The sequence below is a fragment of the Phyllostomus discolor genome, chromosome 5 (assembly GCF_004126475.2).
Source record: "Phyllostomus discolor isolate MPI-MPIP mPhyDis1 chromosome 5, mPhyDis1.pri.v3, whole genome shotgun sequence".
Lineage (NCBI taxonomy): Eukaryota > Metazoa > Chordata > Mammalia > Chiroptera > Phyllostomidae > Phyllostomus > Phyllostomus discolor.
The window spans coordinates 170126613-170268276 of NC_040907.2; the positions used below are offsets into that span (position 1 = coordinate 170126613).

General features: G+C 57.2%; 1 protein-coding gene across 1 annotated transcript; it reads right to left on the bottom strand.

Annotated features, from left to right (window-relative positions):
• Positions 1 to 26116: 26116 nt before the first annotated feature.
• CPXM2 (carboxypeptidase X, M14 family member 2) lies at positions 26117 to 108141 on the bottom strand. The gene is made up of 14 exons (XM_028512868.2): positions 107687 to 108141; positions 97328 to 97426; positions 84826 to 84935; positions 73897 to 74036; positions 55272 to 55356; positions 54232 to 54382; positions 48959 to 49047; positions 41819 to 41942; positions 40436 to 40632; positions 39123 to 39302; positions 36569 to 36866; positions 32380 to 32519; positions 30690 to 30789; positions 26117 to 27527 (listed from the first exon to the last, which is right to left on the bottom strand). Exons 1-14 carry the CDS (start codon positions 107994 to 107996, stop codon positions 27274 to 27276), a joined length of 2277 nt encoding a protein of 758 aa, XP_028368669.1. The 5' UTR covers positions 107997 to 108141; the 3' UTR covers positions 26117 to 27273.
• Positions 108142 to 141664: the final 33523 nt, after the last annotated feature.

Genomic DNA, 141664 nt, shown 5'->3' on the forward strand with positions numbered 1-141664 from the left:
TATGGTGATTCTGTCCAATAAACCCGATGTCATAAAATTGTATCCACACTTTAATGATTTGGTATAAACTTTTTTTATGCACATGTTGCTGGTCTGAAATGCTGGGTTTCTGTAGCCCCAGGGCACGACATAGTTTATATCTCTTTCCTCTCCCATCATCCTGTGTCTGCCCCGTTCCTTCTCCCCCGTGCCCGGGCCCTCAGCTCTCCCAGGCCCGCAGCAGCCGCCCCTGCCACACCCACCTGCCCGGAGCTGGACCGCCTGTCCCCGGGAGGCTCATCCCCCGCTCCTCCCAAACACCGTGCAACTTTGTGCCACTGTTGACCCAGTTTCCCAGGCCCTGCTGGGGGACTGATTACTGCTCCGGTCCCAGGAAGCGAGTGGGAGGCAGCTGAGAAAGGAAGGAGGCCCGTGGTGGCTGATGGTCTGCTCTGTGCTGGACACGGCGCCGGGGCCAGCCGGAGACTGGAAGTGTGCTCCCAGGAGTCCCGCTGACACCTGATCCCCAGGGTGATCCTATTAGGAGGCGGGGCCTTTGGGAGGTGACATGGTCATGAGGGTGGAGCCCTCATGAATGGGATTAGTGCCCATTTGAAAGAGGCCCCAGGGAGCCCGCTCACCCCTGCCACCGTGTGAAGACGGCCACATGCCCTGCCCAGGTGGCTCAGTTGGATGGAGCACTGTCCCGTACACCAAAAGTTGTGGGTTCAATCCCCGGTCAGGGCACACATAGGCTGCCGTTTCAATCCCTGGTAGGGGTGCGTTTTGGGAGGCAACTGATCAATGTTTCTCTCTCACATCAATGTTCCCCCCACTTCCTCTCTCTCTGAAATCAGTAAGTGTATCCTCAGGGGAGGATAAACAGGGATAATAATAATAATAATAAAGAAGACAGCCATCTGTGACCCAGGAAGGGGGCTCTCACCAGACACCGAGCCTGCCAGCACTCTGGCCCTCACTTTCCAGTATCCAGAACATGAGATGTAAACCCCGGCCACCCACGGTGTTGGGTTATGGCAGCCTGAGCAGACGGAGGCAGAGCCCCGGCTGCCGCTCCTCGTCAAAGAGTTCTGGGTGGGCTCCCTCCTTGAGCCGTGGCCGAGCTCAGAGGGGTTAAATGACTCCCCCAGCATCGCACGGCCAGTAAGGGGCATCAAGATTTAAGCCAAACGTGTCTGGCATTCAACTCCCGCTTTCCCCAAACCCAGGAAGACGCCTCCTAAACTTAGAGAAGATTCAGCAAGGCCTCGGACACAGACGGTTGGGGAAACCGAGGCACGGAGGAGGAAATGACTTCCCAATATCAGACGTCAGGACCCAAGTGTCTCATGATTAAGCGTTTCTTCAAAAATCACTTTTTATTCCCCTGGCTCTAATGTCAGAGTTGTCACTTTCTAGGTGTAACTTGACAAGGACATCCCAGTCCTGAAGGGTTCATAAGAAACACATCAGTGTCACACGGGAAGCCCGTGGTGGCTCCTGTGCAGCAACACCCAACCGACGTTACCGTTACCAGGGTCATTCTGGGCTCCAGGGTGTCGCAGCTGCTGCTGCTCCCATAGCCTGCGACCTCCTGCTGGCTGAGGGGTGAACTTCTAAGGCTGACGTCTCCCTGCCAGCCCACGTGGCTAAACGCCACTACGTGGCACTAACTGGCAGTGCGAGCCGGTAACCTCTCCGTGCCTCCGCTTCTCCACGTGAAAACTGGAGATGGCCGTGAGACCTGCCTCGCGGTGCTGTGGGGTCTGTGTGTTCTGAGTGCTTGGAACAGCGCCGCCGAGAACAGCCCCATGCACGAGGCATCACTGCCCTGGGGGTGCTGGATGGACCCCAAGGACATCCTCTCAGGTGGGGTCCAGGCCATCACTCCGATAGGCCTCTCTCTGCCCGCCCCTTGGAGCGATGCTGACACCCAGCTGCCTGGAGGGGGTGCTGCAGTGTCCTGGGGGTGGGCAGTCCATGCGGGTCACAGCCCAGCCCCCAGGAGAACAAGGAAGAAAGTGGAGGGCTGTGCCTGGGAATGCGAGGGCCTGGCTCCCCAGGGTCAGCTTCAGAAGGAAGGGCCCTTGTGCTGACGAGGGGTACGAACAGTTAGCCTTTCCTGAGCACCTGCTGGGCTCCAGACACTGCGTTAAATACACCCAGAGCACAGCCCAGCACACCCCCACACTCCTGCTGTGCTCCAGACACCGCACTACACACACCCAGGGCACAGCCCAGCGCACCCCCACACTCCTGCTGTGCTCCAGACACTGCACTACACACACCCAGGGCACAGCCCAGCACACCCCCACACTCCTGCTGTGCTCCAGACACCGCACTACACACACCCAGGGCACAGCCCAGCGCACCCCCACACTCCTGCTGTGCTCCAGACACCGCACTACACACACCCAGGGCACAGCCCAGCACACCCCCACACTCCTGCTGTGCTCCAGACACCGCACTACACACACCCAGGGCACAGCCCAGCGCACCCCCACACTCCTGCTGTGCTCCAGACACCGCACTACACACACCCAGGGCACAGCCCAGCGCACCCCCACACTCCTGCTGTGCTCCAGACACCGCACTACACACACCCAGGGCACAGCCCAGCGCACCCCCACACTCCTGCTGGGTTCCAGACACTGCACTACACACACCCAGGGCACAGCCCAGCGCACCCCCACACTCCTGCTGTGCTCCAGACACCGCACTACACACACCCAGGGCACAGCCCAGCGCACCCCCACACTCCTGCTGTGCTCCAGACACCGCACTACACACACCCAGGGCACAGCCCAGCGCACCCCCACACTCCTGCTGGGTTCCAGACACTGCACTACGTACACGCACTAAGTACACCCAGGGCACAGCCCAGCGCACCCCCACACTCCTGAGTGGCTGGCATCGTTCCTGCCCCACCTCACAGGCGGGGAACTAACTGTGAGGCTTACTTTTGAGCATCAGTTCCATGCGTCCCGGGTGCCCAGATATTCCGCTAAACTATTTCTGGGTGTGTCTGTGGGTGTGTTTCCAGATGAGATTAGCATTTGCATCCGTGAACTAAAAAAGCGGGTTTACCCTCCCCCACGTGGGTGGGTGTCTTCCAATCAGTTGAGAGCCTGAATAGAACAAGAGGAAGAGGAGGAAGACTCCACCCCTCCTGCCTCTTGTGGGGGCTGGGACTTGGGAGTTCTCCTGCCCGCAGCTTCCCTGGCTCCAAGGATTTGGACCTGAACTGAACGACACCAGCAGCTCTCCTGGGTTTCCACCGTGCAGGTGGCAGAGTGTGGGACTTCTCAGACTCCCTAGTCACGAGTCAGTTTCTTTATATACATATCCGAGGTCTGGAAAAAGTCCGGCCATTGTTAATTTAACGAGGACAGTTAGTGTCACATGGATGTAACCTGGCAGCCAGGGAGAGTGGGTGTGAACAATGATGACTTCACCGTACTAGTCAGTGGGGGCGGTAGACACCACTGAGTGAGCATGTGTACTGTGTGGCTGTCGCATTCAAAAATGACTGAGTGAGCAGAGCAACAAATCTGCATCAAATTTTATGTTAAGCTTGAACATTTCTTTGTGGAAACTATTCAGATGATTCAGAAGGCTGCTGCTATGGGCACCTGGTGATTGGCAGCTTCATCACGACAATGTGTCTGCTCATGCATCATGTCTTGTGCAGAGTTTTTTGATGAAACATCAAATCACCCAAGTGACTCAGCCCCCCTACACCCCAGATTTGGTGCCCCATGACTTCTGGCTTTCCCCAAAACTGAAATCACCTTTGAAAGCAGATTTTCAAACTGTCAGTGAGATTCAGGAAAATATGATGGGGCAGCTGATGGTGACTGGGAGAACTGTGTGAGGTCCCGAGGTGCCTGCTTTAAAGGAGACTGAGGTGTCATTGTGCTAGGTACAATGTTTCTTGTATCTCGTATCTTCTTCCATAAATGACTATTTTTCATAGCACATGGCTGGATATTTTATGGACGTGTGTGTGTGTGTGTGTGTGTGTGTGTGTGTTTCTGTTTCTCTAGAGAACCCCAGCTAACACGGGACCGTCCAGGGAGAAAGCAGCCCGAGTAAGGCCACACGGCTCCCACCCGAACAGCCGGCACCCTCTCTCACTCGCACCGAACTCTCTCACTTCTGCACAGACCCCACTGTCAGGCGGGGGGCTCCCAGGAAGCATGCCCCCGCTGAGTCAGTATCTACACTAGCTACCATTTCCCTCTTTGCTGACTTCCAGCAAGAGTTAAAGGTGGGTATTTACAGGCCTCCCAGCCTGTTCTGGCCTCTAATTTATTTGTTTTGACCCCCCAGGAGACTCTTCAATCTCTCAGCGCCTGATTCCTCACCTTCAAAAGCAAAGCTATGGTGCAAGGTTAGACGTACAGATTAATGGAAAAGAACTGAGGGTCTGGAACTAGACCCCTGCGTATGTGGTCAACTGATTCCAAATAAAGGTGCCAAGTCAATTCAGTGGGAAAGGATGGGAATAACTAGACAGTCACGTGAGGAGAAGCAAGGAACCCTGACCCACGCCTCACCCCGTGCACTAAGCTTAGCTTGAATGTATCACAGACCCAAATATAAAGACTAAAAATATAAAACTTCCAGAAGAAAACGTAGGAGCAAATCTTTGCAGCCTAGGGAGGAGGCTGAGCTGTCTTTGATAGGAGGCACAAAGCATGACCATAAAATTAATACATGGAAGAATCAGATCTCATAAAAATGTAAAACATCTGCTCTTGAAAACACTATTAAGAAAATGAAAAGACCATCTACAGGATGGAGAACACATTGGCAGTTCACATGTTCGGCAAAATAGCTATATCCGGAATATATAAGGAGACAAATAACTCGGTAGAAAGGGGCAGAATGTATGCAAATGGCCAACAAGCACACAAAACGGTGTAAAGCACTCAGCATTGCTAACCATCAGAAAGTGCAAATTAAAACCACAAGATGCCACTACACAGGCAATGGCTGAAGTTACAGATTGACAATACCAAGTGTTGGCAGGGATGTGGAACAACTGAGATTCCTGTGCCTTGTTGGTGGAATGTGAAATGGGCGTAGACCCGCCCTCCAGTCCCTCGTGCAGCTCCAGGGCCCCCAGGCCGTCTGGGTGGTGACAGCAGGGCAGGACCCGCCCCCCCCAGCCCTCCCCAAAGCTGCCCCTCCAGTCTTACTGCCACGTAGGGGTATCTTCCCCGAGGCTTTGCCTTCAGGGTACTTTGCTATGTGCCCTGCAAATAAACCCCCAAGGAAAAGAGGAATAAAGGGGTGCTTACCTGCTGAAAATCCTGAAGCTTCACCCTGAACTGAGGCCCCGAGAGCGGAGGAGACCTGGTTTAGGTCACGCAGGGAGCAGCGGAGGGGCTGGAGTCTGCACTGCGTGTAGGCTCGCCAGCTCACCTCTGCCCTCAGACAGGTCACTGGGAGGCTTTGCGACATCGTGGCTGGTTGCCCAGGTGGCCCACCTGTGGACACCCAGGGGGTGAGAGGCGGCAGACCTCAGACATCACCCAGTGTACTTCTACAGACGAGCAAAATGCCCCGGAGAAGGAGAGAGGCGCTTGCCGGCACTCCCAGCTGCAGGTACCGAGACTTCCTCTGGCTCCGGGTTAGCAGTTCCCGAGCCCAACCACGCACCTGAATCCCCTTAACCAATCAGCTTCAACACGCCTCCCGGGACCAATCCCAAACCCGCACGGTCAGAACCTGTGCTGAGGGGCCCACACTGTCGCTGTCAGATGAGCACCCCAGGGAGCCCCAGGGTGAGGCCAGCTGGGGCCCATGGCACTGAGCCTGGGAAGGGGTCGCTGGGACCTCCGAGCCTGCGCTGGGCTCCAGCTGTGGGCGGAAGCGTGGGGAGAGGGCGGAAGGAGAGGGCTCACGCCTTGGGGAGGAAGAGTGGACCTGAAGCAGGTGTTGGTTCAAGAGAAATCTCGAGCCTGGGTCCCCTCCTTTCTCTCTGTTGGCTAAACCTAAACCCAGGGAGGGCGAGTGGCTGTGGGAGGGACTTCACAACTGCATCAGTATTTCTTTCTTTTCTTTCAAATTTTATTTCTCAATTACAGTTTACATTTGATATTATTTGTATTAGTTTCAGGTGTACAGCATGGTGAGTAGACAATCATGTACTTTACAAAGCGATTCCCTGGCATTCCCAGTACCCGCCCGACACCACACAGCCATTACAATACTGTCGACTACATTCCCTCTGATGTACTTTACATCCCCGTGACTATTTTGAAATTGCCAATTAGTACTTCTTCATCCCTTCAGCTTTTTCACCCTGCCCCCCAAACTGCACCCCCACAACCATGAGTCTGTTCTCTGCATCTATGCGTCTGTTTCTGTCCTGTTTGTTCCTTTATTTTATTTAGATACCACATGTAAGTGAAAACATATGGTATCTGTCTTTCTCTGACTTATTTCACTTAACATAATCCCCTCTAGGTCCATCCATGCTGGCACAAATAGTAAAGGTTCATTTTCCCTGGCTGAGTAATATTCCATTGTGTATACGTACCACAGCTTTTTCATCCACTTGTCTCCGGGTGGGCACTTGGGCTGCTTCCAGAGCTGGGCTATTGTGAATAACACTGCACTCAACACAGGGTCCAGATCTACTTTCGAATTAATGTTTTGGGTGTCTTTGAATTAAATACCCAGAACTGGGATCACTGGGTGATAATCAAGTTTCATATTTAAATTTTTGAGGTATCTCCATACTGTTTTCCACAGGGGCCGCACCAGTCTGCATTCCCACCAGCAGTGCACGAGGGGTTCCCTTTTCTCCACATCCTCACCAGCACTTGTTGTTTGTTGATTTATTGATGACAGCCATTCTGATGGGTTTGAGGTGATATCTCGCTGTGGTTTTAATGTGCATCTCTCTGAGGGTTAGTGATGCTGAGCATCCTTTCATATGTCTATTGGCCCTCTACATGTGATCTTTAGAGAAGTGTTTATTCGGGTCCTCTGCCCATTTTTTAATTGGGTTGTTTGGGGGTTTTTTAGTGTGGAGTTGTATGAGTTTTTTATAAATTTTGGATAATAACCCCATATTGGATGCAACATTGCAAAATCCCCTCCCATTCCATAGATTGTCTTTTTGTTTTTTGATGGTTTCCTTTTTTGTGCCAAAACTTTTTAGTTTGATAGAGTCCAATTTGCTTATTTTTTTCTTCTGTTTCCCCTCCCCGAGGAGAGGTATCAGAAAAATACATTGCTAAGAGACATGTCCGAGATGCCACTGCCTGTGTTTTCTCCCAGGAGTTTCCTGTTTCCAGGTCTTACATCCGAGTCTTCCATCCATTTGTTCTTGTGCACAGTATAAAAAGGTGGTCTAGTTTCATTTTTTGCATGCATCTGTCTAATTTTTTTCAATACCTTTTGTTGAATAGACTGCCTTTGCCCCATTGTATGTTCTTGCCTCTTTTGTCAAGTGTTCATTGACCGAAATAGGCGTGGGCTTTAATACTCCGATTTGGCCCATTGGGATCCAAGGAAGAACAGAGGCGCCACCATCTTACTTGTGTCTGCACCCCGAGTGCTCTGCACAGGACAGGTACACAGCAGGTGTTAAATAAATGCTTCTGTATTTGAAGTCCCGTGATTAGCCACACTGTGTGTGTGGCACTTCCAGGATAGGTTTTTCTGTCACCCCTTGAGTTTCCGCGGCCATCGGGAGTTGCTGAGGATGCTGTACCCCAAGTCGGCATATTCATCACGACTCAGGCTGTCTGCAGTTTCCACAGCCCCGGTCATCACGACCCTCTAATGAGCTCAGGGAGGAAAACAAAGCTCTCCCGGAGGTCAGGGCTCTGCCTCCACGTGCGGCAGCCTTTCCAGGGGCACGTCTCTGTGGGCCAGGACTGGGAGGAGCTCCAGGCCTGGGAGCACTGGCCAGTGGGTCCTCGGCAGGACGAGACCCAGAGGCACAGGCCAAGGAGCGCCCGGGCCCAGGGAACGCAGCCCCTCCAACAGGCGCTGCTTGCACCGTGTGTGCCTGCAGCACCGTGTACCCTTTCAGTCACCAAGGAACCAGAGAGATCTTTGCGTTTGACGTGTTCCCATTTACCTCGTAAATCAAACACAGCTGAGCGGCACAGCCGTTTGCGCCTGGCCTCATTAGCTGCCTCCTGGTAACTGCAGGTTTTTCAACAAGCATGAGGCAGAGCCTCCCCTGGAAATTAGACCCAGAGAGAAGGAGAACAGGCGAGATGTGTGGGAGCCAGGTAATCCTGTGCCCGTGTCTCTAGGGGTTCAATTGGACCGGGGCATGCAGGGCCGCAGGTGGGGTCTCAGCTGAGGACACAATGGAGACGAAGCTGGACTCCGGCACCGACTGCCCGAGCACATTTCTGCACAAGCCACCAGCTCTGTAGCTGGTTAGTGATTTGTCTGGTGACTTCATAACTGGCTCTGATGCTTCTCCCCCAGGCCTGGTGGCCCTGGGCGGGGCCTCCTCCCTCACATGAGTCAGGAGAGGATTCTGGCTGCTCCCAGGGCTGCGGGCCGCTGGACACCAGGGGTGGGGGCTCAGCCCGCCCTTTCCTTCCTCCTTCGCTCACTTGAATGCTGTGCCCTCACAAGGGAGGTGCTAGATTTTATTTTAACCTGCACCCTGCTTTGCCCCTCCTGCAGCATGGGCAAGCGGAGAAGCCATAAGTTTTGGAATCCAAGGGACCTGGCACAGAACCCGTTCATGGCCATCCTTGTGACCTTAACCTCTCAGAGCCACCATCAGCGAGAGGGTGGCAACGGTTCCTAGACTGTGAGAGGGACGAAGCGAGCCGTACCTCCGGAAAGTGCTGGCACACAGTAGGTACTCCATGGACCTGAGTTCCCAACGTACTTCCCATTTCCAGGAAATGTATCCCTTTCTCGGGGCTGAGGAGGAGGCTCTGGGGGGTTTTCAGAGTTTCTGGCTTCCCAGGCAGCATCTCTGCGAGAGACAGGGAGGGGTGCTGAGTCTTCTGTGACTTGGCCGTGGCCCTGTTCCCTCGGGGCCTGAGCCTGCTGGGCCGACACGGATCCCAGCTGTCCCAGGCTTGACCTGCCCGCGATGAGGCTGTCGTGAGTTCCGGGACAGGAAGGCCTGAGAACAAGCTCACAAACCAGTAAAGGGGACCCCTTATTCCAACCCACGTGGGTGGCTTCTGGGGAGAGGCAGCCACAGAAGCCACAGAAGAAAAGGGTCCTCACCAACATGCACTGGGGACTCCGTGTGGGCTGGTAGCATGACAGTTATGCAGCTGGACACGGTGCGGGGGAAAGAGTAACAACCTGGGGGCCGGAGGAATCTCGCCGACAGGTACCTGCCATGTGACTCCAGGCTGTTCCTCACTGGCCAGGAGGAACTACATTGTGAGAATGGATGTACACGTCTCTATAAGCTGCCAAACACAGGTCTCCAGTGCGGGACTGAGTCCTGCAGTTCTTCTCCCTCACCCAAGGGTGCCCAGCTCGACATCAGGCACTGGCTGGTACTTCATTTCAAATCCCCGTGGCCTTGGCCGGGGGGCTCAGTTGGTTGGAGCATCACCCCATACACCAAAAGGCTGCAGGTTCAATGCCCAATCGGAGCGTGCATAGGAGGCAACCGATCAATGTTTCTCTTCCTTTCTCTCTCCCTTCCCCTCTCTCTAAAATCTAGGAACACATCTTCAAGTGAGGACTAAGAAATAAAAACAAAGAATCCCCGTAGAGCAGAAGCTCACCAGAGAGGCACTGAAAGCCCATTAGGGTCAGGCAGCCCTTGGAGCCATTAGCCTCGCTCAGATGCGGTTTCTGCAGAATTGCCGCTCCCGGAGCACGTCCACCTCCCGCTCCCCGGAACCTGTGACCGCGCCACCTTCTGTGGCCAAGGGGACTCGGCAGATATGTTGAGTTAAGCATCTGAAGATGGAGAGACTGTCCTGGGGTATCTAGGCGTGCCCTGTGTAGTCATGGGGTCCTCAGAAGGTGGGAGTCGGAAGCAGGAGAGTCAGAGAAGTTGGGGCGGCAGAAGTGGGGTCAGAGCTGGGGAAAGACGGGGCGACAGGAAGACACCGTGTCGCTGGCTCAGAGCCGGGGGAAAGGGCCATGCTCCAAGGGGTGCAGGAAGCCTCTAGAAGCCAGGAAAGGCAGGGGCACGGATTCTCACCCAGAGGAGGGCACGCAGTCCCGCTGACTCTGTAAGATAATAAATCAGTGTTCCTTTAAGCCACCACATTTGTGGAATTTGTTGCAGCAGCAAAAGGAAGCTAACTCCACAGATAAATAGAAGCACGGCAATCTGTGTACAAAACTCCAACAGCCCGGGTACAGGATGGGGAGCCTGCTTGAGCAGCCACGCTTCGGAGCAGAAGCGAATGACTCAAGGTCGGCGGGGCGCCCGTGGCCACAGGGCAGGCTCCGTGGGGAGTGTGTTTATGCGCAGCCTGGCAGCCGGGACAAGGGAGGGGATGGCCCACATTCACCGTGGCCACTGGGTCACACAGAGAGTGGGTTCCATTTGGGGCTAAACCACTCCGGGAGAGTGGGACAGACTGGCCCGTCCCCTAAGCCTGGTGTTAGAGCTGTGACTCTCCCCAGTGGGGACCTGGTGCCGTGTCATTGGATGACAGTTTGGCGACGGATGTTCCGAATTGAAGTGCACGCTCTCATTTGATCACGCAGATAACCTAGACAGAGAGGTGGACACAAGGCAAGGGTGTTAACGATCGTGTGGCTTAGAGTCGCAAAAGACTGAAAACTACCTGATGCCCATCACTAGGGGCTTGGCCACGTAAGACAGTACTTTCACAGGTTTATCCACCTGCCCGTGCAGCTTCTAAAGGAGTCAGGGGGAGCTTCATGTATTCAGATGGACTCGTCTCCCTGGTTTATCATTAGGTTTTGAAAAACCAGGACACAGAAGGGCATATAGCGCATTTTTGTCTAACAGGTTGCGGAGGCTTTGTGAAGGCACAGCATTCGTCTGAGAAGGAAAAAAGCGGCAACAGGTCAGATCCAGAGGATGCGGGGCCCGGAGGACCGACGTTTGAAGTCTGGTCTGCCCTCCGCCTCGCCTTTCGCACATTCCCGCCCCCGGTGCCTGCGTTATGCCTGCAAGGAAGGGAGAGAAAAAGGGGAGAAGGAAGGAGACAGAGATCCTTGAGGCCAGCTCCCGTGTGGGGCTGTCGGGAGAACTGGGCTGTTTACTCCATGCAGAGGGCGAGGCTGAACCGACAGAGAAGCTTTGGACTTGAAATAAGGAAGAACTGTCCCCGCCACCCCCCCCCCCCGTCAGAGGCGCCCGGCACAGAGCTGGGCTGTGCCCTGGGGGAGCGTGCCCCATAGCTGCTGCGCTGTTGAAGCCAAGCCCGCGTGAACCTTTCTCGTGGGGTCCGCCACGTGGGGTCTCCAGCTTGGACGACTCGGTATCGTGCAGAAGGTCTCGCCTTGGCTCCACAGTGCAATCACACAGGGGACTTTTAAACCCCACTGAGGCCTGGGGGCCCCACGGCATGGAGGGGGAATCAGAAGCAGGAGAAGAAGGTCTCTCTCTGGACCCCATTCCTGTCTCATCCTGCCCTCCCCCATGGAGCTCAGAAGGATGGCAGAACATCTCACGTCTCCCCCCAGAACCTTCCGACGGCTTCCCAGCGCACTCAGGGCAAAGGTTACATCCTTATCAAGGCCTGAGGTCCCCCCGAGTTCTGTTCTCTGCTGGGGTCCCCACACGCGCTTTGTCCCCCTCACTCCCCAGGGTGCCTTCAAACTGCTCACGGCCGGCCATGAGCTCAGCAGAAGCACTGCGAGCACATTTCCTGTGCCTCTCAGCTGTCTCTCGTTATTATTTTTCACTCGGATTAAAAACGCAGGTGCACGTATCGCTTATTTAAGGTGACACGGGAGCAGAGGCGGCCCATTATCCCATTACAGAAACCATGTACCTGGAATAGTAATTATGCTCCAGAGCAATCCGGTTTCGTTCCCTCGGATGCAGTAAAAGCATCTCCATTGCTCTTAAGGAAGTCAGGCATGTACGAGGAGGGCGGGCTTGGCCTTGGGGGAGATGCCGGCTCAGGTGGCGGGCGGGCGGGTGGAGATTCTGCCGACTGAGATCAGGACCCTGGGATGGGCTGACGGGTCCTACTGCAGACAGCTTGTGCCCGAGGTGTGGGGTTCAGGGGGAGACTCCAGTGAGGGTGTCTGGCGCACAGTTGGTTAAAGGATTTGAAAGAAGGAGGGAGAGTTCTTGTTGGGAGGGAGACAAGGATCGGGGAATCGTGAAGATTTAGGAGGTGGTTGGAACCACATGAGCGACGAGATCGCTCAGCGAGCGTGTGCCCCGTGAGAGAGCCCCGGGGAACCCAGGCATCCATGGGAAGGTCGAGGCACAGAAAAAGTGATGGAGGCGGAGAATATGCACAGCGGTACAGTGACAAGTCAAGGAGTGAGGAAGTTTCAGGAAAGAGAGAAAATGCGGCAGAAAAGACCAGGACATTGAAGCCGTCCAATTAATCTCGGCCAGAGGAATGCGTAGCCCCGGGCACTGGGTCTCGCACGTCCGGCTGGGGTCCGGGATGGAGCGGGGGTCTCACAGCACAGAGGATGGCACCGTGAGTGAGAAATAAGGAAGGACCTCTCGGATTGCGGGGGCCGTGTGCACACGCCCATGCTGTGCTCCAGCCACCTGGCTTTCACACTCCTGCCTTCAAAACTATTTTTAAAAATTTGAATGCATCCTATATCAGGCAGCGTTCTCCAGGGAAATAGGATATATTAAGAGAGTCATTTTAAGCCGTGAGCCCATGTGGTGATGGGGGCCACCGAGTCTGAAGTTCGTAGGCCTGGCGGGCTAGAGCCTCGGGCAGTCTTGGGACAGAATAGTTTCTTCTCAGGAAAGCTCGATGCTTGCTCTTTAAGGCCTTCAGCTGGTGGGATGGGCACCCCCTCCCGTCACGGGGGGCAATACTGTGGTCTTCAGTGAACGTCAAAGGGGGGTAGACATTTACCACACCCCCAAAACACCTCCCGGCAACACTTAGCAGCTGGTTACACTGCGGGCTGTTCTCGCGTAGCCAAGCCGACGCATCAAACTAACCAGCACACCCCCCAGACCTGGCAAACTGCTGGTCTCCTGCTCCAGCTGGCCCACCGACACGGTGTCACGTCTGCTTCATAAAATATTAGGACATGGAAGGACTTGGGGGGGTTCCATAAGGGCCCCTCAATACGTCAAAAAAAGTAGAAGAAGCGGCAACTCCACTCTCAGGTGCTTTTCGGCTCCTTCAGGATTCCCCCTGCTTGGCCTGGACGATAAGAAGAAACGTCTTATTATTTGCCCAACATGGACAGTCCTAGGGTGACTTTGTCCGTGATGCGGCGGGAAGCGGCGCCGTGCCCGAGACAAGCAGTCGGGGAGCTGATGAAAGCTCCCTCCCACGCCCCGTTCTCAGGGTGCATTTAAAAGGATGAAATCGATCCAGCAGCTTTCTTGTTGTGTTTTTTTCCTCCCCTCTTTGAATGTCTACCTATTAGCAGCTCGAGCGGCTCTTCCTTGAGGCCGCACCTTTGTAATCAGGATGGGAGCCAGGCGGCCCCAGACGCGCACTCCGCCGCCTCTGAAGGATGCTCTTCGCCCTGGCGGCGTAGGGCTGATCGGAAATGAGTCCGAGCGCGGGCCCATGTGCACTGCGCTGAGCCGGGGCACTTGCTGCCAGTCACTTTCTGCAGCTGCAACTCCTTCCCAACTTTTATGTCAGGAGATCCACAGTGGACAGCACCCTCAGACAGGAGTCAAGTACAAGTTCAGAGCCGTCAGTGTTGTGAGGTCAAGCGCAGTGAGAGCAGAGAGGGGGTCTCAGATCGGGTCCCGCCCCTCGGCGCCCCCACTCACACCAACTAGGGTGTGCGTCATGGTCACAGCTGGACGTCTGTGGGATCTTTAAAAATAACTCAAACATCTTTCACATCTACTGTCCGGGCAGATGCCCTCCGCACAGTCCAGCTCCGACTCACATCCCAGCCCCTGGGGACCACCCTGGCCCAGGCCCCTCCTGGTTACTCCTGGTTGTGCCATCCCCACTCGCTGCCCCGCCCCGTCTGCTCTGTTCTCTCTCTCAAGGGCTCTCCCCCACTTCACCCACTGACAAGCGTCCTGTAGGGACCAGTCACCTCCTGGATTCGTCCAATTTTAGGTGGCTGCAAGAAGCAGAGGGCAGAGCCGGTCTAGTTTAGGAACAGGAGTGAGCGCGTTTGAGGGCAGTGATATTGGCTTAAGTCACAAACACAGGTGGGAGAGAGGTGCCTGGCCAGGGTGGCAGACCACGTGGTCATCCTCTCTGACAGGTGGGGCCGTGGGAGGATGCACACCCCATTCCCTGGGTGTTTAGAAGGGAGAAAGGGAGCTGAGCGGGTCTCCCCAGAGGGCACGGGGCTCTCCTGACCCATCCCCCGGGCTGTACTGCCTGTGCTGTTCCTGGCCGGCCTCTCCGCCTCCCCAGGCACACTGAGAGCTTCTTAAGGAGAAGGTCTGCACCTTACTCGGCAGCATGGGGAACAGTGCCCGGCAGGCCCCGGGCGCTCCGTCCGAGTTCCGCGGTGAAGCAACGGATGAGGAGTCCCAGACAGCGCACGGTGCCGGGGGTGTGGCGGAGACACGCAGACACACCCCCTCGTTCTCATCTCCCCTCCCACAGCGCACGAGCCCTGGCCCCCGGGTACCACGGTCACTGCACCCACCCTCACCTGAGTAGCAGACCGGGCGCTTTGCACCCAAGCCACTCACACTCCAACAGCTGAAACTCTGATGCAGTCTAGCCTTTGACCGTGAAGGTTAACAGACCGCCCAGCTGTGAGCCCAGCTGGCCTTCGGCCATGAAGGCCCATTGGTAGGGTTTGCGGTCAACGGTCCTGGGATTTCTCCTGTGTCATCCGGGCACAGGTGGTGGCTTTTCATCGTGATTTCAGGAGCACATGGTCTCTCACAAGAGAGGACCGACCCCCTGTGCACCCGTGGGCATATAATATCAAATCTCTAGCCTACAAGCATTTACACACACACACCCCTCACCACCCAGCCCTGATCTCACAGAACAGCGCCCAGGACTGCCAGTCTGCAACGGTGTCAAAGCTTCCAGAGCCGCCTCTGCCTCCATCCCAGTCTCCATGGCAACCTAGACACCAGAGGGGATGAGGCCAGGCGGAGCGTTCTCTCTCTAAATGAGGGGCTCCAGCCGAGTCCGGTCCCCACGGCTGGGAGCTAATAGGACAACACCTTTCAGCAGACACAAGCACCGCACTGAGTCCTGGGCCACACACACTGGGGACGGTCCTTTACATAGAACCAGATGCACTTCTGTGTCTACGGAGCCTGTGCAGGGGCCAAATGTGGGCTCCTGTCTGCAGAGAAAGGAAGAGCCACGGTTAATATTCTAGAACTTCTGTTTACTACTAATAAAAACAAAATAACGGTAGCTATCAAGAGTTGAGCACTCACTAGGGTTTCCTGAAAATCACCTCTGGTAGTCGGCACAAACCTGAATCTCGCTGTACTTGCGGGAGCACCCTCAGATCCGCCACCCCCCTGGCTTTCTCCCTGTGCCGGGGGGGCCCCCTGCGGTCCAGGGGGCAGGCTGCTGCTGGGGTCGGCCCCGCCCCGCACCCACCACCACTCATCTGGTCACCGCCCTTGGATCTCCTATGGGTGAGGACTTGTCGAATTCTCTGTCAGTGTGGCCCTGTTTGAGAGCTGCCCCCACTCCAGCTCCAGGGCTGGCCCAGGGCCGCCTGACTTGTGCCTTCCTTGGCTGTGGTCCTGGATGGGGCACCGCCAGGGCATTTGCAGGAAACACTATTGACGGGCCTTGTTTTTACACCGGAGTCACTGAGCTGATAGGATGCAGGTTCGGAACAGCCAGGAACTCACTTATTGCTGTAGAAGAAGTCACCCCAGTGCTTAGGGGCTTACAGCAACAACTATATGATCATCACTCATGATTGGGTGGTTCGATGGGGATCAGCTGGGAGGTTCTCCTGTGCCGTGTGAGGACGGCTGCACTGCAGCCCCCCGGGAGCTCTCCTGGGCCGCAGCCCCCGAGGTGGCGGTCCCCCGATGCTGGCCGAGGGCTGGGAGTTCCGCTGGCGCTGCGGACTGAAGGTCTTTGTTCTGGACGCAGTATCTGCCCGTGGCTCCGGCTTCACAGGACGGCGGATGGGCTCCAATGGCGAGACTCTCTAAAGGACAGGCCCCGCGAGCAAACACTCATCCAGTCCTGTCACTCTGTGACTGGCGTATAAACGACATCCGACAGTGCGCAACTTTTTGAGCTGGGGCTGTCTTTACTCACGTGACAACCTCAAGGTTCAGCCAGCTCGCTGCGTGCAGTCAATAGCTCTTTGCTTTTTAACTGCTGAGTAGCCATCCATGGTATGGATGGGCCACAGTTTTTTTCTTAATACATTTACTTGCTGAGAGATATATAGGTGATTTCCAGCGTCTGGCTATCACAAGCAAAGCTGCTAGGGGCATTCATCCCCACGTCTTTGTATGCATGCAGGCTTCCATTTCTCTTGGGTAGATACCCATGAGGGGAATTGCTGGATTCTTTAGGCCTGTGTTTAACTTCTTAAGAAACCACAGGACTATTTTCCAAAGTATTGCACCACCCTACACTCCCACTTGCAGCGTTTGAGAATTCTAGGTCCCCCATATCCCCCCAGCACTGTGTGGCTGCTTTTAAAACTCTGAGTCATTCTCTTAGCACCTCCAGGAGGTTTGTGTCATCAAGTGAGACAAAAGTCCTTGGCATATCCCAAAGGCTCGCAGGGGGTCCTGCAGACACAACCCTAATAAACACTGAGAAGCGGGGAGTTTCCATGTCGGAGACCACAGGAGGCAGAAAGGCAGAGGGAATGTGGGTGGGGGGGGGGCTGAAAGTGGATGGAGGGGCTTCTGCAGAAGAGGGAGGCAGGAACTTGGGGGAGGGGCAGAGGGGTCCTAGGACTCTGTCACGCTGCCGGCCCCAGCCCCGCTGGGGTGCAAGGGGCAGGTGAGGGTGGAGCTTCAGCATCGGGCTGGCCCTCCCCTGCAATCACCTCGAGCCTGCCAAGGGCATGGTGGGGTTGAGAGCTGCCTCTGGGTTCTCTGCAACAGTCACACCCTCTTCTTGCTTGGGGACCGCCAAGCTTGGCCCCTTTGCTCCCCAGAACTCCGCCCCACATGCTGCCGCCGTCGGCAGGCGTCCTCTGCCAGTCTTCCTGGACCGTGCGTGGTTTTCCGTTGAAGACAAGCATGGTGCCCCAGACCCTCCTCAGTCACCGGAAACCCGTGTGAGCCCCAGGCTCACCTGGGGATCGGCTGGCTCAACGCAGAGGTAGACCAGGTCTCCTGCCCCAGCACGTCTGGCTCCAGGCATTTCTCAGCCAAGACATTGCCCGGGGGACTGTGTGATGTCACGTCCCCAGTTCCCCAACCTGAGTCTACCCTTGCTCAGGTCCAGGGTCAGGAGATGAGAAGCAAAGCCAGCAGGTGGCCAGAATGACCTGCCCTCCCGCTCACGACTGCTTGTACCCCTCACTGCGCCCTCAGATAAAGTCTCGCTCAGGCCCCCCTGCACCCCAACCCAGAGCGGCACCATCCTGACACGGCAAAGCACACTGGGACACACGTCCTTAATCGCAGAAAGAATTTGATGGCAGGAACGTACTACTCCGTGTTCCGGGGCTACCTCTCGCCGTCTCAGCCACAGACTCAGGGAGGACACTCGGCCCGCGAGGCCGAGGCTCACAGATGGAGGGACGGGATTCGGAAGGTGCTCCCAAACAAGGCGCACCTGCCAACCGACGTTCCAGGTGTGACCCAAGACAGACACGTGTCATCGGAGCTCCTTCCCTCGCATCCAGTGGTCCCCAAGTCCCTGCTGCCCTTACTCCCAACGCCACATGTCCTTCAGGGCCATTGAATGCCCGAGGGGAAAGAGGCTCCCCCAGACCACAGGCGGGGCCGGCAGAGCAAGAAGTGGGGGGCCGCCCGCCCACAGGTGCTGTTCCTGTGCACCGATATGGAGCTGTTCCAGGTCCCAGAGTGCAGTTAACTCGGGACTTCATCTGCTGCCCCAACACACAGGGCATGATTTTTTTAAATTTGTCACCAACATATTAATCCCATAAAACTCCCAATTTCTGGCTTTTCTTCAAAAGTCTGCAGAATCGGGTAACTCGGGGCTGCCTTTCAGCGTGGTGCTCTGTGATTCTGGGCCGGGCATCCCTCTGCCCCTAGCACACTGCTACCTCCACCCTGGGTGTCAGCTCCAAGGACAGCCAGGTGGCACCTCCTCCCGCCAGCCACAGCCCGTCCTGGGCACCTGCTGGGGCACTGGCAGGAGTGACCGACCTGGCCTCTCACCAGTCACACCTAGCTCCCCAGAGGCCCTGGGGGTCAGGAGACTGGGACTCGGCCTGTGGCGCCAGCTGCAGGGCGCCCCCCACGAGAACCTCACACTGCTCTCACCTGCAGCTACCCCTCTGCCACCTGACAGGTGTGCACTCCAGAGCCCAGGTCAGGAGCGCGCGTGTAACTCAGCCCCCAGCATTCACGCCGAGTGGGAAGACTGACGATCGCCCGGGAGGACACGCGGTTTCTTCGTCGGACAGAGCTTCTGGCAGCCACGTTTCCCTTCCCACAGGAGGATATCGTGTGGGCCACGGGGTGTGACACATGGGGTGTAAAGAGACCGGGACAGACAGGGACTATCCATCCTCACTAATGACATCCTCCGGGCAGCTTCAGCGCACGGGACAAATCCACGCTGCGTCTCCCGGGCGTCCGCTGGGGACATCGACGTGCCTTTGGATCCATCTCCAGTGTCGGAGAAAGGCCGTGCCGATCTCCAGGAAGTATGACCCCTTAATAGAGTGGGAGCATCTGCTCCTCCTCCGAGCGAATGCTGCCTTACGTTGTTTTCTACCCATAACACAAAGGGGAGGTTTTTCTCATGAACGTTTGAAGAAGAGACTCCTGCTTGAAGACAGCGTTTTTTCAAAATGTGGGCACAGTGCCCCCCAGTTTTGTTGTTGTTTTGGGGTCGGGGGGAATTGGCCAGAGCCAGTGGATTTAACCTGCTCAGCTCAAAGACGCAGGGCCTGAAGATGGGGGGAAGGGCGGGGGAGCCCGGCGGCAGCCTGGCTGGTCCCGCGGCCGTGGCTTCCGTCGAATCTGCTGAGGGCAGAGGAGGGACGGCTTGGCAGCGCCGGGGCCATGGCTAGCGGCAGCCTGTTTCAAGTGCTAACTGGAGCAGTCGGAGCTGTTGGACGTGAGACTTGACGTTTCCCCTGAAACCCGAAGCACGAAATCCTTGGAGCCAGCCCCGGAGTGCGTGCTATGTGACGTCACTCCCCCTGCGGCCACTGCCCTGCTCCGGCTGCTTCCCTCTCTCTCCTGGGCTGGCGTGGCAGCACCCCACGGCCTCCTCCTGTGCCCCATCTTGCCCCGACACCTCTGTCCTTTTGCTGCTGTGGAAACTGCTTCTCTAAAACACAGAACAGATGCACTGGAGGAAGACCACTCATCCTTGGCGCGACTGCATTCCTCAGGGTTGCTCCACCGCCCACGTGTGAGGACACGCACAACCGGCCCTTCCATCTTCGCTGGGCCTCCTAGGGATGGGGTGTATTTTCTCCCCGAACATCTCATTCCCCTGCAGTCGGAGGACCCGTGTCTCCTAACCCCACCACCCCGAGGACCCAGGAGGAAGGCAGGAGATTTACTCTCCACAAACCCACCCTCTTGGATGGAGATGTTGACACCCTGCAGTCCTCTCCCCATGTGTCCCCCTGCGTGGCTTTGGCCTGCACAGCAGCTGGGCCCCCCAACCAGCCCCTCTGACAAGCAATCGCCTCCCTCGGTTCCCTGCACCTACTCACTCCTGGTCCCACCTTCCGCACAGCCACGGCAAGCCCACCGGGCTGGAGCCCCAGGCGCCGCAGAGAACTCTGGGCAGTGCCTCCCCGCTCCCGGCCACGCCCCTGAGGCCTGGCGAGCAGTAGGCTTCAGTGGGTCTTTGCTAAGGGAAGGACTCGTGACCAGAAGTGTCCGTCCCAACTTGCAGGTCACTTGCTGCCCTCCACTTACAGGCGGTTTAGCATTCCTTGTGACCAGCAGTGCATCTAGGGGAGGAGGGGACAGAGGTCATTGAGGTGTCCCTGGAGTGGGAGTCAGTTCCTGGAGCCACCTCTCAAACATGCCTTTCTTGGGGTCACAGGTACATTTTGGTGATCAGCGCCAGTGCCCCTGACCTACCTGCCACCTGGAAGTCACATTGGTTTCCTGCTGATGGTGTCCCCTCCAGGCTCTGTGGCTTCTCCCACTCAGGTCGTGTGCTGACCCCCAGGAGGGAGCCCACCGGGCCGCCCAGCAGCTCCGGCCTCCTGTCCCTCCTGGGGACAACAGCAATAGCGATCCAGGCTCTTCTCAGACCTGGGGCGGGGACTGCCACCGCCCACAGCAGCGACTGTACCTCGCCTTCTGCTCACCCAGCTCCCTTGCTCCTGCTCCCTCAGGTCCCCCCAGATAAGCTTCCTGCCCCCACCTTCTTCCCTTAGGTTGACTTTCGGGGAACACCAAACCAGGGCATACAGTTAGATAAACTATCCCGCTGTGGACATTTTTCTGCTCCAAATTCTCATCTTGCAAATCTTTCAAGGATCTATCCTTTTACTAAATGCTATTCCCTCAAAATTTCTGCTTCTTCATAAACTGGAAAGAACTCAGGTGAGTCAGTGGCCACCCCCAGGCCTCATTTCCCCATCGGGAACGTGGAGATAATTGCACCTCTCCCCCCGAGATCCACCGCGGTCCTGGGGGATGGCACCTGGCAAGTTAATGCATCCGAAGCGCTTGCAAAGGCACCAGATTGGCCGAATGTAGGTTTGCAGTGAGCTCCTCAAGCCCATCCTGCAGTTTCTTGGCTTTTTTTAAAAAAAGCCTATTTATCCTCCTTTTTATAGAACTAAACATTTTTTCCACTCCGTTTATTAAAAGAAAGGTTTTTAGCATACATATTTTTAGACTCACTGAAGTGGCCTCATTACTTCCCAGCAAGGAGTGATGTTCCTGCTCTCTTGTATTTCTTGGGGTTTTGTGTGTCACCTCTGCTGTGTTCCAAGGGCCCGCAGCACTCAGAATGTACTGCTCAAACCCTACTCCAGCCCTGGCTGGGTAGCTCAGTTGGTTAGAGCATCGTCCTGATATCACCAAGGTTGTGGGTTCGATCCCCAGTCAGGGCACATACAAGAATCAGCCAGTGAATGCACCAGCAAGTAGAAGAACAAGTTGATGTTTCTCTCTCTCTCTCTCTCTCTCATCAATAAAAAACAAACAAACAATACAACCGTGCTTTCCTCTTTGCCATCACCTGCCTTTGCCCACCTGATTTTTCCCCTGTGTGATATGGGGTCCTCTCATAACCCCCCAAAGACAGCACATCTTTGTGTCTCTGTGCCACGATGTGGACTGTCCCCTGTCCCCAGAGCGTTCTGCCCTTGCTCGTCCTCTCCTGGTCTGCCTGGGGCACACGGCTTCGCCTTCCCAACCCACTGATGGACGGACGGACGCCTGTCCGGTCTCTGAAGTGGCCGGCAGCGCACGCTGGCGTGTCTCTGTTCTCACCTGTGTTCTGACTGGAGGCTGGGGTCCCTTCCATCCTAAGTCCCGGTGCCTGTCAGGAGGGGACCACAGCGGACACCCGATAAAGGCCTTTGACAACAGAGCTCATCATATTTCAAGGGAATTCACAATGCATCCCTTAGGGTAGGGCACAAAATTTCCGTTATGGAAGAAGGCAAGAATTAACTCCTCGCGGTCATTGGGATGGTTGGGGGTCTTTCCATCTTAACTACAAAGGGTCCCAGGACACACACTGGATACTTCAGTCACGTCCGGCTCAAGGCCTCTCCCAAACTTCCCCTTTTCCCAGGCTCCCAACACGCCTGAGGGTTGAGCTGGCATCTGATTGGCCAGCATCCATGACAATCACTGTTCTGTGTTTCCCATTGGGTAGGATTAGGAACTTAGGTCAGGAACCCTTTTCTCCCTCCCCCTTGAGGGCCCACCCCAATGTAAATAGGCTCAGCACTTCAGCTGGCCAGAGCCTCACTCCAGCTCCCTCTTCCTGGCACAGGGCAGGGAGCTCAAGTGAAATGACTGGGCCCAACCCAGCCATCGGTGGTGGGAAAGGCTTTCTCATCTCTGCGACCGGAGGAGACTTCGTTGCCTTGACTCTTTATAAAGTAGCCCTGACTCCCGATCCACTGTCATTCTCCCTCGTGTGGAGCCCCCTGGAGCCTCCGGTGGGGGGTGGGGGTGGGGACAGGTAGCGCACAGGGAGGACCTGGCCATCCCTGCACCTCTGGCCTTGCAGCCCTCGGAAGCACCCACGTCCCATCTTGGTCCCGAATTACTCCTGCATTAATAACGCTGCATTAATAACGCTGCATTAATAATGCTGAGTGTGTCAGCACCACAGGCCCGGGGCATGAACCAGAACGTGACCCTAGGAACCAAGCCCGTAGCTGGCAGCACGGGGGAGGGAAGCAGACCTGAATCCGAGCCCACAGGCCACTCTCTGCAGGCTGTTCACCCCAAACACGCACCCCCGTGGCCTAAACAAACACGTCTGGGGCGCCTCTTCAGACCAGAAGGGGTCAGGGTGGGTAGGAGCCTTGTGCGGCCCTTATGAGTGGGGCGGCCGCCCCAGGCAACCGCTCGCTGCTCCCTCACGCCCTCATTTGCATAACAGGACTGGCGAGAACTTCCGGGCTACCCCAGGGTGTTTCTGGGAGGTACAGATGACGTAACGGATGTGGGAATCTATCTGCTGTGAATTGCCGAGTGCCACGTAAATGAAACAAAAAATGATCTAGCGTTCCTAAGTAAAAGGAGGAAAACTAAAGGTAATAGAATTGACTTCTCAGAGGTGGCTTTTAGTAAAGCAGAGAGTCCCTCGTTTCCTGTGTATTTGTCAGCCCCAGGCAAGATACCTTGGTTTACCTCCTCCGTTAGGGCCACCAGCAGGTCCACTTTGCAGGTGAGGACACTGAGTCCAAGCAGGATCGAGGGACTTGTTAGGAGTCACCCAGGCCGTGAGTGACAGAGTCCAGAGTCAAGTCCACTGCTCTCCCAGGTAGCTGTGCTCTCTGCTGGGGGACCGATGGAGACTGCCAGATGGGAAGGGCGGGGCTGTCTGCTCAGAACTTGCTCTCGCAGGAAGTCAGTGCCGTCTCTTGCGATTTGGCAGAGACTTGAAGGCGAGGAGCAGGCCGGCTTTACAGGAGGGCGTCCGGCGTGCCCCGCGAGCGGCTGTTGGCCGGGGAAGCTGGCGGCAGGCGGGGATCTAGGAGCAGGTGGCCCCTGTGATCGGGCAGGGGAGTATTCTGAACTTTCTCTGGATTGCCCCAGGTTGGAAGCAGGGGCAGAAAGTGGGGAAGGTGCCAGTTACCGACCCAGTCCTGGCCATTTGGAGTGGATTGTTACAGCAGTGACTGCTCGGCTTCCAGGACCGGTACGACAAGACAGAGCAGCCTGGCCACCTTCCAGCCTGACTTACAGATACATTAACACGGGTCCAATCCCCACAGCAAACCCAAGAGGCAGGGATTACTTGCACCCATTTGAAAGATGGGGAGACGAATCTTAGAAAGATGTGGCAGCTTGTCCCACCCACACCACTTAGATGGTAAGAGGGGTCCTAGGGTCAGATAGATGCAAGCCACCTGTATCCACAGAGCTCCAGGTCTTCCCTCCCAGTCCCACTGCGCCCTCTGGGGGCGCAGTGACTGGTGGGCGTGTCCCTTCCTCCGCATGCTTGGGGTGTCATGGGAGCTTTCTTGGGGGGTTTGAACATCTTCTGCTTCTTCTTGCCCCCAGGGTCCCCCAGGCTCCCCCAGGCTGTGCCGTGCGCTGTGCATGAATCAGCAGAGGTCACAGAACCGGACCCTGATGTCCAAGAGTCTCTGGCCTTCCCAGAGCTGGACGGGGACTGTGACCGAAGGACCCTGGCCTTCCCTGCGCCCCTTGAGCCAGCAAGAGCACATGCCAGAGGGAAACGAGGAGTGAGGCAGAGTCAGACAGGGAGCTGGGACTTCCGGTGAAGATTCGTTGCCAAATAGAAGTGGACGCTGTGCGTTCCGTCTCCTCGGTGGCCAGGAATCTGCGCCTGTAGCTCTGGAGCTGTCTGTTTCCTCCGCTCGGGCCCCGCCTCCCCCAGAGCTCAGCCAATGCAGGTTCAGAGAGCAAAGTGAGGAGTCGAGAGACCCCAGCGATGAACTTCTAGAAAGTCAGGATAGATGACCTGGCTGCATATCCGTATGCGTGTCCTAAGCCTCAGTTTTCTCATCTGGAAAATGGGGGTAACAGCATTTCCCAAGCACAGCTGGGAAGCGAAAAAAGGTGGTGCGGGGTGGGCACTGGAAACCTCAGGGGGAGCACATTGTAGTGGTCTAACCACTATGCCGTACATGTGAAACCAATACAATATTGAAAGTAAACTGTAATTGAAAAAAAAAAGTGTTTAAAGATACTGGACAGCGCTGGAAATAGTATCTGAAGAAAACCAATCAGCTACTTCTCTGCTTCTTAGTGTGTGCAACATGCCAGGCATCAGCTTCAAAGCTCAGGACCTGGATCCTTGTGACTGACACTCGGGGCGGGGGGGCCCTGTCACTGTTCCCATTCCACAGAGGAGGAGCCTGAGGCCCCCAGAGACGACACCATCAGCCCAAGGCTGAGCCGGGGGGTGAGAGGCAGCACTGGGACTGCAGCCCAGACCTCCCGGCTCCACGGAGGAGGCTCCTAAACTCCTTGCTGTAACAGGCCCAGAGGTGAGGGACTGGAGCAAACGGCTCGCTCCCAGGGACAGACGGGCATTTCAGCTCCTCCTGGCTGCTCAGCCTTGCTCCGAGGAGAGGCCTGGAGGAGCCCCCAGAAAGCCGACGAATGACTGCGGCATGGACGGAGTCTGTTAACCAAGCCGGTACGAGTGTGGGTGCAGCCCCGCCCCCTTCCTCCCACGGCAGCTCAGATCAGAAGAAACGCCAGCCCGGGGCTGACCTCTCAACCCTCGGACGGCTGACCGGGCCTCGGGGGGCGCGGAAGCTGCCCTTCTGATGAGCCTCGCCAACCGGAGATCAAACCAGGGCCGAGGGCCAGCCGGGGCAGCACCCAGCTGTTCGGTCGCCTCAAGTGCACAGAGAGCTGCGATGGCGGAAGAGGCACCAGGATGAGGCTCTGCGAGCTTCATCAGCATTTCCCACACTTTCACCAGCCTGCCGCCCGCCGTGTCCCCAGACGAGCTGGTCGGAGGAGGGCTCCCACCCTCTGCCCTCTGATTTCTGAAGTGTGCCCCTGGCTCCTCAGGCTTCCTCCAGCGCCTGGGGGCGCGGTCTCTGCTCTGAAGGAAGTCAGGCCCAGAGGCCCGGACCCCAGGGCCGCTCCAGGACCTAATCAGGGTTTCCAGGAAGGCTGTTAGAGGAGCGTTACCCTGAGCGTCCCCGCCCCGGCCGCTGCACGCAGCTCGACTTTGGCTACTTTGTCCCCACGCACCGTGGGCCTCTGTGTTCCTGTGTCTGAATCCAGAGGACTCGAACTAGTTCAAGGATGGAAACCTGAGGCATCCCCGATGTTCCCACTTCCTCTCCCCAAAGCACACACAGCCAACAGGTTGCAGCGTTTTTCCCCACCGGGGCCAGGACCCTGCCTCGGAATCCTTCTTAACACGGAACTCCAAGCAACTACGACCGGCAAGTCAGAGTTGGCCTGCAAGAGAAAACCCGGTTGCCGTCCTAGGACTCGATCTGGGAGGTGCCCCTTAGCGCTAAAGACCCGTCCTTCTTGCCTGCACACCCGGAGGGCACTGAATGACTCCACCCGCCACTCTGATTTCTTTTCTCTGGTTTCCCCTGGGCTCCCTGGGCCTTGGCGGCGAACTGGGGGCTGTGTTTGAGAGGCCGAGGACAGACGGCCTCGTGGGACCAGCTTGGCCGCAGGATCGGGCTGTGAGGAACCCGTGTCTGCAGCCGCCCCAGCCAGACCCGCCGGGCGTGGCGGCGAGACTACCCAGGAGAAGCACACGCTACGAGCATCTTGCCACTTGCTTTCTTTATTTTTCTCATTCTTCCCAGGTCAGTGAGGCAGCAACAGAAACAAAAAGTGAAACAAATTTTCTCGCATGGCAATTCCGTAACCCCTCGTGAACCGACGACGCTCCACAGATACTGGTTCTAAGAGCCTTTCATCACATTCAGTGCGATCTGGAAGGCCTGGTACCCCGTGCATGGGGTGCGTGGGGAGTGCCTGCCGAGGAGACGTCAGGCAGTTTAGGAGAGCTCCCTTCCGTGGGGGGGGGGGGGGACTGTCTGGGGCAGAGAGGGCCACGGGTCAGCCTGCCGTCTCTTTCCACGTCCCAGCAGCTCACAGAGGGGCCAGACTGCAAGCGTGGTTCCTTAGGAGGCTGGCACCTCCTGCCGGTACCACCCAAGGAGCCCCCAGGGCTACTGGACCAGCAGGAAATGTGGGGGTTCTCTGCAAACCCAGTAGGCATGCAACCAGCCCCCAGGAGCGCCTGCTGCCCAACCATCGCTCTTGAATCGTTTCAGCCGTCCTCCCCTGCCGTGAGCATGCCACCCCTTTGTTGAAAGGGAATTAGATGGACTCAGGAGGCCGCCCCCCTGATGTGCACTTGGTAATGCCTCTATTGTCGACAACAGCACAACTGAATTGCAGCAGCTTGGGATGTCCTGGGGCCAGGGAGGGTGGATCGTCTTAGAAGGCCCCGTGAGCATCTCGAAGGGTGACACTGGGGACAGCAGGGCCCCCGGCACGCAGCAATTTCAGCCACGCACGCGCACGCACGTCACAGATGCGCAGGGAATCTGCTGTCACGCGAACAGGGGGTCGCTGGAATCCCCTCCTGCCCAGCCAGGAGCCCCTGAGCAGGCCAGCTCTTCCCTCTCCCTCTCTCTCTCTCTCTCTCTCTCTCATTCTGCTTGGCTTGCTGAAGTCGCTCACTCCCACCAGCCTTTCTCTGCTGCCCTGCCCAAGTTATTTGGATACATGGGAACAAAGGAAAGAAAAGGCCCCAGGCCTCCAGCCCTCCCCTGGGGACCGGACTCACAGCACACACACACATTCCCCCAGGCCTTCTGGGGTTACAGAGTGGACAACGGGGAGGGCGTCCTCTGTGGAGCTATGGCCAGGGGCGGTACCATCTGCCGGGGTCTGGACGCAGCTCCGGAGTCGGGAGGTCACCCTCGCTGCCGCCGCTTCCGCCCCCGCAGCTTCAGCTGCCGGGCTGGCAGGCTGACGGGCTGCTTCCCGAACTTCTCCATGATCTCCCGGATCCTGGCCAGGTTGGTTTTGCTGAGCGTGAAGTCGCACCGGGTGGCGCCCATGTCGTAGCCGACCATGCAGTTCTTGGTGGACGAGGTGAAGCCTTGCGCCTTGGCCGTGACCATATACTCCCCGGGGTTCAGGAGACGCCAGTAATCCCCGTCGTTGGCTGTGAAGAGAAGGCGGGGGAGTTCGGAGCCGTTCTGGCCCAACGCGGACAGCCCTGTTATTTCAAGACCAGAGACAGACTCAGCGGCGGGCTGTGTGGGCGCCAGGCCCCCGCGGACGCAGATTTTTAATGCATTTTGGAAGCCAAGATGCTTTCCTCTTTGGAAGCCCCCTTAATGGTTTTCACAGGCAGGGGGTTGGGGGGCAGGCTCCCCGCAGTGTTAATACACAGGAGCGGAGCTGGAGAAATGATCACCAACACTCCGTCCGCTGTGACAATACATGCCATTCACTGTGAACTTGAGTTTCCAAGCGGCGTGCCCCCACCACACAATGCCATCCTGAAAAGCCATCAGTGCCTGGCTTTGGGGCTCTCCTTAGCACGGCTACAAATACAGAACAGCAGTTCAGGGGTGGGGGTCCTCCTTTTTGAGACGGGAAGGGAAGGATGACATGGGACAAGGGCCAAGGACCTGGGCGGAGGCCCTGGTACATGCACCTCATTCCACGGCTGTTTCCATGTCTCGGGTCCAAGGGAGACTTGGAGCTGCAAGGCTGGCTGCCCCCTTGCCCACTGCCCCCAACCCCCTGTTACACTGCCGGTCAGCTACCCAGCAAGCACTTCATGGGATCTATGTCCACCCTTAGCTCTAGGTTAGATCCCTGTTGCATAAAGCAGGGGTCTAGGCCAAGGGTACGCCTTGCCGGGAGCCTCCAACCTGCTGAGAACACAGGCCCCGGACACTAAAAAGGCTGCGAGATGGAGCAGGGACGCAGCGACCCCTGCAGAGAACACAGCACATGGGCAAGGCCCACACTGACCCGCTGACCCCCCGAGCAGGACTCTGGGGCAGGCGGTACCAGGGCTCCCCTCCTACGTGAGCGACTGGGTGCCCAGGGAGGCGCGATGTCCCGCACAAGGCCGCACAGCTAGTGACGGGCGGGTCTTCCGGCGGCAGGTGGGGGCGTCCCTCTCAGGACAGCTGAGTGTCCTGCCCGGTGTAAGCGCCCCCGCGCCGGGCCAGAAGGGCGAGGGCGGGATCTGAGGAAGAGCTGAGTCAGCCCTAAGGCGCGGAAGGGAACTGTGTACACGTGTGTGAATACATACAACTGCCCTGTGCACACACACAGACATAGATAACACGCCGAAGCGTCGTGTTTGAGTTCACGTTACCACCGTGATTCACCGGAGACCGCCCACGCGATGTGAGCTCGCGAGACCTCCAGATGCTAAGGAAAAGGAATGACATCTGTCGGCGGTTTGTCCTGGGCTCACACAGCCCGCTCTCCGGTAAACCGGGCTCAGCAGGAGAGCCCGGGAGCGCCGCCACCTGGGGGCGGGGGGAGGTCCCTGGTCTTTCTGCGCCCTGGGCCTTCCTTTAGTGAAAATGCACAGTTTCCCACGAAATCTAATGCCGTTTCAAGGCTTTTCAGGAGGCAAGAGCCTGTGGAGCAGCCTCTGTCTTGTGCCAAACGGCCTGTGCTTCCCAGTACGGCTCCCCCTTTGGGGACGTCTCTCTGGACCCCTACGGCTCCCGGGGACACTGAGGGAGCCAGCCCTGCTCACGTCACGTGTCCTCCTGCCCGGCTGGACCGTGGGCCCTCCTCTTCCTGCCCTCGCCCTGGGTCAGGGTGTGGCCACCACCTTCTCCTCCTCCTGCTCTTAACAGCGACTTTTCCCCACGGTGCACCCTCCATTAATGCCCGTCCCACTTAGCGGGAGGGAGATAAATACGGGAACGTAAACCAGAATGTCTCATGAACACGAGAAGCCGGACACCTTTGGTCTCAGCTACTGCTGGGTAACCGCCGCACGGAGCGATCGGGTCGGCCTGGGGGTGCGTGGGCCATGGGGCTGCAGGGGCAGCCAGCACACAGCGGGCACCACGCACACAGCGGCCAGAAGGGCCAGCCCAGGCCCCTCCCTTCCACAGCAGGTCAGGTCAGTGTCCACCCAGCAAAGGGGCAGTCGCATGGCACTCGGAGACGCCTGGTACTTGGCCGACCTATTTACGTGCATTTGGAAAGCATTCTTACTGGCTTCTCTCTCTCTGTGGAATTCCACTGAACACTCCTATTTATTTTACACAAAATCCCTCCTGAAATACAACTTGTTGGATCACATCAGCATCAGACAGAAGCCCAGGCAAGCTCGGAGCCGACGCTGAGCACCGAAAGACGCCGAAATGAACCCAGGAAAGCGTCGTGCGTCAAGTGTGGAACCCAGTGAGGTGGGAGCACTCTGGGGAGTTATTTATGGGGGAAATAAAGGCGGAGGGAGATGCGGTTCCCATTAGCGCATCAGCGCTGTCTCCTTGATTACAGGGGCTGGAACCCCAGAGCTCATTAGGCAAAGTGCTCTCTGCAGGCGCGCGGGGCCCTGGGGCCTTTTTCTCTCACACTCGATTTAAAACCCTCGTGTTTCCTCGCAGTGTGTACACGGCACTAATCGCCCAAGGAATGTTCCAGGCTCTTTAGGAGTCCCTCTTTTAAAGGGGCTCCTTAGCAAGGTTTAAAATACAGTCCTAGGCAGAGCAGATCAAACAGCCCCTTTCACTCATGAGGTCTGTCACCACCTCGAAGGTCGCTGGTCCATTAAGAGTTTGAAATCCCATTGGCTGGCTGAATGAATGGATGGATGAATGACCAGTACGGGTTACCGTGTACCTAATGCCGTGCTGCACTGCATGAGAACACCGTCCAGCGAAGAAAGAGGCAACTACAAGGAAAAACGGTGACGCAGGGCGTCACCCGGCAGTTGACCACTTTGCGGCACGTCAGGTACATCCCACCCATTGTCACAGCCGTTGGCCTTCTATGCCAGGCACATGGGCGGGCAGCCTGGCATTGAGGGACACACGCCAGGTCTGAATTCCAGCCTCAGCCCATCCTGGTGCCCCAGGATCTCCCCGCTTCCTGGTAGGTCAAATGGGGCGACTGGTGGGGAGGACAGGGTCAGGTAACACAGGTGAATGGTTTGGAGGGGGAGAGGCCCCTCCTCCCCGCCAGGAGGAGAAGCATGGGGGATGGGCAGGGGCCCTGCCCTGGCTTGCCCATTCGACGTGCACTCTCGGAAGCAGCCTGTAATGTCCACTCATTCATTCGGACACTCCCGGAACACAGGTGTCTCCCACGGAGAAAGTTCGCACACATGTGCGGCTACCTGTTCGGATGTCGTGGCTGATGCCTTCCACGGAGATGACGGCGTCCGGGATTCCTCTTCCATGTAAATCCCTCACCACGCCTTTGATGCCGCGATGAACCTGCCCAGCAAACAGGACGAGACGCCGGGTGAGCTCACCAGTACGCCCCACCCGACCCGCGCGGTGAGGACAGCGAACGCCAGCCCAGGGCCACCAGGGGCGCCCACGAGGCCACACCGAGCTCGAGAACTCCCTGGCACCTCGTGGGTTTGGTGTGTGCACACTTCTGGATCCCTTCTGGGTCCCCGCACCAGAAGTCTTCCACAGGAGGGAAAGCATCTCAGAAGCTTAAACAATATCAGGATCTGAGATCGTTCAATTAAAAAATCCACTAAAAATGGATTTTTAAAAAGATTTTATTTATTTATTTTTAGAGAGGGAAGGGAGAGAGAGAGAGAAACACCAATGTGCAGTTGCTGGGGGCCGTGGCCTGCAACCCAGGCATGTGCCCTGACTGGGAATCGAACCTGCGATGCTTTGATTCTCAGCCCGAGCTCAATCCACTGAGCTACACCAGCCAGGTAAAAATGGAATTTTTGCACTCACAATTTATTTTCATGTTGCTATGCTGTATGGATGGACTTAATGTTATAAACAGAGAAGCGTCAGAGAGGAGGGGAGAGCTGGACTTGGCTGCGCACGACAGCTCGGTCTACAGGGCCCTTCCCGATTAGCCGTGCGGCACACGGCACAGCGACTCTGGACCCCGTGCCTCAGTTTCCCCTCTGTAGTGAGACGCGACACTCCAAGACGCCATGCCGGCTGCCAGCTGAGGAGAGAGGTTCCCGAGGGAAACCGACCTGCAGGCCCCTTAATCTTGGACTTGTCGCCTCCGGGACTGTAGGTTCTGTGGTCTGGGGCCCCAGCCTGGACACTGTGTCGCACAGCCCCAGCTGACGAGTATGAGGAGGCCAGACACGTCACCTCCCTCCCCATGGAGCAGCATCTGAAAACCCCCGACCAGTCTCACGAGCCATGAGCCAGTGGGAGCGATTAGCTTGGACTTAGAGCTCACTTGCTCGAGTCCAAACAAGTGCACACGGAGATGGTCCCTCCCACACTGGAGTGACTGGCCCAGGGTGATGGCGGCCCAGGGTGATGGCGGCCCAGGGTGATGGCGGCCCAGGATGATGGTGGCCCAGGATGATGGTGGCCCAGGACCATTGAGAACAGGACCAGGGAGCCCAGGACCAGGGAGCCTAGGATGATGGAGCCCAGGATGATGGAGCCCAGGACCATGCAGCCCAGGTCCGTGGAGACCAGGATGGTAGCGGCCCAGGATGATGGAGCCCAGGACCAGGGAGCCCAAAACAATGGAGCCCAGGACCATGGAGTCCAGGATGATGGTGGCCCAGGACCAGGGAGCCCAGGACCTGGGAGCCCAGGATCATGCAGCCCAGGACCATGCAGCCCAGGATGATGGCAGCCCAGAACCATAGAGCCCAGGACCATGGAGCCCAGGATGATAGTGGCCCGGGACCATGGAGCCCAGGATGATAGTAGCCCAGGACCAGGGAGCCCAGGACCTGGGAGCCCAGGATGATGGCGGCCCGGGACCATGGCCACGCCAATTTGATCCCTCACTTTCCGCCACCTCAAGGGCCTCATCCCCTAGCCAACTCCCCATCACAGTGTGGGCCCACGCCATACCTGCTCCATGAACACGATTAAGGATTCCCGATTATTCTCCCATTCCTCGGGCAGCTGGCTCTCGTGCGGGAATTTGTCACAGCCCACGTAGATGGACAGCTCGAAGCAGTTTGTGTGAAGGTAGCTGAAATCGTTGAGACCTGCAAGCCAACCAGACGGCATGTAACCGGACAAGGCCCCGAGCGGCACTGGAGGGACAGCAAGGACATGCTAGACCATGACTTAGAAGATGTCATTTGAACAAGGAGGTATCGCGTGTCCGCTATAGACAAAAAGTTAATTACAGCAAGTGCCGGGGACAGGTCTGGGGTGTCGGGGGTGGGGAGGACACAGCTGGAAGGGTTTCTGGGGGGGCAGGCACCTACGCAAGCACCTTGGACCAAAGGAGAACAGAAGTCACTGCTTTTCCGATAAAACCTTCTTCTTTCATGAAACTCGGTTTAACACTACTTTTAGAATACGGGTATCATTAACCAACAGCAAAGATGTTTAGTATTCAATTAAATTTACCTCTGTAATGATGCTGCTCTCAGCCACCGCTTTGGAACGGTTTCCTACCCTAACTCATAAAGGCAGCCGCACAGTCCAGCGCTACCTGAGCGCCCGACGTGAGCCAGGACCTAGCCCTCCACACCTTCTCCGCTACGTCTGAGGTCACTGAATCTTCTCCACAAACCGGCAGAGAGGCAGGCAGCACAGCACCATTTTACAAATAAGAAAATCAAGGCAGAGAACAGGTAAGAAATATGTCCAGACTGTGTGTCTGGAAAAGGTGAGAGTCAGGGCTGGAAGCTAGGTGTGCTGTGGCGGGGCAGGGAGGGGCGGCAGGGCAAAGGCACCTGCCACCACGCCCCAAGGCGGACCAACCCACGCACCCTCACACCACCACCACCTTCACGCCTCCAGGTGTGAAGGGCCCAGCCTGACACGGAACTGGGCCCTGTGTTCATCTCCCAGGGCCGCTGTTACCAAGGACCACAAACCGGGGGACCTAAAACAACAGGATTTGATCTTCCTGTAGGTCCAGAGGCCAGCAGTCCGAGGTCAAGGTGTTATCAGGGCTGTGGCCCCTCCGAAAGCTCTCGGGGAAGACCCTTCCTGCCAGTTCTAGCGTCTGGCGGGCCCTGGCGTGCCTTGGCTTCTGGCTGCGTGGCTCCAGTCTCCGCCTCTGTGCTCACACGGCCCTCTCCTCCATGGCCATGTTTCCTCCTCTTCTGTTGTTTGCAAGGACATTTGTTCAGGGACTTTAGGACTGGTCCAGGTGACCCAGAACGACCTTGTCATGAGATCATTAAATCGATTGCACCTGCAAAAGGCCAGTTCCCAAATAAGGTCACATTCCTATGTTCGGGAGGTCAGCAGGTAAACATGTATTTTGGGGGGGCTACTGGTCAACCCACTACCACACCCAACACCTGGGAAAAGGACAAATGAATGTCGGATGGCACAGAGTCCCAGGGGCTCTCCTAAGGTCTTTGTTTTGGGGGAGTGGGGTGATTAACAAAGACTCGGTGCGGTGACATTCCGCGTGGTCACCCGGAAGCTCACCCAGCCTCTGGGTGGCTCCAAGGGTCACGGGGGGCACGGGCATGGGCAGCTGACCGGGCGGGCTGTGTTTCTCCGTGCTGACGGAGAGCAAGAGCAGGTCCTCCCGCGCCCTGACCGGTCCGGGTCCTCCCCTGTCCTGTCTTCGCTGCCTCGGCACCTGGCTCACCACGACGCCAAGTGACGCACCGCGCGGTGTGAATGTGCGGTTAAGAAGCACGACTCCGGATGTCAAGAGCAATTCTGCATGAATCTGCTGCCTGCTCTCTGAAGCCACCGGCAACAGGATACAACACATACAGTGCCTCTCCCGATCGATTCCAGATTCAAACCGTTCACGTGTCCTCAGTCACAACATGGGTGACAAACAAGGAGGACACGAGGGCTGTGGAGTAAGGGTGGGATGGTGTCAAGTTCACAGAAAATCCCCCACAGGGGGCCGGTCTGGTGGAAGAAGGTTGGTGCAAAGGCCAGGTCCACTCACTCAGCTGCACCCTGACTCTGGAGTTGCAGGCGACACCAGGAGGCCGGCCGGCAGTCCCGGCAGGCAAAATACTGGGGTGTGTCAGACAGTTCTTCCCGAGCCATCCGTCCTGCCTGGGGACCTCGAGGCCCTCCAGGTATTCTCCCCTGGCTCAGAGCCCTGGTCCAGTCACGAGCTCCCACATGGAGCCCAGAGCTCACGTGGGGTGCCCAACACTATCAGGAAGGACACCTGCCTTCCCTGTGGGGGAGGGTGCAGGAATAAACAGGGTCTCACGTCGCCTTGGAGTTAAGAAGCACACGGCACAAACGGTGTGCATTTGGAGGTGCCCGGAGCTCCACTCTCTGTGAACTAACGCTCGTCAGCGCCGTGCTAAGGAGTGAGCGAGATCTGAGCAGAGAGAGGCGGTGGTGGTGGAGGCAGAGGCGGAGGGGGAGGCGAGGAAATGAGAAATCGCATTTCATTAATCCACGAAGAAATGAATCCGCGGGCTTCATCGCACCACCAGGAGGATGATTAAAGAGGCCGGAGCTGCCACGTGGCTCTGCCACAGAAGCCCCTGAAATAATGGGAACTAGAATTGACAGGAAAAAAATTAAACACCGCCGATGTGACCGTGCGGCAGCCGACTGTTGAGAACGTCAACAGGGACGCGGCTGTGCCCGCGCCGCAATCGTCACAGCGACCGGAAAAGCAAGCACACTTTCCACGTAAAGATTATGACAGGCTTTGGGGGCTGGGATTGAAAAGCAAGAAGGCTTTTTGACCGTTAGGAAATTTTCTGGATAGAGAGGGATTTGCATTTTTTTTTAATTTCGTACAGAGCAAAACCGTGACAGAGATCGATGGGATGCCTCTGCTTGGGGGGTGGCCACCCCAAACGGCGAGCGTCCATGTTCTAAAACGGCCCCAGAAACAACTGCTTCTGCTGCTTTTTATTTTCCTTTTCCCGAGGGTGGGAGCACCCCTGAAAAGTACGTGAAGGCCAGGTCTCCCGCAAAACAAGGTGAACGTTGGCTAGCACAGTGAAACAGAGGCGGACCTGGCACGCTCCTGAACCCCGTGGGTTCCGCGGGGCGGGGACTCACCACGGCTGAGCACCCCCCATAAACCAGACCCGGGACAAACGCCCGTCTCTCACCCACACCGTCCTCACAACAGTCCCAGAGGGAGCGCCATGGCCATGGTCATCGTGCCCGTTTCATACATGAAAGATGTGGGGGTCCAGAGAGGCGAAGAAACTTGCCCAGGGCCACACAGCATCCAGCTGATGAGCCAGAATTCGAATCCAGGCCTCTCTGACACGGGATATTTTTCAAATGCATCCGTGGCTTGACCAACCCTCACCAAGGCAAGGAAATGAGCGATGAACAACATGCCTGGGGTCCCGCCACCCGCATAGAGGGAAACCTCGGGAAATGTCGTGTTCCCTCCTCAGTGGGGAGCCTGGGCCAGGCGCCAGCACTCATCCTGAAACTGGGACCGGGAGTCCCTGTGGAAAGCCTGGGGTCCTGTGTGGGCGCCGGCAGCCACGTCACATGCGTCCCCCACGACGCTCAGCCGGGCTCCCGCCAGACGCCGTGGGACGGCAGGGCTGACCTCCGTGGGCGGGAGACCCGTGAAGCAGTCTCCCCCACCTGTCGGGCTCAGAGCCACTCCACACCTGAGCCCGGGACCCTCTCCAGCCCCCTCTGCAGGTCGCAGCCCGCCACATCCTCTGCGACGGGAGCAGCTCCCGCACGCCCTCCGCCCCTCTGCTGGGTTTGCTCCTCGGTCAGGTATCCCCCCGCGTCCGCATTCACCCACCTCTGACCCTACAAGATCCGGCACGCTCGGTGGCGAAGGGCAGGTCGGGGAGTCCAGCAGGGCTCAGCTCTGCCCCTTTCTCGCCACGGCAGACCCCCCTCCCAGCGCCCAAGCCCTGGTCCTGTATAACATGGGACCCAGCCGTGCCCCTCCGAGACCAGGAGGGGTGAGAGGGGAGGTTCCGCCGCAGAGGGCCGGGACCTTTCCGGGGCTAACTAGGGGGAGCTGGTGTTCTAATAATAACACTAACAGTAGGGATAGGAGGAGGTGGCCCGCGGGTCCCTCCCCGCCCCTGTGGTCCATTATCATCTGGCCCCACCCCCGACGATGGCAGCCAGCCCGTCAGAGACTTACTTCCGGCCACAGTGTGCCAGGAGGCCCCGTTGACAGTCCCATCCTCCTTCTGGAAGTCCTCCGTGTGGCACACCCTCCTCCTGGCGTCGGTCATGAGGCGGTGCGTGGAGGCGTAGGAGTAGGCCAGCCAGCGGAACACGTGGTCGTCCGGGGTGGGCGTGCGCTCCTGCGTCCTCCACAGGGACCGCACCATGTCGTAGGGGTAGGCCACCACCAGCTCGCCCCCCTGCAGGTTGCCGCCCAGCACGAAGGGGATCTTTTCCATCCAGGCTATGACGGCCCTGGTCTCCACCGCCACCTGCGAACATCCCAAGCGAACCACGCTTTGAGGAATCCAACGAGAAGGAAACCGCTTCCTGTCCCCAGCTTTCCAAACAGGGGCAAGGTTGCAAAGGCAATAATTTCACGGGAGAATCTGAGCAAAATTTCGAGTTTCATAATCTGTCCCCGAATGAACTGGACTTTGTAGAAGTAATGGATTTACAAAAGAGAAATCCAGGGAGGTTTCCTTTCATAGGAAGAGGGAAGCTACTGACACAGAGGGAAGGGCGGGGTCAGGGTGCTGACGTGCTGAGCTCCAGGGACACCGGGTGGCACGCCTCCATCACGGGCCGCCGACAGCCCAGACGCAAACACGGCCACACACCCTGCGTCTCCTGAGGGAAGAGCACGGCCTCCAATGTATTAGTTCCGAGTCAGGCCAAACCCTCCGTCCAGACCGTTCCTGTAAAGGGCCAGGCAGTCCGTACGCATCTGAGACTCTGCAGGCCACACAGTCTGTGTCACAAGGACTCAACTCCGCAGGGAAGCACCGTAGATGACAGGCAGATGAAAGGAGGAGGCGAGGTTCCACTAACCGTTTACAAAAGCGGACCTGGGGGGCGTGGCCCGAGGGCTGGCGCTTGCCAACCTCTGTTCTAATTAGTCTAGTCTGGTCTGAATTCACTGCCCGTTTACAAGGAACAGAGGAATTTGTCACAGGGCCTCACAAGAATACAATTAGCTGAGCCCAGACAGGGGGAAATGCTACAAGACAGAGTCTAGCTGCTTATAACCTCGCCGTTACAAGGTCGACAGCAATACAATTGCAAGGGGAAAAAGAAATCGGTAGAGGAGGAATCTGTCATTTAAATAAGACTTAAAAAGATGATAAACTAATCAAAATGAATGGGCTTTTTTCGGATCCTGCTTTAAATGAGCTAAAAGAGACAGAATGATGATAACAAAATGTAAAGACTGGCTAGATATGTTATAATATCAAGACATAATTTATTTGTAGATGACAATGGTAATAATTTCCAGTTTTAAAAGAGGGTCCCGTCTTTTAGAGATAGGAAATACTTACCAGTGCAATGATACTGTGCCTGGCATTTGCTTCGATAACCTCGGAGGGGGAGGAGAAAGCGGGGGAAGGGAGGAAGGGCCCTGGCGCTGTTAGAAACTAAAAGGGGGAAGGTTGGTATGGTCCCACGCTGGCCGCTGATTGAGATGCTTGCCATCAGTTACTGACCCTACGAAGGTAATTCCAGTAGAATACAATCCATAATGAAAAATAAACACTGGAAACAATTGCAGTGAGCTTGCAACGTGCTTGCCTGAAATGTACCATTTCCCACCCTTCCCTGCAGGGAGCCGATGTCACCTTTGACTAAATTCTGACCAATGAGAGTTAAGCAGAAGTATGATGTTGGAACTCAAGGAACGCCTCTTCCCGTTATTGCATTATCTGGGAGGAGGGTTTCTTTCCAACCCTGTCTCTCCCTCCCTGCACAGACAGGACAGCCGGGGCACCCACAGCTGCCTTGGAGTATGACTCTGGGGATGAAAGTCACCTGCTAACAAGGTGGCAGCAGAAAGATGGGTGAGTCCCTGGTTCCGGATGACCGTGGGCCGGCCATATACCATCCACCACCAGAGTCCTTTTATGTGAAAAAAAGAAATAAACTTTTACCTCGTTCCGCCACTGTTACTTGTTTTTCTCTGTTGTTGCCACTGGACCTCACCCTGACTCATAGAGACATGCAAAGACCAGGGGCAAAGACCATGGGCAAGGAAGGCAATACAAGGGCACGAGATCCTGTGAAAATTATTTCTTCTACAATATACGCTTTGTGAAACTCGCCCTGAGGACTTTGGGGGAAACATTTCTCACCCAATTGCATTTTTCCTTCCAAAGAAGCACCCCATGTAATAAACCCATGGAGAGTTATTCAAATAAAAATAAAGTATCTTCAGCAATCCTCGAGGACCAAGGACAATGTCACAGTAGAACTGCGGAAGGCGGGGGGCATGATGGTAGTTGCAAACGCACAAATTGGGGATTTTTTTTAAAGCACCATGTTCTTACAAAGGAATGGAACTACACGATTTTTTATAAAGAATCTCCTAAAATATCAACTTGGAAGGTACTTTATTATCTAGCAATCTAGCACACGTCCCTACTCTTGGAGAAAACTTATACGAGAAGCAGTGGTTTTGTCCTGGTCCTCTGCAGACACCAGTGGGCATGCGCTCCGGCCTCCCCGGCCCTCTGGACTACAGGCAGTTCGCTCACCGTGGCGTTCTCAGACAGGAACCACTCGGGGATGGCGATGTGGTGGTTGGGGACCTTCCTTGGGGCGTTCTGGCGGTCCTCCGTCTCCCAGAGCAGCGTGTTTAAGTCAGGGAAGTTGTTGTTGATGTCGATGCCGTCATGGGTCCAGCGTCCCAGGGACCAGCCCCCCAGCTCCGAGCCCTGGGAGATAACTCGGAGTGAGAGGAACCCACAGACCGCTGGCCGGTGCCGACGCCACCCCACACCGCAGGACGCCCCCGTCGCCAGCCCCGAGCTGCGTCTCCGAGTCTCTGCACACTCCCCCACCCAGAGTCGAATCCAGAGCAGAATATGGAGACGCCTTCTAATCACACTTGGTGGGTGATGGTGGATGATACAGCCAAATCGCTCCCCAGAGAGGGGCTCCTGCCACGGGGTGGTGCTCAGAAAGCAGGAGGCCCCTCCTTCCCCCTCTCATCGCCCCTGAGAACATCTACCCTGGTCAGGTGGAACACCAAGTGGTAATGAATCTAGGAGCCCGTCACTGCAAAAGTAACAGCCTCCCTGTCCAGCCCGCAATCCTGGCTCACAAACCCCCAACCAACTGACTGGGCAAATCCCTATGTGTATCAATAAACACAGCCAAAATTCTGGATCGTAAGGCATGCACTTGATAGGTAGCATTGTTTTAAGCACAGTTTTCCATTTTATGCTCAGGTAACCCTCACTCGATTCTATACATAATTCTATACATAACTGTCACCTATACAAACACTACATCGTGCTCAGAACATGAAACATAAACGACATATCAGAACACCAGAGCGACTCTCCTCAGGGGACTGAGGAGAGGTTTGTAAGCAGCAGTCAAGGCCAGGGCCCGCCTGGGCCAAGTGCTGACGCCATCATGCCACCCTATCATGACCCCTGTGTTCGCAACAGTGATGGTCACGCTCGCTTTCTCCAGTCTGCTGACGTGCACCCCTGAGGGCCCCTGTCAATCTCAGTCCCAGGCTGCATCTTTCATAACCTGTGGGGCCCCTGCCTCAGCAGCGAGACTCAACAAGGAAGCTTCAAGTATGGGTTGCTTATTATTATTATTATCAGAGAGGGCGGGAAACATCGATTTGTTTCACTTATGGATGCATTCATTGGCCGATTCTTGCATGCACCCTGACCAGGGACTGAACCCACAACCTTGGAGTATCTGGACGACACTCGAACCAACTGGGAGCTACCCGGCCAGGGCCCAAGGGTGGACTTCAACTCCTGGCCAAGCGCGCTGTGCGTCGGGGGCCCAGCTGCGGCGTCAGGCAGGGGCACAGGGCCATTACCCCTTCGTAGGCCTTCTCGTAGCCGTCGGGGTTCAGGGAGGGCACGATGTGGATGCGGGTCTCCTCCACCAGGCGGACCACGCGCGTGTTGCCGGCCAGGTACTCCTGGCAGAGGAACTGCACCAGCAGCAGCAGCAGCTCGCGGCCCAGCACCTCGTTGCCGTGCGCCCCCGCGATGTAGTGGAACTCGGGCTCCCCTGGACGTACAGAGATGGGAAAGAGACTGGTCACGCCAGCAGCCAAGCAGCGCCCGCCCCTCGGTGCTGGGACAAGAGGCCTCCTGAACAGTGTGCACTCACAGGCTTAGCCCCATTAATTCTTCCCAACAAACCTCCCAGATCTCATCAGTATCATTTCCATCCCCAAGCAGGTGACTAAGAAAATGTGCAGAAACCTCCCGGGTGACGCCAACCCCCTGGGCAATGACGTTCTTTCCCATTCGGCAAGAAGAGACGCTGGCGCGCTGTGCTGAGGCTTTCAATTCACAAACAGAACTCGAGCCACAGAAATTATTTTTCTGTCTGGGGAGGCACTTATTTTTCTTAAAAGAACTTCTTATGAAGTTTCACAAAGACACAAAGATGAATAAACACCAGCGGAAGACAAGTCCAGCAGGGCAAGTCAGCGAGGCACGCTCTTGGAAATTTTGGGAAGGGCTGAGTTTGAGTGTTTTTCTCGTCCAAGCTCCGCCTCTCCAGGGCGGGACGCAGACAGACAACCCCTCCCCCTCCCCGCTCGCTGTCAAGGCGCTGCCTCTGAGGCGTGGGATTTTAGGAGTGGGTGAGCCCTTCACAAGACACTCCTGGGAGGAAGTCCAGAAACACCGGTGAGCGTTCAAGTGGGACGAATCAGACAAATCTCTGAACTTAAATATTAGGGGGCCCCTCGAGCACTCACAGATTTACCAGGAAGAAAACCAGGGGAGCCCCTCGGACTTGGAGGCGGACATGGGCTCCCAGTGCCTAACGGGAAACGGCTGAGAATAGGAAACGCTTGGGAAGAATTAGGGACCTCCTCTCACTGGAGCCTCTAATGACCAGGGAGCCCAGAATTTTCTCCCAGAGAAGGGCCCCGTCCTACCCGTCTCTGGCCACCTTCTTCTTTGGTTAGTGCGCCTGGTCTCAGAACAGGATTAAAAACAGGAGAACGGAATTAAAAACAGTCCGTCTGGAGAGAAGGAGGGCATCTCTCGCTTAAGTGAGCCGACAGCCCACATCGTAAGGCGAGAGGCTCACGGGACGAACTGCAGAATCTCAGTGAGCGCGGTGCATGGGCACCTCCTGCCCTGGTCACACGTGCTTTCGTGGAGCCAACTGTCTCCTTCGCTTGAGGAAGGCACCGGATGTGAAGGGACACGTGTGCATCCCAGGGGGGCCGCCTCACCGACTTCGTGCTCCCCGGGGTGGTCAGAGATCTCCACCGCATACAGCTTCAGGCCCTGGTGGCTCTTGCCGATGTTGTAAATCCTGGTGATGTTGGGGCACATGTCATTCACAACCTTCATCAGCTGGAAAACACAACGGACCAGGGACCTAAGCAGGGACAGTGACCCACTCCAGGGGGTGGAGCTTCCTTGAGACGGACACTGCTCCCCTCCTACAGCCTCCCCCGCCCCACCCCCACACACACTCCCACTGTCCAGGCCGCCTTGGGCCCCTTCTGCCCTGCCCTCCGTCCCAGCACCCCTTGGCTGTGGTCATCACCGTCCTCACCTCCCCGGGTGGCGGCATCACCTCCCCTGGCTGTGGTTCCCACCTTTTCACGATTTCTCTCCTTTCCTTTGTCCCCTCGCTGGACTGCAGATCCCTTATGGGATGGGCTGAGCCTTTCATCTCTATATCCCCGCCTAGGTGCATGTTTATTACCGAATATCAGTCCCCCCCCCCAACACAATGAGCGTCTGGGACGTTGGGCTGAGGAGACAGACGCCGCCCTGCCCCTGGAGCTCCCAGTGCAGCGGTGGCCGTGGGGGGGGGGGGAGTCACGCGAGGACCCAGGTCACGGGTGCAGTTAGAGGGCGGGGCAAGCAGGCTTCCACGAGGGAGAGAAACACAAGCGCGTTGTTTTCTGAATTTTAGCGTCGGCTCATCGGACAGACAGCTGCTGCTGCAGGCGGGGCCAGGCTGCAAGGCGGTAAGGTGGGCTCTGCCGGTTGCAGGGCACCAGCGGCCCTCCGGGGGACAGGGAGGACAGAGACACCCTTTCCTGAGGCTGCCTTGCCTCGCATCTCTGAGTGAGGACCTGTGAGTGGCCTGTTACATGGTCTGGAGGTGCTGGGTGACAGACCAGCCCCACCCCTGGGGAGGGGCAGGAGCAATGGCCCCATTCCCAGCCTTATGTTAATGATGGGGGGTGGGGGGGAGCTCAGATGCTGTGGAAGCAGCGAGGAAGGACAGCCCTGCCAGGGAAGTGAGCAGGCAGGTGCCCACCAGAGGGGTTCGTCCTCCAGAAAGAGGCTGGGTTGCTAGCCTCTTTCTGGCCCAAGGACAGCGTGGCCCACAGGGACAGCATGGCCCACAGGGACGGCGTGGACCCGGATGTGCTCAAACCATCTTTCAAAAAATTCTCCATCAGCTGAATTATCCATCAAATGTCTGTGTAAATTGCAAATAAACACATCTGTTGCAAGTTGACGGTGGGTTAAAATCTGTGAAGACCGGAGAATCGGCAGTGTGTGGAATTCACGATGTGGTGGAGTGATACCGCGGAGCGCTTCATCGGCCTTTCGTAATACAGCTTCGTGCGCTCCAGGAGCGCCAGCAAGCCTCTCTCCGAGCGCGGAGGGATTCCCGGCCGGCGGGGCTCTGTCTACGTGGTGCCCCAGGCGCAGCCGTGGTGAGGAGCGCGGGGTCTGATTCCTTCCTGGGGCAAAGCTGCTTCCCTGTCTAACAACTCCCTTTGTGTTGCAACACCCCGGTGAGAGAGCGAGCTGACTCAGAAGGACTCCTGTCCACAAGAGGGCACGGGCGGAAACCCCTCCGCCCGTGGAGGGAGAGCACGAAGGGAAAGGCAGCTTCTACCTCCATCACCACGAGCGACACTGGGCACAGGTGGGAAGGGATCCACGTGTGCGATGCGGCGCGTTTTAATGAGCAACACATAAGAATGACAGCAAGAATGTCAACAGGTGCAGTAAGAAGGTGTTCTGTTTCTGGCGATCGCAGTAAGAATGCCTCGTTTGTATTTCTCCACTGAATCTCACATGTGGCCCCCAGATGGCTGTCCCCATTGCACCGATGAGGAGACGGAGGCTGAGAGAGACCCTGAGTGATTCGCCCAGGGTGCCCCTGCTGGTACCCAGGGGGGCCAGGGCTTCGGTCTCTGGGGGCCCTTCCCTGCCTGCGAAGATGCGGCAAAGCGAGGAAAAGCAGCCCGTCGCCGCTGCCGGACTTCCTGCGGCACACTGCGACCCTCCTGCGTGCAAGGCGGCCACAGCACAGCTGCCATCTGATCTGGGGCCCCGTGCGCTGGTCCCCGCGGACTGCATTCTCTGCTTCCAGCGCCGTCGACCTCAGCTTCCCTGATCAGCCAGAGATGCGCCATCGGGCCTTCGGGCCCATCGCCAGTGCTGCAGACACACAGCCGCTCGGCTCGCCCTGGACTGAGCATTGAGTGCGCACACTCCGCACGGAGCCTGGCTGGCACTCCGTGCCGACCCCGCCCCCCCTCGTGCTGCTGCTGCTGCAGATGTGCCGCCTGTGTCAGAGGTCATGACCTTGACGTAGGAGAAAGGCAAAAACCGTCTTCCCTCGGACAGGCTCTCAGCCATGACTCGTCAGTCCCCTCTGTCCACCCTACCCACGGGCCAGTGTCACCAAACCAGCCACATGTTCCTTCTTTGGGCTGTGGCAATAGAGAGCATTATTGTGTTGTCACGAGCGCCTTTTCTGCACATGAGGATGAGAACACTGGCGGCCGAAGAATCTTTTTTACAAGCTTCTTGACAGCCCTCTCTGCACGGTGGCCTGCTGAGGCTTCCCCGGTGGCCGGGCGCGCCTGCAGAGCCCCGGGTGTGGATCCACCGTGCCTGTTCCCAGAAACAGTCAAAGACGATTTGTTGGCGTTTGGGTCTTGATGCGTCTTGGTCTTGCGAGGAAGGACTAGAGTGTCTTCATGGCCTTGGAACACTGGTTTTCAACCCCTTTCATCTCAAGACACATTACCTACTAAAATTCTGTGGCACACCAAAAATATATTTTTTGTCAATCTGGCAAAAAAAAATAGGTATAATGTTGATTCATTCACACTGGACCGCTATGGCGGTGTTGGCTGTTGCCGTTGTTTAATTGGACGGTCTTAGGGAAAGGAGGTCAGGGCCCCTGAGTAAATGGTCAGGTACAGCGTGTTTTAAATTCTCGAGGCGCCCCGCTGAAAATAGCTGCCTCGGGGCACGCCTTCTCCTCAGGGTGCTGTCACCTCCAAGGAGGCGGAAATTGGCTCTTGAGGACTAAAAGCCTTAGGGGTGATGATGCTCTGGGGCCCTCCACAGCTCAACCCTGCTCAACACAGTCATGGGGGAGGGAGGATAATTACTGAAAGTGTGTCAACACCCAGCTGAGGGGGGCACTAAGGAAACCGGGTGGAGAAGAGAACCCGGGTGAGCGAGACCCGGACGCACCGAGACCCCACGTCCTCGTCTCCGCGATGGGAACGAACTCCGCGCCCGTGTGCCTCCTGAGTTCCGGGCTCTGTGGCTTCCCTCCTCTCCTGGAGGACGGGGAAGAAATGGCCCCCTTTGCTGGCAATCCAGTCTCTAGCAATAGGCCAGAAGGGGACCGTTGATATAGTTAGTAAAGCGACGTGCATGGTGACAGGTGCTGTGGTGTCTCATTCGGTCCCGGGGTTGCCCGCGTGCTCCGGAGCGGGGAGACGGCCGAGGGACCAGTGAGGCGCATGCTCACGGGGACGTCCTCACAATGACAGTTGGGGAGACAGCGTGACACGGGGCTACGGGTCCCGGGTTAACGGAGAAAAGCGGGGCAAGGTCACAACCGCCCTCTAAACAAACTCGTGTGGAAGCCGTGACCGTGGAGATGCAAACACTGGGCAGAAACTGGGGGACGTGGAAACCGCCGGTTCTTGAGGTCAGGGAGTTCGTGGATGACTAACTTGTAGCCTTGTGGTTTGCACTTGCTGTTGATAGACTGTTGTTCCCCAGTGAGTTAAAACGTTAAAACGGGAAAGAGAGAGAGTCCTCTTCCACCATCTCCGCTCCTTTGTCCAAGAAACAAGCACTGCCTCTGAGGGAGTGGAAGAGGAATTCCCGAGCGAGGGAGGAGGGAGAGAAACACGGGAAGAGAGGCACCCCCGGGTGGGGACTGGGAGCACGTTGGTCTGGGTCTGCGGGCCTGCTGCAGAGCCCTGGCTACCTGACGTTGCCACCCCCGCCCGGGGGCAGCCTCAGCCCCTCCGCTTGCAGTTCACCCCCGCTCCCCGGCCCTCGGCCCTCGGCCCCAGCCATCCTCTGCTGCCCCAGAAATCCACACGGCTAGCTGGCTGCACTCCAGCTCCTGTCTCCACTGACTCCTTTCCAGCGCAGCACACGCCACCCACCAGCCGGAACTCTCCAAGCTTGTGGAGCCTGGCAACCCCGGGCTCCACACCAAAGTCAAAGCAACCTTTTCCTCAGAACCGCCTCTCTTCCTCCCTTTGTGGATGGCACCCCATCCGCCCCCCAGGAACCACGCCAGTGTCCCCTCTCTCCCCAGCTCACTCCCATAGCTGCCTAGGACTAGCTGGTCGACCTCAGGAATGCCTCCCCCACCCCCCACTGCCCCCCGGGGCTGTCCCCCTCCTGGGGACTGACTGGTGTCCATCGGTCTGCCCTCTGTACAACTTCCAGACTGATCTCTCTGAGCTCCGATCTGGTGGAAACCACCTCTGGTGCTCCGACTCCCCACAGCAGCCTCCCCCAGCACGCGGGTGGACTGAGCTCCCAGCAGACGGCCCACTATTCCAGAATGATGTCGCTGGAATGATGGCTCTTGCTTGGCCCTTGCTGCCCTGACTGCTCGGAGCCCCCCGGTCGGTGTCTGCCTGCACAGGCCTGGCCCGCCCCAGCTCCATCAGAGCCCCCCGAACCATAGCCAACCAGGCCAGCCTTTTCTCCCTCCTGCTCCCCACGTATCTGCCCTGAGAGGACCTCAAACAGACATCCACCGAGTACACATTATGAGTTTATGATAAAATGAGTCTCTGGCCTCATGGCCCCAAAGGCAGGAGACACGAGGTGCAAGCAGGCAAACGCATGCTAAGCAGCTGTACGTGGGACCCGTGCTGTGAAGGCCTTCGGCTCTCCGGGAATAGTTAACTCCTTCTCCCTCGGGGACGAGTGTCTGGGCAGCGTCCTGGTCTCCCCCTGCCCCGCCCCTCCCCGTGCCTGGGGACAACAGGGCCCTCCAGGTCACCGCTCCGGGAGACCCTCCTGCCCACGGAGGCACAGCGTTCTCAGGACATTCCCTCCCACGGCGGTGCCTTTTCCTACGTTTCTCTCCGTCTTCCTGCTCCCGCTGCTGCTTCTCATTTTTTGTTTGTTATGAATGTCTCTCTCAACTCTAGGATAAACTATCTTGTTTTTTTCCCTGAAGTCGAAAGCCTCCTACAGTAACCTAGCAGACTCCATATGAGAGGCCGCTGGAAATGCTGGCTGCTCTCCCACCCCTGGGAGCCAGGGGCCCAAGTGGCAGACTGGCCCCCCCATTGAACACCCTGCAGGATGGACGGACACTCACGGCTGAGGGCTGCTGGGCCCTGGGGCCTTGGCGGGCCACCCACCGTCATGGGGGGAGGTGGGGGAGCACTGGCCACGCCGAGGTTTCCCTCAGCTTCAACGTCCAGTGAAAACGGTGCCCAGAGTTGCGTGAGGGAGGACGCACAGTCCCCATCTCTTCCAGGAGCAGAGCCCCAGCTCCGCATGTGGGACAACTATTTAAGGACACACGTCACCTGGACGGACTCTGTGCAGTTGGCTCATTCTGAAGCGCATGTAGAGTTATTGCTTTTGACAATAATTGCACCAAGTTGACGTTTGTCTAACTCCTGGGCCTGAAGGACGCCCTGAGATGTGCAGTGAGCGAAGCTGAGTTAACACGCAAGTGCTCCATGCAGCGGAGCAGCGAGCAGAGCCGCGTCAACACCCCGGAGTGGAGGGCAGCAGGATGACTCACCGGCCTCAAGTCCAAACGCATTGCCCTGATTTCTGAAGAGCGAGACAGCAAGACAATCCCTTTGGCACATCCCACCTCCAAGTCCGTGCTGACAGGTGTCTGGAAGCTGTGTGCGTGTCTCCAGTTAAATGACATGGAGACAGACCGGTTCGCCGCCTCCCTCGGATGAGCCAGAGAGCCCTCTGGGCTCAGCCTAATTGCTCCTGAACTTGCACGAGGCAGCTGGGTCCTTTTCTCAGCGCCCAGGAGGCCGTGCTTGGAGCCATGTTAGTTTGGCCTCCGTGAACCCTTGTCCTGTCAATGGATTCATGAGGGCACTTCTCTGTTCGTTCTCTTTCTTCGAACAGCTTCTTTGATACCTAAGGGTGTCTCGTTTGCCGGCACCCACCCTCCCCTCCCCCGCACTTTTCGGAGCCACACTGGGAGCAGGCCCTGGACAGGAGTTGGGAGGCAAAGCATCGGGGACAGGGACTGCTCTTGCAGCCTGTTCCTGTGAATGTCTGGTCCCTCCTTCCCCACCCCACCCCACACCCAGCATGCATGCGCCCACCAGAGCTCAGAAGCCCTCGGCTCCCGTAGTTAAGCTGGGGGCGTTCATCTGGGGTTGCCGTTCCCTCCTCACAGTGCACAAGGACTCAGGGCTGGGAGGGTGTCAGCCAGGGGCACTGGAGCTGAGCTGCACACCAGCATCGTAAGGAGAGCTTTAACATATTTAGACCCCTGAGCCCTTCTGCTGAAGATTCCGCTTTAACTGGCCCCGAGGAGGGGCTCAAATGCAGGCATTTTTCCAGCGTCCCCAGGTGGGTGCAGCGAGGACCGAGAATCTGACCATCTGAACAACCAAGGGCGGGGTTGTGAATGCTCAGCAACCCAGTGTCCCCATCAGGAGGGTAAGGATAATGAGCCCCTCTCCCCGGGCCCAGGCTGGGTGGGAGCACCGACCACGGCCATACAGGCGGTGAAGGGAAGTCAGCGCGGGTCCTACGGGAGGGCTTCCTGCCGTTGCCGCCACCGCCGTCACTCTAGAGCCCCTTCCTCCTGGATGCCTCGTACGACCGGCATCCTCAAACCCGGGAAGCGCTCAGACACGCAGGGATGCTTGGGGACTAGAGCCCCAAGTCAGACACGTCTGGGGTCGGATTCTATTCCGACCGTCTGCTGGTGAGGGAGCCAGCCTTACCCTGGCCACGTGCCTTCTCGCATTCTCCACCTCGAAACCACATTCGTGTGGCTTCGGCAAACCGAAGGGACCGTCCGGACCCTGTCCCCAACACAGCATCCTCGTTTCTGGAAGTCAGCACCTGTGTGCTTCCCGCCGGACCCGCGGCCCGGGGCGCCCCACACAGCCGGGCCTCACCTGGCGCATCTCCCTGTAGTTGTGGTGTCTGAAGTCCAGGTCGTCGGTGGTGGTCATCTCGTTCCGCCGGTGGTAGTAGTTGTTCGGGTCTAGGGGGAGAGACGCGGTTTTGAATTCATGGGCATCACCCGCTTCCTTGTGGCGGTGCTACCCAGTGCCTGGCTCACGTGGGGACACAGCCCAATCCCCAGCTTCTCACATCCCCACGGAGGCGGGAGAGACAACTTTCTAGAAGCTTCCTATGAGTCAGAACTACCCAGTGATGGAGAGTGTGGGCCCGGACCAGAATGCCTGGGCTCCAACCTCTGCTTTTCCAATTACGTGCTGCATGGCCCTGGGCACATCCCTGGAGAGAGTCCCTGCCTTAGTTTCTTCCCCCATAAACAGAAACACACTGGCACCCCTCTCATTGATTTATTGCTGGTATTGGTTGGAATGATCTGGGTGTCTGGCAAACTCAGGACTGAATGAATGAATGCCACACCGCACGCATAAATGGAAATGTTTGGAAGTCTGCTGCACACTGCTAGTTGCTTGCCCAGCCACCAGCCCACTGCCTCCCTTCCTCGCAGAAGCCTGTGGCCTTTGGGAGCCCCCTTCCCCACTTCCCGGAAACATACCGCAGCCCCAGCAGCAGGGGTCCAATGTGACGGGACTAAGCCAATCAGAGCACAGCATCCCCTGGCCACTCTTACTGGTCCAGACAGAAGGAAAGGGCTTTAATGTCACAGAGGAGGAGTGTGTGAGAATCATCCCGGGGACAGGACAGAGAGAACCCCAATAACATCAGGAGCTGATGAGGGGCCCAGCCCTGGATCCTAGCGGTCCTTGGGACTTCCACTCACATGAGACAAAGACTCCCTAACCCGTTAGCTAGGCCGGGGCAGCTGGGGTTCTGTGGCTGGGTGGAAGCACCCATAGGTGTAACCAGGAGGCATTAACAGGGGTCACCCCTGGGGCCTGGGATTCGGGGTCTGCGGAGGACATGGCTGCCCTAGACTTAATTCCCCTCCATATAAATGGACTCTTTTTCCTTTCGTGCTTCTGACTATATAAGCAGGCATTGTTTATATGATTACAAAACAGAGAACACTGAGCAGAAAGGAGAGACAGGGAGGAAGGAGCAGGAGGAGGAGGAGAAGGGACCACTCAGTGGGCCCTGAGGTCTTTCTCCCGACCCGACACAAAGTAGCAAGACAATAGACCCTCGGCTAGCCCGGTGTCGTCTCCACCTGGGGGACTCGGCCAGAAACCCCGGCCAGCTCTGATCTCCCTCCCCCAGAGAGAACACGATGCTTTATTGATTGATGGATTTGAGAGAAAGAGAGACAGAAACATGTATGTGTTGTTCCACTTATTCATGCATTCACTGGTTGATTCTTGCATGTGCCCTGACCGGGGATCGAACCTGCAATCTTGGCACATTGGGACGATGCTCTAACCAACTGAGCTACCCAGCCAGGGCCAGAAGACAGGGATTAACGCAGGTCAATGTGCTAGCCCGGGAACCACGTAAGCCAAGGTTGGAGCTGCAGCAGGCGTGGGTTGGATCCCAGTGGCTGGAGGGGTGAGTCTGGAGGCGGAGGCAGGGGCAGTGGCAGGCGATGCTCCCGGTGGCATCAGGAGCCGTGAGTCCTGATTCCTGCCACCAAGCGTGGTCCCCAGACCGGCGGTGTGGCTGCTGGTGGGACCCAGCCCAGACCTACTGAATCAGAGTGTGCATTTTTAAAAACTCCCCTGTGACCTCGCAGGCTCAGAGGGTGGAGAAGTGCCGTGTGAACGGACCGAGCGCTCTGCCGGCAGGAACGAGGGACGCAGTGCGCCAAGCACGCATCTGCGGTCGCCTGAGCCAGCCGCACGTCTGTGTCCCCACGGCTGCGGGTCAGGACCGACTTCGCTCCTGAAACTGAGGCCTCACGCATGGAGCTGAAAATCACATACAGGCCCCGACAATAAAAAGACAGTTTTTCATGCTCACAGAAGGCTCGCCAGTAATGCTATTAGAAACGAATGGCTGTCATTAAAGAGAAATCATGGGGGAGGGCCAGCTGGCACTTTGTCCAGAAGAGAAAGCAAAAGCAATTCAGTTGGAGCCAAAAGCCTCCCTCCTCCCAACCCCCATTACTTTTCAAGGCTTTCCTTCGGGGACCGCGGGCTGACCCCACCCTCAGGCAAGCTGCCTTTCCTTTGAGTTCCAAACCTCCGGGTTTCAAAGCGAAGGCACGGCGTATTTTTCACATTAATTTACACTTAACGTACAGGCGTGCTGTGTTCTAAGAGCTATTCAACGCCCCGGAGTCCCAGGGGCCTCTTTCCAAAACTCCGTAAAGCCTCCTTTGTCTCTGTGAACACAGGTTATGCCTCCACGGTTCTTAGGAGGGGCCGAAGAAAATCCCAGAACTCTACAGAAGGGCCCCACGCTGGGCCCCGCTCTCCCAGCCTTAAGATGACTCCATTTGCCTAAACACATAGGTACAAATCTCAGAGCGGCCTCAAAACCACAGTGAGCCTTTTTCACCACTTCCTGCCTCCCACGTTTTGAGCAAATCCTTCTCTGCTCGTCCGTTTATTCTGACCGGATCCAGCGTTTCACTGGGAACCTGTGGGGAGCCCAGCACTCAAGGGAAGCAGATGAGCGAGGACCGAGCCAGGCCCTCCTGGGGCCCGGACTTTCTAGCACGCTCTTGTCTTGCAAACCGGAAGCTCTGTGCCCAATCACGCAACACCCCTCACTCCCTCTACCTCTGAGCTGTAAGAACCCTATCGATAGACCACGGTATAGGGTGCTTCAGCTTCCGGTGCAGAAATCTCTGGAAACGCTATTCTGGAAGTCTTAAAAAGAATCGGGACCTCCTCTGCCCGCACCTGAGAGTCCCCAGGATGTGAGGTGAGGGATGGAGGTACAGAACCAGGAGAAGCAGAAGCAAAGGTAAGAGAATTCCTCACACACAGGAGTTCCGGGAAGATGAGGCTCCGGGGACCGCATTTAGACCACGTGGCAATGTCCGGTGTGAGTGGCCGAGTCGGCTGGGCCTTCCGTCCTTGCCTTTGGCCTCGCTACCTTGCACAAATGGACTGTGCCGACCATGTGGGGGCAGGGGGGGGGGGCATGTGCCACCTGGGCCCTAGGAGATGACCACCAGGGGCAGCATGTGTCAAGGCGTGCTCCCCTCTGGGCAGACTGCTATGTAGCTTCTAGAGGAAAAGTGGCCCTAAGTATCTGGGGTTGGAAAACAGAGCCATTCCGGCTTGTCCTTGAAAACCCCCAGATTTCACACCGTCACTCTAGCTCTGTCTTTGCGGGGCTTGAATTGCCTCCAGGACCTGACTTCAAGCACACACACACACACACACACACACCGCAAGAATAACGTCACAGGGACATGGTTGTTATGTTGATCAGGGACTCTCGAGGCTGCCCTTTGCCCTCCCGGCAGCAGATGGACTCCTGCGCACCGCGAGAAACTGGGACCCGCTCTTTGAAGCAAGCAGACGGAGGCCGTGCCGAGAGGCACGGAGGGCCAGCCCGCTGGCCTGGTGCAGAGAGGGCCCCGAAGACACCTGCCCACACCTGGGCCTCACACACCGTGTGCTCGGGACAGCCCGCAGGCCCCGGGCGGCAGCAGGCGGGACCCGGGACTGCAATTCCAGGAAGAGTCAGCCCCCGAAGCAGGCCCAGACGGGAGACCAGAGGCCTCCGGCATTCTCCTGGGTCGGCCTTGAAGACGCACATGCCCTGCACACCAGCGATCCCACTTTCCGTCATCGAATTTAACTGTGACCCTACAATTGAATCGTCCTATAAGTTATACGATAATCCCGGACACGCACAAAGACACAGAAACGAAGATGTTCACCGTGGAACAACATACTTTGGAACCACTGAATGTCCAGCTCTAAACAGCAGATTAAAACACGCGTGTCTGCCCATGAACCAGGACAAAGGCATCCACCCACCAGACGGATGGTCCCTGACGGCGTCAATGACACGAGAGAAGCTGTGTAATCAGTACGAACAAACACACCACAGAGTGCCCGTCCGGCGTGCGGGGGGCGGGCGGGCAGAGAGACCCATCCTTCCCACCAGTCCGGAGACTCTGTTCCCCGACTTCAGAGTTGGCAAAGCAAGATCAGAAGCTTTAGGGGACTGAGAGACAAGCCATAAGTGACATTAAATACGCTTTGAAAACGCCGTCAAGCGAGTACATGGTGGGGGATGGGACGCCTGTGGGGACAGCATGGTGGGGATGTGCGGACACCAGAGTGGGTGGCGCCCTTCCTGCCCCCCGCCACGGGAGTGCTGGAGGGACGGGAAGCCCCAGGGAGCAAGGCCGGGTCTCACGCTGCACCAGAACGGGAAAAGAGAGGAGACAGGACCCCAGTCAGCGCCCCTTCTTCCCTGTGGCCTGGCCGGAGTGGACGGGGACGTGCAAATTCCGACGGGTCCCAAGGAAGGGCCTTCGGGATGTTCCCGGGGCCAGGTGCCTAGAGACGCCCGGTCAGGAGGAAGAGGCTACCCCCTACAGACCCCATGCGGGCACAGATGCAAGGCCAGGCAGGGCCCGCCAGGGGCCGGACCAGATCAGCCTGTCCAGAGCAGACCCAGCGAGGACCCAGGTGGCCCTCAAGAATCCAAGCCCCCTCCTTTCTGCCACCCTGAGGTCACGGCCGGACCCCTCTGCGTGACCATGGAGCCGCCCTTTGAGAACGGGGGGGTCTCCTTTTCACTGCGTCCTTCAACTACCTACTGACAGACAAGGGGGGAGGGACCATCATTGAGGACTTGATCACCGAGGGATCCAAGGGTCAGCGGCTCCCTCATCCCAAGGGACACACATCCACCCAAGGACGCAGCCCGCCACGCGCAGCTCCTCACATGGAAAGACTCGGAGTGCATGGTCAAGTTTAAAATTAACTCCTACCACTTCCCCCACCCAGTGCGGCAGGCACACTCAAGGACATTTAAATGTGTCACCGTGTGGGTGTGGGCGGTAGCGTGGAGTGAATGTTCAACCTTGAAATAGGCACCATCTTCAAATCCCAGCGGGCAAACCAGAGCTGGCGTGTTACTGCGAGGCCCCGAATGCCCACGGGGTGTTTTCGGAGTGGGAGCATGGGAGGTTTGTGTTTATTTGTCTTTTGGCTGACCCATGTGTTCTAAATATTTTGCAGTAGATGTGAGTCTCTTTTTACTCGAGGACGAGCCCGCCTGGTTTCTCTCCACCGGCCTTGGCGAGGCCCCGGCGGGAATGGGGGGCAGGGGGCGGACCCACCTGGCAGCGGGCAGCCAAGCACCTCCATCCGCAGGCAGACGCTGCCGCCGTCAAACCAGGACTGCGGGTTTACACGGATGTAGCGGGCCACCATGGGGACCGGCAGCTCGTTGAGAACGGGGATCTCCTTTTCACTGTTGCCCTCGAATATCTGAGGACACACACAGGGGGAAGGGAGGGGTCAGAGAGTCCGTAATGCACGCGATGGGGATGCCGCTTGTGTGCTGGGCACGGAGGAGGAAGAAGAACCAACTCGGGCCTGGCCCCTGCTCCCAGGAAGCCCCCCACCTTGGGGGTGAGGGGTCCTACGGAGACATCACAGGTGAAGCCAATGGGTGCCATGGCAAAGGGACAGCCACGGAGCTCTGGGTTTCTGGGGGGGAAGGATTGGGCAAAGCTTCAGGGATGAGGGGCCGTGGGAATGGGCCTTGGAGGCCAGCTACTCAGGTCTGTAGGGATGGGAAAGGTTCTGAAGAACAGCGGAGGTGTCTGGAGGGGCCCGAGATGCAGACTCACTGCGTTCTGGAACGTGGGAATGTGGGGGGCAGGGTAAGAACGGAAAAGATGGTTGAAAACAGAGGCTACGGTCAGACTGTGCAGGACCCCGGAGACGGAGTCAGGAGCGAGCCCTTGAGAGCCTGAGGAGGAGAGGACGTGATGAGAACTGGCCACCCTGGAGGAAACCCTGGAGCCGACCATCGGGGCCGTGACAGCGAGACAGGGGACTGCCATCACTGAACGGCTGTGAGGTGCCCCCCATCCTTTGAGGGCCACACGACCTCCAGGGCTAACCTGGGACCCGTGGGACAGACTGTCCCCCAGCAGCTCTGAATTTTACGTGAGCCCTGAATGCAGGCCCCTTGGTGCTGTGCTGCCGCGCACGGAAGGGGGTGGTCATTCTCCATGAGACCCCAAGGTCAGTTTGTGTTGACGTGAAATCAGCAAACGCCCTGGGGCCAGCACTCGCTGGGTGCCCACGGCCTGTCCCTGCAGAGCCCGCACCGCCAGGCACCCAGGTGGAGGGAAGAAGAGAAACTCACCATGTCTCCAGATCCATTCTTAACGGTGACCCACGTGTGGCTGTCATTGCTCACCATGACCTTGTAGGAGGTCACCCAGTCACTCCTACGAGGAAAGAAAACATGGATGGGACCACACTCTCTAAAAGGGCCGACCTCTTCCATGGAGACGGGCCGCAGTGCGCACAGTAGGCTGCCCCTCGCCGTGGCCTGGGCCTGGGCCACAGTGTATTCCTATACATGGAAACCATAACAGCACGGAGCTTTCTGAAGAAGGCCATTACATAAAAATGCAGAGCAGGCTTTCTGTGGACTAAAATAAAGAATAAAGTACTGAGCTTCAAGAAGGAACACACACGTTGAATGGTTAGTGCCCTTTAAACACTTAGAACAGCTCCTGGCCCCTAGCAAGCACGAAATGTTGGCCACACCCGAGAGGACGGACCAGTGGGTAGATACCTGTTCATGGTGGACATCGGTGTCACACACGGTGGCAGTTTAATAGAGTCACACTCGGAAAACTAACCTCGGTAGAAGTTGCGAGTTGGGCTCCAAGCTTCATTTGGGAAGCTGATTCGGGAACCTAACCAATGAGAACCCAGCAACCAATGACAGCCCGAGTCTCTAAGGGACACTGGGTTTCTCCTTGGCCGCCGCAGCCACATAGTCCAGCCTCTGCCCCAGCGACAATCCAGTGACAGCTGGGTCCAGAGCTAGGCCCCTGCGCAGAAGTGACAGGGTGAGACGCCCTGACCTGACTTCCCAGAGCGGAGCTCCATGTGACGGGCTTGTCTGTCTAGACAACCTTCCTGTGAAAAACGCTTTCTTCCCTCTCTGCCCCCGTTTCTTGTAACATTAATCGTCACGCAATACAGAAAAGTCTCACCGAGCATCATCCTTTTTAATTTTCTTCTAAGATTTTTATTTATTTATTTTTAGAGAGGGAAGGGAGGGAGATAGAGAGAGAGAGAAACATCAATGTGTGGTTGCTGGGGGTTCTGGCCTGCAACCCAGGAATGTACCCTGGCTGGGAATTGAACCTGGGACACTGGTTCCCAGCCTGTGCTCAATCCACTGAGCTACACCAGCCAGGGCTCCTTTTTAATTTTTAAAATATTCGACCACAGCGCAATTCACTGATCTTCTAGGACATTCCGCCAGCAGACCCGTGTGGCATCCTTCCATGCTGCAAAATGTCAGACTCAGGATGCAGCTCAGCCCCAGTGAAGTTCTGAGTTTGTGGTCTGAACCACCTGTCTGGTTAAATTTATTTAGGAAGAGTGGCGGGTTCTACTCGTTCTGGTCCATTTGGCTGACTTGTCACAAAAAAACTATTCTTCGGCACTTCCATGCATCTGGAAACACACCCTCACCTCGAACCCTCTCCTCTGTTCCTCCCTCCCGCCCCCCGGCTCCGGCTGATGCCCGCTGGCAGCTGGACCCTACCCACCACCACGCTCCTGCTTGGAGGGGCCCACCTCTGCACACTCGGATGCAGTAAGCATGCCTTTCAAAAGGGCACCTCAATGACAGCTCGTGTCCTCTGTACCGTGAATTGTCCTCACCCAAAATAGCAACCTGGTCCCCACGCTTAAGTTGTTTCCAAGTGGCGTGCACCTGCCGCTCCGTTTGCTGCTCACCTGCACCTCAGGCCCCGCAGGGACACCAAGAGCTGAGCCCATGGACAGTGAGGTAGAGCAGAAAGGAACAGGAAGCAAGTTCTCCAAAGAGAAGCCGAGAGAGGAAAGGACACAAAAGCCAAGTCACAGCCACACAGACTTAAAGACACACGGACAAATCTTCAACTGAGCTTGGGGGATGGTTCCCCGCTTACTGGCTCAGACCTCGCTCTGGACTGCAGACCTGCGGCCCGGCCTCGGCCCCTTCCGCCTCACCACCCAGCAGGTCAGTGACCTTGCAAAGGGAACCCGCCCCAAACCCAAGGATTCATTTCACACCAGCCGGTCCCTGCCTCAGGAAAGGAACCACCGTCCACCCACCCACGGGGACCCAGAGTCATCCTTGGCACCCCACACTCCCTCCCTCCCTAGTGTTGAATTTGTCACCGAGTTCTGTCAGTTTTACCTCCCACCTTGTCTTAGGATGTATCCAACTCTCTCCGCCTTCACCGCCCCCCCACTCCCAGCCTGGCCCATTTTTCCTATTACAGTTGCTGCTGACCATGGGTCTCCTTGGCGTTCAAGTGCATCCTGCAGCCAGAGGCTCACTTTTCTAGTGAAACGTTAGGTCATCCTGCTAAAACATGCCTCTTATTTCAGTATGAAGACCAGAATCCTCCCATGTCCTACCAGACCCTTGCTGACCTCCTGTTTCCTAGGCTCTTCCTTTCCGTCCCTGGTACTGGCTATACTGTCTCTTGCCTCAGGGCCTTTGCACACACCCTTCCACTGGTCCACCATCTGGACTCCTCTTCCTCCCCTGTGCCCAGTCTGCCTCTAAAGCAGCCAGACCTCAAACCTTATCAGATTAGCCTGTCCTAATCCTCCAGTCTGGCTGATTTCTTGCCTATTTCCTTCTTTCAGAGCTTAGTTCCATTTGAAATTGTATACTCCTTTCTAAAACTACCTGGTAGGGTCTGTGCCTGCCTCTGGAGTAGAAGCACTTCACAGAGGAAGGAGATACTACAGTCCTTTGGGGACTCCAAGGAAGCTGAGGTTCCTGGAGGCCAAGGAGAGAGGGACGAGGCTGCATCCTTCCCAATGTCTACGGAACAAACAGCACTTTTAAAAAATTGTTTTCAGAAAATTGGAAGCATTTCCCAACTATGAATTTGGCAGAACCTTGATATCAAAATCTGATGAGGATATTACAAAAAAGCAAAATCATAGAAACACTTCTTTCATAAGCATAGATCCAGGAACTCCCAAGCAGCTTATCGCCCAGTAGAACCCAGGGACATATAAACAGGATAATACATCACCACCAAGCGGGATTTATTCCAGACACCTACAGATGGGTTAGCCACACTTGTGACCAGTCCGTGTAACCCACCAGAGAAACGGAACTGAGCAGGAAAATCATATAGTCCTTTTGACAGATGCAGAAAACGCACTTGAGAAAATTGGATAGCCATTTGAATTTAAAAGGAAAAAAAAAACCCTCTTAAACTAGGCATAGAGAGAAACTTCCTCAACCTGGAGAAAATATATATCTACAAAAAGGCCATCTGGAGAGTGCAGCCAGCCCCGCGCAGCGAGGGCCCCCGGGCCCAGCACCGGCTGGGTGCAGGGCAGACCACCTTCGCGCCATGAAAAGACCACCACACAGCGGGAGCTGCACGTTCTCTGGCTGTAACACCGGAAAGCGGTTTGAGAGAAGCTGAAGGACGTCCTGCAGAACCCTGTGGGCACAGACACGTCGGGGGCTGCGGCGACCCCCCTGCCACCCAGCAGCACGGGAAACAAACGGGTCTGGACGCTGTCTTGGAACATCTGGGTCAAGTCTGAAAAATAAAAACGTGAATGAGGGTGTCTTCTGAGAACGCCGGGACGGCGAGCGGTAAGAGGGACTCAGAGGGGTGTCCTCTCAGGACAGAGACGGCAAAGTGAGTGCATCCCGAGTCCTCATCCTTCATCCCCTTCGCCCCTGAGGCTCCGGGTCCAAACCCTGGACGCTTGTGGACGCTGGCTCTGGCCCCGGTCGGCCCGCTGCCACGTGCGTGTCCAGAGTCACTTCTTACGTGAGAGAGAATGATTTCAAACTTGGTTACAATGAAAACAAGCAGGAAAAAAGGTCTGACGTATGGCACACGTGCCACTGATATGCACTGGGAAAATAATTTTTAAAAAAATGGTCCTGGGTCCGTTGGAAGCCCACAGAGTTCACGAGGTATCTGGGCTCCACCCAGTAGCCGACCCCAGGCGGCCCGCAGGCCCCGGCGGGGACGGTAAAGCGAGGGAGCCGGCGGAGGGGACTGGCAGGTCCGTGGGTTCTGCTGGAGCCGGTTCCCAAAGCCGCGGTCTCTGTTCACACTCGGGAGACTCCTCCAGGGAGTTCACACGCGTATCGCTAGTATCTCCTCCAGTTTGTCTTCCTGTTCATGTTCTTCAATGAAGAGAATTTCTTGATCATGGTACAGTCCAATGAAACGTGCTTTTTTACTTTCCAGTGTTGGAGCCCTTTTCGATACATTTTTGCCGTCTAAGATGATAAAGACATCCTCCTGTGTTTTCCAACGTTGATATGGGTCATTGTTTTTTTTCCCCTCTTTTTGTGTGATCATCCATAAAATGTTCATTTTATTACTCTTTTAAAACATCACCTTTTGACTTTGTTTACTATTAGTTTTCTGTTACACTGAACCATAGAAAACTACCATTTTTATAGATTAAAGTGGTTGAACAGCTGCAGTTTCCTAAGGCTCCAGTTAATATTTTATAAATTTCTATTCCTCATTATGTTCTTCCTGCTTCCCTCTTAGGTTCGAGTCGCTGCTCTTTTCATAGAGTTTCGTGAGATCGCTGCTTTTCCGTCTTGCTTTCTAATGTACATTTTTACGGTTTTAAAGTCCCCTCTGAACACTGCTTTAGCTACATGCCATAAGTTTAATCTTATCTTCATTATTATTCGGTTCAAAATATCAATTCGTGCTGAGATTTCTTCTTTGATCGTGGGCTAACTAGGAGTCTACTTTTAAATCCCTGGATACTAGATTTTCCTCTGGTTACCTTTTTATTTCTGATTTTTATTTTAATTCCATTGCGGACAGAGGACGTACTCTGAATCACGTCCGTCCCTGCACGTTTTTGGGACTTCGTCTGTGGCTCAGCCTTCGGTCCATCTCGGCTCCCGTGCCACGTGCCCCTGAAAACAGTGTCAGTCCTGGACTTGCTGTGTGCGATGTTCCACGCATGTTAGTTCGATCAGATGTGTTCATTGGGTTCCGATCGTCTGCATGTTTAATGATTTTCTGCCTGCGTATTCTACCTCCCCTGAGATTGCTGGTCTGAAACATGGCCGCCTGGGGACGCTGGCTACACACAGCGCCCACGGGCCGTATTGTAGAAGAGACACACACAAGAACAGCAGTCAGGCTGTGACTCGTCTGCTTCTCCTTCCAAGTCTCTCAGACTCTGCGTCACACACATAGCCCAGCGGTGCCACTGAGTGCGTGCAGATGTGAGACTGTGTCCGAACACTGGTCGGTGACTTTCATAATTATGAAGCGTCCCTTTTATCTCTATCAGTGCTTCTTGCCCTGAAAGCCCACTTCCTCTACTACAAGGACAGCTAACCCCTTTGCTCTGGTCCCGATTTCTATGACACGCCCCTGGTCATCCTTCCGCTTTTACCCTTGTCTCCCTGAATGTAAAGTGTCTCTTCTAAATAGAAGATAGTTCAGGTTTTTCTGGGGTTTTTTCTCCTAAGTACAGTCTGATCATATTATTCTTCTAGTGGAGAATATAGTTCACTTAAATGTAACAGGACTACCATTACATTTGGGCTTACATCTACCATCTCACTGTTTTCTGTTTGATCTGTCCTGCTTTCCTTTCTCTCTATTTTGCATTTTATTATTTCATTATTACTCATCTACTTTCTCTTTATTAACTAACTTATTAACTTTACTTTATTAACTTACTAGTATGCACTCACATTGTCCTTTTCCTCGTTACCCTGAAGAGTCACCACTCTCATTGACACCAGCATGTCTACCGCATCCACGACAATGCCGGAACCCTCCACACCCTGAGCCCATGCCTCCTCCCTCCGTGTTTTGCATCATTTTGGAATTCATTTTTAATTCTTTACATGTCTCACATTTCCTAAGACATGACTATTATTTTCCAGTTAATGTTGATAAAACAACTTATTTACCCTTTCCAGTCCTCTTCATTGAATTTTGCATTCCCATATTTTCATCTAAGATCGTTTTCTTTCTGCTTGACAAACTCTCTCTGGTATTTCTTTTAAACCACGTATGCTGGCAATAACTTCCCCAGATTCTATTGTCTGAACATGACTTTATTCCATTTTCACTTCTGAATGACATTCTTGCTGTGAATTCTGCGTTGACATTCATTTTCTCGCAGTACTTCTAAAATGTGACTCGATCGGCTTTTGAGGCATTGTCGTATTTGCACACATTTTGAAAGCCCTGTCGTGTCTTTAGTGAACGTACAATAAGAATATGAGTAAAGAAATAAAGGCCGTTTCCACTCAAACCCAACATTCTTGTTTGCATCCCACATACGCCTGGCGAGCTGCCTAGCCTTTCTGAAAACAGTGAGGGCTCCTGCCGGGTGGCTACATGTTCATCTGTACATGGAGAGGTGTCATGGTGTACTGGGTAAGGCCTCAGGCTTTGAGGTCAGGAAGCCCCAGCTGATATCCTGGTCCTTCCATTGACTAGCGGTGACCCTCGTGAGAGTCCTGTGGCCTCCAAGCTTCGGCTGTAAGGCAAGGTGACAACGCCACAGCCAGTGAGGAGTACACGGGGCCGTGTATGTGGAGTCTGAGCATAACACCTGGATCACAGTAACTGCCCCACACACTGGAGCTCTTCATAGGAATCCTACCGCCACAACCTAGAACATTCCTGGTGGAACCACAAACATCATCCCGGTGCTCCCTCCAGACACTTCCAGCGCTTGTGCCTTAGTAGTGGTGACGATCTGTCTTGGCCATCAAGAAATGACATGTTCCTTAGCTCAGTCTTAATTAAAACTAAGAAGGTTGATAATCCAGGGGGAGAGAAGAGCTGTTTGCCAGTCAGCGACGCTGAGGGAGGGCTGAAGTGTGCCTGAAAGGCGTCTCCCTGTGAAAAACCTAAAGCAACGTGGAACGTGCTCACTGCTGCCCCAACCCTGTAGTTACTGTAATGCAAATACCATGCCAGCCTCTGAGAAGCGAAGGTAAGTTCTATAGGATCGCTTCACTCGGGCATTTTGCAGGTTCACGGGAAAGACAGGGAAGTAAACGGAAATTTTCAGGAGGAGGGGGTGAAGGGCTGCACAGGGGCACGTGCAGGAAGGCAGGTGGGGACAGAGCGACTGGGCAGCTCGGAGGCACCAGGGAGGCATGGGGCAGGCTAGCGCCCGCTCCTCATCCACAGCGTGAAAGCCACGCATGGGATTTTTTGGTGACAGGCACCCCATCATTGTAAGAGAGCCAGCTTCAGGGATCGGAGCTGCAATACCCACGTCTCCTGGACTCCTCCTCCTCGGGGAGGGTTTGACATTCACAGCCCTTCATGGCTTTCTCCCACTTCCCTCGGAGAGACTTTGTCCCCGCATCACAGTGCCACCTTGACACTGAATTCTCTGGGTGGGACCCTTCCACTCAAAGCCATGCAGCCCAGGGGGAGAAGCGCCTGCGTCACAGGCTGTCCCACTGCAGAAGGGCGGAGACGTGGGTATTGCTCCAGCCGGCTCCCTCGCTTCACACGCAGGCGGAAACCGAACCGAGACCAAGCCCCCGCCCCTTGCAAGCCCCCACCCCTTGCAGGAGTCGGACTGAACCAGCTGGACCGAGTGGGGTCCTGTTTGTTTCTCCGCACCCGGACGTTCGGGTCTCCCATTCTTTGGTCTTCTTTCTACACTCCTCTTCTCCCGGACCTCCAGGCACAGAATTTCAGCACCCCCAGGTCGGTCACCACCCTTTTGGGGCCCCTCAGCGTCAGAAGACCCTGAAAACTCTCTCCCTTTTCTCACTAGTAAACTGCAGTGACGTTGATCCCATCCTCAAAATAATTTCTTTTCTTTTCTTTTTTCTTTAAAGCTCTGGGGAGTGCCCACAGGTCTCAGACCACCCTCGCGAGCAACAGCTGTTCCTTAGCAAAGTTTGAATCCAAGGACCCGCTGAGCTGAGGCCAGTCCTCCACATAGTTTTGAACAAAACAAATGGAGAATTACCAGGCTGTTTGGAATTTCAAATGGGGTTTCTCAATCTCGGTCCTGTTGGCATTGGGGGGTGAAGAGCTTCTTGCTGGGGAGTCTGCCTGGGCCCCAGCCTCTGCCCATTAGGTGTCCCCCCCCACCACAGCACCCCACTTCGGCACCCCAGCCCCAGGTCAGAACCATCAGAGATGTCTCCGGACACTAACAAAGGTCCCCTGGGGAAGCAGTGCCACCCCAGGTGAGAACCATTGCTTTACATGGGGTCTCCTGTCAGTGAAATCCGGTTGGTTGGACACACTGCCCAGGGCCACCCGGCACTCCGCTGTGCAGTGGGAATACTCCTGCGGTGGGAGGGGGAGGGATGCCCAGAAGAGCACACTGAGCCTTGGGCTGGAATGGGGAGAGCTTCCAGAAGTCTCCAGCGGCCAGGACGATGACCTACTTCTTTCTCCCTGCTAACTGGGCTCACGATGGGCAAGGCCAGAATGCACCGCTTCCTGGAACGAGGCTCCTACCACAGTGTGGAAGGGGCCAACTGTTTAAGAACCCCCAGGAAACTCCCCCTGTAGCACGGGGGCCCTGAAGTCAAACGCTGATTGGTCAGAGGGGAAGGACTTCCCTTGGCGTGTATTTGAACTCTGTCGTCCACTTCGGGAGAGGGACAGGCACGCCGAGGGGGGGGGGGGGGGCGGAGGCTTCTGTGGCCGTGGTTTTCCACCGAAGCCCCGTGCTTCCCACTCAGCGAGTGGAATTAGGGAAGAGTATTACTGGGAGGTACCTAGAAACCCCCGCAAACCACTCAAAAGAAGTGGCTATTCCCTCCAGTAAAAGCAAGAAAGTCGCACAGGAAAGGCAGTACCTTATAGCACACCATGAGATGCAGCCATAAATAATGGATCAACAATGACCACGACGCAAAATGTAAAGACGGATTCACCTGAAACCGGTGACCGAACCCCTGTGGGAGGATGAGGAGACCCGCACGTCGGGGGCGGGGCGAGAGGGAGAGTTACAGGTAAGTCAACACGAGACTTGAATTCTCACCTTTCACAGTAGAAAGCCATCAGATAATAACTAATTTAAAAGAATTAAAAAAGTACTAAAAGTTTTTTTTTCCAGAAATGCAGGCATGAAGAAACATAGAATAGAAGAAACCGCTAAAGGGTTTGTGGCAATGGCCTTGGGACGCCAAGAATCCAGGCCGAGGGGTGCAGACAACGGTTCCTAATGCTAAGTAGTGCTATTTGACTTTCAGAGCTCCACGCATGACTTGCTAATTTAAACAATAAGCCCCCGAGTTCCTCTCTGTCTCGTCTCTGCTTTGCTGCCCTGGCACTCTCCTGATTTTTCAACCCAGTTCAGGGTCGCTGTCTTCCAACACACACAAGAACTGAGGCCAGTTTATACTTCTGTTACAAATTCAAAGCGGGATGAAGAAGCAGCGGTTCTTGCTTCTTTTTCTTTTGAGCTCGCATTTTACGACGCCGCTCGGGACAGACGGTCAGGGGAATTTCATGTGAGTAGAATTGGCAAGCGTGCTGCTTTTCGCTCCCCGCTGCCCGCCCGCCCTGGTTCTCCGCGTACTGCCAGCTGACTACTCCGCTGGCCGCGCTGATGTTGTTTTTCAGATAGGCTTTAAAGGAACACTGGAGATCAGAAGGCGGTTTTAAAAAGAAGAAAAATAATGGATTCTGTGAAACTTTGCAAGGATTTTCACTTTTTAAAAACGCTTAGAAAAGCTGTGGGCCCAGCTGCTCCGTCAGTCTGGGCTGAAGGCAGCGTAGCGTGAAGTCTCCCCAAAAAGAGAGAGAGAAAGGAGGGTGGGGCTTCCCACCAGGCACGGGAGATGCTATCGAGGGAGCACACCCGCACCACAGGACGTGAGCCATCTCCAGCCCCGCTGCAGCTCGGGGAGCGAGCGGACAGGGCTGCCTCGGACAGTTCCCGGAGCTGGACGGCATCCTGGAGGCGGCAAGGACGCGCTCTGCCACGTCGGAGCTCTGCCACTCCGCCACGTCGGAGCTCTGCCACCTCCGGCACTGGCAGCGGAGAGGGAATGGCCAGACCCTGACTTCCAGGGGTGTGGTCCGGGACGAAGCCAGCACACACAGTGCACGCACAGTGCACGCACAGCTCACAACCGCAACGCGGGGCGGTTACTTCCACCACAACTGTTTTCTGACGGAACGCGACATCTTCCTGCACGTGGAGGGCCCCGCAACTTGGCGGCCTGCCGTTTCGTCAGAGGGACCGGACCAGTGCACCCAGAGGAGCCATGTCTTCTCCCATTCGAAAGCCTCCTTTTGTCCCGAATCAAAGCTCCCAAACATGATTTGGACATGTCTGCTAAGACGGTTGGATACCAACCAGAGATTCCAAGAAGACCAGAAGCTCCTGGGTAGAGGAAAAGGAGGGGAAAACACTTATTTCCTGGACCTAAACTGTGCCTAAACAATTCAGAATGGACCTCATAATATGAAGAACCAGGCCCTGGCCGAGTAGCTCAGTTGGTTGGAGCTTTGTCCTGATATGCCCAGGCTGTCAGTTCGAGTCCCGGTCAGGGCACATACAAAAATCAACCAATGAATGCATCAGTAAGTGGAACAACAAATTGATGTTTCTCTCTCTCTCTCTCTCTCTCTCTCTCTCTCAAACTCAGTCAATAAATAAATATAAAGAACCCACAGGCTAGAGAAGGACTATGGAGCTCTGTGGGGTCTCTCTGTAAGGCGCTAACCCATTGTGGGGGCTCCACCCTCTTGACCTCATCACCTCCCAAGGCTGCACCCCAAATATTGTCACATCAGGTGTGAGGATTTACCCTAGCCATTGGGTAAAATCTGGATCATATAATAAATAAGGCTGGGACACCCTGGTGGCCATTTGAGGGTAAAAAGAGAGACCTATTCCATATACTATATGCCAACATGCATTCCATATGCTTCAAAGATTTCAATGAAAAAAAACTTAACTCATAAAAGTACTAGAAGAAAATATGGGGGAAATCACTTCTATCTTAAGAAGGGGCAAGGTCTTTATAAGTATGGCATAAACCTTACAAGACTAATTGTTAACCACGTAAAAATTCAAAATTTTTGTATCGCAAAAAGTGACAAGAAAGGGAATAATTGGAGGAAAAAAAAACACGAGTAGGTCAAAGAACTAATGCTGGCGGACACAGGGTAAGACCTTGGGGTGCCCAATGGGGTACTGGAGTTTCACAGCCATTGGGCTTGCCCATAGGATTCTTCCCTCCCTCCACCTCCCAGGGGAGCACCTCCCCAAACTGTCCCAGACAGCCACCACCAGCCTCAGAAAGCACCATCGGACGCGGCCAATGAGCAAAGCCGGTCAACCACAGGGACCAATAAAAACACAGCCTCTGCTGGGAGGAGCCCTGGAGGCTGCCTCCTTGCTCACATAAGCAGGGAAAGCACTGTTACACCCCTTCGCACTCAGAGAAGGGGGGGTCCCAAATCTCTCCTAGTTTTTAGGATCATTTTCTGTTGGAGCTGTGAGGGACAGGCAGCCCCTACCCCTTGCTGTCGCCTCCTCGACTAAGCTTAACCCGCTCAAATCCTCGCTGTGGCCGATTCCGAACTCTGAGCGACAGCACTGCTCCCCAGAGATCTGGTCTTGCCTTTAGTAACTTCTAGAAACAATAGGAACACTAACTTTTGTGTTTTGTCTAGAACAAGCACAAGTGTATGCAACACTCAAGAACATAAGTGCCCTGGCTGGCGTAGCTCAGTGGATTGAGCGTGGGCTGCGAACCAAAGTGTCGCAGGTTCGATTCCCAGCCAGGGTACATGCCTGGGTTGTAGGCCATAACCCCCAGCAACTGCACATTGATGTTTCTCTCTCTCTCTCTTTCTCCCTCTCTCTCTTTCTCCCTCCCTTCCCTCTCTAAAAATAAATCAATAAAATCTTAAAAAAAAAACATAAGTGCACCCCTACTCCCATTCTCGAGCCCCAACCCCTGCCGGAACCACAGCCTCGGAGTTAAATGTGTCTCCTCCACATTCTCAGCTCGGCCAAAGGCCGGACTCTGGAAACCCAGCCTGTGGATTTATTGCATTTTTCACGTGGACTGGTTACCATGGCTTTCGGAGAATGCAGACCATCGGAGGGAATGTTGGAAACTTAGCAATGTATCAATTTTCCACTGCCTCCAGTAAAAATGCCTACCAGGGAAAGAAGGGAGGAAATGCCACTTTGGGGGCCAAGTCCAATAAATTTGGGCAGGGTGAGGCGCCTCCTAGTTGAGACGCTCCACGGCAAAGAGCGAAAAGGAAAAAGGAAGTATTTAAAGTCCTCCAACCCTGAGATTAGGAAAAAAGGAAGAAAAGAAAGAAATGGCTCATAGGGACCCTAACCATGGGAGGGAGGACTGGTCCCCACTTCTGTTCTGTCAGAACGCGGTGGGTGTGGAGGTCTCTAACCAGCATCAGAGAGCAAAGGGGCGGGGTCGCCAGGCCTGGGGAGGACTTGGGTGGGCCCCAGGCAACTTGCCATAATGGGGACTTCAGTTTTGTACGGCTGCTGTCCAATGACTGCAAACTTAGTGGTTTAGAGAGCACACGCCTATGACCTTACAGGTCTGGAGGTCAGGAGGCCTGGAATCAGGGTGCCAGCGAGGTTGTGTGTCTTCCGGAAGTCCCCACAGCGATCTGTCCCCTTGCATTTTCCCACCTCCAGAGGCCAGGGCCCAGCCTGCATCCTCACAGCCGGCAGCAGGGGACACGCACTCACGCGGCCACCTCTCTGTTCTCTCTCCGCCTCCCTCTTCCACTTTGAAGGCCCCTCCCATAAAAGCTCCCCCTTTCCTGCCGAAACTCGCAGTTCAAAACTGACAGTTTGCAAAGAGGTCAGAAGAGGGTTTGGAAACGTCTGCCTCCCCAGCGCCCACGGAGCCAACATTCCATCCCGTCGATAACAGAGGAGACACAGCACGCCTCGGTGGGCAACACGCGCGTGCTCTCCCAAAAAGACAAGTGGGTGCTTTCTGAAGCGCCGGCTGCCTCCCAGGAGCACTGCTTCCGGGGGCTGCCCGGCACCCTCCAGGGCTCCTGGCACCAGCCCCACGCCCCCTCCTCCGCCTCCGCCAGACCCTGCTGTGTTGGGGCCCAGACCCACCGGAGGAGTGAGAAAGGCCAGGATACGCCCTCTGGGAGCACAAAACCAGAGGAGGTTGGAGAGAGAGAGGAAGCAGGTGGACACTTCTCACTGCGGGCCCGGAGGCCCGGCCGCCGGGCAGATCCCCGGCCGAGAAGGCGCTGGGAAGGCTCCCTCTGCATTCCCAGTCTCTGGGCCAGCGTCCTTCAGCTGCCTCGTTACTGGCCTGCGTCCCCCTTCCCACCTGCGTCCCCCTTCTTACTCCCACGCCACCGTCTCTTCGGCTGCTCCCTCCTCTCCTCCTGGGCCAGGTCCAGAGTGTCCTGGAGATGCTTCCCACAGGGACAGCGCTCAGCGGCCAGCCCTGCAGCCTCACACCTCCCAGACACCTGCTCCTCTCCACCCCCCACCACCACCTCGAGACCCCAGGTGTCACCTCTACTGCCCCATGGAGTCCTCTGATGGCCATGTCCTCCTCACCACACCTCCATCACTTCTGACGCCTCCTCTCCCCCAGGGGCTCCTTGAACCTGACCTTTGCACCCAGAGAATCAGCCCTCTGGCTCTGGCTTCTTCTGACCAGCCCTGGATCCCACCTGCATCCCACCAGGTCCTGGTCCCTGAACTCCTCCCGCTGCCCCGCCCGCAGCTCTACTGCCCCCTAGTGGACCAGGCGCCAACAGTGCCAAACGGGGCCATTGCAGTCCAGCGTATCAGACTCCAGCTGAGCCCTCCCTGCCCCTGGACAGAGAGCCCCTGCCCTTTTCTTTGCTTCCCTAAACCTGCCATGCTCACTGTCTGCGGAGGACCCAGTTGTGACTCCACCAAGAATATAATCCCCCAAGGGGGAAGGCTCCGAATCCCCCCTCAGCATTAGTCCCCACCATCAGTGCCTCAGGGGGTCAGAACACCCTCCCCCTTCCACAGCGAACCCCTCGACCATGTCAGCCCCTCAGGGACCTGCCCCGCCGGCCCCAGCCCCTCCTGTGAACACACACAGCTGTCTTCCCGAGAGAAACGGGGACACAGACCTTTCTTTGGCCCTCTGGGTTCCTGCCCCGTCCGCCCCCTCCCTGCCTTCCCTCACCGTTGGAGCTCTCCAAGGGGAAGCCCACGCCTGGGAGATTTCCCCTGGCAAAGGACAGCCGCCTCCCTCCGGCTGGGGCTCAGCCCCTGCCAGCTCCCGGCTCCCAGCAGAACCGCATCCATCTCCCTCCGATGAGCCAACCGCCTTCTACACATTCGGCCAAGGAGTCGGGCCTTCTGCGGCCCTCACCTCGCAGACGCATCAGTCACACTGCCGCCTCCCTTCAAGCACCATTTACAGACTCTCAAGAGATCATGACAATCGTTTTCCTTATTAAATGATTAAAATGAAAAGCATTTGGTTATTGTTAAATGGCCTGTATTCCGCCCAGGTCTAGGAGCATCTACTCACCTCAGGCAGCATAATTAGCTTCTCCATCATCACCTTGCTTATCATTGCAACATTCATGCATCTAACACACTTTTAGAGATTAGGGAAATGAAAGATTGGTTTTTGTTAGTATACTAACGTTTCCCCAAATTGACATCAGTAGGGAAAGATAATTTATGTCAGTGAAAGTATAAGTTTCTCAAGATCATGAAAACAGTTATATTTTGGTACTTTCAAATAGCATGAATTATTTGAAAATCCCCAAACTAGAATCGTAGGGTTTTTCATCCACTTGGTTAGTTAGGAACTAGTCGCGGACCATGGTTAGCCTCATGACCTGCATTCCCGTTCCCTCTGTGCCTGGCGTCTGGGGATGGCTCTCCGGTCCCATCCCCCACCAGCATGCGCTTCGCTGACTCCAGCAGGCCTGTTAGCAAACCGGACTCTCCCCCAGGCCTGAACACTACCTGCAGGGGGCCGCTTCCTGCTCACCTTTGTATCCCTCGGGCTTCTACAGAGTGTTCAACGGTAGATGATCCCATCCATGAAAACATAAAGAGAACATCGGGAACCAATAAGGTTGTTCACTTAGAAATAACAGCTATAGCCCTGGCTGGCGTAGCTCAGTGGATTGAGCACAGGCTGCGAACCAAAGCATCGCAGGTTCATTTCCCAGTCAGGGCACATGCCTGGGTTGCAGGCCACGGCCCCCAGCAGCCGCACATTGATGTTTCTCTCTCTCTCTCTTTCTCCCTCCCTTCCCTCTCTAAAAATAAATAAATAAAAATCTTTAAAAAATCATTTAAAAAAGCAATCTAAAAAAATAACAGCTATAAAAGTTCTGTGAGTGAAAAGTATTAGTAGTACTCTTAAATACACACGGTGGGTTGGCTCCCATCCCACCTCGATAAGGTGAGTGTCTCAATAAAGGGAGTCGTAACCTTTTTGCTGGTGGAGGGTTTTGTCTTCCATTCGTAAAAGATGCAACATCTCTGGGGAGCAGTAAAGGGAAGCGCAATAAACCGAGGGGTGTCTGTACTTAATTCCAAAGTGCTGCTGCGTTCCCCCCGCCAGACGGAAGCCAGTTATAAAACGCAACATCCATGAGGCCAACTCCAAGGGGCTGGCAACCCCTCGGCCTTCCATTTCTAAAACATCACCCACCCGCGCACCCCTCTCGGAGACGGGGGCATATTCCGCACGTTGAACTCGAAGGATCAGACTCTGGCTCCGAGTCGGCCATGGCTTGTCCCGGTCTGAATTCCGTGTCTGCCCGCTGCGCCGTAGGATTCAGGAAACAGCAGCCAGCGTTTGGAGGTGTTGGCAGGATTGGCCTTGCACAGAGGCACCCCTGAGGGTTTTTGGGTGCTTGTTGCACAGAGACACTTGGCGTGTGTTCTCTGGGGAGGCTCTGGGAGGACAGGGGGTGGGGGGAGCCACAGGGCAGGCGATGCTCCCCACCCCGAGATTCACACAGAGCGACCTCACTCGCCTGTCTTCTCTCAGTGTGTCCAAGACAGAGTCTACCTACAGGAAGGCTCTGTGGCTCAAGAGAAAGGCTGAAAACCACTGTTCTGAACAGTGCAGAGGGAAGAAGCTACCGTTTATTGAGCGTTTGCTATGTGCGGGGCAATTTTAAAACGGTAGGACAATGTCATTCACCTTTCGCCTCCTCTTTATGTGACAGAGAACAGTCACCGTGCTCTGGAGAAGAGCACGCTGAGGTTCAGAGAGCGGACACATCGTCACCGACAAGAGCCAAGAGCCACCGCGGGGTCCCACAGCCACAGTTCATGCATCACCCATCTCTGGAAACCTCTGCCCCTCCTCAGGCTTCTCTGTCCAGGACCTCCTCTCGCCTCGGTTTGTTTTAAGCGCACTCTCGGTCCTTTGCACTCGTGGATTGGTTAACTCCTCACCATCGTGTATGAATGGGCCTTCGTCAATTTGTTCCTTCTTAACAACATGCATTCATCAACCAACCAGCTATTGAGCATCTAACAGATGCCTGGTATCCGCAAGGTTTCCGGGACATGTGATCAAGGCTCCATGGTCAAGGTGCTCAGACTAGGCGGGGACACAGAAACCAACACAGAGCAACCCTGGGAACGGCACCACAGAGGCCTGCCCCGGGAGCGGCGTGAGCACAGATGCCGTCGGCAGAGAGAGAGAGGGACGACTGTCTTCACCATTAGAATTTGACGGTCTCTCCTCTTGACACGTTTTCCGGTCCCAGTGGAGCCGACCCTGATGCCTGCAGCATTACCCGTGTGCCTCCGGGAACAAGGACTCAGACACCCAGACGTGTCTCAGTCTTGTTTCCGACTCAGCCCTCAGCGCAGACGGTTCCATTCCAGGCAGGAGCAGACACACCGAAACGCACCCGCTTTCTTTTCGCCGTCCTTGGACAATAGTTGGGCTTGAAATACACCCAGACGTTAAAAAAAAAACAAACTGTCCCTTAAAAGCAATTCTGCCCTCCTCTTCCCTCTTAGGTGCTCCTGTCCCCAGCTGCGTCAAAGAAAGATATTGTTCTCCGGCAATTTCTGGTTCACCCACCCCCTCTTGAGTTTCTCGTTGAAATGGAAAGTAAGCGTTATCCTTACACAGCTTTCTTTCGAGTCCAATAATAACCCGAGCAGTGGGCCGCTAATGATCGCGGTCAGACAGGTTAATACCCCAGCGTTGAGGCAGAATCCCTACTCTCGTTCCCACGAAGAATCGCAAATCAGTCTTTCTTGCCAAGTTTCCATTTTCCTTGAGTAATTCGACTTTTTTTTCAAAACTCTTGCCTTTCTGAATCTAGACAGGGAGAGCAATTGTCATGGTAATGAGACCCTGATGAGAGAGAAACACACACCACAGACAGAACACGGCACACGTAAATACACGCCGTGAGTGCGAAGCCCGTACAATGCGGCGCACAACTGGATAAGCAAGTGTTGTCGCAATGCCCAAATTACCCCAGCTCTGGAAATTTGGTAAAGGAAATAATTCAAAGAAAGGAAAAAAAAAAGTATGAAAATGCCTTCTCGCAAAATGATCTGTAATAGCAGAAAATTGAGATGGGGCTGGAGGCCCGGCTGAGCAAATGACGGGTTATTAGAAATAGTCATTATGAAGTCTGAGGAACAGCGGGGAGCGGCCACGGGCGTGCGCCACGCTCCAGACAACAGAATCGCACACGCACCCTGGCTGCAGACGTGGAGTCGGCCTCCAGCCCCGGGGCGGGGAGGGGGAGAGGGGTTTTATTTTGGGGGGAGGGTGGCTATTTGCACTTCTACTTTTTCATTTATTGTCATAAAGTCTACATGAAATGTATGATTTTAACCATTTTTAAATGCACAGTTCAGTGGCGTTAGGTACACTCACACCGCTGTGCAACCACCCCTCCCCCCAACTCCGGCACTCTTCATCACCCCAAAGCGAAGCTCCGAACCCACGAGACACCAGGGCCCCGCTCCCTCTCCAGCCCCTGGCAGCCGCCACTCTACTTTCGGTCCCCCTGAATCTGCCCCCTCCAGGAGCCCCATGGGAGTGGAGCCACCCGGTGTCCGTCCCCCTGTGACCGGCTTTCTGCACTCGGCAGGACATCCTCAAGGCTCACGCGTGCTGGGGCGTGTGCCCGCTTTCCCCTCCTTCCCAGATCCGAGCACGGGCCCCCTGTGCGACGGCACCAGGCCATGCAGAGCGCGAAGGGGCTGCAGCCCGCCTCTGCTGGGCCTGCCGTGGGTCACCTGTCAGGGAACCCGCCCCGGCCACCAGCCGGACTCTGCAAAATGGGCCGCCATCTCGTTCTCGGGCCTCACGCTGGCCCGTCCCTACGACCTCTCTAGTCGCCCTTCAGCTGGGAGCCTGCCCAGGCCTCCCGCCCTTCCTCCCGGAGTCGGGAGGACTCCGACCTTCTCCCCCAGGACAGTGGCTGAGATCTGTCACCTGTCACTCAAAGCTCCAGCTGTGTTCGGGCCACCGCTCAGGGCACCAGTGATGCACCTGCCCCTCTGTCTCAGCCCAACCTGCCAGGTGGGTCCTTCCCCTGTTCCTGTGAGGGGCAGGGTGTCGCTCTGAGAGATGCACCTTCCCGGGGGTCTCGAGTCTACAGCATGACCAGCGTCCTATCCGCATTCCAACTTCCCTCCCTTCTATTGCCTGTCACCAGCCCCCTCTCTGCGGCTGCCCGGTCCCTGCCCAGACCCCAGAACACGCGTCTGCAGACGGCACGGAGTCCGCAGAGCCGGGGTCCGGCCACACTCACAGCCACAGCGAGTTCCTCCCCTGGGTGATGACGCCGGTGAACCGGGTCAGCCGCCGGGCGTCCACTTCGATCCACTGGTGCAGGTCATTCCTCCCCGCGCACCACGCCCCGTCGTAGAAGTCGTTCTCGTTGATGCCTGCCTGGAGAGAAGCAGAGGTATTCTTCAGACACACCCGGACTCGGTGAGAACCGAGGCACATCTTTCTAAGGGGGCAGGGGACAGAATGAGAAAGGGGGTCGGAGAGAAACGCGATGCCCTGAACTCCTCGTTCTAAGGCAGTAAAGAGAGCTGTTTGTTATTAAAAGTTAGAAGTGTTTCAGTGTGACATGCCCTCTTCTCACTCAGTATGAGGGGTGGAATTTAATGAGTTCTGCTATTACTCATTCATCCAACAGACACAAACTGTCCCCTCCATAGCAGCCTGCCCACGCCAAGCGCTGGGACACGAGGTGACTTGTCCGGCCCGGAAGCTCAGCCTCCAGGCAGGAGGAAGGGCATGCGTCGGAACACGATGGGGCGTGCGTCATTCCAGGAGCGGGGGCCGACTGTTACAAGGGTGTTCAAGGGCGGCGCTGCCCTGCTGGCGCGGGGCCTGGGGCGGACCGGGAAAGAAAGCCCCAGGGCAGAGGTCAGGTGTGAGCCAGGTGGCGAAGGCTAGGCTTACCCAGTGAGTACTTAGGTGTTAGTACTTTAGTCACCCGATGTGCTGGCTATATCAACTACTATCGCTACCAAAGGTGCTTTTGATCTGAACTTACAAGGTAGGTGAAATTTCTGCTCTGGAATTTTCCTTGTATTAGCACCACTTGAAGAGAGAATAGGAAGGGAGGAAGGATGGAAGGAAGGAAGGGAGGAAGGAAGGGAGGGAGGGAGAGAAGGAGGAAGGGAGAGAAGGAGGGAGGGAAGGAGGGAGGCAGGCAGGGAGGGAGGGAGGAAGGGAGGGAGGGAGGGAGGGAATAGAAATAAAGAAAAAGAACATTCGAACCAAATGAAACTTCCCAGTTTCCAAAGACCCTTTCCGCATGAATCCCAGTTCCCACGGCTATTTCACAAGTGCATAATCAGGTGGGAAAAAGTCTGAACGATATTGGAAAGACAAAAACGATAGGCCCACCCATCTTCCCCGCCTCTGGGCACTCTTCAGCTCGAGTCCGGGGAAGCCTGGCCTGGAACGTGCAGCCGTGGAGTGGCAGAGTCCGGCTGCGGAGGAGAAGCAACATGGCCGAGGGCTCCGCTGGCGAACGCTCTGCATCCCGGCCCCGGCGGACGCACACCTTGTATGAGGACCAAACCGAGGTGCACGCATCTCCGGTTCCTCCTGGAACAACCTCGAAAGAGCCCTGACGGGGTGCATGTCAGAATGCTGGCAGGCCACCGTCTTCTAAAATCACTACCTCTCAGACGACGGTCAGTGCAAAAACTGTTCGTCGGCACACTCCGGAAACCCAACGAACCGGCCCCTCAGGGTCTGATGGCCCATGGGTGTCTGTAATGAGGACCTGGAGGTGCTGCAAGCCTCTGCCTTCTAGAACCATCAAAGAACGGCTAAGTTTTGCAAGTGTGCGTTACTGGTGGTTCCTAACGGTGCACGTCATTAAAGTGACAGGGGCTCTGTTAGGCGAGACCTCTCGTTCCCCAGTGCTGCCGGTCCCCGAGAGCACTGCCCCAGCCTGAGGGGTGAGGGACGTGGCCACTCCCTTTCTTCACTGGAGGCGGTTATCCTGCCAACAAGACACCCGCCACACACTGGTGACCGACACGGTCACGGCTCATCTTCTTTCGAGGAACCAGAACGCCACCATCGTCCTTGTTGTCCCTCTTTCCTGTAAACAGCCCGAGAGGCTGGCGCTCGGAACCACTCCGTCCACTCTGCGTGTGCCAAGTGGTGGCCTAGCAACGGGGCGGGAGGGAAAGGTGGGAACGTGGGCCGTCCCGCCCTCTACAGCGTAAATTGGGCAGCTTGTGGCTTGGTCCTGGCACCTTAAAGCCGACCCCTGCCCAGAGTGCTGGTTAAGAGCTTGTGCTCTGAAGTCCCCCTGTGTGGGTGTGAGTCCCACTCTGCCACCGACATGCTGCATAAACGCAGGCGCTTTGCTTACATGCCGTGCCTCAGTGTCCCCACCCGTTAAGGTGGGGACGACGCTAATTTCCCCCTTGGGGGTTGACTGTGCTTACAGCAGGGCCCCGCATGTGGCATGAGCTCAGGAAGAAAAAAGTGCTCGATACCTGTCAGTGAGCCGTGTGTCTGAAACTCGGACTATTTCGGCAAATCAAGACTGGCAGCGCCTGGTCATGGGCCAAGCAGACAAGAACAGAGATGCCACCCAGCGCGGGAGCTTTACCCCTCGAGGCCCCTGGGGGCTCGGAGGAGCTGTGCTCCTGGCATTCAACCAGCCCGCTGCCTGTGATCTGGAGTTAAAGGTGAGGTGCCTGGTTTCGCCAGCCTACTTTGCTTCTGCTGCCAATCTCAGCTCGTCCTGAGCTCGCTAGACAGCCCATTAAATGCGGTGCGTTGTCAGGAGTTGAAGGGCCCTTCCTGAAACTGACTCACAGGGCGATGACGGCCACCTCTGGGAAATGACAGCCACCTCCACAAAATCAATTATGAGTGTCTAAAGCCAGTTCCTGGGAGAATCTGGCGAGAGAGAAGGTACCAGCCCCAGAGATGTCACCAGATGACACCACGCGGCAACAAATGACACGTGCACGTCTCCGAGAAGCCGAGGGAGGGTGTGTGCCTCCCGTTCTGTTCGATAACGCAGAGGCACGCTTCGTACACTTGGGGAACCTTCCATCAGCAGTTGCTAAGACAAAAGGTTTAATTCCCTAAAATATAAGCTAGTCTTGAAAACACTACACGGCATGATTATTTGTAATGTGACACCAAATATATCAAGAATTAATGTGGTTTTCCTCAAGGCAATTAGATTATATATATAATTACTTTACCTAAAAAAAAACAATGCCTCTAACAAACTAAACTTTCCTTAAGGTAAATGTGGGAATGACATATCCATAACAAAGAGAAAATTGAGCTTGGGCTGCGAACCAAAGCATCGCAGGTTCGATTCCCAGTCAGCGCACATGCCTGGGGTGCAGGCCAGGTCCTCAGTAGGGGGTGCTCAAGAGGCAACCACAGATTGATGGTCCGTGAGAGCAGTTCCCTCTCTTTCTCCCTTCCTTCCCCTCTCTCTAAAAATAAATAAATAAAATCTTTTTTAAAACGTTGTCAAGAAATGATATCCAGTGAATTATTCCTTGGGTCAAAACTTACCATGTTTCTCAGCTCACTAGTGAGCAATATGTACACAGCCATGCCTGCCTTGAACATAGATTTGCCCAAAATTTGAGGTACAATTTTCCTGGAAGCGTTAAAGAGGAGCAAACAGGTAGTACAATGACCTGCAGTGCTCATCTTCCGTAATAAGAATTCAAGCGATAAAGTCAGAAATGTATAAATGAGCACATCAGTATTATTTAGAAATCAAGACTTACATTCCCGGAGATACAAGCCGGCCCATTTGCGGTGCCTGGTTCTGGAAGCCTCGGGCAGCTGACAGGCAGGGCCCCCTCACCCTGAGTGTGACTAAGGCTGCAGTAGTGTATGACCTGGCCAGGTGTTTTCCGGGGGGTTGTTTGTTTGTTTTATAATTCTATTTCCTCAGTAGATTGCTGGAGGCATCCTTGACTCTCCTGATCTCTTCTTATACTTCTCATCCAAACCTCAACTCCAACCTCATCCGGAAGTGCTACTTTCAAATATACAAAATCCAACCCCTCTGACCACCGCCACCCACCCCTCCTGAGTGGCCGGGGCCAGCACCACCTCTTGTCTGAGACCCTGAGGTCGTCTCCTGAGAGGCCCGCCTGCTCCTACGCTTGTTCTCCTCCGTCAACACAGTGACGAGGTTGGCGTTTTGCACACGCAAGTCAGAGCATGTCCTTCCTGTGCCCCAAACTTTCCAGGGCTCCCCCAACTGGCTCAAAGCCCTCCCGGCATGACCTCCGGGTCCTTGTCTGCTTCAGCCACGCCAGCTCTCTGCTGCCCCGTGATGCAGACCTGCTGTGACCGCAGCCTTTCCCACAGCCCAGCATGCTCCTCCCACTGCTACTTGAGGGTCCTCCCTGTGGACCCTCAAGCCAACTTAGCCCGTCTCCTCCAGGAAGCCCACCCTGATCACATTGAATGATGGCCTGTCCCTCCCCAGGGCCGGCCTGGCTGACCCACCCTGCTGCTGTAGGTTTGTTTTATTTCTCTCCGTAGCGCCTCTCACCTTCTAGTTGCCATGAAAGTTCTATTTGACTCCGTTTCTGACAGTTATGTGGCTCCTCCACTAGAATATAAGCTCCCACATGACAAGGACCGTTGTCTGTTTTGGTTGCTGAGGTGGCCCAAGCACCTACACAGGGCCCAGCACATAGTAGGTCCTCCGTAAATATTTGCTAATGGATCAGGGACTATTTATGTATTTACTCATCATCCTTCCCTAGGACTCATTCAGGTGCCTGGCACATAAAGGCCCTCAGGAGGTAGTTTTGCTTTTGTGTTGGTGAAATGAATAAATGAAAGAAAGAATTTGCTCTGATCTTTCCTTCCCCCTGCCTCTCCCTTTCCTCTCCTTTGTCCCGCCCCTGCTCTGGACTAGCCACTTGTGCAGTTTGTTGTGTCTGTGGAAAGCCTAGCACCGGACGGCCTACGCCCCGACCCCCCACCGCAGCTGCCCGGAGACAGTCCGCCTGGCCTGCAGGCGGTTGGTTAGGCACATGGCCGGGAAGGCCCAGCCCACACGGCACGCTTTCAGAAGTCAAGTTCGGTTGTGCTAACTGCGTGGACACAAGGCCCCAGGGGTTGGGCGGCTACACCCCTCAGACTTCTCTGGGCCCAGCCAGGAGGCAGTCCCAAAGGTACCCGGATTCGGTCAGGACAGAGGTCAGGAGATGAGTCACAAGATGGGACACCAGGAGCGACTGCCAGCTGGCAGACACACCCACCTTCTCCTGGGCACCGACGCAGAGGAAGGAGCCATGGTCCGGCCTGTGGCCAGAACTTAAATTTGGATCTCAGCTCTGCGCTGACTAGCTGTGGGGTTAGGGCAGGTCATTGAGCCTCTGAGACTTCAATTTCCTTATCTCTGGAACAGAATTTCTCCCCCGGTATGCTGGAGATGAAATGAAATATTCATTGAATGACATGCACTAACATAGGCGAGAAAAACTCAGAGAGCAAAGCGGAACAGAACCCACTTCTGAACCAGAGAGCGCCGAGTCCTTAATAACCTGTGACCTGCAGGCCGGGGTCTTGCTGCCTTGGGCCCCCCTTTTCCTCCCTCCCCTCCCCGTTCTCCCGAGTTCTTCTAACGGCTCATGTGTGCCCAGGCAAGCCCCTCGAGAAGAACAGCGCGTTACCGTCATTACGGTAATGCTCATGCTGAATTTTCCAAGAGAGTCGTCATTTAAAATATTCAGTCCTGTTATTCCCATAAAAACCCAAACATCCAACATTCCAGCATTTTGGCACGCGCACGCCGTCTCCCAGACGGTTTCTTGAGGCCAGATGCAGAACAAAATCTCTTTATCAGAACAAGCAGGACATTCCTCGGTTTGGAAACGACCCCACTGTGATTAATCTTGCCTCCGCAGCGCCTCGCACACAGAGAGCCCCCCGGCTGGGACCTGCTGAGTTATGGCGAGGCTCTGTGCAGCCAGAAGCCGGCTGGAGGCTGACCACCCAGAGAACCGGCACGGCCCAAAGGAGTAGACAGCCTCAGGGTCAGAACGCCAGGTGCAAATGACTGCAGAGAGAGAGGTGGGAGGGGAAGGGGCATGCATGATGCCCAAGATGCTGCCCACGCACTTCCCGCCGGGATAAACGTGGTCTCCACGGTTAGGTAAAGTGGGGTTCCAGGGGCCTCAGAGCCAAAGGGGACAGGCAGACGGACACAGGCACAGGATGTCCCCATGCACATGCACTTTGACACCAGGAGAAAGCTCAGTTCACATTCTATAACCAACTTCCCGTCTTCCTGCGGGGTACACCTGAAGCCATGGGCACTGACCGTCTTCAAGGCTTTGTGCCTCACCTCAGGTAAAAGGACGATCAGAAGATGGAACGTGGCTCCTCATGGCAGCACCCAGGCTCTCCGTCGGATTCCTCTAAGGGAACGGCGGACAAGGGAGCCGGGGCTCCTTCCAGCGGGGCCGAGGAGTGGCTGCGATCCGCGGGCGTCAGAACCAGACCTCTGCTCATGAACGCGGTGCCAGAGGGGAACGTCTCTAAGGGTCAGACTCCAAGTCATTCTAGCCCGGGTGGGACAAGACAGGGCCGCAGTGTCACGGGACCCTGATCAAGCATCGCACGACACGGAAGAGTCAATGCAGAACCCTATGCATTTTCTTACGACCTCCAAACGTCAGCTCATCCAAAACTCGGGTCTGAGCATCCATCCGTTCTTCCAGATTCCTGTTTGCAGGCAGAACCTGAAGTTCTAGCCACAGCCTCGGTGCTTCGTTTCCTCGGTCACATGTCGGGCTCACGCTCCCCACATCAGAGAGCCTGAAGAATGAACTTGACACCAGTTCCTGGAAGTGGCACGTCTGAGTGCAATTTGCTGAAAGCTTTCCCGCCAAGGAGGCCTCCACAAGATGGCAGGGGGATACATCACCCGGGAAGAGGCGCTGTCTCGGACCTAGCCACCCCCTTGCTCAGCGAATGAGCCACAGATGATCGCTTGGGGTCCTCAGAGAATTCTGTGTGAGGTCTCAGCCTCACAAGTGTGAGAGTGCAGGGGTCCTGGGTGCGCAGCAGGACTAATCCTCGGTCAGGGGCAGACCCCGCAGCCAGCCTGCTGAGCCGGGACTCTTCCCTGAGTTCTCAGAAGATCTGTCCTGTCCCACAGTACCGATGAAACACACCTTGGGTTTCTTCTCTAAGCTTATATTAAACAGATATGAATACAATGCCACTTGCAGAAAGGAGAAGTTATCATTGGGTTATGAGGTGCTTTTACACTTTCAAAGCCCCATGCTTAAGATGAGGACAGGAGAATGCTACAGGCTGAATGTTTATGTCCCCTCGGATTTTATGTGTTGAAACCTAATGCCCAAGGTGACGGCATAGGAGGAGGGGCCTTTGGGGGTCATTAGATCATGAGGGTGGAGCCCTCAGGAGTGGAGTTGGTGCCCTGATGAAAGACGCCCACCACCGTGGGGAGGAGACACTGAGTGGGAACCGGTGGGGGACCCTCACCACGCACCAGTTCTGCTGGTGCCTTGACCTTGGACTTCTCAACCTTCAGAGCTGTGATGAGTACCCTGTGTTGTTAAAGGTCACTGGGTCCATGGCATCCTGTTACAGCAGCCCAAACGGACTGAGACAAAGAGACAGGTGTTTCTGCTCTAATGTGGCAAATACAAAACAGAAAAAACTTGTTGTCTGCAAAATCTTGTGCTATGAAAACAAGTTCATGGGAAAAGTAGGCTTCAAAATCCATGTAATTCTATAGTCAGAAGTCTTAAAAAAGAAGTCAGTCCTAAAAAAAATACTAGCAGTTAAGGAAACATGCAAAATTGATTTTTAAAAAAGTGTAATGTAGCTGTAATACTGGAATTGGACGTTTAAAAAAGCCACGGTAAAGGCAATACAAGAAAGGAGGGGATAAGGAAGAATGGCAGCGGCTGATTTGGGGGTCAAGAGCAAAATGGGCAAAAAAAACCCCTGAGCAACAAGCCTTCTAAAACCTGTCCTGCCCGCCCACCCCCGCCCCGGAGCCCACGGAGTGCGGAGAGCGAGCACAGGATGGAGCGCTCCTGAGGTCTGCACTCAGCCGCCCTGGTGCCCTCCAGGGCCAGACGCTGGCGCCTGGGCCCCCAAAACACGAATGTCCTGGCAAAAATGACGCACAAACCAACACCACTTCCACGTCACAATGACATCATTCCGTATCTGCCAATCACCGGTGAACGAATGCGTGCAAGTGAAACACAGGCAACAGCAGAGCAGCCCGAGCCATCACCTTCGAGAAGACACCCTCCCAGCAGCCACGGCGCCCCTCGGCTCGGCAGCAACTGCCCAGGAACGTGTAGTGAGCCCGGACAGAGGGGCAGACACCGTGCGCAGTGCAGTGTGGGGCACGCGGGAGAACTGGAGTCATGCTCTCCGCAAGATCCTCATTGGACGAGGGTGACGGATGAGTAAATCCGTGCGAGGCAATTGGCAGGAAAGAGGGGTGGGCGTGGTTTAATCCGTGCCCAGGGCTTCTGTCTGTGGACGGGGAGGGGAGGTGGGGCCGGGTTCGAGAAGTCGTCAGGAGCAGCCACTCCAGGCTTCCTGCGGCTGGAGTTCACACCCCGCCTCTCCCGGGACGGGCAGATAACGCCCAAGGAAACACGCCAACCATCACTCAGGAGCACAGCGCCACGCAGAAATAAAGGGGGGCTGGTCACACGGGGCCCAGTGGGGAGCTGACCCCGGGGCATCTGGAAGCTACCAGAGGCTTGAAGCAAAGTCGTGAGATGATCCAGTAAACGTTTTAGAATCCTAAGTCACCGACTTTCACCATTCAGTGAATCCTGGGAATGCCTGGGACTCCCATTTTACCTATGAGGCAGCTGGGGCTCTGAGATCACCGTCCCGAGGTCCCAGGTCTGTAAGTGTCAAGGTCGAGGGCTGAACTCTGCATGCCTGGCTGGGACGTCGGCCTGCCCTGCCACACTCCGCCTGCCCGCTCCGCCGGCGGGATTCCCAGGTGGAAGCACGCAACCCCTCACCCCCGCCCCCACCCCCAGACTGAGGGCTCACGGGGCCTTCCCGCTTCAGACTGGAGGTGGGGGTGAACAGGAACACCTCCTCTTTGATAAAGGGTCATTTCACATACAGAGAAAGTAGTCAAGGCATCAGACGACAGCTCCCAAGTAGTGCACAACACCCCCGCGCCCGGGGGGGGGGGTCTCCCCTGGGTGGGTCTGCCCTGCGTGGGTCCGACTTCACTGACTTGGAGGGCGGAGCCGATTCAAGGTGCCAGGGGCACTTGGATTTCTAATCATTGCCCCCCCCAGACTTCGAGGGTGCGTTCTCAAAGCAGCGTCCACTTGTACACGTCCAAATGTTTCTTCACAGCTATTACTTTTTTAAAAAAAGAAGGAATATGCCCTGGCTGGCGTAGCTCAGTGGATTGAGCACGGACTGCAGACCAAAGTATCGCAGGTTCGATTCCCAGTCAGGGAACATGCCTGGGTTGCAGGCCACAGCCCCCAGCAACCGCACATTGATGTTTCTCTCTCTCTCTCTTTCTCCCTCCCTTCCCTCTCTAAAAATAAATAAATAAAATTTAAAAAATAAAAATAAATAAAAAAGAAGGAACATTTATAAACCCACTTTGGCTTTTACTGAAGTTAGTGGTGGAGACGTCTGGCCTGCATTCTCCTGAACTGCAAAGCGGTGACAGTTGAATGGCTGGAGAGTCCCTCCGACACAGTCCAGGGTCAAGGGCAGAGGGCGGGGCAGAAGCCTGGAGCTAGTGCACTGCTCCGATGCCCTGGCCTACGAGTCCCCAGGGAAGGGGCCTCGTCCACTCATGTCCAGTTCCAGCACAGTGGCTGCCCATAGTGCGAGTTTACAGTGACCTCAGGGTGTCTGCTTTGCCGCTGGGAGGTGGTGAGTCTTCGTGGCCCCCAGGTCTCAGAGGTAAAAGGACCACACCCTCCCAGAAGCCTCGATGAGACGGAGCTTTGGCAAAAAGGGTTTGGAAACCACGGCCAGTCATAAGCAGGTGGGGAAACAAAACAAAACTACGAGAGAGCCAGGCTGTTAGAGGACCACCCGGGACAGCGTGAGGTCAAACGCTCAGCTGAGCGAGGACGAGTCAGCAGAGGCTGGAGCCGGGGACAAAAGGCATTGTAGGGGGGTTGGCGGGATCAAGGCCCCTCCCTGACAGAAAAGTCCACGTGCTAGTCCTAGAACATGTGCACATGCCAGCTCACACGCAGCGGGGGACGGAGGCTGGGCCCACGCCGTCACAGGTCCTTATCGGGGGAAGAGGGGGAATGAGGGGGGAAGAGGGACGCCACCTGCCACCGCCGGCTTCGAAGGAGGAGGGAATGCAGGCGCCTCAAGGAGCGGGAAGGGGCGAGGGCAGGGACTCTCTGCTAGAGCCGCCAGAGGGAGCACAGCCCTGCCCCCTCCTGGGTTTTAGCCCGGGGGGACTTCCGTCCTCCAGATGGTAAGAGAATGCACACGTGTGTGTGTGTGTGTGTGTGTGTGTGTGTGTAAGCGGCTGCGTTTATAAGTTCTCAGAGCAGCAGGAGGTCACGAATGCCATGGATGAAACAGATTTCGGCCCCTCATGCTCGCTGGAGGGGAGGGGGACTGCAGGCAGGGCGTCCGCTTGAGACGAGGCCCGGAGCCCTGAGGTGCACAGTGCGTGGGGTGTGCAAGGAGCTCACTTTCTGGGAGCAGGACCTTGACAGTCGCAAGGGCCAGGGCCGTGGTGGCCCCTGGGTCTCAGGGAGGCAGGCCGGACACCCAGTGCCAGACCTGGGGGAGCCACGGAACAGCCAGGAAGAGGTGGGGGCAGCAGGGGGCATGAAGAAGCAGCGGCAAACAGGAGAGAGGGGACAAAGGCCGCTGCTTGCCCATGCCTGCCGGGCTCAGCGGTCTCCTCCTGCCCTCTCCAGCCACATCCCGGGCAAGCGGACTGCCTGGGGTCCAGGCGTGAGCAGCACCCTTTTTACGAGGGTGTCCTCAGAAGAGACGCCTCTCCTGGCCCTCTGTCTCTGGGAGAGGGGGGTCTGCGGCAGCGGGGGGAGGGGGGGGGCTAACGCAGGTTAGATGCGGCGGGTGGGCGGTGCCTGGCCCCAGCTCAGCCCGCCACCGAGCGTCTGTGGCCACAGCGGCTAGCCACGCCCGTCGGAGCCCTTCCCCGGGCCGGTACCTGGATGTTGAGTCGCCCCCGGTGCGCCCCCAGGCCGTAGCGCTTCACTGTGGACGCATGGAGCTGGAAGTCTGTGATCTTTAGGGTCTCCAGACCAAGAGGCGGGCAACCTGGAAAGGACAATGCTTGTTACCAACGAGGACCCATGTGGAAAGGAACGAGGTTCTGGTTTTCGGAATCTGGCTGCGCAAGTGCTTTCCCATCTCCCCCCCTCCCCGCCCCCCCTGAACTCTGGCTCCAGCCCCGCACCCGGGCATGCTCAGTGTGTCTCTGGGCAAGTACTATCGATTCATCGGTCGACACTGTGCCAACTTTCCGCTCCGGGTGTTTCTGCCCGGATATCCCCTCTCCCTGTTGTTGTCGTCCCTGCTACCGTCGGAGGCTGTTTCCAATCAAGGGCCCTTCCACGGTGTGACTCAGCCGGGAGCAGCATTGGTTAGCAGTTTCAGGGCGGCCCTGCGGCTGAGCTCTGCCAGTGAACCAGAGTTTAGCTGACCTCGCTCCGGCAGCCTTGGCCTCTGCACGGTGCACGCTGGTGTGCAAAGCCACAGAAACAGGGAAAACATATAGCATCTTTTGTTCTTGGCAACACGGGCAAGTTGGAGAAGGGCTATTAAACACAGTGCGGTCCCAGCTTCCCCGGAATGAGATGTCAGCCCTGGGCCAGGCCCCCGGCCACCGTCCCGGGTCAACCCATGGTCCCTACAAATGAGAGGCTGACCAGCAGCCCCAGGGCCGGAGCCCAGGCCTCCTGACTCCCGGGCAGCTGTTCCCGCCACCCGCCCGGCATCAGACCAGAAATCTCCAAGCTGTGCTGTGTCCTTCCGATTCAACCCCGAGGAAGACAGCAAAAGCCCCACAGTGGAAGTGAACAAAGTCTATTTTCTACGAGAAGCATTAGAAAGTCCCTAAGGTAAGGAAGCCCACGGCTGTCACACAGCCGGGATGCTCTGTCCGCGGCCACGTCAGAAAACGTCCACTCTGGTCCACTCCTGAGATGACGTGACAGCCGGGAAAGCCGCTCCCCGGGTCCACAGCCCGGCTGACAGTGGGCGCCTTCAGAGGGGAGCTCACACACACACACACACACACACACGCACACACACTCTCTCGGCGGCTCACAAGTGCAGTCCTAATAAGGAAGTTTCTCCTTATCGGAAGGCGCTATCTTTAGAGCAGTTTGGAAGCCTTCGCCATCATCCACCCTAGTCACAAAGAAGCTAAAGGTGCTTCCCGCCGAGAAAGTGCACACCCTGGACGGGCAAAGGCGAAGTCACGATGCCCAGGGCTGGGAGGCTCCCTCAGGTGTGAGAACCAGCCACAGTTCCCCTGAAGAAGAATACTCATCATCGGAGCGATGGCAGGAATCTCACCAGGGAGGGACCAGAGCAGGGACACAGAACAGCTGGAGGGCGGAGCCACCAGGGCCCTGGTCCTCCAGGCAGCAGGTACCGCCAACCACATGCTCCCAGAGGGACGGGGTCCCACAGCATCACACCTGGCGGGGGTCTCCCTTCGACTGCACGTCGTCCCTCCCAGAGAGGGCCTGACTCGCTTTGTCACATGTCTGCTGCTGCTGGAAATCGGGTGCCGTGGTTAGCAGGGACATTGGTATGAAACTCAGTCAACACCGGTGCGGGGCAGGCTGCCTGTCCAGCGTTGCCGGGAGACACCAGCCTTTGTGCGGCTGAGGCGCGGGCCACGGGCTCTTCCAGCCTCTCTCCCTCACTCGACACCCACCGCCTCCTCTTCCCCTCCCCCCACGCCACTCCTGGGTTCTGCGGTCCGCGCTCTGGCTGCTGCCTGGAAGCAGGGTGGCTCTCCTCACGTGGCGGCCCCTGGGGACTCCTGGGCCTCTTCTTCGTGCCCCTGCATTCCGCCCCCTCCCCTCTCCCGACCCACGGCGATCAACGAGCCGGCACGCTGCCCCCTCAACTAGCGGGATCAAATCACGTGCACGCAGAGTCTAACTCAGAACCCCACTCTTGAGCATATATGGGCACCCACGACCCCGTGACCTGCCACACCTCGAACCTGCTCGTCAGCAGGAGCCCCGGTGGCTCTGGAGGCTGCAGTAGGCATCCGAGTCGCCTTCCCCGGGGCCAGCGCTGAAGAACTCTGCAAGGCTGCGGCGGCTCCCGCCTGCCTCCGGGGCGCCCCCGGGTCCCCCCCCCCCCCGGGCCCACGGCCGGAGCCTCAGCGGGGGTCGGAGACTCAGCACCCGCCGTCCTCACCCCCACGCAGCAGGCTGACCTGTCTTCCTCCAAGTCTCTCCGCACCCCTCCTTCCCTGGAGAGCCCCCATGCCCTCCCTCCCGCCCACCGTCTGATTCCCGTGGACTTTCACTCCGCTCCCGACGCTGCACCCCGCCCCCCCCCCACCCCCCGGCTCTGCAGACACTGCAGGATGCCCCAGCTGCCAGTCACCCGCCTTCCCCGAATCACGTCTGAAAACATCGTGGAATCAGCGAACATGGCGGGAACAAAGGCTTTAAGCGCACACTCTCGACACCACCGGTCTGCGCACAGAGACGCCCGAGGCAGCAATCCCGGGTCCAAGTCGCACCGACCCTGAGGAGCTGCAAGGCCCCCAGAACCACCGAGACTCAGGATGCGGCCCAGGAATCTCCCCAGTTAGAAAACCAAAGGATTTTCCCACACGGGAGGACAGGAAAATGAGGGGCAGGGCAAGAATGTTTTGCTTTAAAGATGCAAAATTCACCCAAAACACAGAGCCCTGAAGGGTTCTCTGTGCTCAATACTTGACTCTGAGGAATTTCCATCTATTTCACCTAGATTCACTTCCCTCCCTTCTTTTTCCCACCCCGGGACCACCCCCCTCAAGGCTTTCGCCACACCTGCTCCGCGTCCAAACCGAGCTGCTCCCCCCCTCGGCCCCACTGGCAAAGCGGAATCCGCGCTGGAAACCCAGTTTCGGGAGACAGTTGAGGAAAACAGTGGAATGCCACCAGCTCCCGGTCCCTCAGGCCACCGCTCAAGGCCACCCCCTGGTCCTTGCGGTGACACCTGCACAACGTCAGTCATTCAGCTGCACCCGCATCTGGACACGACAGAGACCTGGGCTGATGTGACAGCAGCGTGACAGCCCCGAAGGCGGGGGGGAGCAGGCAAACACAGCCCACAGAACACACTAGCGCCCTCCCAGGGAGCACCCACGTCTTCACCCCGGAACTTCGGGAGGGCAGAGGATGGGGAGGGGACACGAGGCCCCGTCCCGGCTGCAGGCCCTCCTCGTGCACGGCGGTCAGCAGATTCCCAAAGCAGCAGCGATCACCAGGCGAACGCGAGGCTTCTCGCATGGGCAACCCCGGGTACCCAGGGCCGAGGGAAAGGACATCAGAGCCCAGCACCCACTGTCAGCCACCAGCCGGGGCATCTTCAGACAGACGGGCCCTTAGGAAAGTGGCCCCCTCCCACCAGAACCACAGGCTCTGCAGAAAGAGCTTCTGGAATAATGTGCCAGAGACACAGACAGACGCATGCCCAAAACAGGAAGGGGTCGAGCACTCTGCCCACAAACGTGCTCCCCACGCCCAGCCAGCTCTGCCGGCCGAGGGACGAGGAACGGCAGACGCAACACACGGCTGGAACACGCCCTGCTGAAGCTGCTGCGGCAGGGACCCCGCAGGGACTCAACTCCCGGCCAGCCTGCCCCAGCAGCAGCCCCCAGAGGCCCCGCAGGACGGCCGGCCCAAAGCACACCCACTCTTCACCAGCAAAACAAGGTTCTGTTGTCTTTAGCAGGGAAAAGACTCTCATCCTGAGACACCTGTGGGCGAGGAGAATGTGAGCAAAACGTGTAAAGGGAACACTTCAGGGAGATCTGGATTAGCGGTTGGAGGTGAGCCATGCATAGCGTGCAGGCAAGCGAGTGACAGCTATCCGAGGTGACTCGGTTTCCTCCTAACGTCAGGACACCCTGTGCTGAGCGGGCGCCGTTTCCCAGGCCCAGGCCTCCTCCTGCGCCCCCTCCCGCCACACACAGATGTGCACACACAGCAGTTCACCTGTCCCTTGCGAATGCACTCAGCACTGCAGCCACCTTGCAAAACGGGTGTTAGCACCGCGGCACCTGGGCACCGGTCCTCCTTGACATCTCCACCACGAATGAGCGGCATGCACCCCGGCTCTTCAGGAACTCGGGGGTCTGCTGCCTTCACATCGTGGAGATCCTCACCACGCAGGGCGAAGCAAGAATACGGCGTTCAAACTGGAACTCTACACCCGGAGCTTCGACTCCAACCCCAACCCGACACACCTAAGCTGTCGGGGCAAGCTGTCACGAGAGCCAAGTCATTGGAAGGACTATAAAAGGGTAGCGATTTGGGGAGCACCCGGGCAAACGTGCAAGCAGCTACCCCAAGCCAGGCCCCCTGAAGCTATTTTCCTCTCCACACAACCATGAGGGGCCATCCTCCCCAGAACAAACTAAGGCTCACCCAGAGGCTCACCCGGAGTGACACCACTACCGGGTGTCCACGTCAGAATTTGAAAAGCAAGCATGACCCAAAATCCCAGGCGCCGGCTTCACGCCGCCTCTGTTTGACTGGAGAACCCAAGGGTGTCATGCAAAGGCAGGTTGGGTGGGGGGGTGGGGGGCACCAGCAGGGGAAGGAAGGGGAGCCGGGCCAGGCACCTCCAGCTGGCAGAGGGCAGTGCAGCGCCCAGGCCGGCGGGCCTGCTGTGATCCCCGCTGGACACGGAGCAAAGGATTCTCCAAGGCGTCCAGAGCCCCGCCAGGGACGGGCTCCCTGCCATCCTCAGCTTCAGCGTTTGCCGTCGCCTCTGAGTCGAGCAGCTCTGACTCACGACATTCCTTCCTTCACCTTTCTGAACTTGACATTCCCTTTGATCAGTGAGAGTGTGGAGGCAGTGTCCTGGGGTGCTGGGGAATGTGGGTCCAGAGGCTCTGGGCCGGCCTCCGAGGTCGCTGGCTCCCCGGGGGGGGGGGGGGGCGCCTTGCTCGGGGTCTTGGGAAAGGAGCAGATCTCAGCCTTCATCTAATCGCCCTGAGAAAGCGTCTTCACACCCCCACCCAAGGAAACCCTTCAGAGGTCGCCGGCATTATCATCGGCCTCTTCCAGGCTGCAGTTCCCACCCTAGCCAACATCGCAATGCCCTGGGGGACTTAGAAAACAGATAGCCAGACCCCTCCCCACGGGCTCTGATTGACAGGACCCCAGCGGGGCCCTGGCCCTGGTGTAGGGCTCCCAGCTGAGGCTTCTGAGCCCCTCGGAAGCTGGCTGGCGTCTCTCATCTGCTTCTTCCTGCTGACCAGCGGCCACCTCGTTTGAGAAGCTGCCCAAGACTTCCTCCCCCCACATACCTCCCCCTCACCCCACCTGCCCTAGCCTGAAAACCGTACAAGCCACACTGCACCCGTCACAGGGCAGCAGCGGTGCCTTCTCACCACTGAATGTCCAAAGCCCAATCGACTTTTCCTGATAAATGAGTGAATTTTTATTATGAGCCAATATACCTGATAATCACTATGTCTGCATCACCATGGATAGTTCATTGTTCTTACATATGACAGGGGACCCCCAAAACCCTGAGATTATCTTCTAGAGGGCGGGCCCCTTGTGGTACAGGCTTCCTCCACTCGGTGAGTGTCTAGGAACCCAGCTGGATCGGGGTACCAGCTGGCGTTGTTGTGAGAGGCTGTGTTTGGCTTCAGTGAATTTTTTTTAAGGCTCTTTCAAGGCATCTGCCCATTTCACGAAGGATGATTTACGGGCACACCTGCCCACACCACACTGAGTGTTCAGCAGTTTTTGACCAAGAACAGCATGACCCCCGTGCCCCGCCCCCCCATTCACCTGATCTTGCCCTGAGCAAATGTTTTTTGTTTCCCTGGATGCAAAAAAGTCCTCAAAGGGAAAGCTTTGCTGATGAGGAAGAGGTGAAACAAAAAAACAGCAGAAGCATTAAAAGGGATCAAAATGGACGAATTCAGAAACTATTTTGAGCAGAGGGGGGGGGGAAATCTCAAAAGGTGCATCACATCAAATGGAGAGTACTTGGAAGGTGACTGAAATTTAAGCACATAACAATAAATACACAATTTTTATAAATAAATTCTGGGGATTTTTGGGTCCCCCCTCCCTTGTATTGCTTATGAAGCTCCTCGAGAAGGAACTATTGGTCCGAAAGAGCATTTCTCCAACCTCGTTAACTTGCGTATCACTTTCATGAAGTTTTCCACGTCCGGGTAACACCCGCACCATTTACTACTTAACAAAGAGAGCTGCCAGGAGGGGCTGCGCCGTAGCTCAGTCCGTGGGACCTTCATAAACCACAGCTAACCTTCCCTGAGCGCTTGTTACATGACAGCCACTGTTTCATGTGCTTCGTGCAGGGTGCCTCAGCTAATATTTACCCCAGTCCTATGAGTATCTCCTGTTCTTGTCTCTATCTTATATTTGAGAACATTGAGGAACAAAGAGGTGGGGTTATATGCCCAAGTTCACACAGCTGGTAAGAGGGGGGCTGGGCTTTGAACGCAGCTCAGCCTGACTCCAGGGCTGGTAACCGCACGATACGGCAACAGAACAAGGCCCCTTACCCTTCACACAAGAAGAGCTCTTACCAATCAACGTGCACACGCGTGCACACACACATGCACACGCTGGGGGAGACCGGAGAGACGGACTCTGGAATGGTGACTGCGGCTGTCTCCGGGGGACTGTGGAGGTGTTGCATTTTCTCCTTGGAGTTTTTCTACCTGTTCCCAATATTCTACAGGGTGCGTTCACTTCTGTCACAGTCAGAATGCTTCACAAAAGCCAGGGGGAAAAATTGACTTTAGAACAACTTCCACTTCAAGAGGTTAGAAAAAAATATCTTTTGAAAGTTTCAGGGTATGACATGGTGCACTGGGTTTTCTGCTAAACCCATCCCGGGGCCAGCCACGTGGAATGAAAAAGGTCTGGTGACAGGAGCACTGGGAAGAGGCACAGCAGACAGTCAGGGTGTCAGCAGGACAAAACCCAAGGGCAAGAGAAACACGCGCTGGCCTTGGCCGTGATGACTCAGAGGAGCTGCCGCTCTGGCCCCCACCTCCCCGAGAATGTGATCCTGTGACCTTGTGACCAGAGCCATACTTGGGGACACAACTGGGTGACAGAGACGAACGGAGCCTCTCAGAGGCGCCCAGGGGCACTGCTGAACCCATCAGGGCTCTGTCCCCCCCAGGCCCTTGCCTGGAAGGCAGTTCCATGCCACCGAGTGGACTGTGGCCGTGGCCTCGGACGGAGGCCTGTGACGCCTGTGGCCGGGCTGGCCACGCAGCCCACCTGGTTTTAATAATCACTCGGCGGAGCCTCCTGCAAGCGGCAGTGAACCCAGGGCCCACAATAAACCTCTCCAAATTGTGAGGCATGGCTAGAAAAGGCTGACGAGGCAGAGGGTTCATTTCAGAGACCGAAAACAACAAGGTCAGGGAGCCCTCGGCTGTCCCGGGCAGGGGTTCCTCAGGCTTTCTCCCCAGGTCCTGCCCCAGAGGGTGTGGCTCCATCCCGGCCCTGCCCCGGCCCTGCCCCGGCCCTGCCCCGCACCTCCCCTCCCTTCCAGGGAAGTCTGACAGGCAGATGCAGCCTTGCATCACCACGTCTGCCGGGGCCGCCGAGGTCACGTCAGCCACGCCCCCTCCAGAGTCAGGAGCCTGGAGTGTGCACCAGGGCTCCCCACGGCTGTGCCAGATGTCGGAGGGGAGGCTGAACGGGGGCCAGAGAACATCTGGTTGAGCAGCCACGGGGAGAGGCTCTGAAGGGCTCGGAGGAGAAGCCTCACGTCTGACACACACACACACACACACACACACACACACACACACACACTGAGCAGGCCAACCCCCAAGCAGGGTACCCCGCTGAGGCCTCACCCAGTCCAGGCACAAGGCAGGTGAACTGAGCAGTTCCCCCTCACCACGGGGTAGGGCTTTGGGAAAACCATCCACTTCCATCATAGCCGGAAACCAGGCTTTCTCCCTCCGGGTCACAGACCGTGCCGTGCCAGGGGCTAGCCCTGCTGTCTAGCCACGCCGCATCCACTGGGGACACCTGGCCTGCCCCCCAGGGGACTAGTGCCGGCACAGGGCAGGTGCTCGGGAAGCAAGTCTGCCTGCCGTTCTCGTCGAGTGCAGCTGCCAACGCTGGGCATGTTGGGCCAGACGCGGGCCCTGCTCTCAAGCATTCACAGCCTCCCAGGACAGAACGGCCACACCTAGGAAGCACCATGATGGGAGCGAGGAGAAGGTGGGGACCATGAGGAAGACATACAGGAAAGAGAAATAGAGGCAATCAGGGCAGGCTTCCTGGAGGCAGCATTTGCAGAACGCTGAAGTTCTAAGGCTGGAATTCACTGGCCACAGCCCATGTGAGGAGGGCCAAATCCAGGCCACCATCTGTGTTTGTATGACTCACGATTTAAGAATGGTTTTTATAATATTTTAAGGGTTGCCGTTTGAATAGTTATTTAAATACCTACTTAATAGTCTTGATTTTTGTCTCTCGGCCATTAAGACATGTACTATTTATGATCTGATCCTTTAAAAATGTTTGCTAACTCCCTAACTAAGGCACAAAAAAGTCCCCACAGAGCAAACAAATATCACGGCCGATGCCTGCTGAAGGCTGGCTGTAGGCTGTGTGTGCTACACTCCACGGACGTTATTTGGTCTCCACAAGAACCCTGGAAAGGGCTATTATCCCCACTTTCCGGAGAAGGAAACTGAGGCACAGAGAAGTAGTAGCCTGTTCCGTTCCCCGTGGAGGAGACACATGAGCCAGGTCTTCAGGAGCACAGGGCTCGGGAGAAACAAGCTCTGTGTGGCTGGGGGGAAAGGTGGGCAGAGGCCAGAGAGGAGTCAGATCACAGTGGGCTGCGCATGCCAAGTGGGGGATCACCGTGCAATCGACCCACGGCCAACCACATGGGCATGGGGTCATTTCACCGCAACGCTGTTTATAGCAGCACAATACCGGGAGCAACTTAAATGCCCGTCACCAGGCAGTTAGATACATTCCAGAACACGCCTTTAATGGAACGCTAAGTAACCTTTTTAGAAAACAAGGATCTTCTTTATCCTCTTTGTATTAGTCAGCTGCTGCTGCGTAACACGCAAGCACAGACTCTTAGTGACACACAATGAGCAAGTACTTCTTAGGGGCCTACAGACCAGCTGGGCTCAGCCGGCGACCCCAGGCTGTGGGCTGGGGCCTGTCTGCCCCACTCACCTCGCAGCCTCCTTAGCCCGGGGGCCCAGGGCGCACATTCTTCTCATGGAAAGGGCAGAGGCACAGGGAGCCACTGGCAACAAGCAAAGCTTCTTACACCCTTGGTTCAGGGGGCATCTTGTCCCTTCACCTCGTCACTCTGTCTTCACCTACTGGCCTCAACCAGGGACATGGACCAGCCCAAAGTCAAGGGCGTTCCCCTTCTGTGAAGGGAACTGAGAAGCTGCGTGGCCAAGGGTGTGCACCCAGGGAGAGGTGGAGGCCTAGACCGACAACTCGGCCAAGTGCACCATTGCAGAACAACATCCGAGATGCATTACTGTTTCAGCTCCTGGCCACAGCTGACACTGCCCCTTGGTCATTAAGCCAGCCAGGGACATGGCCTCTCCCTCCAAGGGCAAGTTCCCCAGGGGTGACGTCCGCCTCTGACACAGCCCTCTGAGGCCACCCACTCACAGAGCTCAGTGTGGTCAGTGTCTGTACCTCCCAACACCTTGGAAACAGAGCAAATCACATCTGCTCCGTCTGCCACACTGGACACATGCAGGTCACATCTGCTCCGTCTGCCACACTGGACACATGCAGGTCACATCTGCTCCACCTGTCTCTGAATAAAATGCCACCTTACACGCAATGTAGGTGACATCGGTTCCCCCCGCCACCCCAACCCCTTCATTCAGTGCAGCCTAGAAGGCACAGAGGAGAAGGAACACAGGCTCCCAAGAGGACCCTCTGTGCAACCTGGGCCCCGTGCCACCCACCCTGGGCCCCGTGCCACCCACCCTGGGCCCCGAGCCACCCAGCACCGCCCTGCGGGCACCCCGCCTGGCCCCAGGCCTGTGTTCCGCACCGCTCTGCCCCCTGCCCCCGTGAACAGCACCTCCGCGGCCACCATCTCTCTTCCCTCCACTTGTGCATGTCAGGGGCCTCCACAGCTCCCCTTCCCTCCGGGGCCGTCCCCAGTTCCGGTTTCTCAGAAGAGCCATGTAAAGAGGTTTCCCAGGCCAAAGCCCCTTCTAGGGCACTCAGTGAATCCGAGCCGTAACGGCCGCCTTTGAGACCAGGGGTCCCAGCCCATTCGGCCAGAGCTCAGAGGTCAAGGGCAGGGAAACAATTTGAGTGGGCCCATGTGGGGGTGGGGAAGAGTACCTGTGGCAGAACAGGAGAGGGGGCCAGATCAGACCTTCCTGTGCCTGCGTGTACACACGTGCTCCTACGTGTAGAGAAATGGGCCTTGACACATCTTCCTGAAAAGGCCTCCGAAAGCTCCAACAGCTTCTAACTCTGGGGATGATGAACCATAAGGTAATTCAACTCAACCCTTCTGCCGAAGCCACTTAAAAGAATTTGGACAAAATATTTTCACATATGCTTCAATGCACGTAAGAATCAACAAGACAGAGAAGAACTCTCGGGCCCAGATCCGACGGCAGCAGGGACCCTGAGAAACCTCTGAGGGCTGCTTCAGCACCTGCCATCCCAGAGGACAGCTGGTGTTTCATCAGCCTGCGGGGACCAGGGGACGGAGAGCCACGCCAAGGCCCACCTGCGAGGAGGGGTCCCACGACCACCCGTGTAGAGACACAGCGACGCAGCCCCAGCCTCTCAGGGGCCCTCGGCACTCCCTCCCGGTGCGCGGGTCCTCTCGGTGGCCCCGGCACAGGACACCACGAGCACAGGACACGTCCGCCCACTTAACGACGGAGAGTCCTTCTCGTCTGCTGACTGACGGGAGGGGTTCCCTTTGCTGAACCCCCTCCTGTGTTACGAGGCGCTCTTGGTCCTGTGCAGGACTGCTTGGACGGCGAGTTCCTGGTTACAAACACAGCCCCGAACCCCTCATCGCCTTGTGCCTACGGGGACGTGTGATTCCCCCGGGGACTGTAAACTTGGTGACACAGCCTGAGGGCTCGCGTGGCAGCCAGAAGGGTCCTGCTTCTGTGAATGCAAATCTTCAAACTGCTCTCGTTCTTCGAAGCAGCGGGACTGCTAAGGAGAAAGTCTAGAGTCAGGAAACCTTGGCATCGATTCCCTGTTCTGCCACTTACTTACGAGGGGCATCACTGAGGCAAGGGACTCGTGGCACCAAGGTGCATTCTCCCCGCCTGTGAAATACGGAGAATGACGTAACAGGAATGACAAGAACGATATCCTCAATACTCAGAGGAGCAGTGGGAGGTGTCAAAATAGGAGGCCCGGTGCCAGGCAACGACCCAGAGCGTACATGCGAAGAAATACACGGCCACTGTTCCTAGCGTGAGCGGAAGTGGGTCCTGGACCCCACGGCTCAGAGCGGCGGTCCCCAACCGCTTTCACGCCGTGGCACGCAGAAACCAATTCCTAAAATCCCGCCACGCACCATAAAATAGATTCTGTTTTTGCCGATCTGACCCCCCCAAAATAAGCATAATAATAATTACCTACCTTTTTACCCCAAAGTGACTTTTCTAAACATCAGGTGCCTGTGCTTGTATGTATAAGAACTAACCAATCAGACACAACCTGATGATGTGACGTGACCAGTAAGACCCAACTCCATTACATGACCTGCACCTTCATGGGTCAGGACAGGGCATTCACACCAGGATGGCCACTGTCCTGTTGGCTGTTGTCTTTTTTTTTTTTTTATTTGACCAGCGAAGGGAAAAGCAGTCAGTGCCCCTGAGCCAGGCATTGCCTGATTTAAACATTCTCACGGCACCCCCTTTGAAAACCGCTGAGTCATAGAGGTAAATATTAGTGATGGCGATAGTTAACAATAGTAGTGGCCATCCCTCGTGGGCCCGAGTGTGCCCGTGAGTCTAGGACTAACGGTTTCCGCTGTCCCACGGTAGGTGAGTAATTGGAGGACCAGCATTTGCACACGGCGGTGAGACACCCAGGCTGGCGTCGCCCGCTGCGGAGGTAGTACACTTGCTCTCCGACCCCGGGGGCTGCTGGGCCTGGCTGCGGGGGGAGGTAAGTGTGTGCACCCGAGGCTGGGGCAGCCGTGAGGCCCCACGAGACAGGAAATGGTCGTGCCTTCGGGGAGACAGGATGGGGGCGGCAGGAAAGGGACCCAGGAGCTCCGCAACATGCAGAGATGATGGGAGAATCTGGCTGAGAGCTGCTGTGTGCTGCAGGAGACAGGGCGGCCGGGAAGGCTCTCACCCCCACGCCAGGCAGCTGCCCGTGGGAATCGGCAGCGCGCTGGACAACGGGCGGCGGCCCGGCATCGGGCGCGGCTCCCCACGGGGCCTCACTTACCCTCTCTGACTTCACCCTGGGCCGCGGGGACGCTGTGATCATCGCTGGCAGCCCTCTCAGCGCTCTTGCCTCTCACGCCTTTTCTGTTGCTATTTTTACCTAAGAAAGAAAGAGAGGAATGCCTTTGTTCCACGCATGTGACAGTCGTCCCAGGACGGTGAGGCCTCGGCTGTCTTCCGCAGAGCGGCCGTCCCCACCTCTGCGTCCCCTGTCCCCAGCGAGGTGCCTGGGACGCTGAGGTGCTCCTGGTTAAAGGAGAAGCAGCGTGGTCTGGTGAGGACCCAGGGAAATAAACCCACCCTTACAAACCACGTCCATGTGGGGGTCCGTCGTCCCTATTCTGACACTGCAGGTGGCCATGTGGTTGTGCCTGGGACCCTCCCCCCTGGGACCCAGAGAGTGATGATAACATGGAGCTGGAACTCGGACTTCGGACCCCCGAGCTAGCATTTCCCTCGGGCAGGGCTTCGCCCTCCCCAGCCCTGGCCCGCTGGGTGCCTGGGGGCTGGGGGTGGGACTCCTCACGGCCCCTAGGAAGCTTGCCCACCCCAGTGCCTCAGGCCCCTCCAGCTTCCTCCGGCACCTGCTCCTTCTCCCTCTGCTCCCGGACCACGGGCCTCCCCTCAGGCTTCGGTGGGTGTCTCCTCCCCCCAGGGCTTGGTACATGCTCTCCCCCCTCCTAGTGCTCTTCCCTTACCTCCACCTAGTTAACTCCTGCTGAGCCTGCCAATTGGCTTGAGCTCCCAGCCGGAGGAGGCTTTCCTGCACCCCCTCCTGGGTCCATGCCCCCTCTGACGCTCCCATAGCACCTGCCTTAGGTCCAGAGGCCCCTGAGCAGAGGCTGGTGCAGGGGATCGGGTGCAGGTGGCCACTGAGGGAGGGCCCCCGGGGCCAGGGGAGGAGGGAGCAAAGCGGAGTGGAGTAAGGAGCTCAAAAGGCTGCATTGTCAGCTGACCTCCGACTCTGCCTGATCCCCCGTGGGAGCTCTGGAGCAGGACCAGCCCACTGCAGGGCCCCCATCCCCCCCGGGGACAAGGGGCTGCTTTTCTACCTCTGGGTAGCTCTGGCCACAGACCGACCCATTGGGGAGTGGGAGCTGTCACCTTCCGGGGACAACGCTCCAGAGATGGAGGCAGCTGTGAGCCGTCGTAGCCAGGACCCCAGGCGTGGCGGGGGGGGAGGGTACCTACAGGAGAGAGGGCCTGGGTGGGGTGCCAGCAGGCCCACCATGGCTCTGCACACCTGTGCTCTGTGGCACCACCGCACATGCACCACACACGGTGGCCTGTGCGTGGGGGGAACTGTGTCTGGCTGTGCTCACTGCTCTGTCTCCAGAATCAGGCAGAGAACTGGCTTGAGGAAGGAAGGAAGGAAGGAAGGAAGGAAGGAAGGAAGGAAGGAAGGAAGGAAGGAAGGAAGGAAGGAAGGAAGGAAGGAAGGAAGGAAAGGAGGAAGGAAGGAAGGAAGGAAGGAAGGAAGGAAGGAAGGAAGGAAGGAAAGGAGGAAGGAAGGAAGGAAGGAAGGAAGGGAGGAAGGGAGGGAGGGAGGGAGGAAGGAAGGAAGGAAAGGAGGAAGGAAGGAAGGAAGGAAAGGAGGAAGGGAGGAAGGAAGGAAGGAACTCAATAACCAAACAGTTAAGAACAGGGGCAGACCTGTGGAGAACGATACTTAGTCTGGACTTTATAAAGCAAGTTGAAATACCACTACTGGATTGTGCCAATTAATGAAATCATTTCTGATTGTTCCACCATCACAAAAAGAAAAAATACGTATTGAAAAAAAAACTTAAATCTTCAAAAACGTCAAAGGACACACTGGGCCCAGGTTAGGGCCCTCTTCCCTCCATCGTATTCGTGGTGACGGCCACTGGAAGGGCCTCTCGTCTTCCACGGAGGCTAGGAAGTCACGAAATGAAGCATTCCCCTCGGGTCAAGGTCATCAATGGAGCAAACACCCAGAAGGCCGGCGGGGAGAGGCAGCCCGGCCGGGTGCGTCTGACATCAGCCCGACGCCACCTGGGCGTCGGTGCCGTTTCTGTGGGTGGAAGTGTCGCAGGCAGCGGCCTCCGAAGGTGGCTTCTCCTGAAAGAGTCTGACCGAGGGTCTGGGGGCCCTTGGCCATTCGCCCAAACCAGGGCCATAAAATCGGCGAACGTGGACTCTGCCTTGGCAGGGAGATAAGACTTCAAGGGCAGGACGGTTTCACCAAACACGCGAGGAGAGGCGGATGTTCTGGGAAAGGAAGCACCACCATCCCGGCCCTCCCCCGAAGCCAGCCGTCCGTCCAGTGACTCCCCTCTGCCAGGGCCACCTCTCCTCAGCCTCCCCTCCCGCACCCCGATCCATGCCCACGACTAGAACATCTCCGCTCAGCGCGGGGATACAAGAAAGGCCCAGACGTGCACCCGTGTACAGCCACAGCCCCGACAGGCCGATCCCCCGGGGGACCACCATGTGGGGTGTGGGGGCGGGGGGACAGGAGCCCTGAAGGTTGTGGCCAAGGCACAGAGACACCAGGCAGGGCCTGGCCACCTTCCGAAGCTCCGGGTGCTGCACAGGCCTGAAGGTCTGTCCCAGGGGTTGTCGCTGCAGGGACCACAGTGCGTCCTCGGGGAGGGGACCCACCCCACCTCGGCGTGCCCCGTTCCCGCATCAGGAAAACGAGGTCACGTGACACCGGCCTCGGCGGCAGGGACAGGGGTGGGGGACAAACAGCACACGGCACGTGCCGGTGCTTCGGGCGGGGCCCGAGCGCGGTGACTGGAAGACAGTTTCTCTTCTTTCACCAGCGATACCGCTGCTGCGGGCCTCTCTCACCCCGGAGCCCCGTTCCGGCCGCTGAGACATCTCAGCCGGCCTGTGGAGGGGGCTTCCCAGTCTGCCAGGCATCTTCCTGTAGATTATAACATTCGGTCTCAGTGAGTGCCCCCTGAGGGCGGGGAGCTCACTCTGAACGTTATTTCACAGGCGGGGACACTGAGGCTCGGGTGGGGGAGAGACCCACCCGAGGGCGCCGGCAGAGCCAGGCACAGCTGGAGTCTGGCTCCCCGTCTAGGTCCTTCCCAGCCCCTTCCTCTCTTAGAGCAAGGAAGGCAACATATGGTCCGTCCAGATGAAAGGAGAGAGTCAAGTGGAAATAGCATACAGAGAAGGAGCCAGAATTAAATCAACATCTCCATCTGGGCTGCGTGACAGAACCGAATTCCTTAAAAGTAGCAAAACGGAATTGCCCATGTGGGCCCCAGGTTCTATTTTGGTCTGCGGCGATAAATAGAATGCTTCTTGATTGATAGGAAACCATTTTTTCCCCTCTCTATACAAGGAGCTTACAGTAGCAAACCCCAGAAATTGAAAAATTCTTTGCTGCATATTTTCATTTTCCCCAGGAAATTCCAGCCTGGCAGCCTCTGCACTCCCGCCTGTGAAGGGTCCAGCCCAGGGCCCTGAGCTCCCACACAGCAGGGAGGCCTCGCCCCACGCCAAGGAGTCCTCAGAAGCACCCCAGAAATGCAACCTCGGGGCGTCGAGACAGACAGTAATCACAGCTTTCTGAAGCGCCACCCCTCACACTCACCTGCAGAGAGCCTTGCCCGGGAGAGCCTGCAGGTCTCTGCGGGTGGGTGTGAAAACCCCACACAATAGTGGCTGCACACGCATGCTCCACTGGGTGTCAGCCGAAGGGCCACGGTGTGGGGAGGGAATGGCCTGTGCCCTTGTCCCCTTCTCAGCCTGTCCAGCGCCCTCGGAAATGGGCTCACCAGGGACCAGGTGAATTCTGAAAGGAGGCTGAGTGGCTGCAGGAGGCACTCACTTCTGCTACTCAGTGCCATGGACAGTCTGGGGTCTGGGGTAGAGGTGGGGGGACCAGTGCAATTTTCTAAGCCTTTTACCAGGGCTAGACCAACTCAACCAACCAACCAACCAGTCAACCAACCAACCAACCAACCAGTCAACCAAGCAGTCAACCAACCACCAACCAATCAAAAGCCCTCCCTACCTTCTTCACCTGTGTCTTCCCCATCAGCCTCTGTCCTCCTCTGGGCCAGCTTTTGTGCAGGAAGCTTGGTCTCCATCCAGGGTCCCAGGACATGAGGGACAGTCACTCCCAGCCTCTGTGCAGCCATAGCCACCTTCCTAACTTGCAGCCACGTAAGGAACTCGTTGATGAAAGGGTCACAGCCATAACAGTGGCAGCTGGGGTGCGCCAGGGACTGTGTGGGGCACAGTTGGTGTTTGCCTGTCTCAGTTTGGGGTCAGCCTGGGAAGCGCCTGAGACAAGGCCTTGGTCCAGGAGTGTCTGTGGGAGGTGACTTCATGAAGAAGGGAAGGGACAGGAACTCAGAGGAAGAAATGCCAATAACCCGGGCTGCGTGTCGAGCAGGACCCTCTGGGACCCTGGGGAACCGAACAGAAAGTACCCGTGAACTGTCCCTGCGAAGGCTGGGTGGCTGCACCGTGCCCCAGCTAAGCTCACACCAGGAAGCCCGGCTCAGTCCCAGTCCCGTGTCCCAGCGAGTAGTCTGAGGCTTGCAGAAGTCACTCGTGCCCGGAGGTGGCAGAGCCAAATCTAGTCCCAGCTCTCTCTGAATCCCGAACAAACTGTGCCGAACCCCTGCACCTGCCGTGCACAGACTGCCTAGCCCGCAAACACCTGTGGCACTCGAGTCCTAATTAACATCAAAGGTGTTTGGTAACACTGCAGCCATCCCAGGTCCCTGGGGCCCAGACAGGTTCCCAGATGAGCAGCGAGCTGGATGCCAGCCAGTTACGGACACCAGCCCTTCGGGAGGTCCTCCAAAGACATCCCTGGGGGTTTCATGGGTTTCACGATCCAGGAGGGGAAGCTGTGGTGGCAAGGATCTGGGAAGGTCCCTGAGGGCAGAGCCATTGCTGGCAATTCCAAGCCTGGGAGCGAGGCTCCCTGGCCCCTGCGGACATGTAGTGGAGACCTCGCCTCCAAAGTGCCCGGGGCCCAGGTTGCCATTGCCATTGCACTGAAGGCATCATCCACGGCGAGATCTGGCAGCCACGGATGCTCGAGGCGCATGGGAAACTGTTTTTAAGAACCGCACCCTCCAATCCAGCTTTCCTAACACCGAGGATCCCCCCTCCATCAGCCACCACGCCTGGCTTCCAGAGCCTCGGGCACAGGCAGGGGGGTCTGCCAGCATGAACAGTTGACTTTGGAGAACATTTTGGAAAGAGAGCCATTCTCTTGAAAGCGATTTGCTGATGTACACGAAATAACCTTTCTAATAAAGCATCCTTGCCCTCGGAATGTGGTAGGGAGCTTATCTGGACAAAACACTTTGGATTTTCTTCAAGTGAGCATGTAGTCTCGTGACACAGGGATTTCTTGTCCCTTGTTCACGCGCGCTGAGAGCGCTGTTAGAATACACACGGAAATAAACGCTCACCAGCACACTCTCCTGCCCCTCAGCCCAGAGAGAGAGGTGTCCATCCGGAGGTCCGGGGAAGCACGGCACCCTGAGAGAGCAGAGCAAGGCTGAGGACGGAAGCTCTTTCCAGAGACTGGCTCGGGGCGCACACAGAAAGGGCTTTGTTTGCAACGGAGCATGCTCACATAACAAGTCTTCGGTGACGGCCCCGAGGGCTGGGGCACAACACAGCACAAAATGCAAACGCGCAGATTCTGGTTCTGGGCACCGACATCCAGCCAGATGTGGCTGGCTGCCCGCTCCATGAATTCCGCGGCTGGGAACTCGGACCGGGGCTGCAGAGGAGGTGCGGGAATGCGTACATTCGAATGCGTGCATTAGCCACTCCCCGCCCCCCATCCTTGAGGAGGGCAACAGACAGGTAAAAACCCAAAAGGTAAAGGCTACGTAACTTAGTCTACTCCTAACTCGAGGCACAAGGGAGGAGGGACCAAAAAAAATCTCCAAATTGCCTCCTCGGGGACTTGTTTATTAACTTGTTTCTCCTGCCCCTTGGGAAAGAAGTGGTGGGTTATGCAGCCGTGATTTGCTTCTTGTTTCTATTTTATTCTCTAAAAACAGCACGGCCTCGAACCCAGGTCACCCCCTTGGAGATGACGTGCGAACTGAGTACACGCCCAGCCCACCGGCACGCCCTAAGTGTGGTCCCTCTTCTACTCTTCACCCTGGGCTGATGAAAAGTGATGACCGGAGCCTCACCCCCGGGGCCCAGAGCATTCCGGCCCCAGGCATCTAGAAAACACTGGATTCTGCTAGAAAGAGCTGGCCACGTGGAATCAGAGAGAAGCCAGCAGTCCCCCTACGAGGAACGACATTCTGGCCATCAGTACTGTTCCCCGGCGTGAGCAGAGCCCGTCGGGAGAAGGGTGTCCGCAGAAACCGAGGAAACTGCTGCCGGAATCTCGCAGGGAACAAGGTTGGCTGAGCTCCTGGTCCCCTACAAGTTCTAAAACTCTGGGAGGAAGTGATGTGCACCATGAGGACCTGAGAAGCCGTGTGACCCTGAGTCCCACTCGGCCTCGGAAAAGGGTCGCACAGCTCTGGGTCCTGATGGAGGCAGGGGGGTCCCACACACCTGTACGTGTAGTAAGACTGCCGAGAACCACACTAACACTTGCACACACACGTACACACACGAGGGTACATAAAAACTGGTGGGGTATGTGATCCAGTTAATAGTATCGAAGCCTTGTCATCCTCCTGTTTTTTTAAAAAGATTTTATTTTTAGAGAGGGAAGGGAGGGAGAAAGAGAGAGAGAGAGGCATCAATGTGCGGTTGCTGGGGGCCGTGGCCTGCAACCCAGGCATGTACCCTGACTGGGAATCGAACCTGCGATGCTTTGGTTCATAGCCCGAGTTCAATCCACTGAGCTACGCCAGCCAGAGCTAACTTCCTGGTTTTGATACTGTATGTAGCAGCGATTCTCAACCCACTGGGGACTTTTGTCTGGAGACATTGTCACAGTGGGGGGGGGGGGTGCCGCTGGCATCTAGCAGGTCAAGGCCAGGCATGCTGCTAAACATCCCACAATGCACGGGACAGCCCCTCAGCACGCACCCACGGCCCAAAATGTCACGGCTGCCCCGGTGGAGAGCCCCGGGCGCAAGCATTGCCATGGGGGGGGGGGGGGGGGGCGGCGGGGGTGACGGGCACACAGGACCTCATTGCACTGTCTCCGCAGTTTCCTGTGAGCCTGTAATATTTCAAAATAAGGACAAAAGTTTTTAAAGTTCAAGTCTACTCGGGATATCAGGGTGCTACCTCTCCGGGAGTCCGCCAGCCACTCCTGGGAAAACGCAATGCCCTCCACTAACCAAAGGGCTCGGCTGCCCCAAGCCAGTGCCGACGCCCACGGCAAACCTCTGCGGCAGACTGAGAGGGCAGCTGAAGCTCACCCCGCAACCAACTCCCTGGGCCCCTGGCTCCTTAGGTCAACCCTCCTGGGAAACACAGACGGAGCCCCCTGACGCTCAGGTCCTTTGCCTTCCGTCTTCCCTTGAGCCCAACCTTCACGAGAGACAAGGACGACCCGGCCCCGAATGGTGTGGTTCGGCGGGCTGGGCATCATGCCACACACTGGAAGGTCCCAGGTTTGAGTCTAGGTCAGGGGACATGCCTGGGGTGCAGGCCAGGTCGCCAGCTGCGGGCATGCGAGAGGCAACCGGTCGATGTTTCTCTCCCTATCTTTCCCTTCCCTTTCCATCTCTCTGAAAATAAGTAAATAAAATCTTAAAGAATAAAAAAGACAAGGACTCTCTGGAAAACATCATCTGCAAAGACAAAGCACATGATGGACTTTTAAATTAGGTTATACGTGTCGCTGCATTCCTGTTCACCCCTGAGTCCAACCTCTCACACCTGCCTCGGGGCCTCGATAGTGCCTGACCCGCAGCACGGAGCCGGGGCTGAGTTCATTCACGCTGAACACCCCACCGTGTCTCCTCCTTCCATAAATATAAATGCCTCCCTGAGACCCTGTGACACCCACGCCTGGAGCGGTCCGACGCAGTGGCAAGTGCGTCTCTTACTTCTCAAACAGTCCGCGCATCGAGCTGACCCATAAAGTGGGGAGAAAGTGAGTTCTCTCGCCCCAGCTGCGCTGCACAGAGCTGTCACAGGTGCCCACAGTCAAGGTCATTCCCAAACCGGTCTCTCCCACTGGGGGTCCAGGGTAAAGGATTGCATTGGCCAAGCACACCCCCCACAAAGGATAGAAGCTGACAGTCTGTGACACGTGTCACACTTTGCTTGGCATAGTTGGGGTCCCACACAGCCCACCGGAAACACGGGAGGCCCCGAGCTCAGTCTCTGAGCCGAGTCTGGAATGCTCAAGGACCTGTTGTCCGTGTGGGGATCAGCCACCCCACTCAGTGCACCTGCCATTACTGTCTCAGCCCCCCGACTTCTGTTCCAGGAGGGCGGGGGCAGAGCCTCAGCTGGCACGCGTGTGGAGCAGGTTCCTGGTAAAGACCTGTGGCATGAACAGACGGCTCACAGAAGGACTCGCACGGCCATGCCGTGGCACGCTGCAAGGTTTCGTTGGAAAGCTTCTAGAACAATTAGCAAAGCACAGTGAGGGAGCAGGCCCGGTCTCCCTGCTCACAGACCAAGAGGCTGAGGGGTGTGCAAAGCTGAGGGCCCAGCCCCAGGCCTCGGTGTTAAGTGCCGTCCTCGGACCCTCAGTCTGGGGCTTCTCCCCACCCCCCACCCCGCCATCCCCAGTAAACACCAGCCTAGCACCCGTGTCTTCCTCTAAAATAAAATACTCCAAAAAAGACACACGCCCTGGCTGGTGTGGCCCAGTGGATTGAACACGGGCGTGTGAACCAAAAGGTTACCGGTTCAACTCCCAGTCAGGGCACATGCCTGGGCTGTGGGCCAGGACGCCGGCTGGGGGTGTGCAAGAGGCAACCAATTAATGTACATCTCATACACCGATGTTCCTCTCCCTCCCCTCCTCTCTCCCTCCCGTCCCCTCTCTCTAAATATAAATAAATAAAAACACGTGCAAATTTGATTTAGACCACCAGCCTTGAGTTGAAAACCGCAAGAGAAGGGCTTCCAAATCTCCCAAGCGAGCAGCGACGCTGAGCAAGTTACCGCACCGTCAGTGCCTCCCTTCCCCTCCGTAACAACAACGATGGGGTGCCCGCCCCTGGGCCACGGAAGGGCAGAGGAGATGGTGACATTTGCAGCTCCTAATGGAGCCACGGCAGGTGTCCTGTGGACACAAGTGTCTCTACCCAGTCCTACTCCACTGTGCCTTTTCCGATCCTTCATTTTCCTAATTCTGCAGAAAATATCGGAGTCCCGGGTGGCTCTGGTCAGGGTTGCGCAGCTCACAGAACTGCCTGCGGATGCACAGAGCTGCCCAAAACTGAAACATGGTGGGCAGCGCCCCCCACCCCCCCCCAGAGCACCTTCCAAGGGCTGCCCACCCCCAGCTGCACCCCTCCCCCCGCCTCGCTGCAGCCTTTCACAGACGATTTAACCAAACAACGGCCATTCCTCCCACGCCAGGAGCTGCCTAAGGTGCCACAGGCACAGCGGGTCTCCTTTCGGGGAAGGCCATCACCACGCCGCTCCGCAATCCTGAAACACTAGGACGGGAGCTCTGTGCAACCCGAGCAAAGAATGTTTGCACCGACTGAGACAGAGTCCCCTTCACGGGGCGTGTGAGACACAGAAGGGGAGTCACTTCCCGGGACAGGGCCGGCAGGAACCTCGGGTGGGCTCCAGGAGGGTGGAGAGATGGGTGGAACCCAGGGCACCCCAGGCTGCCCGGGGAAGCGGGCCTGTCCCGGTGTCCTCAGCTTGCCCTCTGCACCGGGGGGCGGGGGGGGCACCGGGGTCTGGCTGCAGTCCAAGGCTCCCCAGCAGAGGCTCCCTAAGTGGGCAGAGTACTCAAGGGACCCTGAGAAAGCAGGAGATGGGGAGGCGGCTGAGGGGACCCTGGCTGGGTCAAGGCCTACCTCTGAGCTCTCTCCCGAAGGCCACTGTGCCGGGACACACCAACCCTTCACGTCCCCAAACCCGAAACTGAAAACTGGGCAGAAGAGGACGAGTGTCTGGCAGGGGGATCCTCTGCTCGGCACCGCTCAAACTGGGCGCAAGAGGTGCCCAGCTCCCCGGCGGCGTCCGGGCTGCACAGCCCTGTCTCCACCTGAGGGGGTGCCCGTCAGGTTCAAGTTCTGGGGAGCTCCGAGGGGCCGGCAGGGTGCGCAGGACGCTCTCTAGAAAGGCAGGGGCGGGGCTGCAATGAGGAGGGTCGTGGGGGTCTCCCGTCCTAGATACACAGACAAGGAAGCCAGCCGATCCCCCAGACCCAGCTGGCTGCGCTGAGAGAGGTTCACGGCCACGGGCGTCCCCTCGGACCGCCCCGGCGCAGAAAGTTACTTACCTGGTGGAGGCGTCTCCGGAACCAACTTCTCCCTCTTCGGAGCTTTCTTGGGCTTGGTCACCCTCTTGGGCGGCCTGGGCTCCGGCGGGTGTAGCTCCCGCACCCCCTCCCCCGCCCCCGCAGGCGGCAGCGGCGGCGAGAAGGACTCAGGCTCCAGCTCCGGGCGCGCATAGTAGTGCTCCTGGCTCCAGACCTCCTGCACGTAGTAGTCGGGGTTCTCTAGGGCTGCTTCCTGAGCCCCCACCCCAGCCAGCGCCACCTCCAGGATCACCAGGGCCAGCACCAGCGCGGCGGGCCCCCGGCCGGCCATGCCCACTCTGCCCCGCGCCCTAGGCAGGGTCGCTGTGGCCGGGAGCGGAGGGCGGGCGGTGGGCTTGGGCGCTGCAGCACGGCGCACAAGGCGCGGGAGGCGGCAGGCTGGCCGCGCGTGTGACCGGCCGGCTGGGCTGGGCTGGGCCAGGCCGGGCCAAGGGCGGGCAGGGGCCCCGCCAGCCGCGGGGCGGGTGCAGGGGGGCCGGCCCCGCCCTTCCTTCTTCGCTCCCTTTCCCCACCAACGGCGCCAACTGCGCAGCGGCTGGCCCGGGGAGGCAGCAGGTATTAGAGCCATCTCCATCCCAGGGACTGTCTCCAAACTTTTCCCCGACCGGCACCCACGCATCTGAGCTGCCCTGCGAGGCGCCGCCGCCCCAGAGATGCAGCGGAATCCCCTCTGGAAGAAAATGTGTCCCGCCCTTGCGTTTTAGGGGTTGCAGAACCACGACCAGAGATGAGAGAGGATTCGCACAAACTGAAGCTGGAAACCTAGACCAGACATGCATTTCCCACTGGGCTACATACAGTCTTCCTCTCACCTTGACCCTGATCCTGTTGCAGGCACTGTGACGGAATTCCTGAGCCACCTGGTCACCAGGTTCAGAGGAGCCACCGGGCCAAGGCCCGATGACTCTGCAGGGTCCCCCCCTCCCATACGAGACGGTGACTCTGGGGGACTGACAAGTGGAAAAGTGGGATTATTATCCTCGGCCGGCCTGGGCCGGCCCCGGTGATGGTTCGTCCATGGAGCCTCCCCTGCCCAGAGCCACCCCCCTCAGGCAGGAGGGGAGCTCAGCGCCCCCCTAGAGGGCGCCCGCTGCCCGGGGACCTCTTTGCGCTGGTCCTCCAGGCTGGGTGTTGGGGGTGCGGGCCTCCGTTGGTTTTCTGCATTGGTTCCCTGTTGCTGCTGCAACAGAGGACCACGAATGTCATGGTTTAGAACAACAGGTACTGACTGCCTTGCGGCCCTGCGGGTTAGAGGTCTGAGCAGGTGCCATCAGCCAAAATCAGCACTGGCAGGCCGCACTCCCCAGGGGAGCCTCTGGTGGGGGGGGCCCTTCCAGGCTCATGGGGGGGTGGTTGAAGCCAGTGCCCCCTGCAGTGTCCCTGAGGCCCCCGAGGAGGTGCTGGCCGTCAGCCCCGCCCTGTTGGTCTTCTCCTGCCAGCTGCCCGAGCTCCTTCCCTCTCGAGAGGACTGCCTGGTGGCCTCTCCGGTCCTGGCCTGTGGGCTGCACCCCAGAGCCCGCGCTGGTGCGCCGACTCCCTCCATGGCTCGCGCTGTCTCTGACGTCCGCCCCTGTGGCCGGTTTCCTCCCGGCACTGGAGCGAGGTCTCTACTTGGGTGGGCTCCTGCCCTTCGATGGGCCCAGACAGTGCAGGACGGTCCCCTCTCTGGGGGTGATGACCCAACCACACCTGCTGTCCAAAGCCCAGCGGCCATGAAACCAGCGTGTTCTCAGGGCCCCAAGACTCAGGAAGAGATGTCTTTGGGGGGCCATTCTGCCTCCCAAGGGACAGACTGGTGCTCCTTTCTGAACGCACTGCCACCTTCCCAGCCCCTATGGGCCCTGCCATTCTGGGATGCCGGGGACCTGAACCTGGGCTCCCCGGCAAGGCCCCCGTTTTCCTGGTGTCACGTGTCTGAGCCCGCACGGTGGGCAGGCAGCGTGTGGACCAGCCCAGCTGCCGTCCTCTGCCTCTGCCTCCCCCACCGGCCACCTCGTTTTTTCTTCCCTTTGCTGGCCCCACCCCAACAGGCCACCGAGCTGGGCCATCCTTCGGGGCAGGTCTTCCAGTCCCCCGGCCACAGACAATGCAGAATGGCTGTGATGAGAAGAGGAAGCTCGGGCCCAGGCAGGGCCCCACTCGCCTCCCCACCAGGAAGGAGGCCTTGCACCGGGTCCCCAGGACATTCCAGGACCAGAGCTGGTGGGGGTCTCCGGAGTGAGACAGGAGGCGGGCCCCTTTGCCCCCTCAACCGCCCTCCCAGCAGGCCGGGCTGGGCTGCTCCAGGACCCCCCTTGGATGTGTGCTCACACTCCTCTGTGGTGTGTCCCCAGAGGCCACTCACACGGCGCTCCTATCCTAGGCCAGGCACTCCAGGCGACAAAACAGGCCAGCGCGGGGCTCCCAAGGCAGAACGGAACCCGCCTCCAGCAGCAGGCGACCAGCCGAGAAGTCGCAGCTGGCTGTGTGGAGCACAAGGAGGGGGTCCCCTGGTGTCCTGGCACCCAGCAGCGGCCTCCGAGACCACCCAAACCAGAGTCACAGCCGGCACCACCCCCACCAAAGACGTCAGAGCTTGCAGAACGTGCAGGCACCGGGCCCAGACCCGCGGGAGCCTCCTGCGAGGTAGGACAGGCCGCTGGCGTATCTACGAAGCTCCGCAAGTCCCTCTGAGGTGGCGAGAACTTGAGACGGGCCTCCCCTCCCATTTCACAGAGAGGGAGACTGAGGCCCAGGCTCCCCCACAGACCCAAAGCAAACTAGCGACAGTCAGGACGACACCCTGCTTTTGTGCCTCCCTGCCCGACAGTGTGCACCTGTGTGGCCCTGAACCCAGGAGTTCTGAAAACAGGTTCCTTTCCCGGTGCCTCAGCAAAGGCGTTACCGTGCACCTGCTCCACGGCGTCGGGCCAGCGCTCAGACACCACCGCCCCCCCCCCCCCGCCCCTGCTCCCACAACGCAATTTTCAGCTCGTCCCTGGAGTCGGGAACTGTGTCCCGCTGCTCACTGCTCCCCCATCGTTGCTGGTTTGTTTTCCAGGGACAGACACGTCATTAAAGCAAGCGGAGCAGACAGAACAAGAATCGATTGCACGGAAGCCAATTCCCCCAACACGCAGAGGCCCCCAGCACTGCGTGGTCTGCCTCGCCCACCCCTGGTCCCTCTCTCTCTGGGACTGCTCGCCTGGAACCTTGCAGGTCACAGTCCGGGGAGGGCAGGGAGGTGGGGTGGCGAAGCTGACCTAGTTTTCTTGTCTCCGTGCCCCATCCTGCTTCTCCACACTGCCTGTCTGCTCGGGAGGGGGCTTCCCCAGTCCTCAGCTTCCCGGATGAGGACGGTGCCCTCTCTCCTTTACCATCTAATCAGTCCACAGAGGGGTGGGCCAGAGTAGGGTCACAGTTGTTTGTATGGAAATAATATGACGAATACATAACAATGCAAGGATAAACTCTGTGTTTTGTGTACTCGCAACTGTAAATCTACTTTGGCCACCCCTAGATACGTGTATCTAGGACTTACTAACAGGTATCTAACATTGCTTCTTGTGGCTCGCACCCTTTACCTCAGCGCTTCCTCCGTTCCCGCATCCGGGATCCTAGTGCATTGTTCGGAGCCTCACGCCCGATGACCGGAGCCCTTACTCAGCGGGCCCCCCTCGAGGGCGTGCCGCCCACCCTGCAAGGGAAGCTCTGGCTCTCCCCCCGAAACACCCATGCGTAGTGTGGCTTTCTCACTGGCGAGCCCAAAGGGCCTATGGATCCCACGTAAATCCAACCCCTCTGCATAGGACTTGGGGGGCTCATGTACGCACCCAAACCTGGTTCTCCCAGCTTACCAGTGGGCAATGATGATAAAGCGTACTCTTTTTCTTTTTTTTTTTTTGAGAGAGAGAGAGAGAAGAGGAGGGAGAGAGAGAGATGTTTTCATCGATCTGTTTTCCACTTAACTGCAGTATCCCCTGGCGGATCCTTGCATCTGCCCAGACCCGGGATCCAACCCACAACCGTGTGGGGACGACACTCTAACCAGTGAGCCGCCTGGCCGGGGTGGTACAGCATGCTCCTCACCGCCCCCGGCCCAGGGTCCGTGAACTCCTCATTAACTAGTGACCACTGTGATCTGCTAATTCCACATCCTCCGTGGAAGCCATAGAACGCAAGAAAGACAAAAAAAAATTCCCAGTAAATCCTTGTCCGCAGCTCACCGGGGCTAGGGGTCTTTCACAGTGTGGGCAGAGAGTGCTTTGTCCTGAGACCTTTTTGTTCCCAAGTTAACAATGTGTTGAGCTGAAATCGGGGACCCCGCAAGGGCAAGGAGCCTTTCCCGGCAGCGCGAGTGGAGCTCAGTAAGGGGCTCACTCGTCCCGAATGTGCTTTGTGCTGTAAAGCTGAGCCTCCAGCTGGATGAAGCTGCTGATGCACATCTGGAAACCAAAATAGCAGCTCAGAACACCCCCCCCCGCTCCCCCCCCAGCTTCTGAGTCTCTCAAACGGTGTTCTTTCAAGTCTACCCGCTGCTGGCTTCTCTCGGGAATGTTGCATGAGTTTCTGTCAAGCAAGGTAAGCCCGTGTTCATTCATTCATTCATTTCTGACACTCAGGATTCTGTCCAGCTAATTTCTATTGCATGGCCTAAATCTGCACTTGTCAAATAATCCCCAGACACCTTACCTAGCTAACACCTTTTTAAATATGTATGAGCCCCACCGAGGAGATTTGTGTGGAGTTGCTTGACGAGGAACGTTACAGTGTTACAGGTCCAGAGAGCGTGCTGTTGAGACAAATGTCACGACATGGGTACTTTCATGGCATTTTTCATAACGACCTCTCACACCTGCTCCTTTCCCTAATTATCCCGGAGGCTTTTACACCCAGAGAGAACGAAAATGGAATTGTTTTGTTTTTTAAGATCAAGTAATTTGAAAAATTAGCTACTATATATAAAAACATGCTCTGACACAGTCGTTGCTAAAAATACAGTCTCCAGATAGACGCCCGTGGAAAGAGATACTAAGTTGTTATGGCAACTCTGATCATAACCGCAAAGCTGGAGGGTTTTCCCCGGCGTTGCTCTGTTGAGACGTGGCAGTTTAAATGGCAATGTCCTCTGTGATGTCCTCAATCTCGTTACTGCATAATTACCCATTTCACATTTAATTTTCAACATGTTTGTTCTTCCTCCGATGCTCTGCAGACTCGGCGCCGCTTTGATGAGCCTCGTTCTTAGCTGGTGCCCCCCCACCCCCACCCCCACCCCCAAACGCAGCTCTTCTCCTCCCTGTGGCCTCTGTGCTGTGATTTCACTTCCAGGTCGACCCGGAGGAAGCGGCTTTGGCTTGAGGTCCTCCATGTGTGAGCAAGAAGCCGCTGTTGCAAAACTGTTGGGAAATCCCACCAGCACACTCCTGGGGAGACAGCGCACTCCGGAGCCAGGGGCTGCTTTGTGTCCCGGGAGACCCGGCGTTCCGGGTCACCCACCGTGATCAGCACGGTTTCCGGGCAGGAGCACATCTGACCTTGGGGCACAGCGGACACAGTGGAGAGCGGGAACAGACCGACGAATGGGGCTGAAGGCGTTCAAGTGGGAGCCAGCCGGTCTTTGTGGACAAGTTCCTGATGGTCTTACAGGTGAACTTACTTATAAAAATATGCCAACATTCCCATCTTATCAAAGTTTTCTTCCAGGAAATTTTTTAAAAAAGAGTAAAACCTTCTTAGATCATTTTATGCAGCCAAGTTAATCTTGATCCTAAACCCAGAGAATGACAATATATTTTTAAAGAACATAATGGGTTCATTTCATTAGGAACATGGATGCAAAAAAATTTAGGTCAGATAGTAGCTAACCGACTCCAACAGCTTGTTGTTTAATGCGGTGTGACAAAGTCGGCCTTGTGTGAGGGACCCAAGGGTGGTTCAGCGGCAGCAAACCCCCCTGCACAGCTCATCACATCAACAGACCAGAAGACAAGTGTCGTGTGACTGTGCGAACCAACGAACTGTCAACAAATTATCCGGATCAGAGAAGCATTTCTTTTTCTTTTTAAAAATATTTTATTTATTTATTTTTAGAGAGCAGAGGGGAGGGAGATAGAGAGGGGGAGAAACATCCATGTGTGGTTGCCTCTCAAGCATCCCCCACTGGGGGTCTGGCATGCGCCCTGACTGGGAATCGAACCAGCGACCCTTTGGTTCACAGGCCAGCACTCAATCCACTGAGCCGTACCAGCCAGGGCAGAGAAGCATTTCTTGATATTTAACACCTATTTAGAAGAGAAACTTTTAGAAAACTACAAATAAAAGGGAGCTCTCTTATCTTGATAAAGGTTGTACACCGAAATCCACAGCAAACACCATAATTAATGGAGTCGATTTAGAAGCGTTATCCTTGGGACTGCATTCCCGGCCAGACAGCCGCTGTCACTGGATGTTACAGTTTCACACGGTCCCGGGAGCTGTGACCAATGCTATAGGGAAATCAAAGGGCAGAAAAGGCATACATTTTAAAGGAAAAAACTTCTAAATCATTATGATGAGAGATGAATAATCAGATCATTTACCCAGGAAAGATCAGCAGAATCCTCAGACAAAAGGCAACATCGTTTTACAAGACGGCATGATGAAAGATAGACTTTTTGGAAGTCCATAACGTCTCTCTACACCCCTAATGACAAACGTGAAAACATAACACAGGGTAAGGTGAATTCACAATAGCAGTCACTATGGCCGGAATGAGTGTGGGCTTCATCTGACCAAGAACATTCTGAGATAAAAGATGTGGAAGGTGTCCCGAAAAAACAAGTTATTTCCTGCTCTTCCATAGATGGTACAGGGTCACAAAGATTCGATTCTCGCCCCACACATTAATCTATAAACTAATCAATTATAAATGTAAGTGATTTATATGCAATTAAACTTTATTGGGATTTTTGACACACTCGATAAACTTACTCTAAAATGCACATGGCAGGAAGAACACCTGGCAGCTGCAATCACCTTGACTTACCCAACCAGGTATGAAGACATATCTCGAACGCCCCGTTGGAAAATAAGAAAGAGGAAACAAAAATCATATTACTGACACCGAAATAGACCACAGACCAATGTAACAAAAGAGAGAGCTTAGGTGCAGCCTTGCGTGGGTTGTATGGAGAACAGCACCCGACATGAAAACAGGCCCCTGTCTTCAGGCTGCCGCTACCTGGTCAAGGTCACTCACTCTGAGCACAGGCCTGGAGCCGGGGCACGGCGGCTTTTAAAGTTCAATTTCACGACACATCTAGGGGCACAATCGGAAAATGTGGGGGGGTTTTTTAAGCCTTGGGATCCTTCCCTCCCACCTGGGTGCCACCAAAGGGGACCTCCGAGTTGTAAATCAGGGGCCGAAAAGCAGGGTGCTTCCAGGGGCTCAGGCATAAAAGGTGGAAGCCCCTGGGGGCAGCCAACAGCATTTCCCACCCGCCAAGCACGCCCTGCCCTCCACGGGCAAAGGAAGGCAGCTGTCACATCCGACCGTGAACGCCGGCGCTCAGAACCCACTTCTACCCCTAAGCAGGCTCACATTCGGGGCCGGAGACCCCATGCTTCGCGCAGCCAGCCAAAATCGGCAGGCGCGGTGACAACCTGGATAAAACTCGTCAGTCTCTTTCAGACCCAAGCTTCCGAACTCCAGTGGTTATGTTTATTCATATGGTTTCCACTCTCTACCCTGGAAGTGGGGGGAGGGGTGTTACCTACTGGGGTATTTAAATTTTCTATTTTAATATACAGGGAGGGGCAAAAGTAGGTTTGCCGTTCTGAGTTCACAAACCAGAGTGTACACTCGTATTATTGTTTATTGACTATCGTATTATTTTCCCTGTGAGCAGCTGGAAACTCTCGCCCCCGCCCACCTGCATGTAAACATTGTCCAAACGCAGTCACCCGGTCAGGAGCGCCCCACCTGGGGAAGCGGCAGGTTACCTGTCGGAGTCAGACCATCAGGGGTCCAAGAGCCTCTCATCCCACCTCTGCCGCTCACTAGCTGTCAGCCTGCAACAGGGACCGCCTGCACCGTCCTAGCCTCGGTTTACCCGTCTGTAAAGCGGGGGCATCGCACCCTGACCTGAGAGAGGGCTGTGGCAAGGACGGAATAACACCGTGCACATGACCGCCCAGCGTGGAGCCGGGTTCCCGGGCGCACCCGGGAAAGGGCAGCCGCCGCTGTTGGTGACGGGTCCCTGAGCGGGGTGCGTGCTCACAGCCGGCGGGTCCTAATGGAGAGACACAGTCTCCACAGAGGCCACCCCCACCCCCGCCTTTGCAAACCTTGTTGCCGACCCTGGTCGCTCTCCAGCCCTGCCTGTCCTGGCAGCCCCCTGCTTGCTCTTTGAGGTCCAACTCGAAGGCCTCTCCCAGGGGATGTCTCGCTGCATGCAGCTGGGAGAGGCCCTCTCTCCTCACCCCTGGGCTCCAGCAGCGTCCTGCGCGTGGCTCCCGGGACCTCGGGACATCGAGTGTAGGCACTGCAGTGACTTACCCACGGCAGAACAGACTCCTCCCAGAGCGAGAGCACTGGAGAGCAGCTGGCATCGTTCCTGTATGCAGAAGGTGCTCAGTAAATGCTGACTGGCTGCATGAAAGGACCTTGAGAGCAGAGTCTAGGGTGTGATTTCCTTCAGCACCCATTGCAGGGCCTATCCCAGTGCCTGGCACATAGTAGGTGCTCAATAGACAGCCATGCACTGAAGCGCACTTTCAAAGTCCGCACGGCCTGGACTGCATTTGGTCCCTCCCGGCCTTCCGGCAAAGCCTGTGATTGGGAGCACCCTCCTGCCCTGTCCTGCCGCCTTCACCACCAGCTGATGCCCAGTCCCTCCCTGACGTCCGGGAGGCCCTCCCCAAGTGCACAAGGTCAGGAGGACCTGCCACTCCCCCAAGCCCTGGTGCGCTCTCCTGCCTGGCTCCCAGGGAGGGAGCCCCTGGCTGGGGGAGGGCTCTTTGCCAGGTGCACAGAGGGGTCCCCAGTCGGCACAGCCTCTGGACGTCTTCCAGTGGATTGCATTTTCAAAGAAGGAAAAGCTGAAGCCAGACCAATTAATTTTTAAACTCCCCAGAGACCCAGGTTTAACAAGGTTTGCCAGGCATAGCTGCAGCCTGGCACAAAGGGAGACCTTCTGGGGAAACTCTCAGCCTCCACGGTGGGGGTGGGGACAGAGGGAGGGTGTCAGCTGGTCAGGGCCCGCAGCCCCCCCCCCGTGAGATCCTACCCTCAGCGCTTAGCTCCGTCCTTGGAGACAGAATAAGTGAGACCCAGGACCGGAAATAAGAATAGCATCGCAACAATTAGAAACAATATGCAACATTTTCTTTTTTAAGTAAAAGCTTCCCAGGTCCTGTCACATCAATACAATTCCTTCCAGCCTTTGGGTCTCAGTTTAGATGTCGCTTCCTCAGAGGGCCCTCGCCGGGAGATTCTGTTGTAAGTGAGGCTCGCCCCCTGCCCCCCCTCTCCTGGCTCTGCCCCCGCCCTTCTCCTCCCCGTCACCCACCGCATTTGGTCCCCCTCCCCCGACTGTGCTGGTGCGGTGGCCTTGAGGGGTCCCAGGTGACATGCCTGGGTCCAGGTTCGGGCTCCGTCACTCTGAGGCCCTGTCCTGGGGCGGGTTCCCTCACTTCTCTGTGCCTCGCTGTCCTCATCTGAAAATTGGGGGCAACCGTTCCTACGCCCCAGGCTTGTGGGGGTAAATGTGTTCATGCACGTCAGGTGCTCAGAGCAGGGCCTCGCCATGGGGCCGGCGTCACACGTGTTACGGAGCAGTGACCGTGCCTAGCCCCACTCCTGGATGGGGGGGGGCGGGGGGTGCAGGTGTGCGGGAAAGGCTGACCCAGGCTCTGCCCCATCTGTTCCCACACCCACCCAACGATGAACCCCTCTCTGGCCAGATGGACGTCTTCCTCTTCCTCATCCACTCATCAGGGTGCGGTCCCCTCCGCCACCACCCACCCACCCCTTCCTTCCAGTGTGTCACCCGCCCACCCACCGAAGCACCCTTCCCAGTGGGCACACGGTCTCCCCTGCACCAGAGGCTGGAGTCCCTGAGAGTGAGGCCTGTGACCCCCACGCGCTGGGCCAGGCAGGTGGCAGGGGCGCCGGGACGTGACCTGAGACCAGGACAGAAGAGGCTTTCAGCTCCTATTGGACACCTCCTTACACATGCCCCGCCCCCTGCCGGGGCCAGTCCCAGTGGGCCGCTCCGAGTCCTGCATCTGTAGGCAGGCCCTTCTGAGAGAGTCCCCAGGGGCTTGGGAAAGGCAGGCGAGGGGCTGGGGGCTGGGAGGGGTTGGGGCCCAGGGCTAGTTTGGGGGGCTCACCTCAGGGCTCACCACTTTAGGGAGCACGACCTCAAACACATCCACGCCCCCCTGCCACCCAGCGCAGCCGTAAAAGACAATTAAATCATTTCACACTATGCCCTCCTGAACACCCCGCTCTTGCCATTTTGACTTTCATGACTTATTCGTTTATTTTTAAAAACAGCCTCGATCTGGTCAACCGCCTAGTTATGTTTGTCTCTCTGGAGTCCCACGAAGGGTCTGTCATTGTGTGGCTGCGGTTTTCATTTGTCAGCCGGCTCCGCAGGGCCACCGGGCACTGCCCGCCCTGGTCGCCGTCGCTCCCTCCACAGCCGAGCCCCCTGCACCCGCCAGCTGGTCTGCAGGGAGAGTTCTCCCTGAGGGAGGTGGGTCCCCAGGCCCAGCTCTGCGGGATGACGAGGGGCAAGTCGGCAGAGCTCGTACCCCAGCCGGCCATGGGCTCCCTGCCTTGATGCGGTTAACAAGCAAGGAGCTTGGCAGAGGCAGCCAGGGAAGAGCCCCAACTGAGTGGCTGTCTACAAAACATAGAAGAGGCACGTGGGACTTTTAACCAGGCGTGTCGGCCAGCTCTGCTTGTTGAGATAGGAGCCATCGAGCCCTGGCTGCTCACACTACATGCCGATAGGCCAAACGAGTTCTGCCTCTCAGGAACTCGGGGATCTCCGGGGCGGGCTAAGGGACAGTCCTGAGGTCCAGGCAGCCCAGGGACCAGCCCTGAGGTCCCCCCTCTTTTCACGCCCTGATCACCACACAGGCCACAGCGGCGTGGAAGGGAGCGCCGGGGTTACCGCACTAGGGCTGTGTTGACGTGCGTAGGCGGGCATGCGCCTGTCTGCACGGATGGAGGTGTGTGTGCACCACCTTATCCCCACAGTGAGAATCAAAAATGAGTCACGGCGCTACATATCGCAGAATAGAAGTCAAGCAGATGAGGAAATCGGGGCAAGCAGCAGAGCAAACGAAGGATAAAAATAGAGGAAGGGAAGTGGAGGGGAGCAAGCAGAGAGGGGGTGTGAGGACAAGAAAGAAAGAAAAGTGGGAGGAGAAGGAGCGAGAGAAAGAGAAGGGGACGTGGTGGGCGAAGCTTCTGTTTCCATGGCAACCAGCCGCTCCAGGTCCACGGAGATGAAGCTCCAGGAGACGCTGTGAGCCGCTCCTTGAACAGGAGGCAGCGGGCATCCTTCCGAGTGACGGGCCAGCCCGGGGGGTAGGGGGAGTGGCCTCAGCACATGCACTTCCCACACAAGCTCCCCACCCCCGGCCACACCTGACAGACCTGGGGTGACTGCCACAGGTCCCCTCCCTTGGGGGTTTGGAGGTCAGCTGAGGGGCATGCAGCCGGCGTCTGTGGGCAGCTGGTCCTGTGCATGGGGCCTGCAAGCCAGGAGGGGCTCTGCCCTGCCCTGTGGGCTGAGAGGCCGGGAACGTGAGTGCGGTTGGATTAAAGGTCAAAGCAGCTTTGGCCAAGGTCAGCGGTGGATTCCACGGGCCCATGCCTGACTGCCCTTCCTAGTCATTCTCTCAGCACCATGGGCCACTGGAGACCGTGGCGGGCTTCCGGACACTCCACCATCACGGATTCCGGAACACCACCTTCCTTGGCTTTTCTCCCACACCCTGACCCGCTGTCCCTGCTCCTCTCCCTGCACCAAGAACCAAGGCCCTAAACGGTCAACCCCCTTTACTCCATCTTCTAGCCCTTACCCCCTCCTTCTAGGGGATCTCTTCCTTCCCTGGGGGGTTAAATGCCATGTGTGTGGAGGGATCCCAGGTAGGCGCCAGGCCTGGGCAGCTCTGTGAGCTCCGGACCTGCACCTCCACAGACCCCTGGACATCTCCACAGAGAGGCCGTCTCTGCCCCCCACCGTATATGCAAAGTAAATGTGTGGTCAGCTCCCCCAAACTTGTCCCCTCCTCAGTAAATGACACCATCGTATCCTGGAGGGCGCCTTAAGCCGGAATCCAGGTCCTCCCCTTACGCCCGCACCTGCAGCGTGGCCTCCACCGCACGCCTTGTCGATCCGGCTCTCAAGGTGAACCCCGAGTCCCTCTCCCCCTCTCTCTCCAACCTGGCTGCTCCCACCCAGGTCCCCGCCCTCTCCAGCCCGAGTCCACTCAGCAGCCTCCTAACCGGTTTCCAGGTCCACGCTCGCTCCCTGCACTCTGCCCTCCACGCAGCAGCCAGTTTATACCAAAGTCGGGGCCATGGCCCTCTCCACCTTCCGACTCTTCCGATGACTCAGATCACACCAAGGCTGGTGTGCAAGCTCCTGTCTCGGGCATTTGGGACTAAACCTGCTCTGGCCCTGCCCCCTCCAACAGCCCCTCTGGCCCCTTCCCCGCCCCCAACCAGCTCCCTTCGGTTTCTCAGACGGATGGCGTCTTCCCTGCCTCCGGGCCTCTGTTCTCACCTGCCCTCTGCCCAGACCTCCCTCCTCGCCCTGCTCTCCGTGCACCTGCTCCTCCCTCATCCATCTCTCTCTGCGCACCGCCCTCCCCCAGGGAGACCTCCTGCCACCTCTGTATCCCAAACAAGCCCCACCCACTGTTCTCCATCTCAGCCACGCCCCTGCATCCTCCCTGAAACGTCAGTCACGCACCTGGTAACGTTTCATCAGCCTCCTCCCTCGAGTTCTGCCAACATCCCCCACTGGAGTGCCGCTCCTCAAGGGCAAAGGCTGAGACTGATTTCCTGTCACCGTATCTCAGAGCATGTCCGAAGGGGACACCCAGCGAGCACTGTTCCGAAAGCTCAGCAGAGAGCAGAGAGCAGGAGACGGGGAGAGTGGCCTTCACACGTCCCCGTCTGGTCTATCTGGAAGCCGGTGGGCGCGCGGGCTTCAGGTCCACTGAAGACTTCTGGAGTCTCCCAGCAAAGCCCCCTCCCGGCCTTCAGCAGGCTTCTGCTCCTAGCACACGGGTCCTACCGCCCCCTGACCGCTGGGAAACCGGCGCCAGCCCCGGAGGCTCATGGAGCCCACAGCTCTCGGCCTAAGGCTCGCCCTGCTGCCCGGCGCGGGGGTCAAGGCTGTAGCTGATGCTTCAGGAGAAGTAGATGCTGCGCCCATCCAGACGGCTGCAGGAGGGCAGCCACCACCTCGGCCACCGCCCTTCCCGGCCCTGGCGGCACAGGTGGAGCTTGAATTGCCTCCCGGGGGCACAGGCCAAGTGCCACCATCTGTGCAGCTGGTGGCTGAGCGAAGGGGGCGGAGGCGGTGCAACCCAGGGGCCGAGGGCAGGGCCCCCGGGGTGGAGAAGCAGCATGAGCTCTGAACTGGATCGGACTTTGGACTCCTCTCAGCCTCCGGGTCCTGGTCTGTAAGACTGAGACGGCTGGCCACCGAGGCACCCCGTTCAGGATGCACACATGTCCCCGCTCCGTGCGGCAGGGATGTGCATGCGTGTGTGTGTGTGTGTGTGTGTGCGTGTGTGTGTGTGCGATCTCATTAATTCAGACTCTTCTCAAGGGCAAGGAGCCTGGGCCCCCTCCACCCTCAGCTCGGAGCCTGGCATACAGCAGGCGTCCATCTAATGTCTGTTGGTTGGAGCCGGGTGAATGATCCCAGGGGCCCCTTCCAGTTCTGGCTGAAGCTGCGTTCTGCCCGCACTTTGCTGGGGGGTATGGGTGGCAGGGGCCGGGTGGGGGCTCGGGGAGAAGGGCAGATGGAAGGCAGAGGAGGGAGGGAGGCGGGGCCGGGCTCTCTGGGGTCTGGGTGCGGTGGGCGGAGGGGCAGACGTTCCGGGGGACTTGGGGCGCAGAGGAGAGCGGGAGACGGCGTGGGTGACTCAACCACCAGGCTCTGAAACGCTCACACGTCCCTGAGCCTCCCTGGAACACGTCCCCAGGGAAGCCCGAGGCAAGGGCCTTTGTCCCGTTTCTGATTAAGGACCCTCTTTGATGTGCTGAGTCACCAGAAGGAGAGTCACAGTGACGAGCATTTTAATGTCATTAAAATAATTGATTGACACAGTCATTTCTCACACCCAGCGGGGACTTTTTTCCAACACTTTCCTTCCACATGAGACACTGCAAAGGCATCGGGGAGCTGGAGAGAGCCCGAGACAGGCCTCATGGCCATCGTCACTCCTGGCAGAGGGTGTCACAGGCCTCGCAGCCCGCCCGACACGGCCTGCCACTCTGTGCGCTGGACAGACATGACGCCTCAGAGGGCGGTGGCTCTGCCCACCTGACAGCCCACTGTGCGCTCGCTGGAATGTTCTCTCCTCGTGCACCAGAGCGGGGAACGGGTTCTGGCCCCACGTCACACAGGTAGCAATTTGACGCTGGCAGAGTCAGCCGGTAAGGGCTTAACGGTCACTGAACGTCCCCCCTCCCCCAGACACTGAGCATCCCAGGCGTGATTAGCCTCCACCCTCCTCAGCTTTCATTGGAGGTCTGAGCCAGGACTCGAACCCGGGCCTGTGGCTAAGAACAAATACACTTGAAAACAATGCTACCTCCTTGGTTCACAAAGGTTTGTTGAGCATCTACTATATGTGCACCAGACCCCCGGCCAGGCGCCGGGGACACAGCGGTGGATGGGGAGGCCGGCCCCCACGCTGGAAGGGGTGACATCAGAGCAGGAGCGTGCAGCTGACGGCCGAAGAACACAACTGCTTCACACACGGAGACGTGAGCGGGAAAGAAGTGGAAACAGGGCGACTCGCGCAAGGGTGAACGGCAGGTGGAGGAAGAAGGAGGGGCGACATTTAAATGTCAGGTGGGGTGACAAGCAGGACCCGTTTTCAGAACAACATGGGCATTTTCAGGACAAGAGGGAAGCACGTGGGTCCACAACGGCCCGTTATTTAGCTCAGCGATTCCACCCCTGGGCATCTGTAGGAAGACATTTTTTTAAAAGATTTTATTTATTTATTTTTAGAGGGAGAAGGGAGGGAGATGAGAGAGAGAGAGAGAGAGAAACATCAATGTGCGGTTGCTGGGGGTCATGGCCTGCAACCCAGGCATGTGCCTTGACTGGGAATCGAACCTGAGACACTTTGGTTCACAGCCCGCGCTCAATCCACTGAGCTACGCCAGGGAGAAGGAAGACATTTTTAATATGGAAAAAGATATTCACTGCAGCCTATTTATAATAATGAAAAGTAACAGAAATGACCGAAATCCAATAGGAGAAAAGTTCAAAGAATCGTAACATAGGTGCTTGGTGAAATACTGCAGAGTCATGAAAAGTCATTTTAAAGGTTTTGATTCCGCCTGACAGGTGCATCCGGCCCTGTCCTTCCCGAGGACTACAGCTGAAACCCGGGCAGTCTATACGAAACACCTACCGTGGTAGTCTGCGACATAAGGACTAACACGCAGAGCGGAGCGAGACCTCCAACTCGGAGAAATGCAGACCCAGCAGTGAGGGTGTTCAGTTCCCCCCGCCCCACGGTGTTCTCTGGCTTAGATATCAGGGCGCCGAATCCCGGGGGGGCACAGCTGCCACAGACAGGTGAAACTCCACGAGAAACCCTTTCTCTTTCCCATCGACAAGGGTGCACTTGGCCTGGAGAGAAGGTGGTTTCCCTGGTGTTAGTTTATTGCCATTCTTCTTGGACGCCTGGGTCTTGGGTACTCATTCACTCATTCATTCATTCGTTCATTCAAACGACGCCCGTTACATGCCGGGTTTCCGATGCTCCTCCCTTGGCAGTAACCAGCCCGATCCGCTGGCATCTGGAATGAGCCTCCCCAGTTTGCATAAACACATGCAATTCTTCAGAGTTTATAAACTGCACTTGGCCTCCCTGGGTCTCGCAACATTTCTGAAGGCTGAGCTTAATGTCCCCAAAGAAAAGGAGGCTCGGAGGGGTGAGGGGACTCTCCCCAGGGGGCGGGAATTGGCAGCGGGGAAGCCCTGCCTTATGGAATTGGCACGGAAGAGCTCACTTTGCATCTCCAAGGCCGTTGTGGGCTCAGGCTAGACCCAGCGTGTGACAAGCGGCTGGGGAACCGGGTACTCACATGATGCCAACGTCGTCACTCTGTAGGTGCAAAGCCACCAGCCTCGCCTACAAAGGAGCATTTTGCCAGAGAAATCGAGTGAAGCCCGGTTTAAAGAAAATGCAGGGGCTAGAAGAAGAGATCAAACACACAAGGACCCAATAAGACAAGTCCAGAATGTTCTACAAGACAATGACTCGCAGGCATCAAAGCATCGTGGAAAAGAAAAAAAAAGCAGAAAGACTGTTCTAGATTCAAGAAAGTTAGACACATAAACCACCAAACGCAGTGTGCACGCGCCGGAAATGGGTCCAGTTTTAACCACATAGCTGTGAAGCGCATTGTTAGGACCCCTGAGGGACTATGAACAACGACCGGATATTACATGGTTAAAATCATTGTTATTTTGAAAACGTAACAAAAATGTTGCATTGCTACAAGAAATGTCATATTCACCGGAACTGATTTTCAAATGATACAGGTATGTGTGTATACGATAGATAGATAGATACACATAGATACAATCACACAGAGGGAGAATTCAAATGTTAGGCCAAATGTTAAACGGATTCGCGGTCAAGGGTACACGCATTCAACCGTTCTGTAAGTCTGGCAGATTTTAGGAAAGGTTAGTGGTTCCAGGTCCCACAGCAACTCATTAATGTATCCATTCAATGCGTGAGAATGAACCCTTGCTGTAGGCAGCTGAACGCTGTACTTGAGCCAGTGACCCCAAGCCCAGCTGGGCCCAGCCCCCAACCTTAAGAAGCCAGCCATGCAGAGAGGGGTAAGGGACAGCGTGCCCCTGGAGCCAATTGAACCCGAAAATCTGGTGCTTTGCCTCTGCTTCGTGTATGCAGTTTCAGCAGGGGGGACACTTGGGGCACACTCTGTTGGCTGGTTTTCTCAATTCAGTGTAAAAACCGCACTCCTTAAAAAACCCCAAGACAGCAGGCTTGCATGCTTGCCTAGTTCTTCGGCAAGTTTCCAGAGCTCATTAAGCTGTGGAAATTATTAGAAAGACTGTCACACACTTATTAATTTTGTTTTCCAGTGAATCCAAGACATCTTTGCCAGCCTTTGCTCAATCTGCAAAACACATCAGCATTTTGATCGCTAATTAGTGTACAGAGGAAGAGAGAGGCTTCGACAACAATTCCACATAACAGAGTAAACGAAATCGCCGTGCATAAATTTAAAAAACGCTCTAATTTGCAAACATCCTCTGGGAAAACTTACACGTGTGCCAAACTATTTGCAAGTTGTACACAGCCAATGAAATGGGCATCTCCCAAGTCCTCGCATGTGTTTCAAGGTGGAACTTGCAGCTCCTACCACAACCCCGGGCGCTTCCCCACCCACGACACCCGCCACACCGGAGGTTTTCACCTTCGGGCTACCCATCCGCTCCTCCTCTGGACGGAGAGTGACTCACTCACTCAGTCACTCATCAAACATAACGGTGGCCAAAAGTAGGTTTACCATTATGAGGATGAGACAGAGTTTATTCTTGTGTTATCATTGATTAGTTATCGTATCATTTGTTTGTATTGTGTTACACAAACGACTGGCAACCCACTTGTGCCCACCCTGTATGTACTGACAGTCTGCAAGAGAGCGCGGGGAGCAAAGCTCACGGCACTTGGAGATGTAACCCCGACAGACTGCGGTAACACCACAGTCGGGATCCGGCTCCGAGACCTCTGCAGAGACGCCCTGTTTGCACCGACTCCCAGCGAAACCCCCGTAGCACACGGCGGCAGGCAATGCTTGGAGAGCACAGCAGGCTGTCAGGGCCGGAGGGGCCTAGAGCTCCTCTGTCCCAGCCCCCGCTTTTTGAGAAGCTACCCGAGACACGTCCTTCTCACGGTGGATCATGAGGGGGCCAGAGGGCGAGGTCGCAGTGCCTGTGCAGAGTTTCTAAAGTTCCGTTGGCCAGAGCAAGTCACCAGCCACCCCCAAACCGAGGGGCAGTGTGGGACTGGAGACACAAGTCCCATCTCCTCACGACCCGCCTTCCCGTGGGGGTGCTGCCCCTCTGCCTCCGCTCTCCTTCCTCTGCTCGCTCCTGCCCTCCCTAAGATTCCCCCTGGACGCTGTCTCCCCAGAGGAGCCCCCAGTGGTCAGGTGCCCCTTCCTGGCTACCCACTGCCAGTCCAGAATCCTTGGCCTGGCCCTGCTGTGGCACCAACCACATTCCCAGGTGCATCTCCCTGCTGGTGCCCCAGCCCACTGGCGGCTCAGACCCTTCTCTGAGCCATCCTGCAGCCGACCCGGCCCGAGTTCTGAGCCATCATCACCTGCCTGGAACTTCCTGCCCCCTCACCCGTGACAGCCCCTTTCTCAGGTCCCCTGACAAGGACCCCCACGTGTCCTCTGGCTCCAAGCCTGCTGGCCCCTCGAGGGGTGGCCAGCCCAGCCTCCTGCCCAGCAGGGGGACCAGCTGCAGGCTGCCTGTGGGAGTGCTCCCGCTCCACTCGGGACCACAGGCGGCTTCCCAGGCACCCCTGCGGCAAGCCCAGATCCCGGTGACCACCGTAATACCAGGTCCGACCACTGCAGAGTGAGCGGCATGAGACAACCACCTTCCCATGCGTGCAGATTCTGGGGGCCAGCGAGCCAAGATGGGGTCAGCGGGGTGGCTCCCCCCCAGTTTCCGGTGCCTGGGAAGGCTCAGAGGCTGGGTTGCCTGGGGCGTGGTGCTTCACCCCTCTGTGCCCCCTCCACCTCCTCATCTATAAAGTGAGGGCGATGTTTGTCCTCCCAGGGTCACGGGGAAGAGGAAATGAACCCGTGGTGTGTGCGGGGTTTAGCATCCTGCCTGGCGGGCACAACCTTTGCTCCCCTGACGGTCGGTCAGACTCAGCTATCTCAGCCCTCCCAACGGCCCTCCGAGGCAGGCACGGCCATGGTGCTTGCTTTGCGGGTGAGGCCACTGAGGCACCGGGGGTGGGGGAGGGGGCCTTCTGCTGCTCTGGAATCACTGGGGGAATAGGGGGCCCCGAGGGGGGAAGGAGAGAGCAGGGCAGCCCTTCCCGTAGAGGGAGGGGCCTTCGCCGAGGCCTGCAGGTGAGCCAGAGCGGGGCCCACGTAAGGCGCCGCCGGCAGAGAGGGGCTGAGCCCCCAAACCAAGAGGGAGTCGTGGTGAGCCCGGTGAGGGAGTTGGTGGGGCGCCGTCAGCCCGTCCCCAGACGAGCATTGACGGGGACCCTCGGGTGTTCCAGGCCCTGGACTGGGTCTAAGACTATAGCAGTGAGTGACAACTCCGCCCCTTCCCTGAGGGGCCCTAGCAGCTCGGATGCATTGGCCTGGGACTCAGGAAACCCAAACAGCAGTGAGTTAAAAACGTGAGGGATTTCCCTCACGGGATAAATCCAGAGCCAGGACGTACAGGGCTAATGCAGCAGCGTGGAAGCCACTGGGGGCTCCATCCCCTTCCCGTCTTTCTACTAAGCCCCACGGTTCTAGTCCATGAGGCGTGAGTGCTCATGGTTGCATTAAAGCTGCTGCACCTCCAGACATCACGTTCATGTTCCAGGCTTCCTGGTTGACCCTTTGGTGGCTTTATGGGTTGGCATCCCCAGGTTCCTGCCAAAAGGGAAATTTCACAAGAGCAACTGCATCTGAGCAGAGACCAGGTAAACGGAGGACCTAGCAGACAACAGATTTAAGAGGAAGAAAGCTTCGAGGCCACCCTGGAGGAGGCCGCATTGCCCCTGGACCAGCCGCTCCACTGTCCTGTGGATCCCGTGTTGCAGTGGCAGCTCTGGCCGTCGCTCCTCCTCCTCCCTGACTCTATGCCTGCTTGGAAACATCCTTCTGCCTCCCACAAGCCTGTCTCAAACCGGCTGCCCCCAGGCGACCTGCTGCCCAACAATCTTGCTTTGGTGACAGGCCAGAGAGGCAAGCAGGTGTTCCTGGGGTGAGTGTGCACCCCCCACACACATGCACACTCTCACACACGCACGCACAACCTGCCCCTAACCAGATCTCACTCTCGTCCAAAGACCCCATCTGTAACCGCCAGAAAGGGGCAGGTCAGCAGGGGCACGCATCCCCGGCCGCCTGACCCTGCTTCCTGCGGCCAGGGCTTCCCTGGTTTCCCTGGAGCCCCTGCCAAGGCCGACTCGACAACACCCACCTTGCACCCGGCCCACGCACTGCCCGCCGTCCGCGGCTGTGTCTCGTGGGAAGCCCGGCTCCTGGGCAGGGCCTGCTTCTGCCAGCCCAGCTGCCCTCTGCCACGGCTCGCCCAGACAAATAAAACACACCTGCCCATTTATTAACGTTCCTGGGAAAACCCCGTGCCCGCGTGCACACAGCAGGCCCACAAGGCAACCCCAGACTCTTCCCCCAGGCCTTTCACTCGACCCACAGGCCATGTGCCCTCCCCAGCACGTCTGAACTCTAGACGGAGGTGCTGTCAGCAAAACAAAACCCGACTGGGGCCCGCCGCTCCCGGCAGCCCCGTGGCTCCGGCTCAGTTTATCTTGGGCCCGAACGGCGGCAAAGGAACGCAGCGCCTCTGCCAGGGAGCCGCCTGGAGGAGCTCCGCCGCGACGCACTTCCTGCTGGGACCCACGCAGGATCCCAGGAGCCACCTTGGCCGCAAAAGCTCCTTCCCCCGCCCAGCAGGCCTGGCCTCGCACTGGCCTCACAGGGCCCACGAGTGGAAGGTTAATGAGCCCAGAAGCAGGTTGATGAGCCCCTCGGACCTCCGGTGGGGGAGCTGGGATTTGAAATTTCAAGCCGTGCCCGAGAGCAGTCATGTGCTTTCAATTTCCCTGTTACGGTAAAAGCAGGGGAAAGAGGCCGTCCGCATCATGGATTCAGTGAGTCACTCCGGGAACGCTCCCCGAACAGTTGACAGTGGCATTTTCCTGGCTTGACTTTAACTGGGCAGCTTAACGTGCGATTATCACGGCCCTCTTATGGTCACAGAAAACAGGGGGGCCCGTGGGGTCCTCCGGACTCGGTGATGAGCTTGCGCACCTCAACCCCAGACCGGGGGCAGGTCGGAGAGCAGATGAGGCACGCACTCACCCTGGGATTGCCTTCACACCCCCATCGATGGCCCCGGCTTCTAAGAGTCCAGCCATACCCATGGGGACAACCTGGCCATAGGTGACCTCTTGGATGTGACCCTGGGACCAAGCACCGAGCACCTCCGTGACCTGGGCAGCGAATGAACAATGAAGGCATCACAGGGATGGACAAGAGGGACAGGCTCCCGCAGCGACGCCCCAGGACAGCCAGAGGCAGCCCAGGGCCACACGGCCCACGGGATGTCCAGGTCTCCGTGTCCAGCATTTTGGCCAAGGGCCGGCTTCCGCTGGGTTAAATAAGCCCCAGGTACTGGGATCCTGCGCGGGGAGGGGTGGCCTCAAGACAGATGAGCAGTTGCCGGGATCCGGCAGACAAGCAGAGGTGACATCACCGTATTCGGACGCCGACACTCAAAGGAGGAAGCGCACCCGCATCTGGGCCCCAGCTGTCCGGGCGAGTGGGCTGGCGGCCACTTGCGCTCTCCCGCTCGGCCCTCGGGTGAGGCTGCCCGCACCTGCCTGCCGCTGCCCCCGGGCCTGAGCCTCGGAGGCTGGGTGGTGCCTCTGCAGTTGCTCCTCACTCAGAGCCCAGGGCACGGCCACATCTGTCCCTTAGAGACGCTCTTCTGACGGGGGTGGCCACCGAGACAAATGCTGGCCTCACCAGGGAGGCCCAGGGACTGGGAGAAAGTCCCCAGGAGGAGCCTCCACAGGCCCCCCAGGGAGCTGTCCGGGCCCCCTCCCCCCCGACCCCACGGCCCAGCTGCTTTCCTGCTGGGGCTGGCAAGTCCCGAGCCAACACTTACTTACACGCTGGTGTGGGCCGGAGCCACGCCTGGAGCCGCCCCAGAGCAGCAGGGAAGAAAGAGCCAAGGTGAGGGAGGGAGGTCAGGACGGACTCAGCAAAGATCCAGCCAGAGAAACAAGCGTCAGTAGCGTGCACCACAGGCAGCCGCAACCACCACCAGCACCACCAGCAGCACCATCAGCACCACTGGCATCACGAGCAGCACCACCAGAAGCACGAGCCAACACCACCAGCACCCACCACCATCAGCACCACCAGCAGCACCAGCAGCACCACCGCAGCACCAGCACCACCACCATCACCACCAGCATCACCAACAGCAGCACGAGCAGCACCACAATCATCACGATCATCACCACCAATCATCACAACTAGCATATCACCACCATCAACACACCATCACCATCAGAGCGCATCATCACCACCAGCACCACCATCACCACCACCACCATCACCACCACCATCATCACTATCATCACCATCATCATCACAACTATCAATATCACCATCACCACCACCATCACCACCATCATCACCACCATCATCACTATCACCACCGTCATCATCACTATCATCATCACTATCACCACCATCGCCACCATCATATATGATCACTGAATTTTCAGTTTTTACCAGGGATTAGGCACTGTGCTTTACAGTCACTGTTTAATTTCATCTCCACACTACCCTGCGAGGTCAGCATGATTGTCCCCATTTCACAGACGGAGGAGCCAAGGCCCAAGGAGAGCGAACCAGACAGGACTCAGACCGAGAGCTGCCCGGCGCTGGAGCACACAGTCCGGACCGCTATGGCCCACTGACCCCCAAGACCCACCAGTAACTACGGAAGCAGGTGGGTCAGAAAGCTGAGTGACTACTCAGAAATTCTGGAAGTCTCTTCTTGGCCGCATGCCAACTTCCTGCAGCGCAGGTGGGTTGGGCTGGTACAGGGTTTGTCTCCCTGGGCAGCAGCCACACAGGAGAGAGGTGCCCACCTTTTCCATGCTTTCCATGGCAAAGGAAGGTGCTCTGAGCCCCATCGCGGGGCCGAGAGCAGCCAGACAAAGAGGAGAACACCTGTGACAGGCCTTGAGAAGGAATGAGGGTCTTGAGAGAGGAGGGACTTGCATCAGAGAACACCAGAGACTTCCTTAAGCCTCCTCTCTTCTTCCTCTGTTCCCACCGGTGGCATTTCCACCCCCCTCCCCCTCCAGGCCCTCCCCTCCACCACTCGCTGCCCTGAGCCCGGGTCCATGGCTTCCCGCCACCTGTCTGTCTTCTCCCTCCCTCCGGGTGGCAACCAGTCCCTGCCCCAGGCTTTGTCCCTTCTCGCATCTGGACCCTTCACCTCACTCACCGGGGACAAGACCGAATAACCCTGTGCCACCTCCATCTCAACTGCACAGGGAAACTGAGGCTCAAGGAGGTCAACACCAGCTAGAAGGAGGCAGTGAGGGGAACGTTCCCAGATTCTGAGCACCAGCAATTCCCCTCTCTGGACCTCAGCCTCCCTGACAAAATGAGGGGGAACTCAGGGGACCCCAATATTCCTCTCCCAATAACTCAGAAATGTGGGGGGGGGTGCTAACCTGTGGAGAAGGAAACCTGAAGTTCGGATCTGACGCTACCACTCACCAGCTGGGCATCTCAGGAGAAGCGGGGTGCCCCTCAGAACCTAGGACCCCCCCTTGGGGAGGTTGGCATTGGGGGTGCTTGGGCAGAAGGCTTGAACTGGGTGCTGGGGTGCCTTCCTGATCTCATGCAGAGAAACCTTTCTGGCCCCACAGCTCCGAGGGTCCCTCCCGCCTACTAGCGGATGCGCTTCCCCCACCCTGTGGGAAGGGAGAAGCAAAACGTTAAATCCTGGCATGTGGAGAGAAGCGGCCCCGGCCTGGGAGCCCCCGGGAACGTCCTGATGAGACCTAGCTCCCTTCCTTGAGAAAGAACGTGGTTCCGCTGAGTCTCCTGACAGTTCCTGGAAGCTGAACCTCACTTCGAACTTTCTCCTCCCTGCTTGTCGAAGAAGGAAACAAGGGTTTTTGAAAGGCAAAAGCCTCTGGCAACATTTTTTATTTTTCGCAGTCCTGTTTTTGAACATGCAGGTTTTAATCTTTCTGAACCTGGCGCCCAGGACTCCGAAGAAGGACGAGGGCGGGACGCAGCCCTAGGAGCAACGAGCCAAGTGCTGCAGTCCCCACGTCCTGCCGAGATCGGTGTGGACCCCCTAGAGCTGCGCCCCCACACACACACACACACCCCGTCTGTTTCTGTCCTGGATGGGGAAGAGGTGGCTGTGGGGTGGGGGGCGGGGGCAAGGGGGCGGGGCTTTGCCTTCCTTCCACACAGAATCAGGATTTGACTGTTCCCAGCTCAGAGAGGCACAGGCGCACAAACACCACCGAGAAATGAGTCTCCAGAAACATCTCCAGTCCTTGCAGGGGTTCGTAATTCTCTCTCTCTCTCGGGTCTCACGCTTCACGTGCCCACGGGGCACCTGAGATCTTTCCAGGTGTCTCCCGGGCGGGAGGTCTGAGAGGCCCACAAGTGTGCATCTCTAACACTCCTAGGTGACCCGGCAGCTGGGGTCACGCTTTGAGTAACGGGCTCAGGCGTAAAAGGCATTCTGTCACATCCTCACATCAGAAAGCAGGCGGGCGGGAGGGGACAGGCACGGGGCAGGGGGGATGGTCTGCAGCTCAGTCCTGTCAGCGTGCTTGGTCAGTGTGTCTGCGATCTTCCTGGATTTGATGGAAATAAAAGTCAGGGGGAGCCCAGGTGACCCCCACCTTCCTCTCCGATACCTCCGACACGCAGCGGGGGGAGGGGCCAACAGGGAGAGAGAAGCGGGAAGAAGGAGGGGTGGCGACAGATGGCAGGTTCTCCCGTGAGGGGTCAGAGGCAGAGGGGCTCTTTCTCACGCCTCTTCCTTCTCCTAGGAAGGGAGCACTTTCCCAAAAGCCACCCAAGAGAGGTGCCCTAATATCTCCTTGGCCAACCCTCTGTCTTGGCCACCTGGGCTGCAAGGGAGCCTGGGAGAGTGAGCATCTGGTCAACAGGAACGGGGCAACCGTGGCCAACACTCCCAGCAAACGGGAAAAGGGAGCGGCGGCCACCCGGCCGGCCGCAGTGTCTGCCGCAGCCGCCTTCCCGTGCCTGAGGGCCCCTTGGCGCTCCGTCTCCCGGGGGGCCGGTGGGAACAGACAGGGGTCATGCCGGTTTCCAGAGTGGGACAGGTGGTAGCAGTGGGAGGCAACCCTCCTCTGGGACACCACCCAGGTGACCCTCTGGGGGACTGTAGGCACACAGTCCAGGGGACACTCATCAGGGGGCTCAGGTGGGTCACAGCACAGGTGGCCCCATTCCCAGCCGGAGCACCGGCCCTGCCAGCCCTCTCATCAGCCTAGAGCCAGCGCAGCGACACGCCCGGACCCTTCCCCCTCTCCTGCAGCAGCAACCGCACACCCTGTCCCCTGTATCCTGGAGACCACGCCGGGACGTAAAGCCAAGAAGTGCATCCGCCCAGCGAGCTGGGAGCGGGGCCAGGAAACCTGGTCCTGAGGCCCCAGAGAGCTCCAGGTGCTGGGAGCCAAGGGTATCATTTTTTCCAGAAGCGACAGGCTGCCCCTCGGACACAAGGGTTACCATGGTGATGCTTTTCCTACCCGGGCCTGCCTGGGGTGGGGCTGGAAACAGGACCCAGGTGTTTCAGCCGGACCAGGCAGGCAGGCAGGGCCCCATGAGCAGAGGGCAGGCAGGTTCAGAAAGTCTGGGCTGTCGGTGTCCCGCTGGGTTGGGACCTTCGGGGCCCTCAGAGGCTCCTGGGGAGGAGGCGTGGAGGGCCCCACTTTGCAAGCTAGCCTGGCCAAGGAGCGTCGGAGCCCGGGGGGTCACTTCTCTGCAAGTTTGCTCACCTCTGACCTACACGTGGGAGGTGTTTGCTTTAACAGCAGGGCCCAGTGAACACGCTTGTTCCCTCGTTTCCAGGTTCCCTTGGTGTCCTGTTGTGGGAGACCTCAACGTCCCCACTCACAAGCATTTGTGTACCGGCAGCTTTTCTCTCTCTGCTTCAGCATTTAAAGCCCACCCCGAATTCTCCGAGGGCCGGGGGAAAACAGTGGTGCACGCTTCTCCAGGGCATGGATTGGACCGCACCCCCACCCTGGTGGGTGCAACGCGGGTGGCGAGGGGTCCTCAAAGCTGCGGGACCAGCCGGGGCTTCTCCCTGGAGCGCCTGTCGCCTCCATGCTGAGCATCTTCGTGTTCTGGTGCTGCTGGAATAAAGTACCGTAAACGGGGTGGATGAAAACAGCAGAAATGCGCCGTCTCCGGTTCTGGAGGTGGAAGTCTCGCACACCCTCCAGGGGGCTGGATTTTCCAGGGTCCTGCACCCCTCGCTGTCTTTTAGATAGCCCAAAGTCGCAGCAAAGCCTGGGGCAACGCCAAGGAAGCCTGTTCGTGGACGCGCAGGGGACTTTTGTCCCGGGGGACGGTCACTGGCAGCTGCCCTGCGGCTCTCGGTCGGTTTTGCCTCCGTCTCTAAATTCTCTCCGGCCACCCGACTGCCTCTGCTCGCATGTGCTTTCGGTTCCCTTTGACGGGCTGTCGTATGCCATTGGTTTCCTCGTTTAAATAAGGAGTTCAATAAACTGACATACGTTCATTTCATGTTCTCTGAGAGTCACGATTGTAACCTTTGCAAAATTATCTTTCTACCAGGGGCAAAAGGAGGAAGCATTTGAAGGAACAAATTCCTGGAAAGTTGGGAAATGTGTGGTCGCAAATGACCACAGCAATGATGATGATGATGATTGGTGGTGGTGATGTGATATCATAAAAGGATGTGCCGCTCCAGGGATCTCAGTCACGAAACGCAGTCTCAGAAGGGATTGGCCTGCTGTCCAGGACACAGCCCACGAGAGGCGAATCCCCGAGGGGCAGGGGCCGGGGGAGGGGGCGGGCTGCCAGGGAGGCCTAGACACTGGATATATTTCAGCTCCCCGAAGGACAGAGTGATGAGGTTAGGTCTGAAAATAACAAAGAGGATCATAAAAGCGTCACCACTGGCGGGCTGCCGGGCCACGCGCATGCCAGCAGGCTGGAGCCAGGCTGCTGAGACGCCGCTGACTGGCCCCCGGCGGGTGAAGTGCAGGGCTGGGGTCTGCTGGCTGTCCAGAGCATGCACCCACCTCTGCGACAGACAGAGTCCGCCTCAGGCCGGAGACATCCCCCGCCCCCCTGGATCCTCTTCCCAGACGCAGGGAGCAGAGCCCCGAGGACAGCCTAGGTGAACAGTGGGTCGGCCGAAGGCACTTCCGTCCCCAGAGCTGAGGCCGTGCAGCCTCTGGAAACCCAGTTATAGGAGCCCGTTGCACCGTCGGGTCACCCGCTGCCGATACTTCCACTTGGGGCGTGCTGCAGCTGGGACAGGCCGTGCCCGCCGGTGAGGTTGGTGTCAGTCAGGGACCCGTCATCCCTGGGGCAGCGCAGAGAAACCCAGGAGGGGGGTTGTGAGGCTGGCCCAGGGCCGACTCCCAGCTCTCCACCGTGCCTGCCTGCTGCGTGACCTGGACCGAGGGGCTCAGCCCAGTCTCCCCGGACCACACAAGGGAGTCACGACGGGCGATTGCCACCTGGTGGCGGGTTGTGGGGGTCACTGAGGACACAGGAAACATGCTGAGAACAGAGCCTGCCCAGACTCCACCGACACTCGGACTCCCCACCGGCCCCCTTGGAGGGTGCACACAGAAGGCCTCACGTCGGCTCTCAGAGAACCAGGCACGATTTTACATGACTTGATTCTGGCCCTGAGACAGACGCATTCATTTCTGCCGTCCGGGGTCTTTAAAATAAGGACACCTGGACCGGGTATGGAAGTCAAGCCATCACCCATCGCCATTTGTAGGACCTGGGAAAACCGAGTTGCTTCCCTAAGAGATGGCTGCAACATTTCCGCCAAACGCCGTTCCTGCTCTCCGCCCCTGGGGACCTCCCCGGGCGGAGGCTCCTCGGCCGGACAGGACTTCTGTGTGGGCGGGGCAAACCCGAGTTCAGCTCCTCCGCCTTCTCCGTGGCAGTTTCTTTCCCTTGCTGCTCTCCGGCAAACAGGTCTCCCTCTCTGACACGCCTGCAGCACCCTGCCTCCCTCCCTCCCTCCTCCTCTCCCTCACCGAGGCGCCCGGCTTCCTCAGGCCTCTGCGGCCAGAGCGTGGGCTCCCTGCGCAGGCGCGGGGCCGCAGCTGCCCCGAGCAGCCGGCCAGCCGCAGGTCCACGTGGGCAGACCGGCCTGCTGTGCAGGCGATGGGATGACTTGGCCCGGAAAACTCGCTGCGTCTGTTCGAGCCTCCTGGTTTCTGCCAAACGGTTCTGGTGTTGAGTGAAAAACGGTTCTGGGAATCAAAGGGACCAGAGGGTGGGGGACGCATGTGTCCTTCAGTGACCCCCAGGCCGCACCTCCCCGAGCGCCTCACCCAGCACTCCCCCAGGAGCCCCACCAACTCCAGGAGAGACCCAGGAGGAGGATTCCTGCCCCTTGCCGACAAAGGCTGCCCGTTTTCGGGAAGACATTTCCCTCTTGACATCTGTTCCAAGAATGCAAGGGGAGTTCGTGTTTCCTGCTAAGAGTAGGCCTGCAGGCTGGCTGGTGCTGACGCCCAGGCCAGGCCGACAGTGCGCTGTCCGTGTGACGGCCGGACGGCATGAGGAGAGGTCTTTGGTGCCACCACCCCCGCCCCGCAGAGAGTCCCTCTCAAGAGCTATTTCAGGTGCACTTGAAATGATTCCAGGAACTGTAGCCCCCGTGTCTCCCTGCCCCCCAGGAGCTGGGTAAGATCAGCACTGGCACTCCTCCGCGGTCTGTGGAAGCCCACGGCTCAGCGTCCGCAGGTCCTCAACGTCCCTCTGCCCCTCGGTTCACAGTTCGTGCCCCTCCCACCTCTTCCCCGACACAACCTCTGCTGCTCATGGAGCCAGCGCAGCCTGGGACCCTGCAGTTTCTACACACGCACACGCATGCATAAAGACACGCTTGCCATGCACATGTGGCATTTGTGTGTTTACGGATTTCTGTGGGCGAACTGGAGGCAGGAGGGGGGTATAGGAGGATGGGCGTGCCTGGGCAGAGATTGCTACCTGTTCACCACAATAGGTTCCCTTTCCCTGGGCCCGGAGACGAATAGACTACACCTCCCAGCTTCCCTTGCAGTTGGGTTTGGCCATGTGACAAGCTCTAGCCAATGGAAGGAGAGCAGAAGTGAGTTGTTCGTCTATGTATAAAACAGAATATTCTTCAGCAATACAAAAGAACAAACTACTGGCCCGTGCTATGGCAGCACGAACCTCAAAAACATTATGCTCAGGGATAGAAGCCAGGCACGAGAGACCACGTATTGTGTTATTTCCCTTGTATGAAATGTCCGGAATTGGCAGACCCATAGAGAGGAAGAGCGGACTCGTGATGGATTGCCTACAGGGCAAGAAGAAGGCATGAGAGTCAATGAGCACAAGTGATCTTATTGGGAGGGTGGAAATCTCCTAAAGCTGCTGAAAACTATTGCATCTCACACCCGACGTGGGCAAACTTGACAATATGTGAGATATATCTCAATAAAGCAGCTTGCACAAAGATGAGAGCAAGGCGCTTCCAGGACTGGCTGTGAAAACCTCCCATCTGCTCTACAACCAGCCCTTTCCCCTCTGCAGACAACGAGGGAGGTGGGGCAGAGGTCCCCAGGTCCCTGAGTGACTACGTGGAGGAGAGACAACCCCTGGGAGCAACGAGTGACCCGCCCTGGGCTACAGCCACTAGCCTGCCGGGATTTGAACAGCCCGTTCCAGGGCCCCTACGTGTGTTTGCACTGGGATCGCTTTCCGGCTCTTGGGCTGCAGCACCCAGAGCACTGTGTCTATTGGTCGGAAGGTCTCTCGTCTTCCCCACAGCTCAGTGGGTCCTCTCTTCCTCTTTTCCTCTCTGCCCTTCCTCCCTCTGCCTCACCCCTACCTCTTGAATCGTGCCCAGGAATTCCAGATTCTTCTCTCTCCGTTACACAGAGCACTGCTGTTGGTAGAGAGCAGACACGACAGCTTGGAGCATGGTAGCCTCGGGGGAGAGAGAGAAAGCAGGTGAGGGAAGAGTCCCTGTGAGTGCCGGGGTGAGCGCAGAGCCGTGGGGCGGGGAGGCGGCAGTGTTGCGGGGTCAGGCTCTGTCAGCGGGCTGCTGCAGGTGAGGGCGGGGCCGAGGCCACTGAGCCTCAGCCACAAACCGCGGCAGGGGTGTGAGCCTGGGCACGTGGGGGCCTTCTCGCCTCTCAGGCCCCCAAGTTTTTCATTTCTCCAAAACCAAGCTGGCATGAGGGCTTGCTCCAGGACCCCAGAGCCTTCTCTGAGTCACAGACGGGAAGCGGCACCGAACAGGAGCTCGGGTGAGGCACCCAGGCAGAGATGAGCCCTGAGGTATGCATGTTAGCCGCATCACTTTTGGAGCCCCGCCGAAACCGTGCAGGAGAAAAGTCCTGGCAAGTCTCTGGAGCGTAAGCAATGCCACAGGGCGGCGGATGGGAGCGCCTGTTGGTGGTCACTGCAGGGGCTTACAGTGGCAGGGGGGCATTTCCTTCATCCGGAGGTGGGTGGTGTTGCTGCCCCCAGGCTCCGGGCCCTGCGGAACCCACCCCTGCAAACAGCCCGCCTTCCCCTCCTTCCTCCCCAGCGTGGCCTCCCTAGTCTACTATTAACCGCCCCCGCCACCTCTGCCCCTGCCTCTTCTCCCCTCCGCCCATGCGCTCCCCACCCCCCGCATCCATAGCCCGCAGTGTTGCAGGCCCACACGCTCTGTATCAGGCTGTGCATTGCACAGGCTGAGGCAGCTCCTAGGATGGTGCAGGACACAAGCTACATGCCTGTGCCCCATGGTTCTGAGTATAAAGAACATGGAGAGACCTACAAGGCTTCACAGCCCTGTATCTCTCTGCCCTCGCCTCTAAAGCCCCCATGGTGGGACCATGTGCTTCTGGAACTTTCCACATCTTGTTCCTTCTGCCTGGAACTCCTCCCACCTCCCTCCTTTCTGCAGGTATTTCCCATTCGCCCTGAAAAGCTCAGTCAGCTCCTGCCTTTCTCTTCCTCACCCAGTCCTCTGGGCTCCTCCACCAGGAAGGCACCCAGGGTTGCTGCTCTTGCTCTAACAGCCATGCCAAAGCCCAGACTACACTGCACCGTGACTCTCTCTCCTGTGAGCCCCCTGAGCACTGCCGTCACAGCAGAAGATGTTAGGTGGCTTTGGACTGTTCCTGGTGGAGCCAGAAGTGGAGTCACAGACAGTTTGACCTCATCCAGGAGGAGGGCCAGGGGGGAAATGCCAGGAAACTGAGGCCAGCCTGAGGGCCCCAGGCAGGCAGACCAGAAGCCAAGGTCAAGCCGGACACTGGAGGAAAAATGGCAAGTGATTGTTGAAACTGCTCACCGTCCACTTCCCTTCCCTACACCCGTCCTCATCTACATCCTGGCCTTTCCTGGACCACGACCACCAACCCCTGCTCATCCAGGGCCAGCAAAACACCCCGGGAAAGTGCCCGGGGTGGGGCCAGGGGGGCAGGGGAAGTGTGGCAGGTCCATCAGGTGGTGCTGGTAGCCAGCGGGCCATGCTGCCAGCCTATGAGCTGGCCCAGCAAGGTTATTGTCACAACAGCAGCATTAACGGGGCCACCAAAACCCCAGTCCCCATGCAGCTCAATGCCCCTGAAGTGAGATGCAGGGCCCTGTCTCAGCTGCCGGCCCAGCACCCTCTCCCACTGCTGACTGGTGTGGCGGGGGGGGACAATTGGCCCACGGACACTGGCCGAGGACGCCTGCACAGGGTGGGCTCGTGCACCTATGCAAGACGACACGACTGCACATTCACGAAGATTAAAACGCAGTCACAGAGAGCCACCAGAAACTTTCTCTGCCGGAATGAAGAAGACCCTCCGGCTGTGTCCCCTGTACAAAGGGTCAGGTAATGGCGTTCTCTCCAAAGGGGCAGCAGCTTTAGCCTTCCCCGTCCACACAGCCAAGCCCCGCTGGAGGGGCCGGGCTCCAGAGGCTCCGGGGACGAGCCGTGCCCACCTGGGGCGTCGGGTGGCCGTGGGGTGGGGGGCTGCCCGCGGAGGGGCCCCCCAGGACTGTCCTGACCTCCTCTCCCTTCAGCAGCCCGGCATTTTCCCATTGCACTGTGCAAGGCAGTCGCCGAGTTCAAGGCGTGCGCTCCTGTACTGGGTTTCCGAAGCCTGAGCTTTGTTTTTCTCCAAATGAGAAACACGCCACAACGGAGACATCTTGTTATGTCTGCTCAAGGCAGACACGTCCAGAAAAAACAAATGGGAAGGCAGACATCACGCAAGCCAGGGCCCCGGCGCTCTCATGCATATGCATCAGCTCGAGGCCCCTTCGAATGCGCCGCCGGTTTCCTCGGCTTTCGTTACGCAGAGCCAGCGTCTGCTCCAAACTCTCGGTGAGGGGGCACCGACTCCCAGTCCTGAGGCTCCCTCAGTCCTGGCTGGGGTGCCCTCCCCCCTGCCCACCCCCTGGGGGTGTGCGTTGACCGCTCCTTCCCTTCTGGTATCTCGTTACCGGTTGGAGGTGGAGCAGTTAGGAACAAGCCTCCCCCAGAATGTGCCGCTTGGGCATGTGGATTACTTGGAGCTGAAGGCGATCAAAACCCAGCGGAATGAAGAAAAAACAGCTACCTCTCCCTCTGCTGCCTCACAGAACTTAGAGAGAGGGCCCGGCCCAGAGGGAGGGCCATTCCCAGACGACCTTTTACAGGAAAGGCCCATCCGTGCGGTGGGCCAGCGCCTGCTCTGCTCATTGTCCTACGGGTCACTGACTCCCCGCCCCCCCTCGTCAGCTCCGGAGGCACATGGGCCTCCGCCACCGCGCTGCCTGTGGGGCTCACCTTCCACGGTGTCCCCGTATGCACGCATTTACGTTTGTTTTTCTCCTAGTAACCTGTCTTACGCCATTTTCACTATCAGACCAGCCAAAAGAAGCTAGAAAAGTGGAGAAGAAATTTCGGCTGCCCCAACAAACAGAAAGCTCCGGGGAGCCCGGGGGGGTGTTTCCGGCGGTCCCCGCACACCATGCAGAGACGCGAAGGGGCCTGAGCGCCTGCCTCCTGTCGGTACCCCTGGGCCTACACAAGCTGGCCGCTCAGTGCACAGGTCAATGAACAAATGAGGGGCGGCCTCACCTCTCCCTCCCCCCACGCGCACCCCCGATTTCTCTCTGTTCAAGTCCCACTTTGAGAGGGTCCAGATGGGAGAGAGCAAGAGCTCTGGGCACGTCGGACCCGCGAGTCGCGCACCTGGCCTCAGGTTCGGAGAGGGCCCACTGACGTGGCGATCAGGGGGTGCCCCGCCATCACCCCTCGGACAGCTTTGGGCTCTCGCCTTCTCTGCCCAGCTGCGGGGGGTCTGCCCTACAAAGCCAGCCCCGGTCCCGAGCCCCCAGCCCACCACCAACCCTTCTTCAGGAGCCCGGTGCTCCTGCCTGGCCCAGGCCCCTGAGCCCCACTCAGCAGGAAGCAGGGAGATCCCCCACCACCTGCTCTGGTCCGCAGCCCCCAGCCCCTTCCCTGCCCTGGGGGCATGGAATCCAGGCAGCCACCTTCCAGAGGTGTGGAGACCCTGTCCGTTGCTTTTCTCATGAAGCAACCCAGATGGAAAAGAGGAAACTCAAAAAGAAATCTTTTAAACGTAATGACTATTTTTCTTTTTTTTGTTGCTGTGGAAAAAAACTCATGCTCATTAAGA

Excerpts from the sequence above, each read along its gene's own strand:
- CPXM2 (XM_028512868.2), bottom strand. The coding sequence starts at position 107,996 with ATGGCCGGCCGGGGGCCCGCCGCGCTGGTGCTGGCCCTGGTGATCCTG. Across the intron at positions 41,943-48,958 it reads ACTACAGGGAGATGCGCCAG|CTGATGAAGGTTGTGAATGA; the intron begins GTGAGGCCCGGC and ends TGTGTTTTCCAG. Across the intron at positions 36,867-39,122 it reads TCCTGTCTGAGAACGCCACG|GTGGCGGTGGAGACCAGGGC; the intron begins GTGAGCGAACTG and ends GGATGTTCGCAG.